This window comes from Bufo bufo, chromosome 2 (assembly GCF_905171765.1).
Source record: "Bufo bufo chromosome 2, aBufBuf1.1, whole genome shotgun sequence".
In the NCBI taxonomy this organism is placed as follows: Eukaryota; Metazoa; Chordata; class Amphibia; order Anura; family Bufonidae; genus Bufo; species Bufo bufo.
The window spans coordinates 617,249,255-617,393,433 of record NC_053390.1 but is presented as its reverse complement, the minus strand read 5'-3'; the positions used below and the strand labels follow the sequence as shown (position 1 = coordinate 617,393,433).

General features: G+C 44.7%; 2 protein-coding genes across 8 annotated transcripts in view; one reads left to right on the top strand and one right to left on the bottom strand.

Moving 5' to 3' along the window:
* Positions 1–6,216, top strand: part of SCLT1 (sodium channel and clathrin linker 1) — a 140,383-nt gene extending 134,167 nt beyond the window's left edge. For all 3 annotated transcript variants that reach the window (XM_040418447.1, XM_040418445.1, XM_040418446.1), the window contains exons 21-22: positions 975–1,070; positions 5,947–6,216. In XM_040418447.1, the coding sequence (XP_040274381.1) occupies positions 975–1,070; positions 5,947–6,009 (159 nt within the window). In that variant the 3' untranslated portion in view covers positions 6,010–6,216. The remainder of the gene's footprint in view (positions 1–974; positions 1,071–5,946) is intronic.
* Positions 6,217–40,935: 34,719 nt separating this feature from the next.
* JADE1 (jade family PHD finger 1) lies at positions 40,936–116,399 on the bottom strand. Of its 5 annotated transcripts, none has more exons than XM_040418440.1 (11): positions 116,137–116,399; positions 86,231–86,309; positions 73,624–73,703; positions 71,022–71,179; positions 62,192–62,382; positions 60,776–60,987; positions 58,142–58,309; positions 57,407–57,523; positions 49,756–50,277; positions 46,082–46,202; positions 40,936–43,336 (listed from the first exon to the last, which is right to left on the bottom strand). In XM_040418440.1, the coding sequence occupies exons 2-11, from the start codon at positions 86,280–86,282 to the stop codon at positions 42,453–42,455; spliced, it is 2,505 nt and encodes an 834-aa protein (XP_040274374.1). In that variant the 5' UTR covers positions 86,283–86,309; positions 116,137–116,399; the 3' UTR covers positions 40,936–42,452. The 5 variants fall into 5 exon arrangements, with proteins under 5 accessions (XP_040274374.1, XP_040274377.1, XP_040274378.1 ...); XM_040418443.1 differs by having other exon boundaries at positions 116,277–116,328; XM_040418444.1 differs by lacking the exon at positions 116,137–116,399 and adding an exon at positions 116,053–116,086.
* Between the last annotated feature and the right edge of the window lie 27,780 nt (positions 116,400–144,179).

Sequence of the window (144,179 nt, the reverse complement as noted above, 5' to 3'; positions counted from 1 at the left end):
AGGAAGGACAGGACAGACTGTGGTAATGTGGGGCTGTGGTAATGGAGACTGCACTCAAGTGCTGCTGCTCATTAGGCACATCTGCTCATGAACTCATTTCCAATAGAGATTCAGCTAAAGTTCTTATCATCTGTATTCAGGATCATAATCCCTGACAAGTAGAGAGGAGGAGGAGGCAGCTCTTTATCTCTGTGTTGTGAAGTAACTTCTCCTGCTGTGTGATTAGGACAGGTTTTGTGTGCACTAATAGGACAGCGGTTATTTTGTTTCTCCTAATGATTGCTCCCCAGACAAACAAGCCATAATAACTAATGAAAGGGAACATATTTATTATGAAGTAATATTTAAGTATTTTAATTTTCTTAATTCCTGGAGAACAACTTTAATTACCAACTGGAAGCTAACAGTTGTGGGTGTGTCTCTGCACAGTCTGACACTGACAGCATTTATTGGACAGCGTCAGACTGTGCAGGGACACTCCCCACACTGGTAACACCCAATTATACCTTTATTTGTAGCAGGAATAATAGAGAAATGGCAAATATAGAGTAATAAGAATAAATGCTCCAGAATTATCATTTCATGTTGAAAAAAATCATTTACTAAACCAGACATGTCAGGAGAGGTGACAGGTTCTCTTTAAATGTATTTATGGTGTGTTTAAGCCTAGACAATAAAGTCCAGGTCACATAGCTGTGACATTTGCATTGTGTCTTTTCTGGCAGTCTAATATTGTTCCACTTTATTTACCATAGTCAGTCATAGAAAGTATTATTTGTAGACATAATTCTCAATATTTGGACCAGGACAGCTGTATAGCCTCCATTATGTATAGTCTTTTCAGTTATAATCCATACATAAACTGTTATGTGCCTTAGAATGAAGCATTCAGATCATATACATGTTCTCATCACAGATATTCATACATAAAAATCTTCCTATACCATCCATTAATTCATCTTTTCATTGATTAGCTTGAAAACTTGATAGCGGATTTACAGGAAAAAAGTATACGGCTTCAGAAACGTTTGGATCAAGCAGAGGAGCGATCAGTAGAGGCTTCAAAACAGGTATCACTGTATAACAAGAATTAATGTTATATGTGCCAAGATCAGTATAAACTGCACTCAACAAAGGAGATTTATCTACACCAGTCTTGATATCCCCTGCTCTGCTAAGATGCCCTTGCCCATAAGACGCACCTAGATTTTAGAGGAGGAAAATAAGAAAAAAAAAATTCCATTAGGCCTCCGCTCAGAGCCCCAATCAGACCCCTAATGCTAATCACACCTCAAACCCCTAATCAGACCTCCGTTCAGACCCCACGGTTAATTAGACCCCAGCTCAGACCTCCGATCAGATTCCCAATGTTAATCACACCTCAGACCCACAATCAGACACCAGCTCAGACCTCAGATCAGACCCCCAATGTTAATCAGACCTCGGATCATACAAAATAAATAAATCAACTCCTCTCTACTAATCCGGATGCCGACGCCGCTCCTGAAATCCAGCGTCCCACAGTGTAAGGTCACAGAGCAAGCCTACATCCTCAAGATGTGCGTAGGTCTCAGCAAAGCGGGGTGCCGTCAGGAGAAGACCAGGGAGCTGTAATTACAGAGCCATCACAGGGAGCAATGTATTCACTGCTCCCTGGTCCTGCTGTACAAATGAGTGCTTCCATAATGGAATTACTCATTAGTAGTCACCATATAAGACCCATTGACATTTTCTCACACTTTTTGGGAAAAGAAGTGCGTCTTATGGGGCAAAACATATGGTAAGTGCATCCTCCAGCAGTACATGTGCCTAAAATGAAATCTTCGCTAGGTCTTAGCTGGTGCCATAACTGATGACTGATCAGCTGGGCCCTTTGCCGTGCCCACTCCCACACACCATTCATCCTTTTCAGAAAGTAGTGATGGCGGCATAGAAATGATTGAGCAAATACCATTTAAAAAGTCTCAAAACCCAGGTATGGGGAAGATAAAACCCCTCGAGTATGTGCCAGATGCCTGCTCTGTCCTAAGGCTAAAGAGGTTTTCTGAGTTCCATAAAAAATTGGTGAATGGATGAAAGGGGATATACATTTAAAGAAACCTAAATTAATACCTTTTTGTGACTGATGTAGCTTGGCACGTGCTTTTTTTTTTTTTTTTTTTTTTTTTTTTTTATCCCCCACTTTTGGTCTGGCACCTCAGAGCATAGACTACATTTCCCAAAGTTCATTGCCCTGGCATGTCACCAGCTAGCTATCTATCTATCTATATCTCTCTCTCTCTATCTCTGTGTCTCTGTCTCTCTCTCTCTCTATCTCTCTCTTTTATTTATTTAAATATATATATATATATATATATATATATATAACATCTTGCACAGGAGCGGTGGAGAGAAGATACTGAGCATCCATGGGCAGATGTTAGCTAACCCAAAATCTTCTGATCTATGTTCTCTTGTAAATCTTATGAGCTGCAACTAAATCTGGTGGATGGGCCTGTTGTAAATGATTGCACTTATAACATAGTATAAAGGAGTTCCAAATTATTCCTTAATGTTTTATTTAAGCTTATTAGGCTACTTTCACAGTGGCGTTTTAGCTTTCAGTTTGTGAGATCTGTTCAGGGCTCTCACAAGCGGTCCAAAACTGATCAGTTTTGCCCTAATGCATTCTGAATGGAAAAGGATCCGCTCAGAATGCATCAGTTTGCCTCCGATCAGTCTCCATTCCGCTCTGGAGGCGAGAGGAAAACACTGCTTGCAGCGTTTTGGTGTCCGTCTGAAACTGAGCCAAACGGATCCGTTCTGACACACAATATAAGTCAATGGGGACAGATCCGTTTTCTATGACACAATCTGGCACAATAGAAAACTGATCCGTCCTCCATTGACTTTCAATGGTGTTCAAGACGGATCTGTCTTGGCTATGTTAAAGATAATACAAACAGATCCGTTCTGAACGGATGCAGACGGTTGTATTATCTGAACGGATCCGTCTGTGCAGATCCATGATGGATCCGCACCAAACGCGAGTGTGAAAATAGCCTTAAAGGGGTTGGTCTTTCTAGTTACTATTGACTAATGATGATTGTATGGCACTTGCTGACATAGCCTTTGTTGATATTCTGGGCCATTTTCTATTTTTCATAATGTATGCTTCCTTGTTTCTCAAGTCTTTTGTGCTGTCCACATGTAGGTCTTGTCCATGGAGGGTCATGTGACCAGGCAAATCAGCTCCATGTGATATCTCCACCAGTCAAAAACAGTGTGTTTTGAATGGAGGAGACGGAGTGATGTATCACATGACCCTCCATGAGCAGCCATTTTATGGACAGGACCTCAGTGTAGACAGCACATAAGATTTGCCTCACAACGGGGCATTGCTTATAAAATATAGCAAACGGCATAGAAAATTAACAAAGGCTATATTAATAAGTGCCATATAATCATCACTGGTCACAAAAAGACAGAAAGTCGCCAACCCTTTTAACCACTGCCCATGTAATTTAGGACTTGAATACAATTTGTACCAATTTGTACCTATTAAAGGGAACCTGTCACCTTCAAAAACCATCCAAAGCCGCCAGCAGTACCTGACAGTAGCCAGCAGCGTGTTTCCGACGATAATTTTCTTCCTGAAGGCCGATGCGGCTAAAGCTCAGAAAATTTTCTTTTATCCCCTGCCGGCTCACTTCCCTAGTCATGTTTGAAGTCAAGGGGGCAGCGGCCTCCTTGCTTCAAGTCAAGATAACCAATTCCCTGCCCCTTCGCTGTGACTGACAGCCGGCAGTTCGGCTGGCTTTGCGGAACTCTCTGCATAAGCGCTGTCAGTCACAGCGAAGGGGCAGGGAAGGGGGCGTGGTTACCTTGACTTGAAGCAAGGAGGCCGCTGCCCCCTTGACTTCAAACATGACTAGAGAAGTGCGCCGGCAGGCAATAAAAGAACGTTTTCTGAGCTTTAGCCGCATCAGCCTTCAGGAATAAAAATATCGGCGGAAACATGCTGCTGGCTACTGTCAGGTACTGCTGGTGGCTTTGGATGGTTTTTGAAGGTGACAGGTTCCCTTTAAAAGGGTTATCCAAGGCTTATACAAACTTCCTAGTGTGACCAACCTGCAGTGGTAATCATACTTACCTGCTCCCCACCACTGAGTTCAATCTCTGTCACTCCCCAGCAAGCTCTTCCTCTCCTTGCAGTTCTGAAAACAACATCTGTTAATAGGGGGAAGGGTGGCGTGACTGCTGCAGCCAATCACATGCCCTGCTCCCCTTGCATCACATGACCATTAGTCGTTATGCAAGGGGACAGGTGAATGAATTAAGAAGACTCAATCTGTTGTTTAAGTATAGACAGTAAAGCTCATACCATAGCGGCAGCTGAGCAAGCTGCCCGCTATTGGTCTTGAAGGTCAAGTGACTGGTCACATCATAGGAAGCTCATTAGATCCAGCACGGTCTAACAGTTAAAATTTGTCAATTGTACTAGGCAGATTTACCCTGAAACTGGAGCCACTGTGTATGCCCAGAGAGTGGAAAAGTATAGTGTAAAAAATAATAATAATAATAATAATGAAGTATGTCTTTACTGACCATTTTGGGGCAGAGTATAAAAATAAAATAAAAATAAACGTAAAAAAAATACAAAAATAACCAGTTACCAAAAAACATTCCCTGACAAATACATAAAATCGGCCATGTAATATATAAAACTTTCTACTATAAAGTGTTGACCACAAAGTCTATTTTAGTGTAATATTATATGATCGTAAAAAAAATTGCCAAAAAAAAAAAAAGTATGGGGGTCATTTATTAAGAAGATGGTCTTAATAGGCCCCTGCGCTGACAGTGGATCTACATAGCTTTGGCGTATCCGGCTTCCTTACTGGCTTACATTTATACCATTTTCTACGCCTAAAACAAGTTAAACGTGACGGGATTGACGGCCTATCCCTTTCCCACGCCCACTTTTTTTTAGACCAATCTGCGCCAAAAATACGCCTGATCTGCTATATCTTTACAATAGTATTTACTAAAAAGGTGCAAAAATCATGTCGCTAGCCCAAAAAAAAGTTGTAGCTGTTAAACTGACATATAATAAACGGGTAAACTGTGCCAGGTTTCAGAACCAGTTTAACGGCAACTTCTTCTTGGTCATTGTCAGGTATGTTGGGTGTGTTCACATAAAGGTAAAAAAAGCTCTGGTTCCTAAATGTCTCTAGTCAGCAAATGTAAAGTCCACAACCTTTCTAATATCTCTGTGCATCTGATACTACAGTACCTGGGAGCTAGATGATGGAAATTGTCTTAGGTTTCTTATTATTTTAGCAGTTTTGTGTGAATAATTGGGATAGCAAGCCCAATAATGTAAGAGGTGCAGATGCCTTTCCCTGCCAATGCACCAGGCTGCAGCGATATTAAGGTGTGAATAAGTCAGTCGAACACCTAGCCCATTCACAGCGGGACAACGCTATGTACTAAATGAAGACACATAATAAAACACATATACCTCAACTGCAGCTTGTTGGTAGTTTTCCACATAGGAAGAGATCTTTTTCCATACAGAGCAAGTCAAAAAATTCCTGAAACACAAACAATGTGGGATTTATCATAGACCAGCATTTTACAGTGGTCTATGACATCCCCGACACAGCCAGAGAGGTGGTGGTCCGCCTTCATATGCTTCTCTTCCTGGGCCAGTACAGTAGTGTAAAGCTGCACTCTAGGGAAATACTGTTTTATTGAGTAAAGTTGTGTATAGAATTCTAGCTGACTTGTGCTTTATTTGTAGATCTAGAACTTTTATAGCCTTGTCCAATTACCCAGAAACATTCTTCCATGATTACAAAAATCTCCTGGCGAGAATCGGTGCTTTATTACTCAACGTGAATGTGTTATTCTGATGCACAGAGAGATTTTCTTTCTTTAAACCATTTGCATATATTTTTGCAGCTCAGTCGTGTTGTTTCCCAGAGGAGAAAAACAACTCATGAACTGGACCTTGAGAAGATCTAAAAATAAAAGTACAACTGTTATAATTGGGATGATATAACTTGCAGTAAAACACGGAAGAACATAAAGAATTAATGACTCCTTGTCAATGCTGCAGTGAACAGCAATGCTCCAGTTGTATACTATCTATGACAGTTTTATAATGAGAAAAAATGGACCTTTGTCACAAATATATTTTTATGCCGCTTTTATTTTTAATATTGTATAATAATGCCATTTTGTAAGATTAAACTATTTATATTTAATTTGCTTTCTGTAATCAATTGATCCTATTGGCAATATTACTCATCAGAGCCTGATCCTACTTTTAGAAACTTTTAGAAATGTCATGACCTTGCAGTTAGTTGCAGTTCTGTGAAGTGCCTTCTATTGATGCCACCCCCTCCAAAAGATGGAGAATATATTGCTCAAATAATAGTCCAACAGTACTCGAATAACATTATTGTAAGGAACCTAAATCTACCACATTAATAAACTAGGGAATATTGGTGCCTTTTAGTGATGATCGAGCATGCTCGGCCGAATACCAGTTGCTCGGCACATCGCGGTGTTCGGCCGAATATCGCGTGTGCTCGAGCGCCATGCTCAAGTCTTCTCCCCGCACGTTTGTTGGCTGCTATGCAGCCAATAAGCGTGCAAGTAAGTACTGCCACTCACTGTAATGCCGTAGCCATGTTGGTTACTGGCATTACAGTGATTGGCTGGCCGGAACGTGTCATCGGGTGCTATAAAGCACCCGATGACACGTGGTTCGGCCAATCTTATTCAGGGAGAGCTGTGCTGTAGAAGGGACAGATAGTGTAGGGAATTGAATTTTATTTTTTGGTTAGGCAGGGTTGGTGTTAGAGACCCAAAAGTCCTTTTAAGGACTATTGTTGTATCTGGCAGCAATATATATTTTCAGCTCTACCTGCGCTAAGTAGCTTGCATTTCTTTTGGCCACTACAGACAGCGACATTATCTGCGCTACATCTCTTGTGTAACGTGTGCACATACTAAAAATATCTGTGACATCCAGTGTACTTTTTCCGTAGATGCTGCGCTGCATCTCCTGTATAACTTTTGCGCATCATAAATATCAGTGATATTCCCTGTAATTTTTTATTAGCCGCTGGTGACAGCGACATTACCTGCGCTGCATCTCCTGTATAACGTTTGCCCTACCTAAATATCAGTGACATTGTTTAATTTATTTGCGCATACACTTACAAATCCTGTGCTACTGTACGTGTGACATACTTGCAAGCATATATACCATTTAATATGCAGAAGGCAAGCAGTAAGGGACGGGGAAGTGGCCAAGCTGCTGATGGTGCACTCAGAGGCCGTGGCCATGGGCGCAGTGAAACTGTGCCTGCTGCCAGAGCACAAGAAACACACATCTACGATACCTAGCTTCATGTCCCAGTTTGCAGGGCGGCGCAGGACACCACTCTCGAAGTCACACCAGTGCGACCAGGTGGTCGGTTGGACTGCAGCAGATAAATAATGCTTTTAGTTGGTTAAGCACCACCCTGTCTTCCACAAAGTCCAGTCTCAGTAGCCAAGAGTCTGGTCAACAGAATCCTCACCCTGATCCTCCTTCCTCCCACCATGGAGAGTCTTGCCAAACAAGTGATCTCACACTCGGATATTCCGAGGAGCTCTTTTCATCGCCATTCCTTGATTTGGGCCTCTAGCCAAGTTCGCTTGAAGAGGGACATGAGGTGATCATGTGCACTGATGCCCAAACTCTTGAGCATCCACAGTCACAAGAAGATGACGGTGGGGAAATGCAATTAGTGTTTCACGAGGTGGATTATGATGATGAGACACAGTTGCCAATAAGTCAACGGCAATTAATGTCTCAAGAGGTTGATGATGAGGATGAGACGGTTGTCAATAAGTGAGGTTGTTGTTAGGTCAACAAGTCAGGAGGATGACCAGAGTGAGGAAGTGGAAGAGGAGGTGGTGGACGATGAAATCACTGGCCCAACCTGGAAAGGTGGAAAGCCGAGTGAGGACAGCAGTACAGAGGGTGAGGGATCCGCAGCACCACAACAGGCTGGAAGAGGCAGTGGGGTGGCAAAAGGGAGAATGCAGGCCACACCAAACAGGCCCGCAACTGTTCCCCGGAGCACCCCCTTGCTGCAATCTCCCTTGCCAAGGGCTAGGTGTTCTGCAGTCTGACGCTTTTTTGAGGAAAGTGCGGACGATAAAATAATTGGCATTTGCAACCTGTGCCATACTAAAATGAGCAGGGGCGTGAACACTAGCAACCTCATCACCACCAGCATGATCCGCCACATGGCATCAAAGCACCCTAATAGGTGGGCCAAACACCTGGGTCCACAATCAGTGTCTGCAGGTCACACCAGTGCATCCTCTTCCCCTGTGTTACGTGCTGGCCAATCCCTTGTCCAAGACGCAGGTCCGGATGCCTCCCGCCCTGCACCTGGACCTTTGCACCATCAGCTAGCACATTCACTTCTGTGTCCCAGCACAGCGTACAGATGTCCATACCCCAGGCCTTTGAACAAAAGCGCAAATACACAGCCACCCACCCACAGTTCATAGCACTAAATGCGCACCTTTCCAAATTGCTGGCCCTGGAAATGTTGCCATTTAGGCTTGTGGACACTGAAGATTTCCGCAGCCTGATGGCGGTGGTCCCTCGATACTCAGTCCCCAGCCGCTACCCTACATTAGTGGCTGCAACCCCCCCCCCCTCCTTCTCCTCCTCCACCTCCTCCTTTACTTCCACCTCTGAATTATCATCTTGCAGCACCAGTCTGCCATCAGTCAGTAGCTGGAAGCAGTGTAGCACTGCAGTGGGGAAGCGGCAACAGGCCGTGCTTAAACTAATATGTTTAGGTCACAAACAGCAAACCGCCGCAGAGCTGTGGCAGGGTATAAGGGACCAAACTGAGTTGTGGCTCTCACCACTCAACCTAGAACCAGGCATGGTTGTGTCTGATAATGGCCGTAACTTGGTGGTGGCTTTGGAGCTCGGCATACTCACACACATACCGTGCCTAGCCAACGTGTTCAACTTAGTGGTTCAGCGGTTTCTCAAAACCTACCCCAATTTGCCTGAGCTACTGGTGAAGGTGTGCCGCGTGTGTTCCCATTTCCGAAAGTCATCTACAGCTGCCGCCGGTCTGGCAACTCTGCAGCAGCGCTTGCAATTGCCAGCTCACCGACTGTTGTGCGACGTGAGCAGGCGCTGGAACTCCACGTTACACATGTTGGCCAGGCTTTGTGAGCAGCAGAGGGCAGTAGTGGATTCCCAGCTGCAACATGGTCGTCACCTTTCCAGTCAGCTTCCACTCTTCACAAGCAACGAGTGGGCATGGATGTCTGACCTCTGTGAGATTTTACGCAACTTTGAGGAATCAACACAGATGATTATCAGCATAACCATACCACTTCTGTGTCTACTCAAATGCTCGCTGCTCACAATGAAGGAGGACGCTTTGCATGTGGAAGAGGTGGAAATGGGGGAAGACAGTACATAGGGTGATATCCAGACCACCCTCTGTTTGTCTTCTCAGCGTGAATTGGATAAAGATGAGGAGGAGAAGCATGAGACTGTTGCCTCCGCTACAGAGGGTAGTACCAACAGCAGGTTTATTCCATCTGTTCAGCGTGGATGGGCCGAAGAGGATGAGAAGATTGAGAGTCATCCTCCTGATGAGGACAGCGAAGTCTTGTCTGTTGGGACTCTGGCATACATGGCTGACTTTGTTATGCTGCCTTTCCCGTGACCCTCGCGTTATATGCATTTTGGCCAACACCTATTACTGGTTGTTCACCCTTCTCGACCCCCGCTACAAAGAGAACTTCTCACCTCTCATTCCACTGGTGGAGAGGACTAGCAAAATGGTGAAATACCAGAAGGTCCTTGTGGAAAAATTGCTCCAAAAATTTTCAGCTGACAACGCTGGCAGCAGAGTACGTAGTTCCTTGGGCAACCGAGGAGGGGAGATGAGGGGAACACACAGCAGTTCCAACAGAGGCAGGGCAACACTTTCCAAGGCCTGGGACAGTTTTTTGACACCCTGCCAGCAACCTCACCCTGATGCGCGGCCTAGTGTCACAAGGAGAGAAAAGTTTTGGTAGATCGTGAAGGAGTACGTAGCAGACCGTGTCAGCGTCCTCAATGATCCCTCTGTGCCTTACAACTATTGGGTGTCCAAGCTGGACATGTGGCACGAACTGGCGCTCTACGCCTTGGAGGTGCTGGCCTGCCCTGCCGCCAGCGTTTTGTCTGATCGGGTATTTAGTGCTGCTGGTGGCATTATAACTGATAAGCGCATCCACCAGTTAACTGAAAATGCGGACAGCTTGACTCTTATCAAAATGAACAAGGCCTGGATTGCCCCTGACTTCTCGACTCCACCAGAGGAAAGCGGCTGAACATAAAGGCACTTTAAATGTGGCTTTTATGGTGTATTGAATACACTGTATTCCCATGCACCCCTTCCACCACAAAAAAGGGTATATGGTTCAATCTTCCTTTCCTTGTCGTCCTCCTCCTCCTCCTCCTCCATCAAATCAACATGCTTATTAGGCTGCCCTTGCTCCTAATGTTTTAGAGGGTTAGCTCAGCAGCAGGCTATCAACCATAATTTTTTCGATGGTCAGCTTAGCAGCAGGCACTCGCCTCTATTGTTTTAGATGGTCAGATCAGCAGCAGGCACTAGCCACTAATGTTTTAGAGATTTAGCTCAGCAGCAGACGTTCACCCGTAAAGTTTTAGATGGTCAGCTCAGCAGCAGGCCCTCACCCCTAAAGTTTTAGATGGTCAGCAGCAGGCCTTCGCCCATAATGTTTTAGATGGTCAGCTCAGCAGCAGGCCCTCGTCCATAATTTATTCCATGGTCAGATCAGCAGCAGGTCCTCACCCCTAAAGCTTTAGAGAGTCACCAGCAGGCCCTTGCTCCTAATATTTTTGAGGGTCACCAGCAGGGCATCAATCATAATTTTTCAAGGGTGTGTATGATGCCCTCCTTTATGTGTAATAAAGGGTGTATTGGAGTGTCGGTTCCTTGTAATTTTTGGCAGCCCTTTCACTTTGTGGGCCTCATGAGTGTAGGAGTCCCACTACCTGAACAATTGTACCACAATGTGAATGAGGCCCTCCTTTATGCGATATACAGGTTGTATCGGAGTGCCTCTTCCTTGTAATTTTTGGCAGCACTTACACTTTATATACAAGTTTATATACAGGAAAGAATGTTTCCTAACAATTTTTCCTCTAAAATCGATTTCATCTTCGAGGTGTTCTACTCGAGCACTTTGGTGCTCGATCAACACTAGTGCCTTTCCATAGCCTCAGGCACCAAGTTTGGATCTAAAGTTGTAATCTCTGGGTGCCTAGGCCAGCAAGGTCCGTTTAACCCTACTTGCAAATCTCTCCTTGTGTCAAACAAAGATTAAATGGGTTCTCCGGGAATGATTTAAAATGGCCAGAAGCAACCTGTCATGGAGTGTGTACAGGACTGGTTGCCTCCATTTGCAGCAATGCCTAGTGGGTTGAAGGGACGGGGCTTCATATACTACATATTGGTGAGTTTTCTTGTCAGTCTGCTCAGCCATGATGGCATATCATAGGCAGGATCACAACATTACCATCTTCTATTATGCAGTGTAGTAGCTATGCAATTGGTGGCATCCAGTCCTGTTAACATTCTAGGACAGGTTGCTGGCAGCCATTTTAAATAATATCAGTATCTTGTTGGTGTAATGCATATGGCCATGCCATATTGTGGCTCTGTGTTGTATGAGCCTATGGAGTGCTTCCATATAGCCTTCTACTGTACCTTCATATGCTTCCGTTTACATACAGAGTTTTTTTATTCTGTCAGATTTGTATGAACCTGACAGGAAAAATCTTAGTATGCTCGTTTAGACTTGGCATGTACAGAGATACAGTATAGTCATCTATAAGCATTGGGTCAGTAATAAATGAAGCTCTACAGCAGTGGTTCTCAACCTTTCTAAAGCCGTGACCCCTTAATACAGTTCCTCATGTTGTGGTGACCCCCAACCATTCAATTTTTTTCCTTGCTACGTCATAACTAATTTTGCTACTGTTAGGATGACCCACCAAAAACACGCACAGACACCAATACACCAAATGTTAATTCAAATACACAAGTATTCATTCATAACCACAGAACTTTAGCATAAATACAAAATATTTGTAAACCAAATAAATAACTTTAAAATAAATAATAAACAAATACCCCTAAAAAATAAATCAGTGGTGCGCACAGTACCCCTCAAATAAATAACTCAGTGGTGCTCACAGTTCCCCCCCCCCCCCCCCCCCCCAAAAAATAAAAATAAATCAGTGGTGCTCAGGCTACCCCTCAAATAAATAAATCAGTGGTGCTTCAAGTCCCCCCCAAATAAATAAATCAGAAGTGCTCAGGGTCCCCCAAATAAATAAATCAGCGGGGCTTCAGGTCTCCCCCAAATAAATAAATCAGCGGTGCTCAGGGTCCCCCAAATAAATAAATCAGTGGTGCATCAGGTTTCCCCCAAATAAATAAATCAATGGTGCTCAGGGTCCCCCAAATAAATAAATCAGCGGTGCTTCAAGTCCCCCCCCAAATAAATAAATCAATGGTGCTCAGGGTCCCCCAAATAAATAAATCAGCGGTGCTTCATGTCCCCCCAAATAAATTAAGCCTTGCTCAGCCAAATAATTAAAATAAAATTAGCCAGGCTCAATTAAATCATTGGTGGCAGTGGTGCTCAGCGGCGGTGTCATTAACGAAAAAACTCGGACCTCAGCAGACAGGCGGCCCGACTTACCCGTCCAGACGTCAGGCTACTTAAAGCACAGGCAGTGATAGGACATCACTTCCTGTGCGCGAGGATAAGGGGCCGCTGCCGTTGTGCGGGCGACCCACAATAGGAAGCCTCAGGCGACCCCCCGGAAAGGGCCGATCGACCCCCAAAGGGGTCGCGACCCCTAGGTTGAGAACCGCTGCTCTACAGTATACTTTGCAGTATGAACAAGCTCTGTGGAGGCACCCTAATCCCCCGTTCCCCTAACAAACTGGAGAACAAGTTATTTCTATTATCATTGTCAGTGGAAAGGTGGAATCTTTCTCTAGTCAAAATGGTGGGAGTTATAGTACCAGCACTTTCACATCAAGTGTCATTTAAAATGGGGACTTGATCTGGACCCACTTCTTCTTGAGGTTGGTGGATGTCCTAGCTGCCAGTTCCCACCGATTTTACAAGTGTTTTCTTTGAAGTGGCAGAGCTTTTGTATACGGAATCTATTGCTTTCCCCTCATTCTATAATGGAATGTTAATTATGATGGTGAATAAACCTCCACATAAACCTCTCAATCCCCTGTTTTCGTTTCTTCAATCTCCTATCGTCCTACGCTTATTACAGTGTAATATGTAACACCAGCACTCCAAAGCCTGTACTAGATATATGACATCCAAGGGAAAATAAGACTATTCCTCATGATAAAAGCTTCAAATATTTTTACATTATCAGAATTTATGCAAAACTTGATTATGTTGTAAATATAACATAGGACATCTTTGCCCACGTACAAGCTGACAAGTATGGTGATTCTTGTGACAAGAGAAGCCACAGCATTAGATAAATCTGTAAAAATAACCACCTATGTGCTGTACATTCTCCAGTAAATGACTGGCCTGTCAGAGCTTATAGCCTTGAGGTTTTCTTCCAGCCACTAAGTCTCTTGCATTGGTTTAGAACAGGAAAATATATTTTTGCATTAGTCACCAAGCATAATTTATATAGTAAATTTACACTTCAAAGGGAATTCAAATGACAAGAATTCTTCATTTAATTAAGGGTATGTTTTCTTCACATTTGCATATTTCACGAGAAAACATTTTTTCATATTTTAATAGTTTCTCATGTATTTATAAGATAAAAGGCAATGCATATGAAATTTACATGAAGATTTATGCATCACTATAGCAAAATGCCTTCCCTTCTAAAATTACTGAAGTATACTTCAAATTTGGGCTACAAGATTTTTATCAACAAGTATTTAGTCTGAATACAGAAAAAGCTGGGTTCTTATAAAGGGGTCTCCCTGTAATTATAAAATGACTTACATAAATTAAGGCTTCTATGATATTAATTTAATATTCATGTTCAGTATTCATGACATTAGATCCAGCAGATGCTGCTGCCATGCTTGTCTGTTGATATAGTTATAGTCTTTCATGTGGATAACCACCAGAACCCATGTCATGCATATGCTATCACAAGCCCCTCAATAATGCTTATAGAGAAGTGTGACGAATACCACTCCTCGTGGCCGCTTGACGTCACCTACGTCAAGCTCACAAGACGCAGTATGGTCACTGGTTACCAAAGCGTGATGTTACGTCCTCCAGAAGAGCAGGTAAGTTCAGCTTGGTACAGTTTACACAGACACCTCCTGTCCACGCGGGCACAGAGAGGCAACAAGCTGAGAAAGCCTTTTCATTGCCGCAGTGAAACAGCGCCTTCTCAGCCCGGGAAATCTGCCACCAGCTTCTTGTTTGATATAAGCCCGGTCCGCTAACGGGATTATATAGGTTCAGAAACCAACCTGCGGTAGCTTATAACTAGACCGAAACACAGACGTGGGTATTCGTGATCGAGACACAAGATAGAAATTATATATTTAATAGCCTTAAGGGCACACTAGATATAACACAATATACACAGAGAATATACACAGTGGTCTGAGGTTACAGATACAGGTGATATAGGTACAACAGGGTTAAGCAGAGCAAAAAGTCAGGTACCGGGTAGATGAAAGTTCTTTTGGGTATGAGGTGGAATAGTCCTTGGCTGCAGTCACGTGGGGGCAGTGAGGTCAGCTGGTTCCTGGTCTCTCCAAACTCATTGGCACGATGTGACCCCCTTCAGAAAAGACACCACCCGCTGACTTGCATGGGCTTATGACCTGTAGCTGGCCGCACCCCTCCCCGCCTATGGGTAGGGTCCACCCCTCCTTCTCTGGTGCTGGCCGAAAATGACCTATAAAACCCCCTAGGGCTCATAGCCCCAGACCAGAATGTCGCAGGAAGATGGTTCCAGGCCCAATTGATCTGCCTGGGTTCCGGCTACAACTAGAGTCCAAACATGGTACCGTTATTTGTTTTCTGTGGGGAGATATGTATATCTCCCCTCCCGGCCATCCTAGCATCAAGCCAGGCCCACGTGGATGTTCGGCTTTGCCCCAGGATCGCAAAAACATAACCGAATTATGCCTGGGATGGATGGACGATTCATAATTCCTTATGAAATGTAGGTGCCAACATGTCTGGGAGGTATCATTGATCCTGGGCAAGGGCTGATACCTCCTGCTGGGGGGTTTTCCTGCAGGATTAGCTTGCCTCCAACCTGGCTGGTTGAGGTGTTACTTTATCCACCTGGGGCCTCCTTGAAGCCTTGACCCCTGGGGCTTCCTCCCTTGCTAGCTGACATCAGATGGCTGGGGGGTGAGCACTTATTTTGCATGTACACTGACTGTGTACATGCCAAAAGGTGAATCAAATGACAATCAGGGATGCCAATAAATTATAATCCATATTCCTCACAAGAAGTATTAGCAAAGATGAGGTATCCCAAATAAAGAAACAGATCTAGGGCTAATTGCTTAATGAGAAAAAGAGGAGCTGCCCCCTCTCCTGACATGTCTGTTTTACTAACTACTTGTATGCCCCATCTAATAATTCTGGAACATCAACCGTATTTTTCGCTCTGTAAGATGCACCATCCCCCCTTCCCCCACAAATTAGAATAAAAATGGCAGTGTGTCTTATAAAGCGAATACTAATGATTGCTTCCATTATAGAAGTGATCATTAATACAGTAGGACCAGGGAGTGGTGAGCATAGCGCTGCTAGTGCTGGTGTAACTCACCGCTCCCTGGTCTTTTCTGGGTGAAAGCTTGTGCTGTGTCCCGACAGCGTACAGCTTCAGGACGTAAGTGTGCACTATGACCTGAAGCTGTGCTACGTTACGTCTCAGGGCAGCAGGAAGAGCACACTGGATCTCCCAAGTGACTGCGCTGCCGGGAACAGGAGAGGTAAGTTGTTTTATTTAATTTTTGTTTGATCTGATGAATTTGGGAGGATTTTCTGCCATTCTCCTCAAGCTCTGTACTCGGTCTCTCCAAAGATGTTAAATTGGGTTCAAGTCAAGGTTCTGGTTGGGCTGCTCCAGGACATTCACAGAGTAGTCCCTAAGCCTCTCCTGTGTTGTCTTGGCTGTGTGCCTAGGGTCATTGTCTTGTTGGAAGTTAAACCTTTCTCCCAGTCTGAGGACCAGAGCACTCTGGATCAGGTTTTCATTAAGAATATTTCTGTACTTTGCTATATTCAGCTTTCCCTCAACCCTGACTAGTATCCTTGTCGCAGAGGTTGAAAAACACCCCCACAGCGTGATGTCACTGCCACCACCATGCTGGTTTCATCAGACCAGAGAATCTTGTTTCTCACAGTCTGAGAGTCTTTTAGGTGTTTTTATGCTAACTCTAGACAGGCATTTGTGTTCGGATAGGCTATCAGAACGCAAGCCCTACCACGACCCCCTAACCATAATAAGCAGTAGAATTATGCCATAACTGCTGTCGTAAAGTAGCCTAAAGAGGGCCACCTTAGTAGTCTGATAATTGAAAAAGGGGGAATGGGTGGGTGGGTGAAAAGCAAACGAGCCGCGCGACGTGGGCTATGGGGGTGAGCCTTATATGCTGTGAGAGGGAGCCTCCCCTCACACAAATACGGCAACACTTAGCCTTAATACTTGTGTTCGGATAGGCTATCAGAACGCAAGCCCTACCACGACCCCCTAACCATAATAAGCAGTAGAATTATGCCATAACTGCTGTCGTAAAAGTAGCCTAAAGAGGCCAAAAAGTACAAACGTTAGTGTAGTTAGTGCTTTAATGAAACAACGTATCATGCCAACAAATTACGAAAAGCAACAGACATTTCATGACATGGGTCTGGGATGTACGCAAGGTATGACGAGGACTTCCACCTCCCTAGCTTCCTGATGACATGGACCGGGACACCGTTCTTGGAAGCGGCTGAGGCGGCGCCGATACGGAACGAGTGACCCGTGATGCTAGCTGGGTTAACATTGATATTGACAAGTAGTGCCCTAACGTACTTCAGGAAAACCTGAATGCTGAGAGATGCGCCGTTGTGAGGCAGCAACGGCGAATCTGGTAACGATGTATGTATATGGAGTAACCACTGGTTTAGGACTACGACTGGACACCACTGGTCACCGGTGGGAAAATACCTGATACGTACCATCTCCCCCGGGCGAGCGGCTTTAGACTGCTCTAAATTAAGCAAGAAACCTGAACTATCTGGAATTAGATCTTTCTTCCGGAGAAACTTTGTGGAAGTGGCTGTGCACGTAAATTCCCCGGGCCTCAGGAAACCGAAAAATGACAGGTATAACGCCGTTTCCACTAGACTACTAGTCTCTAGACCAAAGGGGCGGTTACGTAGCATGTCAGAGACTGCCCTAAACATGGGACCTGTGAATGGCTGACGGCCCGTGGTTTTCTGAAAGGTGGTTTTCTGCATACCCCGTAACATAGCCTTAATGGGATAGGCAGAAAACAAAGAAGGCTGCTCCGGGTGAGCCAGATAAAAGTGATGCTGGATACCTGCTAGATATAGCTTGATTGTGTTGTAAGCTAACTTCAAATTTGAGTGGCAAAACCCAATAAAAGCCATTAGGTAGGTTATGTGTCCCATGTCTAGTGGTGGATGTGAGACTCTGAATTTGCTAAACAATGCCCATGCTGTCTTGTACACTTTCAACGTATTTACGGAGAGGGACTGTTCCACCAGGGATCTGGCGGTGAGTAGTAGTGGAGCTACTGCATGACTAGTAGGTTGCGCTGCGGGATCGTAGTTGGTAGTGGATCTGCCCCTGGGGAAACCTGTAAAAAGAAAGGAACATTAAGCCTGGACAGCGCGTCTGCAGCAAGATTCCTCTGTCCTTGAATATGCATGCAAACAAAATTGAACCTATGCTGCAACGACAACCACACAAACTTCCTCAGAAACGCCATGATTTCTCTGGACCCAGACCTGCCCTTCATCATAATGTCCACCAGTGCTGCATTATCTGTCAAAAACAACACGGTCTGGTTACCCCACAGACTGCCCCACGTGTGAGCTGCTGCCACTACCGGATATATCTCAAACAGGGTGGATGACTGTAGAAAGCCTGGAATAGCTAAAACTTCAGGCGGCCAAGGACTGGCCATCCAATGTTTCTTGTAAATGGCCGCAAAGCCGGTCGAAGAAGCTGCGTCTGTATGGACGATCGGGGAATGACTGGACACATAGGGGACAAAGAACGACACTCCGTTCCACTGTGCCAAAAATTCATCCCACATCATGAGATCTGCTAAAGCATCCTGATCTAACCTAACTGCGCTATCCTGACCCGGGGCTAAGGGTAGAAGCTTCAGCAACCTGGATATGAAAGATCTACCTTGTGGTATTATTCTCATTGCAAAGTTCAACATACCAAGTAGACTCTGGAGATCTGTTTTAGTGGTGACTCTAACACGTGCAAGTTTGTGTACTACTTCTCTGATCCTGGTTAACTTGTCGTGAGGCAGACTAGCTTGCATGCTAACTGTGTCCAAGCGAATGCCTAGAAAAGTAATGACATTACCTGGACCCTCCACTTTATTGGGGGCTACGGGGACTTTAAGGTCTTCAAACACTCCTCTCAACACCGTGAGATCTCGTGGCACCTGTGTGGGTGGCTCGATTAACAGGAAATCGTCCAGGTAGTGGATTACGTGATGTGCTCGAAAAACATTCACTAGTACCCAATGCAAGCCTTGAGCAAACTGATCAAATAACCAGGAACTCGATTTAGCGCCAAAAGTCAGTTTGTTCGCAAAATAATACTGCCCTTGCCACTTAATGCCATGCCACTGCCACAGCTGGGGTTTAAGGGGTAACAACTTAAAAGCATCCGTGATGTCGGCTTTTGACAACCAAGCTCCCTCGCCTAGTGACAGAATGACCTGTATGGCCTCATCTATGGAAGAATATTTCATAGAAACTTCCTCAGAGGGTATCAGTGAGTTCAAACTTGGAATGGAGAGTGAATGAGGAGCTGACAAATCATAAATTACCCTTTTTTTATTGGAAAATTTCCCTGTGACAACACCAATAGGGTTGACCCTCCAACAATCATATGGGGACTGTGCCATTGGCCCTATCAAATATCCCTTCTCTAACTCGACAGATAGTAAGTGTGAAATGGAGACCGGGTCCCGGACGGCCGACAACAAGTTTTTGCATTCATATGTAACCTGCGGCAGCGCCACCAAGCCGGTGTGGAAGCCATGCCGCAGACCATCGATCAGAAACTGGACCCAACTCTGATCTGGATGATCTAGCAAAAATATGGCCAGCAAATCCGTATCTACCACGCTTAGTCACGCTGAATGTTGCCCTTTCTGGGGGCACACGGTGACGGAATGAGCCCTGAAACAAAGGGTACACAAGTGCAGCAGCCTACAATGATTAAAGTAACAACCGGTAGTGTTAAAGTTGTTACATATCTGTGTTTTCCCAAGATATTTAATTGGCCGCCCTAACTTATCTGTGCCTGTGGTAAGCCTGGCAAACGGAGGTTGGGGAGTGTAGCTAGCTTGTGCTCGTTCTGGCCTGGCACTAGTACACCAATCTGTGGCATGTGCGTAAGAGCCGCAGCTACTACATGCCGGGGCTTTGAGCCCTGCAAAATGCCGGCAAAACAGCTCGGTATCGACTATAGACCAGTCAATGGTATGCTGAAACTGCCTGTGCGCAGCTGCAGCTTTAGCTGAAAACGATCTGTGGTATTCATAAAATGCCGTACCGCCGTATTTGTTGGCTAAATCCACAACCTTGTATAAATACAGATCCAGCTCCTCTCTCCTATTAGGACTCACTGAACAAACTACATCCCTAAACAAGCTAAATGCTAGTACAAACTCTGCTACGGTGAGCTTCCTGTTAAGCCTGACATCTCTGGACTTCAGGATCACTGAAACCTCCCCACACGCTATGGTCTTGCTATCCGGCGTTTTGTGCGTGGCTACGAGCAAGGAGGCTAAGCTAACATCCTTACCATCTAATATGTCTTGACGCACATTGGCGGGAATGAAATGACATGGTGCTATGTTAAGAGGGTTGACCTGGGAGCCAACAACAGAAGACTGGGTGAGTAACTGCACGGCCGTATTCGGGCCAACCGCGTTTGAAGTAGAGGCCGTATTTTCCATTGCCTCCAGTCTGGTCTGAAAGCGGGACAGAGAGGACGCCATTGTACTGACTACAGCGTGCAATTGTGACAAGGAATTTTTTATCGTGTCCGTGGCCACCGAGTCCTCCCCTGAAGCAGGGGGTTCTGAGAACAGCAGTCTGTAAAGTTCCGCTTTCCTAGCAGTTGCCGGAAAATGAATCCCTTTCCTTAACAGTTCTGCCGTGAGCCTCGGTACAGTCCAGGATCTGAGAGCTGGAACCGCCTCTCTTTCGGATTGGGTATCTTCATTGCTATGCGATGCGACACTCTCTTCCACGTGAGACTGCTGAGACATCCTGACTAAAAGAAACTGTGGTTACCTATGGATACCGACTCTCGTGCTCCCGCCACCAGTGTCACCGGACCCGCGATGTCTGAACCTGCTAACGTGATGCAGTGCTGCCCAGTGGAAACGGGCATCGTACTCCTGAACCTGTTGAGCTGCCCACGGTCCACCCCCAGGTGTATAACTACCTGGTGACCTGTGGCCGTGACAGACTATTGAGCGTCTGTAGTCGTGACAGACTATTGAGCGTCTGTAGTCGTGACAGACTATCGAGCGTCTGTAGTCGTGACAGACTATTGAGCGTCTGTAGTCGTGACAGACTATTGAGCGTCTGTAGTCGTGACAGACTATCGAGCGTCTGTAGTCGTGACAGACTATCGAGCGTCTGTAGTCGTGACAGACTATCGAGCGTCTGTAGTCGTGACAGACTATTGAGCGTCTGTAGTCGTGACAGACTATTGAGCGTCTGTAGTCGTGACAGACTATTGAGCGTCTGTAGTCGTGACAGACTATTGAGCGTCTGTAGTCGTGACAGACTATTGAGCGTCTGTAGTCGTGACAGACTTCTGGGCGACTGCAGTCGTGACGGGTTTGAGCGTCTGTGACTATAGGCGCCTGAAATTGCCACAGGCCTTGATCGTCTGTTAGACATAACGGACCTCGTGCCTGCACCAGTGAGAGGCCGCACCTGCCTATTGGTGACAAGCCACGAGCATCTGCACTGGTGACAGACCACGAACGTCAGTACCCGCAACACACGACACAAGGGCTGCCGAGACAAGACCTTTAGTACCCCTGGTCAAGGCAAGGGGTGAAAAGAAATATATATCTTCCCCCTTGTTTTTTTTTTTTTTTTCAGGAGTAGAATACCCTGCATAAGATGTGCCACACCCCCGTGTTACTAGACGGTGACACCAAACCCCCTACCCCAAGACGGATTCCGTGTCACCTTACCTGAACCAATGCGGAAATGCCCTACCGCTGCTAGTTAAAGGAAAAAAGGGGAGAAAGGAACTCAACACATCGCATGACCTCTACTACTACCCCTTCCCCCCCGCCATTTTTTTTTTTTTTTATGTATTTTTTTTTTTTCCTTTACCTGCCGGAAACAAAGTACCAGGGGATACGTAGTGGCAGTATGCGCTGTGGGACGATGATCCTACTGACCTGAAAAAGATACTGCGGTTACCACCTCGAACCCTGATAGGCCAAACTCTGTTATGAGCCATGTATTTAGATGTGCCACCACTATGTGCTTATCTGGCACTGGCCGAGGCCACCCAAAACCACTACGTGTGCCAATGAGAAACCACAATGCAGTGCAGTATGGGCTGCTGTCTGCAATGACCACCCGCCTCGTAGCCTCAATGCCCAAAGTCCAAGAGCCTGACCAGGCGACGTGCCCTGAAGACCTGGACTGAGGGCACTGCCGTGTACCGCCAGACTGCCCTGCCAAGGACCACCACAACTGCGGCCCCCCCTGAGGGACCATGAGCTGCCCGTAAGCGAGTACCGCACTCAAAAGCCGCCCAGTGAGGCACCCGTGGCGGCGGCACATGCCCCAGACACAAGAGACACGCCCCCTACCATGCGCACGGATGCTATTGTAGCCGCGCCGGCTGACTGACCGGCTGCCGGGTAAGTGATGCGGCCCGTGACCACCGCGCACATGTATGCAGACTGCGGCATGCTCTGGCAAGTACCGGCGTCTAACGCCCCCCCCACCCCACAACCTTATCACCTTAAGTCCTGAAGAAAACGGAGCTGTCGCTGAGACTCCGATCACGAAATAGCCTCGTGACGTCTGCGAGCGTGCCGAAGTGCCGACCCGGAAGTAACCTCGCCGGAAAAGCAAACGAGCCGCGCGACGTGGGCTATGGGGGTGAGCCTTATATGCTGTGAGAGGGAGCCTCCCCTCACACAAATACGGCAACACTTAGCCTTAATACTTATGTGTGTTTTACTTAGGGTGGCCAGAAAGAAGCCTCTCCTAACATGAAACCCAAATGGAGTGCTGCGGTGATGGTTGACCTTCTGGAGGTTTTCCCATCTGTACAAAGGATCTTTAGAGCTCAACCAGAATAACCATTGGGTTCTTGGTCACCTCTCTCATCAAGGTCCTTCTCCCCCGATTACGTAGTTTGGTGGGGTGGCCAACTTTATGAAGAGTCCTTGTTTCAAACATCTTCCAATTAAGAATGATGGAGGCCACTGTGCTCTTGGGAACTTACAGTTTTATACCCTTCTTCAGATCTGTGATTCTTCTACACAATCCTGTCTCTGGGCTCTTTTCTTCTCATGGCTTGGTTTTTGCTCTGGTGTGCATCATCGGCTGTGAGACCTTCTATAAACAGGGATGTGTCTCTCAAAATCATGGCTGCTAACCTGCAGTGAAGTCCACATCCCTGTATAGGGATTAAAGGGTAAATACTGAGGAAGCGCCAGAATAACACCCTTAGGGTTTGGCCCAACATCAAACCAGTTACTTGGCACAGTGGTTTTACATTACCACCGTTCTGTCTTGATCTGTAATCAGTGGCTCTGTAACAATATAATTGTTTGTGAAATGGCATTCACTGGAGCATGCCATGATTTTTTTTTTTTTTTTGTCTCTTTTCTCACGGCTACCAGCCAAGTAAGTAATGATCTGATGCTCCCCTCCTGAATTCAACTGTATTGCCATCTTGGGGCAACTGCAGTAGGAAGAAAGAATAGAAGAGCAGTTGTTGGGGAGATATTTTGTGCAGCTGGGGCAGTATTTGGCTGTGCTGGGTGGTATAATTTTTAAAAACTTCTAAGTCATTGAATGAGTTGATTGAAACTACCTTGAAGCATAAATCTGATCCTGAATTCTCTGGGTGTGAATTGTGCCTACAGACGTCAGTTGAAAGATTTCAGTCATCTATCAAGGAACGCAAACATAAACAATTTAGGAGAGATTTGCTGGAGTTTAAAGAGCAAAGGGCTTATCCACGACTCATAGAAAATAAAAAATCAACTTCAGATACTGAGATTTCTTCCTCTGAACCCGATATCTCGGATACTGAATTTTCAGTGTCGAATAAATATCAGAGTAAACGGGGTCGGGGTAGATGCCCGAGAGGTCGAGCTGGAAGATGGAATCCTCCGAATGCACCTGGGTCAAGGGACCACTATTCATCACAATCTTGTCAAGCATCTGGCTCCTCAGGGTTTTTTTTGGAAACAGGGGGGACGGCCACCTACCATTTAAGGGATCGCCCCCAAGCGAAATAACTCACACTTCACTAGATCATGGGCAGATTATTAATCTCACTGATAGATCTCTTAACATTAATGAAGTTAGTTTGCTACGGAAGGGCATCTCCTTTGTTCCCACCACCAGATACAATTCTTTTGGATGGGTCAAAGATTTGAACCTATTTTGCCGTAGACTTAGATGGCAATTTTTTTTGGTCAATAGCGATCTGAATGAAAGTCTGGAACTGGGACTATCAGTTGAAGATCTTCCAGGAGCCAGAATTCTAGCAGATCTGCTAAAAGAGGGTGAACAAAGACAGGGATTGGGTCCATTTACCAGTCTGAGACCCATAAGTACTAAGAATCCCCCTCCTTATGACACTAACAACATTGATCTATTTCTTAAATTAGTTACTAGAGAGCTTGAGAAAATTGAGTCTACCCATTACGAAGTGGAACCCAATCTAACTAAACTTGAAATTCAAGCCTTGAGGACCCTTGAATGTGATGACAATATTATTATTAAGCCGTCGGACAAAGGGGGTAACCTTGAGAAACCTTGGCGCGGTGCTCGGGCTCAGACATGTCCTACACCGTAGGATATGTTGGCTAATCTCTCAATTTTAAAATCAGTTTGAGGGTTTAGTAAGACCGCAGAGTGCACCTGTCTTTGTTATTATTTTGTTATATTGTTATATTGATATCACATCCACATAATTGCTATCTTGTGTAGGATGTCTATTGTGGTACTTGTGGTTCGCTGCGGGCATCCTCCACTGTATGCATTTTTGCTGGGGATCGTCATTAGCAACGGGCCACAAGTGCAGGATCTGCTCCCCTGTATATATATATATATGAACAACTGCATGTGGGTTTGAGCACTTCCTGCTTGTTTAATACCACGCCATTCTTTTCAGTTTGTATATATAGGGTAACCTTGTTATCCTCAACCATCTACAATACCACGAGATATGTAATAATATACTCAAAGATCTATCTTCTTACACCAAACTTGAACGGGATCCAACCCCAGCTTTCCAACTAAAACTGGAAAGGATCTTGGTCACAGCCCTTGATGCCCAACTTATATCTCATGAAGAAAGGAAATTTATGTTTAACACTAAACCTAAGATACCCACCTTTTATATATTACCAAAGATTCATAAGGGGGTCGACCCATTAAAGGGGCGCCCTATTGTGGCTGGTATTGACTCCTTGTCTCTTAAAGTGGGAATCTATATCGACAATGTGTTGAGAGAATTTGTTGTGGCGCTCCCGTCCTATATCAGGGATACAATGGACCTGTTGAATAGGTTGGAAGGTCTGGTGGTTGAAAAAGATGTCCTCTTGGCGTCTATCGACGTCGAGGCTTTATATAGTAATATCCCCCATGACAAAGGGGTGAAAGCGGTGCAACATTTTTTTAAATCACGTGACCTACATTGTATACCGCATAATGAATTTGTGGTAGACCTTAATTTTGTTTTAAGGCACAATTATTTTTTGTTTGGCCACAAGTTCTTCCACCAGCTCAGGGGCACTGCAATAGGTAGTGCCTGTGCGCCTACCTATGCAAATTTGTTCCTGGGCTGGTGGAAGGACACTATTGTCTTTGAGGACGATCAGTGGTGGTCCCCTTACATCATCTTCTGGGGTCGCTTCATAGATTACATTTTTGTCCTATGGAGTGGCCCCAGAGAGGCTTTTGTTGAGTTCATGTTGGTCATTAACAATAATGACATCGGTATGCATTTTACTTTTGAACTACATGACCATATATCTTTTCTCGATCTTGATATTAGGATTCAAGATGGTATCATTCTTACACGAACCTATAGAAAGCCCACTGCTACCAACAGTCTCCTTCGGTGGGAGAGCCACCATCCAAATAGCCTAAAACGGGGGGGCATACCGAAGGAACAATATCTTCACCTAAGGCGTAATTGCTCTACTATGAATGAATTTCACCATCAAGCTAGAGACTTATGTGATAGGTTTACAGAAAGGGGATATCCTCAACAGGTCCTATCAGAGGCCTACAAACATGCTTCTTACAGGGACAGGTCAGAACTACTGGTTCCACGCTTCACCCAGAAAAATGAAGGTCCTGATCCAGTTTTGAGAATTATAGGAACCTTCGATAATAAGAGTAGAAAGGTACGTGAGATTCTGAACAGGTATTGGGACATTATTAAATTGGATCCAGATCTTAGTGATATTCTACCAGATCATCCGGCAGTGTCCTACAGAAAAGGTAGATCTCTAAGAGATCGCCTTATACACAGCCACTATGCTCCTCCTAAACAGCAGGGTACTTGGCTGGCCACAAAGATCTGCGGCATGTTCAGAGGTAATGGTTGCATCGCTTGTCCATATATTGAGAAGACCAAGAAGTTCATGAGTGTGGTCATGCAGAAGATTTTTGATATCCGGGACTTTGCCAATTGTAAGACCTCAGGTGTTGTTTATCTGTGTACCTGCACTTGTCCACGTCAATATGTAGGTAAAACATCACGCGAATTACAAAGGAGAGTGGGGGAACACCTTAGTGACATCTGACATAAGAAAGATACCCCCATCTCACGACACGTACATGAGGTACACAATGGCAATCCCGGATCTCTGAAATTCTGAGTGATCGAGAAGGTGCGCCCATCACCAAGAGGGGGCGACCTAGATAAAACCATTTTACAGAAAGAATCTGAAAGGACTTTCAGACTTAAATCTCTGAGTCCCTTGGGTCTTAATGAATCTATATCGTATACGTGTTTCTTGTGATTATCTATACTTTGGTATGGCGTTTCAATATACACTCACCTAAAGAACTATTAGGAACACCTGTTCTATTTCTCATTAATGCAATTATCTAGTCAACCAATCACATGGAAGTTGCTTCAATGCATTTAGGGGTGTGGTCCTGGTCAAGACAATCTCCTGAACTCCAAACTGAATGTCAGAATGGGAAAGAAAGGTGATTTAAGCAATTTTGAGCGTGGCATGGTTGTTGGTGCCAGACGGGCCGGTCTGAGTATTTCACAATCTGCTCAGTTACTGGGATTTTCACGCACAACCATTTCTAGGGTTTACAAAGAATGGTGTGAAAAGGGAAAAACATCCAGTATGCGGCAGTCCTGTGGGCAAAAATGCCTTGTGGATGCTAGAGGTCAGAGGAGAATGGGCCGACTGATTCAAGCTGATAGAAGAGCAACGTTGACTGAAATAACCACTCGTTACAACCGAGGTATGCAGCAAAGCATTTGTGAAGCCACAACACGCACAACCTTGAGGCGGATGGGCTACAACAGCAGAAGACCCCACCGGGTACCACTCATCTCCACTACAAATAGGAAAAAGAGGCTACAATTTGCACGAGCTCACCAAAATTGGACTGTTGAAGACTGGAAAAATGTTGCCTGGTCTGATGAGTCTCGATTTCTGTTGAGACATTCAAATGGTGTAGTCCAAATTTGGCATAAACAGAATGAGAACATGTATCCATCCTCTGATGGCTACTTCCAGCAAGATAATGCACCATGTCACAAAGCTCGAATCATTTCAAATTGGTTTCTTGAACATGACAATGAGTTCACTGTACAAAAATGGCCCCCATAGTCACCAGATCTCAACCCAATAGAGCATCTTTGGGATGTGGTGGAACGGGAGCTTCGTGCCCTGGATGTGCATCCCTCAAATCTCCATCAACTGCAAAATGCTATCCTATCAATATGGGACAAGATTTCTAAAGAATGCTATCAGCACCTTGTTGAATCAATGCCACGTAGAATTAAGGCAGTTCTGAAGGCAAAAGGGGGTCCAACACCGTATTAGTATGGTGTTCCTAATAATTCTTTAGGTGAGTGTATATCCCTTGTGTGTTATTAATATATATATATATATATATATATATATATATAATATCTTGTGGTCCTAATGGATTTATTTGATTCTTAATGATCTAATTTCCATTTAATACATATTTAATTGTGGTCAAGGAGAATTTGAGTATGTTAGGTATATATATTTTTGGCAGTTATCCCTTCTGAGCCTCAAAGTCCCCTTACATATATTTTCCAATTGACCTATTACCCACATATTAATAAGCCAATGTTTATTATTAACCTATTATGGCCTTTTCTATCTACTTACTCCTTAACTATATGTTGTCTCTGGACGCTGCATTGTGTCCTGGTTGCCATAACGCGGGGATGGAGTTATCATGCTTGCCCCGCCTTTATCTAAGAATGATTGGCAACCAGCGTCCGAGGTAACGCGAGATCCGTGATTACGGACTTAAAGGCCTAGTCCCGCGCATGCGCCCTGTCTCCCGGGATTTCCGGAGATAATCTCGGATTGCGGAGTGACGTCATGAGTATGACGCGCTACGTGCACATGCGCAGTTAGAACAGTGGGATGCGGATTCATCAGGTGAGTAGGTATTTAAACTGGTGGCGGCAACTTATGTGCGCTGCCGGCTATCACATTGGCCACTATCGCCTTAGCCACCGTGCTAGTTGCTACTGTCCTCCCCTGATGAACCTTTGCATCATAGCTGGGGAAACGCATCGGGAGATTTGGCCACCCCATGGACTTTCATTCGTATTGGGCATCTGTGCATGGGATATCTAGGCAGGGAGTCAAATTCTAGGGGCTACGTTTGTGGTAGGATAGTTCCCCCTATCTAGGGGGTTCTGCCCTGCTTTAGGTAGGGATAGTATAGGCTGTTAGGGTCAATTATCCCATTGTCCAGCCCTACTTGGCCCTATAATATGAGCTGCATTTATCGCTGCATCTCCAGAACTGGGGTACTTCGTTTTATCATCTAAGAATATCCACGATGAACAGCTGAGCCTATCCTGGACTAATCCTGTTCCAAATTATTCCACCTGAGATGCAGGGTATCGTGAGTGGTTGCTCCATTTTTTTTATCAACGGTACCGTGAGTAACCGCATAGCGGTAACCTTCTTGTATCTGCCTCAAACTATTGTGTATAGTCCTATTGGGTCATTTGTCCCAGTTATCCTATCATTTATTATTATTATTTGTCTGTCTACATTTTAGTGGGTTCTATTTTATCTATATTTAATAAAAGTGACGTTTTAAAGGGTACATTTACTAGCTTCAGTGATATTGGTATAATGTCCCACAATATGTTCTTTCTGGCCCACCTACTTGTGTTGGCCCTGCCTTTTGACAATTTGGACTCAAAATGGGACAACTATAAAAAATACTTTTTCCTGGACCACTTTTAAGTTCCGAGTCCGTCCATGGGCATGACACAGGACTCATGGAAGCGCTCACCTTTTCTTCTCTGCAGAGAATCATCTTTCCAGATGTCCCAAACAGTCTGAAGGGGGCTTCATCAGGAAAAATAATTTTACCCCAGTCCTCTGCAGTCTAATCCTTGTACATCCAGCAGTCTGTCCTTGATGATTTTCTTGGAGAGAAGTGGCTTCTTTGCTGCCCATCTGGACACCAGACCATCCTCCAAAACCCTTCGCCTCACTGTGCATGCCATACATATAGCTCAGAGGTTGTAATACTGCCGAGTGCATGAGGCTTTAGGCAAGTGGCAAAATGAAAACAAGTCAGTTGTAGTGTGGACTAACTTCTAGAAACAATATAAAATAGCATTAGGCCTCTTGCACACGAACGTATTTTCTTTGTGTCCATTCAGTTTTTTTGGCGGACCGTATACGGAACCATTCATTTCAATGGGTCCGCAAAAAAAAACGATGGACACAGAAAGAAAATACGTTTGTGTGCAAGAGGCCTAATGCTATTTCATATTGTTTCTAGAAGTTAGATGGTGTGCATTCAGTTTCCGTATTTCGGCCCAAAAAATAGAACATGTCCTATTTTTGTCCGCATTACAGACAAACATAGAACATGTCCTATTTTTGTCCGCATTACGGACAAACATAGAACATGTCCTATTTTTGTCCGCATTACGGACAAACATAGAACATGTCCTATTTTTGTCCGCATTACGGACAAGGATGGTACTGTTCTATTAGGGACCAGATGTTCCGTTCTGCAAAATACGGAATGCACAAGGATGTCATCCATATTTTCTGCGGATCCGTTTTTTGCGGACCTCAAAATACATACGGTCATGTGCAAGAGGCCTTATGCTCCTGCTGGAGAGCCTATTAAGGCTCTCATCCTCAATTCTGTAATGGGGAAATCATGACAGACTAACAGCAGATAACGTGTCAAAAACATAGTGAGAATACAGCTCCAATGTGTGATTGCAAGAAATAAAATACTGTAAAGGAAAAAGGTAATACAACAGATCATCTGTAACTATCAATCATGGGCCTAATCGACTCCAGTAACCCTCAGACAGATAGCTACAAAAATCCAAAATTCTATTTTTACGGTAAAAAGTATTTTTTGGGAATTGTTTAAAATGTCTACAATTATTTCATAATCATTAACCATTTCAGTACCTCATACGTAATGCCATGTGGTTCTTTGTCATATTATAAGGCATGATAGGCTTAGACAAGAGATACTTTAAAATGGTGCTTTTAATAGTTCACACTTACAAATCAACATTTTTGCGCACACATGGTATATAGAACAGACCCAAACTAATGTAATGTTTTCTATTACTCAGAGACGTGGAAATGAAAGTACATCAGGGTTAATTGGGCAACAGAGTGTTCTACAGTGAAATGACAATTCATTATAAGGGGAGATCTATGTATCTAAAGCATGTGCAGCATAGTGACAATACAGAGAAGGGGGTGATCTTTAGCTGGATTATTTTTTCTTTACTTTTGTTGCAATTTTTAGCTTCCCCCCCCTCAAGATCCCTAATCCAGCTTCTGAATTCTAGTATAATTTAGAAGTATTTCACACTGTGGTGTTTGACGGACACCAGTATATACCTAAACCAATAAGAATCAATGGAGAGTTAGGCAGCTGATGAATATTTGACACCAAGATAAACATCAGGTTTGACTGGGCGTGTTGGCATCGGCTAGCTCCCAGCAACATTGGATTCATGGAGACGTACGATGTGTGAAGCTCGCTTGTGACACCAGATCTTTAACGCTCAATAAGTTGATGATGAGATTTGACAATCCTGTCAGAAAAGCTGCAGGCTTCCTTTTGCAAAAGATATATTTAGACTTAATAACTCTGAGAGTCATTGTATGTCGCTTGTGATACCAGCCAACGAAAAGCAGGTGGTGCTGGAACTTCTATACTGGTGTTCATAATTCAAAGGAGTGGACTAGGAGACTTATGCAATCGTGTGGTGCTCAACAAGAACTACATCATAGCATTCAAAAAGTATAAAGATGTGGCACCCGCCAAGAACTAAAACCTTGGCTTTATGTACTTGGGCCTTCTGTTGGAGTTTGCAGACGTGAAGTAGCCGTCACCCATCTATGATTTCCACTACTTCGATGATGGCATTTACACTACAGGAAATCAACACTTGAGTCTATCTTACTGGCCAGACCTTTAAGAAGGAACATATTAGAGAAAGGAAAGCACAAGGCATCAAGCTGGTATTAGTTTAGACCACTGTTGCCCAACCAGTGGCTCAGGAGTAACATGTGGCTACCAGGTCCTTTACAAGTGGCTCTCCAGCTGTCGGCAGCTGCAGATACAATTGTGCACTTGTAGCACCAAGAATATCATGACATCTGGCTTAGAGAGGGAGAATTCTTTTCAACACTTTTAAAACTGAATACAAATATCTGTATTACAGAGTTGTAACGTAAAACTGTTGAGTTGCCCCAAGCACAATATGTTGTTCACCAATTCCCTTTCCAGTTCTAATGTGGATGATCAGGTAAAGGTCCATTACATAGACCAATAATCAGGGATGAGTGTTTGTAGAAAAGGTTCCAGCGATTATCTAATGAACGAGCAAATGCTTTTTTAATGGGTGAATGTGTATTTTGGCCAGCACCAAAACCATCATTCCTGTGCACCAGACTGGCCCATGTAAACAGGGATCTGCTGCCCAGGAACAATGATTTTCTATGGGGACAGATGATCGCCGTATCAATCACTTGTTCCCATAAATGTAGCCCTCATCTCCGCTGACCATCAGGCATTTTTCGGGAATGTCTGGTTCATTTCCGAACATTGGCTGACACATTGGTCCGTGTAAAAGGACATTAAGCCTTATGGATATGAGCAAAGCGACCTAAAATTGTAAAAGGAAATCTTACTTTTCTTGACAGCTTTAGTTGAAAGAGTTGGACCAATTTCTGTAGAATGATTTAAAAAGCTTCTCCCCTCTTTGGGCTCTTTCACTATGCACTGTGAGGTGTGAAATGCATTAATGACATGGGGAGACGCAATTATCTCTTAATATGTGAAATGACTGTATAGTGAATAAAGTTGTCCTTACAAAGTGGCCTCCCTCTGAGATGACTGACTTTCTTCTGAATGCTCTTTCTGAATCATTAAAGCTTTGAGGAAACAATATTGAAAAATTCTCTTCTCTTCAATGCATGATAATACATAAGAGTGTGGAGAGCTTATACAGTATATCTACAAGAGCAAGCGTAGCTTTCATAAATGGTGTCTGCATCCTACAGCCAACAAAAAAAAAAAAAAATTCTTCTAGCACTGGAACAATATCCTCACAGCAACTACATTCATAATAAGTTAACACAAAGTTTATTAAACCCTTACTGGCTTAGTCACTTTTTTGTTCAACGTAGTTGTATGAGGCTTTGCTTTTTTTTGCAGGACAGGCTGTTGTACTTTTTTGTAAACGCCGATCCCTCAATGCTATGAGGGGCTTAGTCTCAGTCAAACAAGCGATGGATAATTAGTATGGCGATAGGATCAGATAGAAATAAATCCTTTGGCATTTGGTCCCCAGTGTAGGATCTGGAAAGGAGCAACTGCATTAAATAAAACTATATAACACCTAAGGTCATACAATCTGAAGGCACCAGTGAACTGTAGCATTTGCTGTACCCAGGCGTAACGCATACAATTGGTGAATATCCCACTTCAGAAAACATTGGCTATTAGGCCATCTCAGAAACTCGCTACCTGACTATTGTTTCCTACTGAGCAACATACATACATATCACTTCTGTGATTTATATAAGTGATCCCTCGGGATACAATATTTTCACCATACAATGGTCTTTCCTAGACCATTGCAAGTTGAAACTAGACAAAGTAAAATGCATAAGGTAAAACACCTGCATTGGTTGTAGCTCCGCTGTACTGTAAAGTGTGGTACTACATGTTCTATACTACCCTCTGTACTAAGATGAGCTGCTTCTTTGGATGTGAGAGTGGCTTCATTTTACTTTTGGGGTATATTTCACAGGATCCCAAAGAAGCTCCTGTCCTCATCATAGATGATGAATTAGAGCTACCATCACCTATTCTGATTAATATGTAAGGTCTTCCTTTATTTGTGTTAGTTATCTGCAAATTTTTCTTAAATCTTCATAAATTTTTCTCTTATCCTAACATGACATTTTGGGACTTTAGAACCAATTACTAGTTTTGGATACATTTATAGACTCAAGTTACAATGGTCCTCCTGAGACCAATGACTTACTTTAGGAAATGACATTCATCATGCAGACAAAGTTAAAGTTCATTGTAGCAGCCAGGCAACATTCACAAGTATTACATGGTCATTGTTGTCATTAACAACAGATACTGCTTCCCCGACTCAATCATCAGTTATCTATATTGGAATTTGTTGGCAGAAAACAACAATATGCATCCAGTATTCTGCTTGTGTGCCAACTGAACTCTCACCTGGCCAAGTTTTTGGTGGTGCAGTCACTGTCATACCAGTGACATTTCTCAAAAAAAAGCCCTCTCACCCTTGTACTTTCACATGGAGAAAAATGCTGCCTGCTCTTTGAAATTATTGTTGTGTGACATTGTGCAAGGGCACTATCAACATGTGGAGCAGCAATTACAGCCAGGGACATTACATGTCTTTTAATGCCCATGTTTTGCCCGGTAGTGGCAACGATCCATAACCACAATGAGGCCAGGTGCTACTGCCACCTTTATGCTTGTGCCGGTCTGGTTCCCACATTAGGTGCTTATCCATCTCCTCCTCAATGGACATCTTCTGTCTTGAACAGAAACGGAGCAGACTGTTGCTTCCACTCCTCCCTCTGTAGCCATGCTGTCCTATAACTGATAATGTCTGATGGATGAGAGAAGTCACACAGCAGATCAATTGTCATTGTGCATCAAGCAGCAAATTTCTGAATATTTCCACGCTAACTGCATCTGGGAACAAAGTTGGCAAAATGGCAGGAACATTATGGCCATGTCCAGGAGATTGTGTGCATATTTAAGCAGTTCTTATGTGTGTTCTATGAATGCCTTCCTGGACTTGCAGAAAAAGAACAATAAACCAAATGATTCTATTATGCAGCAGACCACCACAGCAGGAAGCATGTGTTCTGACACGTGTCCCATACTCCAGCCCTTCAAAGAGGCCACCAGATTTATAAGTAGGGACAATAGCAGCATCAAGAATGCCATCCTCCTGCTATTTATATTGTAGCAAACACTTATGCAACAAGTGATGGTGGAAGAACAGCTTCCACATCTTGCTCACCAGGATGTGGCTGTTGGGGGTGAGGAGTTAGTAGTAGATGAGATTGTTGGTAGTACAAGGCTAACACATCCGACAGAATGGTGGACACATAGAACACACCATGTAAAGCACTTTAGACCTTGCTTAACTCCTATACAGGTAAAGATAGAAACAGACTCATTTTGTCCTGAAGCAACCTCATTACAATTAATTCAAATAAATGGCCATCCATGAAAGTCTACATGCACACAACCGTATTTAATTTGCGGTCCCCAAAGATCTGCAAAGTACGGATACCGTCTGTACGCCAGATTGCAGGCCCATTGACTTTAATGGGTCCGTGGACCAGAATAGGACAGGTTTTATTATTTGCAGAACAGACATAAGGATCCGGACAGGACGCAGATCTCATTTACTAAAACTGCCACTGACAGCAGTGTAAAGTAGCTGACAGGCTCCCTATAAACCTGCACGATACAGAACAGGACAATGAAGAATTGAAAAGACTCAGTCATGTAGCAAAATGTACAGCATTTATTCACATACGGACAAAAAGGCACAATTCTACGTAGTATCAGAGCTGAAAAAATAAAGCTGTATTTTACTAGCTTATAAATATTTAAATAAAAGTAGAAAGGGACAACAGCAGTGAAAGCAAGTTCGGCATTACATAATAGAAGGAAATGGCCATAATCCTCATGTAACCTTGAAAACGTTCTGAAAAGTGACAAATCAGTGAAATTATATGATCAATACATTCGAAGCAAGACACAATAATACCGCATTCTTTAAAAGGAAAAATATCAAATTACACACTCATTTTGTGAGATTTCACCCTTTAAAAACCACAGTGCTTACAATAAACAGGGTGGTCTTCTCAAAGAGGACGTCTTTTTTTCGGGTCTCACTGTTTGCCCCCTCCCAATGACCAAAACATGTTGCATTCAAAATAAATGTGTTACATCAGTATGACTGATAGGGAAATAGTGAAAAGTACCCTGCTCTTCGTTCTTTAAACTGGTGGGGTCCTGTCCGGCCATCAGTTTCTAACACTTCAATATTATAGTAAGACATCTAGTAAGCTAGAAGCTGCATTTATAGAGACATTTAGCAGGCTTTAGTCAACTGTAAGGTCCCTTTCACAAAGAGGATTCTGTAAACCCAAAGTCTGCCACATATTCCTCAGCAGAAACCCTTCCAGTTTCTGCCACAATCCAGCTGGCGGTTTAGACCCATTGAATGAGTGGACACCCGCTGCAGTTTCTAGCCGCATCCACACTGGCACACTGCGCCAAGAAAAGACATGACTTTTTCTGGCATAGCCGCAGCGACAAATCAAGGCTGCATTAATTGCATTGTAATATTCCGCTTAAAACAGTGGGAGGCAAATTCAACAAGGCTGCCGACGGGGCCTAATGCTGATAAAAGACCCAGTCTGATAACATGGACTCAAAATGCAGTCCTTGATCTATAAATAAAACAAGAAATTTTATAGGTTTAACGCTCCTTCATAGTCCTGACCTACTGACCAATGGTCATACACGACTGCTGGTTTGATTTAAATACTCAAGAGTAAGTTGCACAAAATATTGTAGGCCTGTAATACTGTAATTTCAGTGGAAGCTTTGCTCTACTTTTACAGTTTCCCACATGGACATTACATTGTTGGTTGCTCCTCAGCGACAAGTTACAAAATTGATTCTTTGTCAACATTCGGTCATACTAACAAAAGTGTCTGTGTGACGTCACTTGCTAAGAAGTAGCAGGAAAAATTTATAAGAATGAATCAGAGCTAAAACTTTTACTTTAGAGGCATAAGGGTAGGGTTGAAACTGACTGATACAACAGTAGAAAAGAAATAGAAGTAAATTAGGAAAAGTTGTGTCAAGATGGCACCTTTCGGCCACAGAAGCATTGAAATGAAGACACAATTCAACTAAGATCATGGATTTGTCTATTCCACAACTGTCGGGTAACTAAAATGCAGCCCAGGCTTGAAGTAGAGGAGCAGGTGGATTTTTTTTTTTTTATTATAAAGCTCCTACCTCCATATTCTACCAGCTTGAAATTACAAATGGGTTGTGCAGCGATGTGTTTTTGAATACATCTTAGAGTGGTAAACAAACCTTTTCTTTCTCACCTGAGATTATATTTCAATTTAATCCTTTATAAAAAAAAAAAAAAAAAAAAAAAAAAAAAAAAAGCATCCCTATAAATTCCTGTGGAAATAGTTTACGTTAATACAGTCTCTGAGCATTGGCAGAACCAACCTCGATTACTGCATGCAACCCTGACTGAGTATACTGTGAGGTGGAAAAAAAGTCAAATTAGACCATGAAAACTGTATAGTAAAATTTGCTGCAGTAGGGTTTAAAAGTATACTTCCAACAAAAAAATTTAACTTCCTCCTTTATTTGGATTTTTAGCAGGTCAAGCAACCTTCAACCTTCACTTCGACCAGGAAGAGAAGGGCAATCAGTGACTCTGAGCATCACACAGTACGTTCATAAGTCTTCTGTGGGCATCTTTATCTAGGCCTACCAAGAGAAAAATAGCTCTATCATACTGTCATCCTAAATTTCACAACTACTATTCTACTAGCAGATAACATATTTCCCTCACAGCAGCATTAAACTGACAATGCGTTAACTAGCTATATAGGAGTTTTATCTCTTTGTGCTTACTGCAATCCAAGGACCATGTTTTGTATTTCATTTTTAATGGTATAGTACTGCAGAAATGAAAAAGCCCAAAATTCTAGTAAAAAAATTGGAGTTTTAGAAAAATACCCCATTCAGATGGAAATGCACCTTTAAATTACTATGCAAGGAGCTGTTTCTTATCTTCCAGAACTCCACTAGCTTGGAAACACGCTTGCATATTAGGACTCTGTATTATATACGATTTCTTAATACAGCCCATTTTAAGAACTGCTCCTGATGACAGCACAGAGAGAAGGGATGCAGGGGAGAACATACATTTCTTATAGGTGTCCCTGGATCCTGTAGACAAATAACAGGACACCGTTCACAGTAGTCATAGTATCACTATGGACCTATCTTGGAATGGTCTTGACTGCCACTGATTTCAATAATTGTGTGTGCATACATCTGAAATATTACCAGGTGTGTCGAAAAACTGTGGGTACACTTATAATTTATAGCTGCACTATAAAAAAATTGACAATGGTTAAAATAGAAATGATATCCCGTTAATAAAAATAAGCAGCCAACATATTTCCTATCCTTCCGAATTTTACCCAAAAAGGAAAGAACCTAGCAAAAAAAAAAGAAAACATACCAAGAAAAAAAGACTCACTTTCTCCTTCTGAAAAAAAAAAAAAATCAGTTCCCAGGCTTCATATAATACACACATAAAAGCGGAAGGTGCATGGTAGTGTACACAAGCCCTAAATGTGAGTAACTGTGTATCCTTTATACACAAAGTATTAAAAGGGTTGGTCACCTTTTGGGTAGAGTTGGCAAACCCCCCTCTGGGGAAGACCTGTAAAGGGAAGCATTCTTAACTGCTCCCCAGCTTTGGCCATCTTGCTTAGGTCCTCCACTGTCAACATAGGCTGCAGCAGTGTCAAAGACTATCATTGACAACAGCAGTGACCTGCCGCCCTTTGCGTCAAGTGACCAATTGAGGGGGGAGCAGGTCACTGTTGTGGCCAGTAACCGGCTGCAGCGGTCTCAATGTGGCTGTTGACAGTGGGGCACCGAGTGAGACAGCCAAGCCTGGGGAACAGGTAAGAATGTTTCCCCTTTCTGTTGCAGGTCTGCCCCGTAGGGGTTGGTAGATGGGGGAATACCAAAAGGTGGCCAACACTAATAAGGACATTCAAAATTACTTTTTCATTTAAATGGCTTGACCCACTGGTATTGAGACACCGAAATCCTTGACAATTTCTATCACAGATTTTTGTGCCTCAGCATCTATTGTAATACATCTAAGTGAAGGTGCACTCATTGACCAATCTTTATTAGTCTTTATAAATGTGTCCCAGTCCTAAACTATCCTACTGGCTGCACTCTCGTGGGCGAGCAGGGTCTTCAGATGCATCATCACTGCATAGTGTTCATGTGAAGCCTCTTGTATTACACATTGTTTACAGGATTATCAGTTCATGACCAAGTCACTTCTTAGAAAACCATTGGAAGAAAAGCAGATAGATAAGGCTTAGGTTCTAAACTGCAATAACTCACAATAGTGCAAATTAATGATGCAAGTCATAAAGTGTCACAACAGGCTGCATCTCACAAGTTTATGAAATGGCTTTGGAGACAAGGACTAGGTTCCATGTTGCTTGTAACATTTCAATGTACATTTCAACATACAGTTCATAATTGTCACCATTAGTAGAGTGACTCCCAGCAAAAGGGGAAAATATATTTAGAAACATTAAAACTGGTGCCAACAATAACAATGCAAAGGACATTAGTGGGTGTTTGGTCTCCTAGACCACCCAAGCAATGTGTATTCACAAAGCTGAGGTGAATCTACCAATAAGATACACCATGGAGCGATGACAATAAGGATCAAGAGAACAGCTCTCACATGTGGATAGGGCTATATATTCTATTTGTTATGAAGGGTCTTCTAAAGTTGGCCATACAGTTGAGTTAACTGCTGGCCACGCTTGTTTGAGTGGCAGCCATTCCTCTAGGCCCCCGTAAACTTGCAGGCTCAACTTGGGTACAGTAAGCATGTGTTCTCCAGACATTTCTGTCCTCTCCATAAACCCACCTCTGGCTGTGGTTTATCTCTTGAGAACAAAAATATCAGGCATGTTGAATTCCACCTGTCATATGCCATCAAGCGAGCGTCAGGAAACCCCACTGAAATTGACAGGTCCAGCCAACAATAATCTGTGTATGGACATCCTTAGTTCTATGGTTTGTTTAGATGAACAACTCCCAAAACGTATTCAGTGAGAGATGCATGAACATGGTTAACTTTGGTTTCAACTAATACCTATACCAATGTGTTGTCCAACATACACACACTGACTAATTGGCAGAGACTCAAGGAAGGTCAGTGTATATAAAGGCTATGGACACCTTTGGTTGGCATATTTTTATTATTGCATTCTACTTCTTTTTGGACTAAATAATTTTTTCTGTTTTTTTTATTAAAAATGTTCAGATCTTTTCTCTGCACAGATTCTGTCTACTTGTAGACTACTGCTTTCTGTTTATACTGAGTCCCATTAGACAGCAGCTCTGATGGCTCAGTCTATAACCCTCATATCTGAACTTCTGACTGCTCATAAACAGTAATTTAAGAACCTGTGATTTCCCGTTTTGTTTTTTTACTCCCTGCCTTCTGGAGCCATAACTTTTTTATTTCCCCATTCACATAGCCGTATGTTTTGCAGGAAAACTTGCACTTTCTGATGTAATTTAATATTGCATACGATGCAATGTTTAAAAAGCTTACTTTTGCCATACATGTAGGGTGGCGGTCAAGAAGGGGCTAAGCCATATTCTTATTGTTTGAGAAGAACTGAATTGTAATCTAGGTTTCCTAGCAGTCAGGAGTTCAGAGTTTTTTGTGGAAGTTTTGAGACAGATTTTCCTGTAGGTTTTTCAGCCAGAAGTAGATTTGAAAAGAAATATAAAATAAAGGACTTGCACTTCTCCTTCCTACTGGATCCACTTCTGGCTTCGGATGAAAAACCTGCAGAAAACTATTCCTCAAAATCTCCTCTAAAAAAACTTGTGTGAACCTATCCGAAGGAATACAGACTGAGCCATCAGAGCGACTGACGGGACTGTAGTGTACACAGACAGCAATAGTCTGCAAACAGTTGTACAGAGAAAACTGGTAAAAATGTTTAATAAAGACCAATTAAAAAATATATTTTCACCCCAAAATGAGTAGAATGCAATAATATAAAAAAAATGCCCTAAAAAAAAGTCAGTAGCTTTTGTAGGGGTTGTCCAGGATTAGAAAAAAAAAAGACCCCCCCCCCCAACAAAACAGTGTCACTCTGGTCCATCTGTGCCTGTGAGGTTCATCCCTATTCAACTGAACACCAGGTATAGAAATGGACAAGAGCGGCACGGTTTTTGAAAGAAAACAAAAATCTTGGACAACCGTTTGAACCTGGGCTTTTTTTTTTAGGTGTTCCTTTTCTAAAATAAATTAAGTTAACCATGAGAAGGTGTCATATGTACTACCAAACATCTTGGAAGACCTTAGAAGGCCATAAAAATGGTTAAAGAAGTATTCCCATCACAGACCATTGGGGCATATCGCTAGGATATGCCCCCATTGTCTAGTAGGTGCGGGTCCCACCTCTGGGACCTGCATCTACAACAAGAACGGAGTGGGGAGAGCCGTGGCTGGAAGACCCTGGATTTCCCGGGGTCTGTCCACCACCAAGTGCTGCTCCCATAGAAATGAATGGGAGCGCACGCGTTGCCCCTGCTTCCATTCATTTCTATGGGGCAGACGAAAATAGCCGAGCTAGCACCCCTCTGTTCATTTCCCCGCTCCGTTCTCATTGTAGGTGTGGGACCTATCAGACAATGGGGGCATATCCTAGCGATATGCCACATTGTCTGTGATGGGAATACCCCTTTAATTTAACCAGACTTGAACAGAAATCGCTAAACAAAATTTAAAAAAGAACTTGATAGAGGATATCCGATATTCCAAAGAAAGGAACTTTGAAACGAGAGATGGCTTTCTTTTGTCTATCTAAGGATTCTTTCTGATAAACCTTTCCAGCTAAAAGACTCTGCAGACATTACTCATCAAAGCTAAATAATGCAGGCAAGTAAGCGCAGTGTTTTTCATTTTATCTAATCTGACTGGATTAAGCAGCTCCTTTGGACACTTTATTCTCATTACATATATGCTCCCTCTACTGGAAGCAGGCACACCAGTGATGGATTCATATGCACAGTTATGGAAACCAGCATCTATGTCTTGTATAAATCCTTCATCCCCTGGGAATGAAAGGAGGTCAGTTATTATTGTCTGCATTCAATACCCCCGACAGAACGGAACAAGTTATGTCGTAGTGAATACCCCAAAAGTGGGAGCGGAATGCATATTCACAAGTCCCCAGCTGTAATGTTCCATGTATAGCTATATACAGGAGCATCACTGTCAGTATTTTCTAGAAGACAGCATTAGTTTTGCACGTGCAACCATATTCAGAGCAATCTGACACCACAAGACATATAATATCTGGGTGTAGCTGGTTTCTCAGGCATGAGCTTTTCTGAATAGTCTGCCCACCATGCCAGTTTAGTGTAGCTGGATCGTTATGTCTTGGTTGCATTTTCAATGCTTAGACATGTATCAAACCAAGAGATTATCTTGCAAATAAAACATGGCACACAAGTGCCCTAGTAGCCTTGGAAGTCTCCTTCTACATGAACAGTATGAGACTCAGACATGCGGCAGGGCAAAGAAGTATGGACAGCTCATTAACATGTGTGTACAGTGCAGTTTTATTTTGAGGAAAGGGGTGCTCCCTTTTATTCCAGTACCCCAAACTTCCAAAATAATTTCAAGTGCATATTGCATCTCACACACCCACCAGGTGGTGAACCGGAGCATCTTTATAGGTCATTATATTATTGATTCCACGCCACCAAGTACCAATTGGCCATTGTGCTAACATAACAGTGTAACAGGCAAATGAAAAGATACTTAAGACCATGCCTGCATATCAAAAAGAAGTGCAAGGAAATGTAACGGGCCACAAGTGCAAGTTGGTGTACCCAAAACCAAACTGTGTATTACTCCAAAATGACTTCATTGTGCTTCCAAATGGACAAATGAAAGCACATCCAGTGCCACCTACCCTCAAACTTGTAAACCTGCCCCATAGACACACTCTTATGTCCAACATAAGCAGATGCATTTCAGAGGAATAGGGAAGAAAATATTGTGGGTAGGAAGAAAGTCCTGGATTTCAAGTGCAAGTAAACACACTGGAGTAAGTACAGGAAGAGTGGACTATTGACCAGTTTAAGTCTTTTTTAGTCTCCTGTATAGAAGCAGTCTGTCCTGGAGTATATAGAAAGGTTTCCAGTTAAGAGGCTAGGATGCTTCTCCTAATAATGTCTGTCTCGTACCCTCTGCTCATGTTGTTGCTGGATGACAGCCTTCGTAGTGAACACTTCTCTGCCGATTCTGTTTCAGAGTCGCTCATCTCTGCATCGGGGGTGTAGCCATCATTGTCACTGACTAGCTTTAGTTTATCTTTTGTCCTATCATTTGGCGTGACAAGGCCTATATATTGGCAGTTTGTGTTTGATTGACAAGTTCCGGCTTTTTGTGGCTGCCTTTCTCCTTTCTTTGGAATTCGGAATCCCCCCCAGTTTTTCACAGGGCTTGTAGGCACTTTTACTGAAGTCTGGTTACAATGTATTTTGATTATGGAGCCACTGTACTTAGACAAGCTGTTCCCAGCGGAGGTCTTTTTCGTGGCTATGGCAGTTGTCTTACTACTACAGTGGCTTAGGGCTCTCTTGTTCTCAACCTGTTTATCCACTGGCTCTCCTGTCCGTGGAGTCTTGTGCTGCTGCCTATAGGGCTTCTCCTTTAGCTCTGCTTTTATAATATCACACCGAGGGCGGCTGTCTCGTCTCTTTCTGTGTTCTGGCATACTGGCCCCATTTTTCTGCTGGACTGGTGACACCTTGGCAATGGCCTTCTCCGCAGATAATGTAGACTCCATGGGTATCGTATCCCTCTTTTTATCACTGTAAGTCGAATGAGAGTACTGTGATTTCATGCTGCTCAATGACCTCTCTCTGTCTCTGCTCTTTTTGTGGGATACTTTCATGGATCGCCCCAAAGAAGAACCAAGCTGTTTCCTGAAGAAAGCAGAATGCCATTTCAAATCCTCAATTTTTGGAGCATCTGGCCCAGATGGCTGGGTGTTAAAGAGAAGGTCGCTTTCTGAAAAGGCACCTGAGGAAATAAATATAAAACATGATCAGATGTAACAATGAATTGAGTCAACATGAGACTGTAACACTGAAAACTGTGGATTCATGATTTCAGATTCAGTGAAGCTGCAGCACCCTCAGACTGTCTACAAGCCTGCTTGTTTACACTGCTCCCTTTAGTCCTCTTATGCTATAGACATACTAGGACAAACTACTGAAAACTGAAAGAAATACTTTGTTGCCAAAAGCAACCAATCACAGCACTGCATTTTTCAAGAGCACTATGAGAACTCACAGCTGTACTGTGATTGGTTGCTATGGTCAATAAACACAGGTTTTCTTTCAGATAGTTTCATAAACCTTCCCAATATGTGCTTGAAAAAGTGCAGAGTCTGCTGTAATCACAGGACTAAACTAACTAGGCAACTTGTAACTTCTTGTCTGGGTTTCCTGTCAGTAGGGAGGAAGCAGTTTATGTTTCCTCTTGCTCTAACCCATTTTATGTGCGGTCTTCAAGGAGAATGAAGCATAGATCACAAATGTAAATTGTAGATTAGACACCTACACACGGAGCTGCAGATTTGAAGAGGTTTATAACGCACAGGAAGCATTCTGCAGTGAATTTTTTATTTTATTTTAAGATAAATGCAAATATATATTTTTTTTATATTTCAATAATACAGGTTCCTGTTTTAATCCCCACCCAAGTTACCAAAGGGTATCTTTTGTATCCTTCTAAAATGATCAGCAAGAAAACGAAATGAAAATGCTTAAAACTTCTATTTATCTTGGTACATTAAAATATGGTAGTAGCTGATCAAAATTGCTAGCCAAAACAGGCTTTCTACAGGGATTATGTGAGAAGGAGGAGGACCTGGGAAGTCTGTAATTGCCCCCTATATGTGTAACAGGCTCACTCATCAATCACATTTATTCACACCTGTCCCTGTACTAAAACATGACATTAACAAGAGGGCTGGGAGGAGACTCGACCTGTGTACAAGTCTATGGGGTTCATGAAACATGGTCCAAGAGATGGCTGAATTTTCCAGATTGTGGCTTGGCTGAGCCAAACTCAAAACATCATACGGTAATTGATCTGATTATGGAAATTCCAGCCCAACTGTGGATTTACTGCCATGTACACAAATGACCCTGTCAGTCAGGACAGTATACCTGCAGTTGGTCTGGAACTCACAGCATCATGGATGACTACAATACAGCAAGTTAGGTTTAGATCAGTCATGGTTGGTTTAGGAAATGCGCCATCCCGCGGACTAGGTTAACCAGACCACATATCACTGTGTGAAAGCAGCCTTGGAATATATTGTGGCGTGTCCATGTTACCTATTGACTGCTAAAGACATCTATTAAGGCCTCATGCACACAAGCGTTTTTCGGGTCCACATCCGAGCCGCAGTTTTTGCGGCTTGGGTGCGGACCCATTCACTTCAATGGGGCCGCAAAAGATGTGGACAGCACTCTGTGTGCTGTCCACACCGTTGCTCCGTTCCGAGGCCCCGCAAAAAAATTATAGCATGTCCTATTTTTGTCCGTATTGTGGACAAGAATAGGCATGTCTACAATGGGCCCCTCGTTCCATTCCGCAAATTGCGGAAGGCACACGGGCGGCTTCCTTTTTTTGCGGATCCGTGGTTTGCGGACCGCAAAAAACAGCACAGTCGTGTGCATGAGGCCTTAACCATACAAAAAAAGGGAAACTTTTTAGATTCTCCATTTTGCATTAGAAACAAGGAGGGGCAATTATCAAAGCTATGACGCCACTATTATGGTGTAAAAAAATAAATAAAAAAATAGCAAATTATGGCGCACAGCATATTTGCACTATAATTTGCGACTTTTTAAGCTTCTCGACACTTTTGGTACTTGACGCTTCTCACACAGGTACGGGCGCTGCTGTATCTTCCCGTTGCCCAGTAGAAAACATCTAGCGTCGGTTGGGTGTTAGTCAATAGCAGGCCGCGATGGGGATAAAAGCCTCCCTAGCGTCACCCGCGATGCGAATCATAAAAATAACTGGCCTGTGTAAAAGTCTGTATGATCATAGAGACATGGCACATGTCTCTCTCTCTCGCATCCCATTTGCAATGTTAAAGGAAGAGCCTGTAGCCAGTCAGGTGGTCATGTGATCCCAGCAAGGATCGGGGAATTTGCAGAGTGATTGAAGGGTAAGTACTGCTCAAAATATCATCTTTGCACAGGAGCTGAAAGAGGCTTTTTAGGTACATACCAGGAGATCCTCTTTAAAGGGGATGTCCACTCCTTTACAAGAGATGGCCTATCCTCAAGATCTCATCGGTGGGAATCTGACAATCCACAGATCAGCTGTTTTGCAGTAGATCTGGTAGATGACACTGGAACTAGACAGTTCCATCCGTTTTGTAGCAAAGTAAGCTGGTTAATGCAGCATTGCTTCCACTAAAGTGAACAGGAACAGTGCTGCAGTAACCGGCTTCATCCACTGCACTAAAGACGGAGATTTCCGGCACCAGAGCTTCTGCAGAACAGCGGTTCATCAGGGTGTGGGGTGTCAAACACCTGCCGATCAGATAGTGATGGACTATACTAAGGAGAGGCCATCACTTTAAAAGGTGTGGACAAACCCTTTAAGCCATTGGTTTTATATATACATTAGTAATTTTATATAATAGGTGCCAGTTTTCTGAATTCATACTCATTCCTGAGGAAACCTGAGCTAGGAATTCAGTGTCAGACAGGAGCACATGTAGTTCACCACGTATCATACCGGCACTGCTTCTGTCCTGATCCATGAGCTTTGTGTAAAGATTAAAAATTTGCTCCTGAACTTTGCAAACAGAGCGCTTCATCTTCTCCCTTCTAGTCACCATGTATGTGAGGTTCCGTACCTAAAACAGAGAAAAAAAGAAAACCTCAGCTTGTGGAGAGCATTTGTTTAGCATGCAGGATGTCTCTTGACTTGATGCCAGAATCCTCCCTTGGCTCGCACAGGATTACCACACCACAGCAGATGTACAGACGACAATGTAAAGCCACAGGATTCATGTAATAGGATCCAAGGGATAAGCATTGTGGGGAGACAATCCAGCCAGTTTTCAAGCACTATGCAATGTACACTTTTTCCAGAAACTTCTGAAATAAAGAACAAATCAAAAACAGCTACTGGCCGCAGCCAGTCACCTGCCAATAACCCAATGTTTTGTGAATAGCCATCTATAATGTTATTTTATGAATTTTTTTTATTTTTTTCATGTTTGTTAACAAATATTAATCCTTACATCTGAAAGTTTTTTGCTGTTTCCTGAATTTTCAGAAATAATATGCAGCTGGATTTACAAACATGAGTATTCATAACCTAAGTCTACTCCCCCTCCCAAAATGTCATGTATTAGTTCTTTATTCATTAAATCTGTAAAATGTCACAAAAAAATTAAAATAGCTTCCCTATTTTTTTTTATAGGTCTTTTATGTAGCCTTGGGTAATAAACAAGGCAGTTGTGTTAATGGTGTGTGTTTTTTTTAATAGTTTTAAGTTTATATTTATTTTTGTTGCATAATGTTCCCAAAGATCATAAAAGACTTCTGGGGGACATTGACATTTTCTTACCTATAGGAGCCTCAGTTACAGGGGAAAACACCCCATGTCATGACGGTCACTGGCAAAGGTATTGTAAAACCCAGCAGGTATGCCATACCAGGGAGGATCTGAAGACAGTGTGGTTGCCAGGTATGCTTCTATTCACTAAATAACTTACTGAGCCCTATGTGGACAGAAGTGATTATAAATGGTTCTATCGTCTCAGGATCTCTCAAAGCTGCACGTCCAACCTGCTTCTGCTGGACAGAAAGAGCTTTAAGGCAGCAACGTCAAGAGATGTCACTGCCGACTCGAGACCCACACCACCCACTATCAGAAGACATGGGAGGTTAAGTGGTTGAACATTTCCTACTGTTATATTTCTATAGCTCCTAGGCCTCCAATGAAACAGACTATGAACAAATCCATTGTATTGTAATTCCTTGGACGTTCTATCCTCCATCTATAACCTACGAGTTAGCAAAAAGTGGGACAGATGGAAAGTATTGTTAATGCAGAAGCAAACTACAGAGGGTTTGTTTGCAGTCTTATCATGTAGATGCAAAGTTCTGCATTGGATCTATAGACACAAAACAATATAAAGATTGTAATAAAGACTCGCTAAATTATGATAGCCAACTAGGTTGAAGTGCAAACGTCCATGCTCTGACTTTGAACCCCACTGAATCACAGCGCTCCAGATGGCGACCATTTGGTCGCCAACGCCCCTTAAATTTTGCAGATGGCGACAAGACTTTTTAGCCTTGTCGCCATTTGCGACACGGCTGCCGCGCTGTAGCTGAATATTGCGGCGGGGCATGGGAGCCAATAATTCCTTGCCCCGCCGCCGATCACCTACGCTACAGGCCTGAGGTCTATTTGGTAATGAAATCCCAGCCCAGGCAGGCATGATGACGTCATCACGCCCGCCTGTTCCAGGAAGCACAGCAGTAAGGTGTGCGCATCTGTGGGCCGTACCACTAGCTAGTGAGCGCCAGCGAAAGGACACAGGTGAGTATAAGATTTAAGCTACTGGCCATAAGGGGGGCACTGGGGGGGGGGGGGGGGAACAGTACTGGCCGTAAGGGGGGCACTGGGGGAACAGTACTGGCCGTAAGGGGGGCACTGGGGGAACAGTACTGGCCGTAAGGGGGGCACTGGGGAAACAGTACTGGCCGTAAGGGGGGCACTGGGGAAACAGTACTGGCCGTAAGGGGGGCACTGGGGGAACAGTACTGGCCGTAAGGGGGGCACTGGGGGAACAGTACTGGCCGTAAGGGGGGCACTGGGGGAACAGTACTGGCCGTAAGGGGGGCACTGGGGGAACAGTACTGGCCGTAAGGGGGGCACTGGGGGAACAGTACTGGCCGTAAGGGGGGCACTGGGGGAACAGTACTGGCCGTAAGGGGGGCACTGGGGGAACAGTACTGGCCGTAAGGGGGGCACTGGGGGAACAGTACTGGCCGTAAGGGGGGCACTGGGGGAACAGTACTGGCCGTAAGGGGGGCACTGGGGGAACAGTACTGGCCGTAAGGGGGGCACTGGGGGAACAGTACTGGCCGTAAGGGGGGGGGGGCACATTACTGGCCATAAGGGGGGCACTGGGGGGGGACATTACTTGCTGGAAGGGGGGCACTAGAGGACAGTATGGGGGGAAATTACTACTGTGGAGCATATTTCTACTGTGGGGGCAGTGGGGGAGTAATTACTATGTGAGGGGAAATTACTATATAGGGGCAGTGTGGGAGAAAATTACTAAGTGAGGGAGGAAGTTACTACTGTGCGGGCAGTGTGGGGGGGAAATTACTGTGTGTGTGTGTGTGTGTGTGTGTGTGTGTGTGTGAGAGAGTGAGTGAGTGATCTACGGTTTTATTATTATTACTGGGGGCATGTATAATTGCTGTAGACACTATAGGGACATTATTTCTAGTGGGGTCACTATTTTTTCAGCAGTATAGTACCTTGGGCATTGGGGAGCACCATGGACACAGTATTGGGAATGGCAGCAGGATAACATTGTTGGGACACCAGGATGGGGGAGTTGATGGAAAAATTTAAATCTAACGTGTCTGTAACAAACTCTGTAGAGACGAGATGTGGCTGAAAGAATTTGTCATGGAGGTCTGGGTCAAATGGAGAAGAGGAAAGAGAAGGTCAACATGACAGGAGATGTCACTGGATGTAAGAGGTATGTGGTGCTGTATTCTCCTATATGTAGTGCTGGCTCCTTATTGTGACCTGTGTCTCATCTTCTCCAAGTCTTTTTTTTATTATAATTATATATATTTTCAATTTGGAGACTAAAAATTTTATTTGGCTCCTGAATTTTTCAGTTTAGGAGCCAATGGCTCCTGTTTATTTTTTTTTTAGTCTGGAGCACTGCATCATATGACATTTATAGGGGTATCCCCATCTAAGCATTTGTGGTATGTTGCCAAAAATGTCAGATAGATGCATCTGGGACAAGCTCCAATCAAGATAGAGCAGCTGTGCACGCTTGGACACCCTCCATTGGAGTTCCGAAAATAGCCGAGCACTGGCTCTGCTAATTCGAAATTCCAGCAGTCCTATAGTGGTGCAAGGAGAGGTGGCTATGCTTGCATGGCTTGCTCTCCATCCTTTGCTATGGGACCTCCGAAAATAGTCATGCACGCTCGCTCTGCTTTTTTCTTAAGTCTCACAGCAGTGAATGGAGAGCACACTGTGTATGCATGGTGTGCTCTCCTTCACTTCAGATGCCCCGTTCTCAAGACTGGAGAAGGTTCCAGAGGCTGTACCTGTCTGACATTTGTGGCATATCCTAGCAATATGCCACAATTTTTGGATGGGAAAAACCCTTTAAGTAGAAGAAAATAAGATCTCACCCTTTCTAGATCCTGCCGCAGGTGAGTAAACAGTTGCAAACGACGAATCAAAAAGTCTTGTTCCCGCTTGGCCAAGTTGTCTTCCTCATCCTTCTTAGGAGTTATAAGTGGTTTGTTAAGGTTGGCTTTCCTCTTCAGTTTCCAGTACTGGTATACAAAGTCAGTGACATCATATGGGATCTGCATGGCCTGACTCACGTCCTGTACATTGACAAATGTATAGAAGTCGTCCTCAAGCTGCTGGAGTTTCAGTTTACGCTGGCTCCCATGCTTGGCCTCCTGTTGGCAGGCAACAAGACCTTGTAAATCGTCCAAACAATCTGAAGAAGCCTTGGCTGCTCCAAAGAAATCACTGGTGTTTTCAATGATTTTGCCATCCTCTGTTTTTTTGCTTCCGCTATGCTTTGGGCAATAAGATTTAAATTTCACTTCGTCTTCTTCTGTCAGGATTGTCTTCATCTCCAGGCCATGATCAAAAGCGCACGTGACATGAAAAGCAGTTCGACAATTTTTAATAGAGCACTGAAAGCAAAAAGAACAAGGCATTAGAGATTTCTACAGACTAAGTCAATGTGATGAAGAAGCAGGAAACCTGAATGATATGGTTATGATAAATATGAAGTTATGGCTACCATTTTCATGATGTATTTTAATAAATATTTTAAGACAGAAAAACTGTCTGCACATCAAACTTTAACAGTAGGTTATTCTAATATTGGGGTGGAAGACCACACTGCAGCCAACAATAATGCAACCAAGCACCTCTAGGGGGAGCCGCTCAGCAGTATTTGCTGCCAGGTTTGGTCCACTGCACTGTAACAATGTCAACTGATCCGAAATCTCACTTTTCCATGTGGAGTCAGTGAACAGACCCGGAGGAAGTAGGTAGAAATCTCAGGAGAAAGCTGGCCAAGTGTTGTTGTGGTTTTCAGTAGAAATCTTCATCAGATCCTCAGCATTTGAGTCTGTCACACCATTTTCACTAAGTGCCCAGTCCACCCCTCTGCTCCTCCCTTAGCCTCCCAAGGCTTCCTCCTCTCTTACCTGATGTCATGGCGAAGTACGGTACCTCAAAATCTTGCTCACTGTCTAAGAATAAGAAGCTCCGCTTCTGGCAATCTCTACAAGCGCAGCGCCTGCGCAAGATTCTGAGATGCTTCACCATGACATCAGGGGAGGGGGGAGGGGGGAGCCCTAGTCCAGTGATGGCGAACGTTTTAGAGACTGAGTGCCCAAACTGCAACCAAAAACCCACTTATTTATCGCAAAGTGCCAACACGGCAATGTAACCTGAATACTACAGTCCAGTTTAGTATCTTCCGTGTACTTTACCATTTAGCTATAATAGCCTGCCTGCATTCAGTGTGCTGTTTATAGCGTGCCCTGCGCTGATGAATGGCAGGAAAAGTCTAAGGCATATTGGTACACCATAGTCTTTTTCCAGAAGGTGGGTGCCCACACAGAGGGATCTGAGTGCCGCCTCTGGCACCCCTGCTATAGGTTCGCCACCACTGCCCTAGATAGAGGAGGAGCAGAGGCTTGGGCACTTTAAACTGCAAAGCCCACCCAGCCGGGCACTTGGGAGCTGTTTTTCAGCACAATAGAAGTGCTTTTCCAGGACATTGAATACATACCCACAAATATTACGCACAAGTATGCATGGAATATCTCAAACTTCTGAGGAGCAATGCTGTTATATTAGTGAAAATGACTTAAAGCATACAGGTGAAGCTATGTGGTCTTACAGAGCAGCCATTATTGAATACATGTAGGGCACATGGTGCCAGCGTTACAATGCTGAGGCAAACCAATATTTAAGGCTTCTATACTGTATACGGTACATAGCTCCAGATGTATCGGTAATACATGGGAGCAAACAGCATACAGAAAAGCCTGGCACCGTAGTCTCACTGCGCGGACCTCCACCATACCTACATTATGGAGGTGTAGAATACTTTAGATTCATTTTCCTTTTGTTTGTTTTTTTAAAGTTAATCATCTTCAATGTGATACCAACAAATCTCCTAACCTGACATAGGTACCTGAACTTGGGTTACTCTAAGCTCCAGCACCCACAGGGTCCCACTGTAAAAGTCTCCCTTTTTGACTGGATACCTCTGTAAAGAATTGCAGTCTACTACTCCATTCCATACCTCACTTTGCAGTACACTGACTTACACTGGCCAGAAGAAGGCCTCCATCTGTCTAATGTAACCCCATGGACACGTTTACAGCATGTGTCAGCAGCTTTCCCAACATGTGCAGTACATCACAAACCCAAGCATCGAGTTTCATGTCCCAGAGGAGTATACAAATAGGAAGCAGTGGCGGAATAGAACAAGTGTATCTGTCAATCCATTCAGCCCTGGATATAAGAGGTGTATTGTCACAGACGTGTGCATAACTGAACATCTGAAGAAGTTTCCTTGTTGAACAGGGTTGCTTGGCAAGAAGGATGCTTTTTGGAGCTGGTCTGCATAACTAATAAAAAAAAAAATACTCATTTACAGAATATATCTCGAAAGAGTGCACTAATGTTGATATTAAAGGGCATCTGTCAGCAGTTCTGTACCTATGACACTGGCTGACCTGTTACATGTGCGCCTGGCAGCTGAGGACATCTGTGTTGGTCCCATGTTCATATGTGTCCACATTACTGAGAAAAATATGATGCTTTACTATATGCAAATGAGCCTCTAGGAGCAACAGGGGCGTTACCATTACACCTAGAGGCTCCACTCTCTCTGCAACTGCTGCACCCTTCCCACTTTAATTGACAGGGTCAGGCAGGTGTGAGGTTTCTGCTGCCTGGTCCTGTCAAGCAGAATGGAGAGGACGCGGCAGTTGCAGAGAGAGCTGAGCCTCTAGGTGTAATGGTAACACCCCCGTTGCTCCTAGAGGCTCATTTGCATATAGTAAAAGCATCATTTTTCTCAGTAATGCGGACACACATGAACATGAGACCAACACAGATGCCTTCAGCTGCCAGGCGCACATGTAACATACACAAATCATAAAGCTTGTGGTGGTAGTTTCTTCTATACGTTATTTGGAAGCTGCTAAACCTGGTGATGCAAAGTGTGTGACAATCTGACAAAAAAAAAAAAAAGGTGCCTTTAAGGGAAAGTGCATGTTCCAGGCTGTGCTACATGACAGCTTCCTAACCTCAGAGACTAAGGCACAATGACAACAGAATATTTCTCCGTTTCCTTTGAAAAGTAGCCAATTCGCCCTCCTCTGGGTTTTGCTGCTCAGGTTGATTCAGCACGCAGATGAAAGGGGAAACACACAAGACCGTTATTAACCGACTTTACATCATCCAAGGCTGTGCTGTTCTGGAGTCGGAAATCAATACGGCAGAAAAATAAACATAAAGGAAACAAGAAAATACAACGCCATAAACTACAAAAGATGTTATTGGAAAATGAAGAGAAGACTGCGTGGTGTCGGGAGGGGATCAATACGGCATCGCACACAGGACTGCAATCACCTGGGCAATGCAAACAATTAGACCACGGAAAGAAAGGTTTTACTCATTATCTTGTGGCATTTAGATGACTGCCCGCTGCAGTTCCAGGGACCGTGGGGGGCGTCAGACACTGGCTGCACTCTGCAGTCTACACACCAGCTTTTACATTCATTTTCTACCCTCTGGGATTATGGAATTTAAAAAAAGCAAAAAAAAAAAGCTATAATTACATCTGTGATTTTGCAGCATCCCCTGAGAAATGAAATTCATCCTGTTTTTATGATGCCCACAGGGAATATGATAATGACTGGAACGCATATTAAACATTATTTTATTTTTAAAGCAGCAATTAACCCTTTTCTCTGCCACAGGTTTGGGGACAAATTTAACACTTTTGACATAAACAAATAAAACCATAAAAATTAAATAAAAAATTACATTATGCCCGTGTGCTTATATATTATTCTGAAAGTACATGCCTAGTAAATTGCGTTAGTCATCCAGCACTTTACTAATGTGCGTCTGAAATGTTGCATCAATCTGCATCAAAAATATTTCGGAAAAAGTCTGACCCAAGCAGATCCTTTGTAGCAGAAAGTAGAATACAGTGATGCAACTAGAACTGACTGGAACCGCTAGGTTTTTTATGTATATTACATTTTGCTCTCTGGTGGCGCCCCCTGCCGTCGTCTCCTGTGGCTAAAATTCTGGTCCACCTACTCCTGCATTCCAACATGCCCAATAGCTTCCCTGCTCCCTTCTCCTCTTCTCAGTGCTGGTGTAGTGATCTCTCAGCTCATAGACATATATAGCTATATCTCTCTAGACACTGGAGAAGGAAATTATGGAAGGAGAATTACATTCCATAGTTTAATTTATTACTGGAATTGCTGAGGAACTATTTTCTATGCAGGGGAGCAAGGGGTTAACAAGAACTGACAGAGATGCAGCAGCTTAATGCTCCCATGGGATGAGCTGCTGCCCACTCACAGAAAGTGAAGAGCCCAGAGTTGCAGAGGTGTGAGTAAAGAAGCTAAAAGAGTAAAATTTACATTGCAGAGGAATATATTTTTTGCATTGATATAGTTAAAATAATGGTGTACATTACTCCAGATATATATTTTTATTTGTCGGATAACTCTTTTAAAGTCAATACCTATAAATGAGGTATACATGTCTTTAGTAGTATACAGGAGAATAATAACACGCTATAGCAGGGATGCTCAATCTGCGGCCCTCCAGTGGTTGCAAAACTACAACTCCCAGCATGCCCTAATAGCTCTTGGCTTTCCAGGCATGCTGGGGGCAGCAAGTTGGGTATCCCTGAGCTATAGAATCTTTCATAGGCCATGACCCACTTCTTCTGTGGGTTTGCAGTTGTACATACCATGGATTCACATGCAGATTTAGCTCCACTTAAGGGCTAAATCTGTGTGTGGCCACTTGCCCTTGTTTCCATGCACTCTCTGCACACAAAGTGTCAAAAATGAACATGTCAGCTGTCTGCATTCTATTTTTCTGGCCCTATGAAGCAACACAAGAATGGAGTGTCCAACACAGATGTGAAAGAAGGCTTTTTACTCCTGGAAATGTATGCATATATTGAAAAGCGGGCGTTACTAATCAATTTGTCAATAGGGTGTGTTCACATTGTGTGACATGGGCAGCATTGATTCGGAGAGGTAATAATTGGCAATTTAAGAACAGATTTTCAGATAGAAAAATGCTTATGTCACATCTGTGTCAGGAATTCTGGGGGGCCATTTATTAAACAGAAATATGCCTAAATTAGGCATATTTTTGGCGCAGATTACAGAGCAAATGTCCTTTGCGCCGCCATCTGCGACTTCTCCCCGCTCACGCCAGGTCTAAAAAGGTGGGCGGGGAAGGGCCCGCAGTTCCGTCTCATTTACCATTTTCTACGCCTGTTTTAGGGGTAGAAAATGGTCCAAATGTAACACAGCAAGGAAGCCATCTTACATTTAGAAGCAGCGGTGGATGCGCTGAAGTTATGGACAGGCTGGCGTCTCTTCATAACTTTGGCGGATCCACCGCCAGGTATAGGGGTCATTAAGACCGGCGTCTAAAACGCTGGTCCAAATAAATGTGCCCCTTTGTTCTTCTGTTCAATAACAAAAAGGATCAAAAATGGATCAGTCACATAAAAGACACCAATGGTGCCTATCCGAACTCACTGACTGTAATGGGAGCCACCTGGTTCACATGATTGAGTCTGTCATGTTTACTGGACAAGATAGTGCTGCATGCTATGTAGTGCAGCAGGCTATGCTATTTTATGCGATTTTGGAAAGAATCTGTAACAGAGGCGCCTAACGCAGATGTGAGTGAAGCCTAACAGAAGTAGTACAGTGCAGGGTTATAAGAAAAGATGCTCCAGGATTGTTGCACTATGGAGAGTACAATCATTTATCAGATCCAGTATTGTAGGCTATTGGTTTTGCTGCCTGTGATCAGGAGTAACGTTGTATCAGCAAGAAACGAAAAATAATTTATATCTATGGTGTCTCTATCTAAAAAGGAACAGGAGGAATACAATATACAACTGCAAGATCCCTCTGAAAAGGAAACCCAGATTTATATATAGCAGGGCTGATGTAGTGGAGCCAAGAAACAAGTGGACTAGTAATAGCAGCATGTAAGAATTACTTCCAAGTGTAATGCCATACTGAACGACTGCGCTGTCATGTTCACAAGTAATGGAAGACACAGTAAGTAGCAATAAAGGAAGTCTGCGCTGCATGCTGGTGCCTGTTATGTGTCACAGTAAGGCTCCATTCACACGTCCGTGGTGTGTTGCGGACCCGCAACACACCCGCCCGGCACCCCTATAGAAATGCCTATTGTCCGCAAGCTGCGGACAAAAATAGGACATGTTCTATCTTTTTGCGGAGCTGCGGACCTGAAGATCGGGGCCGCGCTCTGCAAATGCGGATGCTGACAGCACACTGTGTGCTGTCCGCATCCATTCCGTCCCCATAGAAAATGAATGGGTCTGCACCCGTTCCGCAAAATTGCGGAACGGATGCGGACCCATTTGCGGACGTGTGAATGGAGCCTAACAGCTACAAATATGGAATCCGTTTTTGTGAGTTAAGAGCACAATTCTGAAACTGATGATGAATCATTACTTCTGCTAGTATACAGGCTGTAATCACTCTCCTTGCGCCCAAACTCTGCTCCCTTCTGTGAACAGCCCATCCCAGCCAGAGATGGGCACAGAAATGAGTGGAGCTTGGGTGCAAGAGAAAAAAAAAAAAAAAGTGTCATAACTTGGGAACCAGAGCCTCATATTAAGGCTACTTTCACACAAGCGGCAGGACTGATCCGACAGGCTGTTCACCCTGTCGGATCCGTCCTGCCGCTATTTCGCCATGCTGCCAGACCGCCGCTCCGTCCCAACTGACTATAATGGGGACGGGGCGGAGCTCCGGTGCAGCACGGCAGTGCATGGCGAAAGGCCGCCGGACTAAAACTACTGCCTGTCTGATCCGTCCTGCCGCTAGTGTGAAAGTACCCTAACAAAAGAAAAACTGCATTTTAATCAGGTGAACCAAAGCTATGTGTCTGTGCAAACAATTGGACAGGGGTTTCCTGGGATATTACATCAATTACCTATTCCAACCTCCACACATGCACAGATATTGTTGGCAACTTGAAAATGAAAGGCGTGAATTTATTTTATATCATAAAACATGCTGTCGATTACAGTAACACTAACACATTTCAGGCTCCTAGAGACCTTTACTCATAGCTATGAGCAAGGGCCACTAGGAGCCTCAAACGTGTCAGGTTTACTGTATAATGACATTTTTAGCTTTTAACATTCAGAGTGCTAGACCTATACTTATGCTGGGCTGTCATCATTGAACAAAGAGACGGGTGTTCAATTTTGATATATAGTAGTTAGACATTTGTGCCAGGTAATGCAGTAAAGAGGTCATCTCTCCTAATATTAATGATATTAAAAACATTATACAGTGAGACAACCCCTTAAAGGATGGGCCATCAATATGCAGGTAAAACTTCCACACAGGCAGTCTATAGAGTGCCACAGATACTTCAGATTTCAGCACTGGTGGGGTCTGCTGCCATTACAGATAATACATTTAAATGATATTCCCACTTTAATTAACATAGTTGTTGCGTTCCTACAAACCTCACCTGTATACAGGCCCCAAACTTCTCACTGCACAAGTTGCAGAGGAGAGCCCAGCGACTGCTAGGTATGTGAGATACCTTTGTAATGGGCTCCATCTTCTCTGGACTCCCAATGCTCACCTATTATAAGACAGAAAAATATGTATAAATTAAAACTCAATATCAGTCATTTCAAAGGGATTCCCATTATGAGCTGCAAGGGAGAAAACGGAGGGCAGTTGATTAGGTAAGAAAAACAAAAAAAAGTTTTGGTTCACATCATCTTCGTCATCCCCTACATACAAATGATAAAAAAATAAGACATGCTCCTGGTATGCATGTATTCATTTTTAACGGACCCATACCCGAACATGCCAAAAGGGTGTTCTATTAGCATGGTTGGCTAGTAGACTTTGTCTAGATAACACTGATCAGCTAAGAAGACACCAGCACACATATTAGCGCCGCGGCCTTCTCTCTGCTCTCCAACCACAGCGCCGTCCATTTGATAGTGGCTGTGCTTGGTATCGCAGCTCAGCCCCATTCACTTCAAGGGGGCTGACCTGCGCCTAGGCCATGTAACCAATGAACTTGTTGTCATATGACCTACGGAAAGCTGTGAGAAGGCCATGGCACCTTCTCAAACAGCTGATCTGCAGAGGTCCTGGGTGTCAGTCCCCCATCATCAGTAACACTATCTCGGAAAACACCTTTAAATTTCAGGGCTAATTATGGAAGCTACAATGCTGAGAACTTTACCTCAGGGATCCACAGAGCACAGCTGACATGGACCCACTTAGTGCCGCTCCGTGTGGGCTTCATGGCACCTTCTTTCTTAGGGCACAATAAGCATTTTGGCTGTACCCCCAAGGCACAGGTCCGGCACAGCCAACTTCCTTCTGGCACTTTCAATATGCCATAACAGGCCTGAAATAATGTGGAAAGACAGATCATTACCCCTCTGCACATACAATAACCATAGAACAGCAAAAATTGGGTAAGACTATATATTAAAAGGAACACGTGTTTACTGCAGCACAAGAAATCTCAATTCTTAAAAGAAGAAGAAATTCATTACTCGATCCCAGCTAAGCGCCATCCTTCACATTGCAGACATAAGCAGTAACCAGTGGAGCGATGGAAGGACTCCATCCAGGGTCTTCATGAAGTATAATATATCAAGCATGAAACATGTAATGGGCAGGCTTGTCATCACCCGTATGAAGTGATTATATATAATGCAAGCCTCCATGTAAAACATATTTTAATGCTAAGAAAGCAAACTCGTTCCGTTTGAACTTTACCCTATGTATATTTGTCACCATTACATCCATTAACGGCACTTAAAGGGATAAACACAGCAAACAATATCTCAGATATTCAGCAGCAGACCATGTTCGTGATTAACATAGATCAATTGGATTATAATATATTACCAGGTGGAGACAACAGACCTAAAAAATTTAAAATGGACAAACACAATTTTTCCATTTGTCTATTTTTTTTCCTGCCTTCAAATATTTCTGCACGCTCCTGAATTACACAATCCTACAGAAGTCTAGCAGAGGAAACCACTTTTCCCATCTCCATATATCATCTAGACAGATATTCACATTGCTTCTTAAGCACCAACATATTCCACAGCGCTGTACACCGTCTGTACGTATCAGCCCCTGTCCCCTTGAGGGCTCAAACCCTAATCTTCCCACCTCAGACACATTCTAGGGGTGATCACATAGGACAGGGCTCGGCAAATCCCAGGCGCCAGGTCGAGCCATAGTGATCAGGAATTTGGTCCTGGCGCTTAGGTATTTGTCAGCCCGTTTTCAAAGGTGCCCGGGCGACGAGCGCCGGAGGGGGGCCCGTTCTGTCCGGAGGCAGCAGGAGTGGAGATGAGCGCCTCCATTGTGAAAGCGCTCATCTCCATATTCATCTGTATCGCTGTCCTCAGGACAGCGATAGAGATGAATGGTGTGGAGGAGCAGGTGAGAGGAGTCTACCTTGCCCTTTCCTCTGATAGGGTACAGGCACTAGGCCTGTACCCTATCAGAGGCCGATGCAGGCGGCGCGATGACGTCATCGCGCCGCCTGAGCCGTACAGTGCGGGACACAGGCCGGAAGAGGCCTGCATCGCATCACTGACAGCAGCATAAGGTAAGTATAGGAGTTTATTGTTTTTATTATTTATAGTATACTGTGGCAAGAAGGGGGGTGGGGGCCCTATATACTGGCACAATATGGGGGGGCACTATCGAGAAGAGGGGAAGCACTATGGGGCCCTATATACTGGCACAATATGGGGGGCACTATGAAGAGGGGAAGCACTACGGGGGCCTTATATACTGGCACAATATGGGGGGCATGATGGAGAAGAGGGGAAGCACTATGGTGGCCCTATATACTGGCACAACATGGGGGGCACTATGGGGGCCCTATATACTGGCACATTATGGGGGGCCCTATATACTGGCATGTTATGGGGGGCACTATGGAGAAGAGGGGAAGGAGCACTATGGGGGCATCTACTGGGGGCCCTATGTACTGGCATGCATTATTGGGGGCTCTATAGAGAAGTAGGGAAGGAGGAGCACTATGGGGGGCATCTACTGGGGGCTTTATAATGCGGCTCCGCCTGGCTCCTAACTTTTTTAGCTGGCTCCTAGATTCCAAGGAAATTTGTCAAGCCCTGTCGTAGGAAACTAAATAAAATCCCAGAGGAACCCCACAAGTTTATAGGGAGAATTCACAAATTCCATACAGACGTTGCCTACTTTGGATTAGAAAAAAGGGTCCTAGGGCTTACAACCGCTGATATGGCCCGTCATGGCACTGCCCAAGCTAACTATTGTGTATGGGGTCGTCCCATATCCATCTGCTTTTGCAGGAATGCTTATTAGTGATTATCTGGCTGTGCAATGCAGCCCTAAAAGTTCTGCCGATTGCCTGATGAAGGAGCAAACGCTCATTCATCGGGCAATTTAGATTTTTAAGCATGCTTAAAAATCATTGTTTGCCGGCGGCAGATCGTGTTGTGTAATCACAATCTGCTGCCAGCAAACAACTAGTCAGTATAAGGATGAGCGATGGCCTAACGATCACTCCTTCCATATACTGTGGAGGAGATTGCTGCATGTAATAGCAGAGGTCTCCTCCATTAACGAGCAGGCGATTGCTGGGAAGGAACACTTGACAATCCTCTGCTCCATCATTTAATGTAATACAGCCCTAAAGACTGTTGCCCCCATTATGTTCAGACAAGGGCGGTGGCAACATCTGTCTGCTGCAATTTGCTACCCCCCAAGTAAAAGGCAACATATGAAGGCATGTTCCACCTTCCAAGATTCAGCACCAGGCTATTTGACCCCATACAGAATGGGCAAGTGATGTGCCTACCTGATGAACACAGATGTTACATTTATCACAGAAGACCATTTCATTGCCATCCTCTCCATCTGGGGACTGGCAAACATCGCATACAACATCCTCATCATATTCTATTCCGAGGCCTTCCTCTGTCTCAATGGCATGGTTCATATTGTCATAGCATCTCTGTTCAAACTCCTCCATCATGCGCTCCATGATGTATTCATCCAGTTGTGGCATACCTACAATTTAAGAACACAATAATCAGCGCTCATAAGGCACCATAAAGTGATTAGAAAAAGACTGTCATAAGTTCCAGCAAACTTGACGAGAGGAACGGCCCTGCATGTAGTGCTTCTGACGTACAATCACGGAGTGCTGTGTCTTCTCTGTGTTTCTGGTGCCTTGCTTCACATTAGGAGACATCTGTAGCTCAGTTTTGTTTTGTTTTTTTTACTTTACTTTTACATTTATAAATAGTCATGATAATAGTCCTAATTTAACATCATTTTGAAGGTGTTACAGATATCTAACACAATTTAAGGGGTACTCAGGGTCTTTGACAGAAAAGGAAGATCGTTCCACCAGTAGTTACCATTCCGTTGTGCCACCGATTTCAAAGTCTGGGCTGTTCTTATGTGACTGCCTGACTGGCGGAGGACTCTTCTGCTTATGTCTTCACCAGATCTGCTCCTGAGTCTTCCTGTTCAGCCGCATAATGTACATGCAGCTGTACAAAAATACAAAGGAGCAGATCTGGTCGAGACATCAGAGGAAGACAGCCAGTCACAGGAGACAGCCCAGACTGCAGAATCCGCGGTGTGACAGATTGGTAAGTAAAGGTGTAACCATCTTCCTTCCACAGGTTGTCTGGAAGCTATCATTTACTCAAAGCCCAGGGGAAGGTTATACATAATAATTTAGTTTGTAAAATATTTTATTGTGAGAAGAATGAAAGATGTCATCATCTTAGACATATGAATTACATCAAATTGTGTACATACACAGTGCGACATAGAATCTGACATTTACATAGAGAATTTGCAATAAATTTATACAGCAATAAATAATATCAACATCAACAAGCGACATAAAGTGACTTCCTAAAATATGCGTGATCTACCGCCAGGTTATACATAATAGAGGACAAAGCAGTTTAAAAAAAGGAAAGACAAGACAATAGGAGAAAGGAATTATATATAAACACACAAAATAATAATCAGGAAAAACTGCCAAAATGTTTAAAGCAGATTTAAAAAGGAGAAATCTAAATGTCGTAAAGATACGGGTGAAGATCCCATAGGTTAAGTATATGATCTCGGACCACACGGAGGATATCTTAGATTAAAAGAGGGCACCAAACCCCTTTGACACTGCACATAGATTTCTTAGACCGCTGTTAATTTCAATGGACCTTAGCTTAGAAAAGAAGCTAGAATTATTTACCCATGTCGTTGAATTCTTCATTAATCATCTCCAGCCAAGCAACATCCATCTCATTTAGGTCATAGCGACACACACCATCTGCTAAAGTGTGGATATCAACGTATCCCAGCTCAGGAGGATCGGACCCGGACGAATGGATGTACTTTCGAGGTCTAGTGTAAGTGACCACCTTTTCTTTCTCGGCAATAGCCCTAAAACGTAAAAAAAATAAAGAATTAATCCTGACTTCATTGAGTATTTCTGACCATTTCTATTAACATCACATCCACAAATACAGTAGGTTTACTGGCTACAACATATAGCTCTTTTACAGAATAACGGATACATACGTACTGTTAAAGTGAACCCTCCGTTATACAATATTACACCTAGCTCTGAGCCTAATGAGGCGTTTTTCAGGCTTTTAAAAATTAAAAAAATGCATCTTAAAACAAACAGCCTGTCAGTTGGCAGTGCTGCAGTAATGATATCAGTAAGGCTAAGACGTCACCACTGCAGCCAGCGGACACGTCATCAATATGGCGGGTCAGTGCTACAGCAGACCGGAAGTTAAAAGTCATTTTTTAACCTATACTGTAAAAAGGGCCCTGTTAGAAGAGAACAGAGCAGGGAAAACTCAACCTATGAAGGAAGAAACTATTAACGACGACGGCTTCCTAGCCCCGAGATACATTTGGAGGGCACTTGCTTGAAGGAGTTGTCCAGAACGTTCATGGTGATGGCCTATCTTGAGGAAAATATGGGGGGGGGGGGGCGATCAGATATTATGAAATCGCTTCAGTGCCAGAACTACACAGCACCATCCACTGTGTGGTGGACAGAGCTGGCTACTGTAGTGAATGAAATGTCCTCAGGCAGCACGTCATTGCTGGGTCATGCGCTGCTTGGGGATACAGTGTTGCTGAATCGAGTGAGGGAGCCTAAACAGAGCGGCGGAGAGCAGGGGAGTAGGAGTTTTTAAACAGGTACAACATGCTGCACGGTGCTGTTAAAAAAAAAAAAATCCAAAAAAGTGAACAACCCTTTATGTCATCAATATCTGATTGGTGGGGGTCTGACCCTCAAACCCTACCCCCACGCCAATGAGAGGTTTGAAGAGACCAGGACGCTCCGGTGAGCGATGCAGGCCTGTGTACATCAGTCAAGTGGTCTGAATGGTTCAGGTGAATGGTGCTGAACTGTAATACCAAGCACAGCCACTATCCAAAGGACGGAGCTGTGCTTAGAAGCTGCATGGCACTCACTAGAACACCACAACCTGCTGATCAGCGGGGGTGCTGGGTGTTGGATCCCTGCTGATCGGATATTAACCACCTCAGCTCCCCTAGCTTAAACACCCTTAATGACCAGACCACTTTTTACACTTCTGACCTACACTACTTTCACCGTTTATTGCTCGGTCATACAACTTACCACCCAAATGAATTTTACCTCCTTTTCTTCTCACTAATAGAGCTTTCATTTGGTGGTATTTCATTGCTGCTGACATTTTTACTTTTTTTTGTTATTAATCGAAATTGACCGAAATTTTTGCAAAAAAATGAAATTTTTCACTTTCAGTTGTATTTTTTTTTTAAAAAAAACGACATCTATATATAAATTTTTCTCTAAATTAATTTTTCTACATGTCTTTGATTAAAAAAAATGTTTGGGTAAAAGTTATAGCGTTTACAAACTATGGTACAAAAATGTGAATTTCCGCTTTTTGAAGCAGCTCTGACTTTCTGAGCACCTGTCATGTTTCCTGAGGTTCTACAATGCCCAGACAGTAGAAAACCCCCACAAAATGACCCCATTTCGGAAAGTAGACACCCTAATGTATTCGCAAATGGGCAGTGAGTTCATAGAACTTTTTATTTTTTGTCACAAGTTAGCGGAAAATGCTGATTTTTTTTTTTTTCTTACAAAGGCTCATATTCCACTAACTTGTGACAAAAAATAAAAACTTCCATGAACTCACTATGCCCATCACGAAATACCTTGGGGTGCGTTCTTTCCAAAATGGGGTCCCTTGTGGGGTAATTATACTGCCCTGGCATTTTAGGGGCCCTAATGCGTGAGAAGTAGTTTGAAATCAAAATGTGTAAAAAATGCCCTGTGAAATCCTAAAGGTGCTCTTTGGAATGTGGGCCCCTTTGCCCACCTAGGCTGCAAAAAAGTGTCACACATGTGGTATCGCCATACTCAGGAGAAGTTGGGCAATGTGTTTTGGGGTGTCATTTTACATATACCCATGCTGGGTGAGATAAATATCTTGGTCAAATGCCAACTTTGTATAAAAAAAATGGGAAAAGTTGTCTTTGGCCGAGATATTTCTCTCACCCAGCATGGGTATATGTAAAAATACATCCCAAAACACATTGCCCAACTTCTCCCGAGTACGGCGATACCACATGTGTGATACTTTTTTGCAGCCTAGGTGGGCAAAGGGGCCCACATTCCAAAGAGCACCTTTAGGATTTCACAGGGCATTTTTTACACATTTTGATTTCAAACTACTTCTCACGCATTAGGGCCGCTAAAATGCCAGGGCAGTATAACTACCCCACAAGTGACCCCATTTTGGAAAGAAGACACCCCAAGGTATTTCGTGATGGGCATAGTGAGTTCATAGAAGTTTTTATTTTTTGTCACAAGTTAGCGGAATATGAGACTTTGTAAGAAAAAAAAAAAAAAAAATCATCATTTTCCGCTAACTTGTGACAAAAAATAAAAAATTCTAGGAACTCGCCATGCCCCTCACGGAATACTTTGGGGTGTCTTCTTTCCAAAATTTTAGGGGCCCTAATGCGTGAGAAGTAGTTTGAAATCAAAATGTGTAAAAAATGCCCTGTGAAATCCTAAAGGTGCTCTTTGGAATGTGGGCCCCTTTGCCCACCTAGGCTGCAAAAAAGTGTCACACATGTGGTATCGCCATACTCAGGAGAAGTTGGGCAATGTGTTTTGGGGTGTCATTTTACATATACCCATGCTGGGTGAGATAAATATCTTGGTCAAATGCCAACTTTGTATAAAAAAAATGGGAAAAGTTGTCTTTGGCCGAGATATTTCTCTCACCCAGCATGGGTATATGTAAAAATACATCCCAAAACACATTGCCCAACTTCTCCCGAGTACGGCGATACCACATGTGTGATACTTTTTTGCAGCCTAGGTGGGCAAAGGGGCCCACATTCCAAAGAGCACCTTTAGGATTTCACAGGGCATTTTTTACACATTTTGATTTCAAACTACTTCTCACGCATTAGGGCCGCTAAAATGCCAGGGCAGTATAACTACCCCACAAGTGACCCCATTTTGGAAAGAAGACACCCCAAGGTATTTCGTGATGGGCATAGTGAGTTCATAGAAGTTTTTATTTTTTGTCACAAGTTAGCGGAATATGAGACTTTGTAAGAAAAAAAAAAAAAAAAATCATCATTTTCCGCTAACTTGTGACAAAAAATAAAAAATTCTAGGAACTCGCCATGCCCCTCACGGAATACTTTGGGGTGTCTTCTTTCCAAAATTTTAGGGGCCCTAATGCGTGAGAAGTAGTTTGAAATCAAAATGTGTAAAAAATGCCCTGTGAAATCCTAAAGGTGCTCTTTGGAATGTGGGCCCCTTTGCCCACCTAGGCTGCAAAAAAGTGTCACACATGTGGTATCGCCGTACTCAGGAGAAGTTGGGCAATGTGTTTTGGGGTGTCTTTTTACATATACCCATGCTGGGTGAGAGAAATATCTCTCTAAAAGACAACTTTTACCTTTTTTTTTTCATACAAAGTTGGCATTTGACCGAGATATTTATCTCACCCAGCATGGGTATATGTAAAATGACACCCCAAAACACATTGCCCAACTTCTCCTGAGTACGGCGATACCACATGTGTGACACTTTTTTGCAGCCTAGATGCGCAAAGGGGCCCAAATTCCTTTTAGAAGGGCATTTTTAGACATTTGGATCCCAGACTTCTTCTCACGCTTTAGGGCCCCTAAAATGCCAGGGCAGTATAAATACCCCACATGTGACCCCATTTTGGAAAGAACGCACCCCAAGGTATTCAATGAGGGGCATTCCGTGAGGGGTATGGTGAGTTCATGTGAGATTTTATTTTTTGTCACAAGTTAGTGGAATATGAGACTTTGTAAGAAAAAAAAAAAAAAAAAAACTCAATTTCCGCTAACTTGTGCCCGAAAAAATGTTTGAATGGAGCCTTACAGGGGGGTGATCAATGACAGGGGGGTGATCAGGGAGTCTATATGGGGTGATCACCACCCTGTCATTGATCACCCCCCTGTAAGGCTCCATTCAGACGTCCGTATGTGTTTTGCGGATCCGATCCATGGATCCGTAAAACACATACGGACGTCTGAATGGAGCCTTACAGGGAGGCGATCAATGACAGGGGGGTGATCAGGGAGTCTATATGGGGTGATCAGGGGTTAATAAGTGACGGGGGGGGGGGGGGTGTAGTGTAGTGGTGTTTGGTGCTACTTATTACAGAGCTGCCTGTGTCCTCTGGCGGTCGATCCAAGCAAAAGGGACCACCAGAGGACCAGGTAGCAGGTATATTAGACGCTGTTATCAAAACAGCGTCTAATATACCTGTTAGGGGTTAAAAAAAAAATCGCATCTACAGCCTGCCAGCGAACTATCGCCGCTGGCAGGCTGTAGATCCACTCGCTTACCTGCAGTTCCTGTGAACGCGCGCCTGTGTGCGCGCGTTCACAGGAAATCTCGCGTCTCGCGAGATGACGCGTATATGCGTCCAGGAGGAATGAATCGACCGCCGCCAGGACGCATCCCTGCGTTAGGCGGTCGGGAAGCAGTTAATGACCTATCCTGAGGATGGGTCCTCAACATTAAACACCCTTTAAGCTTAAATTTCTCTTGAAATTGAGTTTGTATTTTTGGTTTTTCAAATATTTGGGGGTTACCATCTCTCCTTGGGGAGAGGGCCTTAATTGGCTTGAGGAGACTTATAGGCCTTTCATGCTCCTCTGGAATTCTGGGAATAAAGGAATGTTAAGAGCTCATTTGCATTACTTTCTTCCCTAGTTTTTCAAATACGCATCATGATGTAGCTCTTTGTGTTTTTCAGGCATTTTCACATAACCTTTTTTATAGGAGAAAAACACCATGGAAAAAAAACAAAAAAAAAACACGGTAGTTGGCAAAAAACAAACAAATGAAAAAATTTTAATAACTTGGCTATTCTTGAGTTTTCTTTAGTGGTAAAATAAAACCAGTGCAAATATGTGTGGGAAGGGCGCTAAGGGTGCTGCCACACATCTTCCATTTTTTGGGCCAGGAAATTCTGAAATTTTTTACAAGCATTTTAGCATTTATTTCCTCTATAGTGAAGTCTATGGGAAAACATCTGAAAAAAAAACAAAAAACATTACACCCAGGGCATACTGGGATTTCACAGAAACATAATTTTCCGAAAAACGCTCAAGTTAAAAAAAAAAGACCACTAACAAAAAAAAAAAAAAGCTTGTTTGTCCTGTGTTTAATATTTCCCAATGTTTTCCATGGAACATCTGGAGCTAGAATTTAAAAAATGTTGCAAAAAATGCAAGCCACCAAAAATCACAAAACCCCTCAAAAACACCATTCATTTCTAGGTATTTTTTGGCTATTCCACAACTTATAGGACACGTCCTATTCTGGTCTGTATTGAGGGAGAAAACAATCCTTTATATTGACGGGTGTAAACATGCAGTGCATGGGGTAGGTGTCTGTATTTTGTGGATCCGTTGTTTGCAGACTGAAATACAGACACGGCCATGTGCATGAAGCCTAAAAGTAGTAAAAAAAAAAAAAAATTCTACTCCCAGCATTACACAGGAGCGGCAAATATAAAAGCGTGCTGAGAATCATTGGCATCGGGAGGTATTTCACAGCCTTACCCAAGTTACCATCTGCAGGTATCATATCAAGTAACCTAATCTGTATGTAAAGTCAAAAAGTCATCCTGTCTTATGTCAGAAAGAAAGAAAATCCTTAGTAATTCTATGCAGGTAAACAGCTGCCGTGTCTCCACAGGAGCCCTCTAAACAAATCTGAATGGGAAATAATACACAGGCAAGCACACTGATTTGCCTTCCCACGCATGCCTGCAAACCGCTGTTACAAGTCATCACTTCACAGTTTGCAGTCTCTCAAAGTGCATCCAACGCTGAACCTAGATTAGAAATTAGACGTCAATTCCCACCTTTCAGGCGCAGCTGGGAAGTATCAACTGGGGGCTAATTTGTCTAAGATGACTAGGACGATGTTGGAGGCAAGCTTGAACAAAACGCACGCTTCATTCAATAAGACGACCGACTAAAAATAATGACATGATGAGCTCACTCAATCACAACACGCTGCACAATTCTATTCATCTTGAGACATATCACAGCATACTGGTCAGACACATACAGGAATCCAACGTACAGCATGCCTCAAGAGCCTGGGCGTAGACGTCACAATTTACCCAGTCTTAAAGGGCATCTGTCAGCAGATCTGTATCTATGACACTGGCTGACCCGTTACATGTGCGCTTGGCATCTGAAGGATTCCGTGTTGGTCCCATGTTCATAGGTGCCCGCATTGTTGAGAAAAATGATGTTTTTTAAATATATGCAAATAAGCTTCTAGGAGGAACGGGGCGTTACCGTTACATCTACAGGCTCTGCTCTCACTGCACTGATTCATTGGACCAGACAGTGAAAACATCATCACACCTGGCGCTGTCAATCAAAGTGCAGAGGGCACAGCAGTTGTAGAGAGAGCAGAGACTCTAGGTGCAAAGGTAATGCCCCATTGCTTCTAGAGGCTCATTTGCATATATTAAACATCATTTTTCTCAGCAATGTGGGCACATATAGGGTTAGGCAATATCAAAAATATTCCCACAATTACAATATTAAGAAATTTATCACCATTAGTTATAAATACCCATTTTGAAGGAAAAAAAAAAACACTCAAAACATGCAACTGTAATAAGTGAAAATTCAATGTAACATAGACAGGACTTGAACTGTCTGCTGAAGTCTAAAGTTGGCCATACTCATTAGATTTTCATCGGCCTAAACGGCCAATTTGGGTCATCCGGATGTCCAAAAAGTAGTCACTGATCGGCAACTAAAGTCTAGATTGGTTGTCAGCTGAACTAACAATACTTGTGCAGACTCCGTGCGCCAGAAATTATGCAAATCAACTAAACTGCCCACATGATTGGACAGTTTAGTTGATACTGTGGATCGTGGCATCGTTCATATGAACGATCCCACCATCCGACGAACGGCCGAATGACAGCCATTTATTATCTTATGTGTATGGCTACCTAGAGTCTAACAATTAGTCCTGTACAGTATAATGTCTCCTTGTTGCCCTCATACAGTATGTCTCCTTGTTGCCCCCATACAATATAACGTCTCCTTATTGCCCCATACAGTATAATGTCTCCTTGTTTCCCCATACAGTATGAGGTCTCCTTGTTGCCTCTGTACAGTATAACGTCTCCTTGTTGCCCCCGTATAGTATAATGTCTCCTTGTTGCCTCTGTACAGTATAACGTCTCCTTGTTGCCTCTGTACAGTATAACGTCTCCTTGTTGCCTCTGTACAGTATAACGTCTCCTTGTTGCCCCCGTACAATATAACGTCTCCCTATTGCCCCATACAGTATAATGTCTCCTTGTTGCCCCATACAGTATGATGTCTCCTTGTTGCCCCATACAGTATGATGTCTCCTTGTTGCCTCTGTACAGTATAACGTCTCCTTGTTGCCTCTGTACAGTATAACGTCTCCTTGTTGCCTCTGTACAGTATAACGTCTCCTTGTTGCCCCCGTATAGTATAATGTCTCCTTGTTGCCTCTGTACAGTATAACGTCTCCTTGTTGCCTCTGTACAGTATAACGTCTCCATGTTGCCTCTGTACAGTATAACGTCTCCATGTTGCCTCTGTACAGTATAACGTCTCCATGTTGCCTCTGTACAGTATAACGTCTCCTTGTTGCCCCCGTATAGTATAATGTCTCCTTGTTGCCTCTGTACAGTATAACGTCTCCTTGTTGCCTCGTACAGTATAACGTCTCCTTATTGCCCCATACAGTATAATGTCTCCTTGTTGCCCCATACAGTATAATGTCTCCTTGTTGCCCCATACAGTATGATGTCTCCTTGTTGCCTCTGTACAGTATAACGTCTCCTTGTTGCCCCCGTATAGTATAATGTCTCCTTGTTTCCCCCATACAGTATAATGTCTCTTTTATGGCCTGCATACAGGCCATAAAACCAAATGACGGAGGGGCTCTGGAGTGGTTAATCCAAGAGTCAGAGTAGTATTATTTCAGAATGATAGCCATGGCTAAGACCTTATCTGCAGGTTGAGACCCTGTCTTTGTGCATCAAGTTGTAAATTTGGTGCTGAAGGGAGAAAATATCATTTCAAGATTCATTACTAGAGGCATTATATAGCATCCGGGATCTTGGGCCCGGACTTTACAAGCTGCATAATGAAGCCGCCGTTTCCAGTAAGGCTTCCTCATAATAAAATATTTAACTAGTGACTTGTATACATCAATCCTGTAATTCCAGGCCTGCTGCATTACAGCTGGAACAATGTATCCAATAGTCAACACGTGACATTACATTTGTGCCACAGACAAGGCCAGAAAATACATGGGCCTCACAATTACGGCAGCTCCAGCCAGCATTTATACGGGATCAACGAGCAACAGGATTTATGTCTTTCTGCTTCACCATGCACAATAAATGGCTGCAGCATATGGCGATTTCCTGGGTGTATAATCTGCCGCTGTGCTCGCTTCTACAAAACAAGTTCCATTTTCTCACCTGGCAACAGGCTCTGGGACAAACTCTGGGTTCACAGGCACTTGCACCCCCTTCTCCCAATCCTGCCGCCACGGATCAGCCAGCACATAATAGTCCTCTGGGTTCAGCTGGTTGGAGTCGTGCAGTTTCATGGCCGTGATCAGGTCTGTTCGGAACACCTGCATGACAGCATGGAGCGATTAACATTTTAATGCATTCCATTACAAATGCTGGCAGGACCAAGATGATCACCAGGGTGGATATTAACTGTAAAAAGGGCTATCCCACCGGGCCAAATAATAGCTGCACGGGATTAATCCAGTCAGCCGTACTGCTAGACACTGGAGAAAATATAGTGAAAGTAAAGGAGAAACTAGAAAGATAACAAAGTGCACAAAATAAGACAAATCACATCGACAAAAGTAACAAAAATCTCTGATGTCGATCAACTCTCCATAGTTTATACATATGAAAAAGATAATGACAGTAGGATACGTTGCATACAGATAACCACAGGATAGGGGATACCAGGTAAATCAGTGGGGGTCCTACTGCTGGGACCCCTACTGAGCAAGACCACAGGGACATCGTACCCTCAGAGCTCCCTGAAATGAACGCCAGCAGCAGGTTGAGTCCACTCATCTCTATGGGAGTTCTGGAAATAGCTGGGTGCTATACTCTGCTGTCTCCGGAAATCCCATAGAAATGAATGGAGCAGCAGTGCACATGCTGGCGTTCATTTCAGGGAGCTCTGAGGGGTACCATGTCCTTGTGATCAGTGGTGGTCCCAGCGGTAAGACCCCCAATGATTTACTAGTAATCCCCCTGGATAGGGGATAATATCTAAGAACCAGAATACCCCTTTAAAGGTGTATTGGATATGAGACATAGCGGTCACGTCCATCAGAAAATGGTATTGTAAAGTCACTATACAAAAGATACCATGTCAGTGGAATTATAATTTCCCGTCACCAAGTAGAAAAAAGTTCAGGGTACTTCTTACAGGGGAACGCAATATTCGATCAGTGATTTTCAGATCTTTATTTTAAAACTGAAGTAAAAATAAGTTAAAGAAACTAATAAAGCAGAACCAAGTGGATAAGGATTTCAGTCTGTTCTATAGTATCAGGTTCAGCAAGTTCAAAAGAACCAGCCAGAAAGTCTGATTAGTGCTGTAGTATAATGCAACATGTCCTTAGTATGAACTCAGTACCGCTAAGGTTGGCCATACATATTAGATGGCTGTTGGTCTAATGCCCATTCAGCCATCCTCCCCACCCCCATATACATGCACACTTGGCTTGGCAGGGTAAGCATACATTTCTATATGGAGTAAGCCGCTGCCAGACACCTCCGTAAGAAGTAATGGCACTGGCATGTTGAAATCCAACTGCCCGATCTTTATCTCCCCATCATCTGCTGTCAGGGGAGAGTTGAAAGGCCCCCATATGGTCAACCAGGCTCACAGATTCAGTTTTGGAAAAACACTGTGGTTTTTGTGACAGCTTTTGATGCAGTCCTTAAAGCCACAGCCACACACTGATCCAGCAGGAAGGAGAAGTATAAGGCTGGGTTCACACGGGCGAGATTTCCGCGCGGGTGCACGCATTGCACCCGCACTGAATCCGGACCCATTCAATTCTACGGGGCTGTGCACATGAGCGGTGATTTTAACGCATCACTTGTGCGTTGCGTGAAAAATCGCAGCATGCTCTATATTGTGCGTTTTACACGCAACGCAGGCCCCATAGAAATGAATGGGGCTGCGTGAAAATCGTAAGCATCCGCAAGCAAGTGCGGATACGGTGCGATTTTCACGCACTGTTGCTAGGAGACTATCTGGATGGGGACCCGATCATTATTATTTTCCCTTATAACATGGTTATAAGGGCAAATAATAGCATTCTGAATACAGGATGCTAAGTAAAATAGGGCTGGAGGGGTTAAAAAAAATAAAAAAATAAATAAATAAATTTGGACTCACCTTAATCCACTTGTTCGCGCAGCCAGCATCTCTTCTGTCTTCATCTGTGAGGAAAAGGACCTGTGATGACGTCACTGCGTTCATCACATGGTCCATCACATGATCCATCACCATGGAGATGGATCATGTGACGGACCATGTGATGAGTGCAGTGACGTCATCACAGGTCCTTTTCCTCACAGATGAAGACAGAAGAGATGCCGGCTGCGCAAACAAGTGGATTAAGGAGAGTCAAAAAAAATTTTTTTCTTTTTTTTTAACCCCTCCAGCCCTATTTTACTTAGCATCCTGTATTCAGAATGCTATTATTTTCCCCTATAACCATGTTATAAGGGAAAATAATACAATCTACAAAACACCTAACCCAAACCTGAACTTCTGTGAAGAAGTTCGGGTCTTGGTACCACATAAATTTTATCACGCGCGTGCAAAACACATTGCACCCGCGCGATAAAAACTGAACAGAACGCAATCGCAGTCAAAACTGACTGCAATTGCGTACCTACTCGCGCGGTTTTGCAGCAATGCACCCGGGACGCATCCTGAACAAATCCGTCACGCCCGTGTGAACCCAGCCTAAGTCCTTCCTTTATATTTCCCCTGTCCACTGTAACAAACCGGCTACAAACCATACCATACCTCAGAGGCCTTCTGATCTTCATGTCTTGAGATTCTGCCAAGTCGAGACCTTGTCTGCTGAGACCAAGATGTGGACAGGCCTATGAAACAAGTAATTAAATCATTACAATTTGTATAACACATAACAAAAGTGTATTTTGGAGGAATCTGTGCCCGATTTATTCATAAGACTCTACTAAAATATTTTTGCCCTATCTAGATATATGGGTCCATCTGCCAATAAGGTCCCCCCTTCTAGGTCCCATGCAGGAGGTGATGCCTACTATCCCCTCCAGCACTAGCATGAGTGTAGTTGTAGGAGCTGTTTTGTTTTGTCTTTACCAACGGCTCCTCCCACTCTAGCTATCTTCTATGGGCAGCCGGCGCTGCGCTCTGTATCGATGACGTTGTCATGCCGTGACGTCGACGAGTGCGCCATGACGTCGGCGAGGCTGTGCCGCAAATGGGCTGCCCTACAAGCAGGTGCGCATGCGCTAGTGGGCACGGAGCTCGCCGCGTCACGTGACATATGCATAGTCATGTGGGTGGCGGCGGCCACGCCTATCACGCATGCGCACAGCCATTCCTGCCCTTCCATTTAAACTCTACAGCACGCTTAGTCGCCCTGTCAGACGCCGGCAGTACGCTCCCCTGCCCTGCCGCATTTCCTGGTAAAGGCTACACGCGCTCCATGGAAAATAGTGAGTAACCATCTTGACATGCTATTACATTTAGTCGCAGCTAGTTCCTCATCCTGATTGGATTCTCTTTGATGTTTTCCATTTTACAGGTACCTAGGTTGAATAGGACTAAAAACGTCCTCCTAAGTCTGCACCACTAAAATCTCATCTCCGCCACGCCCCCGCCTCTGTTCTAACTACATAGTTGCTTTGGGAGTGGAGGCTCTTCCTCTACCCAAGACCCTTGTCCCCTGATGAGTTAAAGGGTCTTTCACAGTTAGAGGTCCTTCTTCTTTAGATAAAGATATATTCTCACATGAAACGCGTAGGGACGTAGAGTATATCTCCACATTAGTTCTTCACTACCTCTACCTTTTTGATACACCCTGGGTCACTACTCTTGCCCCTAATAGGGCCACTCTCCCTGTCCTTGACAGGGTCACCTATGGTAATTTATCTAGGGTAAGGTTCCGGACGGGGACACCCCTTGCGGGGATAGGACTCCGTGTTAGGAGGTTACTTTAGGGCATAACAGGCCAAGTAGGGCATAAACAGGGACAGATTTTCCCTGTGGCCCTCCAACATAAAGTAACCACCCACTGGAGGACGTATTCAGGCTTGAGAACATACGCTGCTTGGGTACCGGACTAGAAGGTTCAGATCGTCCACCACCGGTAAGACCCACCCTTTTCTTTGGCCTATTGACATGTCTATAGACCGCTAGGCATACCGCCGTGGTCTTCATTGGTCTACTAGTCCTACTTCCACCCTGCACAGAGGCGGTATTGCGGACTAGACCATAAGGTGACCAGTTATTCCAGGTCCCTTGCTGTTGTTTGTATTGTTTGTTTGTTTGTAAGGGGTTCTCTTCCCCAATACTGGGATCTTAATTTTGGATAGTAAAAGTTAAGTTTTAATACAACATGTGAAGTGACCCACCAGTGTTTTGCAGGCCACTCACAGACTTGAAACATAACATAGCTTCTTTCATATACAATAAAACTGTGGAATAGTACATGTCCAGGTCACTACAAGTGCGGCCACAAAGCCCTCATAAGCCTGAGCAGACACATCACCCTTTACAATTAACACATGGACAAATGACATTCAACATCTAACGTATGAATGACAAAACAATAAAGGGGTTATGCAGTATGTTTTAACTGATGATCTATCCTCAGCATCTGATCAGCAGGGGTCCGACACCCGGGACCCCCGCCGATCAGCTGTTTGAGAAGGCCGCGCCGTTGTATCCTCATTGTTTACCGCTGGCCCAGTGACGTCACGACTAGTATCAACTGGCCTGGGCGGGGATAAACTCTGTTCACTTTAATGGAGCTTAGCCCCGCCCAGGCCAGTGATACTAGTCGTGACGTCACTGGGCCTGCGTTAAACAGTGAGCAGGCCGCGGCGATGCTGAAGCGCCGCTGTATTCTCAAACAGTTGATCGGCGGGGTGTCGGACCCCCGCCGATCAGATGCTGATGATCTATCCAGAGGATAGATCATCAGTTAAAACAAACTGCAGAACCCCTTCAATGTTTTGTTATTCATACGTTAGATGTTGAATGTCATTTGTCTATGTGTTAATTGTAAAGGGTGATGTGTCTGCTCAGGCTTATGATGGCTTTGTGGCCGCACTTGTAGTGACCTGGACATGTGCGCCGCTGCCTTCTCAAACAGCTGATCGGCGAGGGTCCCGGATGTGGGACCCCCTGCCGATCAGATGCTGATCTATCCAGGGGACCATGTATAGAGTGCAGTGCTCAGTCTTCTTCATGGCTCAGGTTTCTTGTTCAACCAACAGTAAAAATCCTGGGAGAGCTACATCCACCTACAGTGCCTCCAAACAACCTACATCAAGCACCCTCAAGTGGCCAGATGACCTTCTTGAGACAGTCACAGTAAGAAGGTAAAGTACAGTATTAATAATAGAAATACAGCAGGAACTTTTGCTCCTTTTACACCTACATGGTCACAATACTGGGTAGAAAAACAAAAAATACAATATGTGCTAAAGGTCATCCCACCCAACCTTCCAGTTTTAGTAAGGAACTGTGTTCTGAATAATATAATAATTCTGGAGCATATTCTGTGTTGTACCATCCCTTTGTCATACCTCCTAGAACAGCATACACTACGGTTACCAGTTAGGGTAGCGTCCATACACTCGGTCACTACACTGTCAGACTCCATAGGGTCACACCCCTTGGACGCAAGGAATGGTGGCACCCAGCTGTCTAACATGGACGCTAGAAGCTGGTGGCCTGTGGTGCAATGCAATGCTCTTTCATTTCCCAGCTACTGCGATGAAGAGGCTTTGGCAACATTGGTGACATTTCCAGATGGCTGCTGGGAAGTTTTTTCTTCGAGTGCACAGCAGCGAGGCTGGCTTTGTAGACATCTGTGGGCACTTTTCAAGACCTTCTTTGTGCAGCTGCTCATCACAGAAAACATGTCCCATATACTTCCTGGTATATGAAGCACGGCTTACCAAACTGAAATCTGATCTCAGCTCCATGCCTACTCATTTCGCAGCACTGATAAATACGGTGAGGGCTCTGCAAAGATGGGGTCACGCTTGTACATCTGATGGAAAATGCACTGCAAATGTATACTCTTACATAACCATCTACAGAAATCCACAGCAGCCATGTTGGCCTTTGCCCTTTCAAAAGGAACCCGTTACGCTGAACATAGTGTCTGAGCAGATTGATATAGGGTTTTGTAGGAAAAGATTTAGTATAACTTGTATTTCATTCATATAAATTCCTGCTCATTCTGGGCTTTGAAGTCATGGAGGTCCCATCAGTGATTGACAGCGTTCCTTCTATGAATGTGTATACAGAGATAGCTGTCAATCATCGATCGATCCGCCTCCTTGAATTAACAGAAATTTAAATGAATGAAATACAAGTCAGGATGAAGTCACATCACCATTTAGCCTTACGTTCTTCTGATCCATAAGAAAAAACAAACAACAAAAAAAAAAAACGGATGCGTTATTTTGAGCATCAGTTATGATCAGTTTGTGTCAGTTTCCTCAGCGATCAGTTATTTTTGTTACTTTTTCTCAGTTAAAAAATAACTGATCGCTGATGGAACTGACACAAACTGATGCTCTAAATAACGGATGCATTTTTTTCCCCTGTTCTTCTGACGGATCAGAAGAGTGGAAAGCTGTGATGTGAACTGTCTTCTACTGAATCTTTTCCCACAAGACTATACAGCAATCTGCTCATCTTCTCCTCCTCTATTCACATTTTCATGGTGACAGGTTCCCTTTAACTAGAATTGAAAAATCACTGTATTTCAGGCATCTACAGCAACTGTATGCATTTTTTTCCCTTTCTAAGTGCTATCAGGTTCTCTATATACAATAAAAACATAACAGAAATAAAAATGAAACCTCTTTCGATACTTTGATGCCTGTTTTGGTCCAATACGGACTACGTCAGTTTTTTGATACTAGGTTGCAATATCCCTTCCTTCCCACTGTGACGCAGCTGGCCACTGCTACCAATGAAAAGGAGAGCGGGCTGAGGGGAGAGTGTGAGGGGGCAGTGAGAAAGGGAGGGTTGGGAATAATCTGCACTTTTGAGCGGAGGGTTCCACTTCATTTTTTTAAATTTATTTTTATATTTTATATATTTTTCAAAATAACAAAAAGGGAAAAGGGCCTGAAGCAAAACTTTGGGCACCATGCATGGTTAATAACTAGTAGCACCCCGTTGGCAAGTATCACAGCTTGTAAACGCTTTTTGTAGCCAGCCAAGAGTCTTTCAATTCTTGGTCTATCCACAGATTTTCAATGATGGTCAGATCAGGAGACTGAGGGCCATGGTAAGATCTTCAGCTTGCACCTTTTGAGGCAGTCTATTTGAGGTTTCTTTAGGATCATTATCCATTTATAGAAGCCATCCTCTTTTCATCAGTTTTTGTACAGTTGGAATTATGTTTGCTTCCAGAATTTGTTGGAATTTCATTGAATCCATTCTTCCCTCTACCCATTAAATGTTCCCCATACCATTGACTGCAACACAACCCCAAAGAATGATTGATCAACCCCTATGCTTAATGGTTGCGGGGTGTTCTTTTCATAAAATTATGTGCCCTTTTTTCTCCAAGCATACTTTTGCTCATTGTGGCCAAAGAGTTCTATTTTAACCTCATCGGTCCACAGGACTTGTTTCCAAAATGCACCAGGCTTGTTTAGATGTTCACTTGCAAACTTCTGAGTATGAATTTTGTGGTGATGACTCTATGAAGGCCATATTTGTGCAGGTGTCGCTGGACAGTAGAACAATGTACCACAATTCCAGCAGAGTCTTGTAGATTTTCCTGAAGGACTTTTGCAGTCAAGCAGAGGTTCTGATTTGCCTTTCTAGCAATCCTACGAACAGCTGTCTCTGAATTTTTTCTTGGTCTTCCAGACCTTCTCTTGACCTTCACGGTTCCTTTTAACTGCCATTTCTTAATTACATTTCAAACTGAGGAAATGGCAACCTGAAAACACTTGGCTATCTTCTTACAGCCTTCTCCTGCTTTGTGGGCCTCAACAATTTTCATTTTCAGAGTGTTATGCAGCTAGTTATAAGAACCCATGGCTGCTGTTTCTTGGAACAAGGTTTTTAGGAGTCTGGGTATTTATAAAGCTTTGAAATTTGCATCACTTGACCTTTCCCAACGATGATTGTTAACAAGCCTTAACCCTAACAGTCTATTTAAAGGGGTTCTCCAGTAATAGATAATGATGACCTATCCTCAGGATAGGCCTTCATTATCAAATCGGCCGTGGTCCGAGTCCCAGGACCCCCACAGATCAGGTCACAGCCAGGGAGAAGATTAGCTTTTTTTTCTCCCTGGCTGTGACGTGCTCCTCTGCGATTGGACCGTGCTACAGACAAGGAGAAGGAGACGCCCATTGAGAAACCCGGCCGTCTCCTTCTTCCTGTACTGACGGTCTAAATTAACATATCAGGCACCAAAAACAGTGGGGGACACAGCGCCAGAATGAAAGAGTATTTAGAGAAAAAAAAAGTGCTTGCATCTGTAGGGGCAGCCTATCTGGTAAAGCATACCAATTTTTAACACATAAACCCATGAGAGATCCTCTTTAACGAGGACCTTTCATTACAATAAAAAAAATCTAAACTAAGCATACAGACATGGAAAGCGGCCCCCAGGGTTCTCCCTGCACTTACTATTATCCCTGGGCGCCGCTCCGTTCTCCCGGTATAGGCTCCGGTATCTTCAGATTTTCGGCTCAACTGGGAGGAGCCTGCCGGCGTCTCCTTCTCCCAGGCAGCGCTCAGCTCATAGCTTGAGAGTTTTTTTTTCTACCAGGCTATGAGCTGAGCGCTGCGATTGGCCCGCACTCCAGCTGGGAGAAGGAGACGCTGGCAGGCTCCTCCCAGTTGAACTGAAAATCTGTAGATACCGGAGCCTATACCGGGAGAACGGAGCGGCGCCCAGGGATAATAGTAAGTGCAGGGAGATCCCTGGGCGCCGCTCTCCATGTCTGTATGCTTAGTTTAGATTTTTTTATTGTAATGAAAGGTCCTCTTTAACCCCTTAAGGACATAGGACGTACCGGTACGCCCTATTTCCCGAGTCCTTAAGGACACAGGACGTACCGGTACGTCCTGACTTAAAATCTGTATTCCGGCGCCCGAGGGGTTAAACGGAACGGGATTTCGGCTGAAATCCTTCAGCCGGCATCCTGTGACAACGCCAGGGGGGGTCATGTGACCCCCCCGTGTCGGCGATCGCAGCAAACCGCAGGTCAATTCAGACCTGCGGTTTGCTGCGCTTTTTGCAGTTTCTGATGCCTGCGGTCCCTGACCGCGGGGATCAGAAACTTTAGAGTGGCTAAAATCATTATTATTCACCCCCCCCTGCACCCCTGCATGATTTGATGCCGGCGGGTGGTGCAGGGGGGGTGTCGCATGCGGTGGGGGCGTTGCGGGAGGCGGGCGGTGCGGCAGGCGGGATCGCGATCCCCCGCCCGCCTCCCCATGAATGATCGTTGGTGTCTAGTGGTTATACCAGGGTGCCAGCACATTGCTGGCACCCTGGTACAAACGGCTGACATCTGTGCAGATGTCAGCCGTTTAACCCTTTCCATACCGCGGTCCGTACGGACCGCTGTATGGAAAAAGTTAACTGTCATCGTCAGGGAGCTCCCTCCCTCTCCATCGGGGGGCTGCTGTGCCTTTGCAGCCCCCCGATGGAGAGGGAGAGAGCTCCCAGAGAGCCCCCCTCAGCCCTGTGCTTACCCTTCCCCGTCTGCGAAGTTCTGAGCAGACGGGGAAGGTTCCCATGGCAACAGGACGCCTGCTCAGGCGTCCTGCTGTCCATGGTGCTGAACAGATCTGTGCTAAAAGCACAGATCTGTTCAGTGTAAGTAAAATACAGTACAGAACAATATATATTGTTCTGTACTGTATTATACAAACATCAGACCCACTGGATCTTCAAGAACCAAGTGGGTCTGGGTCAAAAAAATGTAAAAAGAAGTGAAAAAAGTTAAGATAAAAAAAAAAACCATTTATCACTGAATAAAAATTAAAAAAATAAAATAAACTACACATATTAGGTATCGCCGCGTCCGTAACGACCTGATCTATAAAACGGTCATGTTACTTTCCCCGCACGGTGAACGCCATAAAAATAAAAAAATAAAAACTATGAGAAAATTGAAATTTTGCCCACCTTACTTCCCAAAAAAGGTAATAAAAGTGATCAAAAAAGTCGCATGTACGCCAAAATAGTACCAATCAAACCGTCATCTCATCCCGCAAAAAATGAGACCCTACTCAAGATAATCGCCCAAAAGCTGAAAAAACTATGGCTCTTAGACTATGGAAACACTAAAACATGATTTTTTTTTGTTTCAAAAATGAAATGATTGTGTAAAACTTACATAAATAAAAAAAGTATACATATTAGGTATCACCGCGTCCGTATCGACCGGCTCTATAAAAATATCACATGACCTAACCCCTCAGATGACCACCGTAAAAAAAATAAAAATAAAAACAGTGTAAAAAAAGCCATTTTTGCCATCTTACGTCACAAAAAGTGTAATAGCAAGCGATCAAAAAGTCATATGCACCCCAAAATAGTGCCAATCAAACCGTCATCTCATCCCGCAAAAAATGAGACCCTACTCAAGATAATCGCCCAAAAACTGAAAAAACTATGGCTCTTAGACTATGGAGACACTAAAACATTTTTTTGGTTTTAAAAATGAAGTTATTGTATAAAACTTACATAAATAAAAAAAAATGTATACATATTAGGTATCGCCGCGTCCGTGACAACCTGCTCTATAAAATTACCACATGATCTAACCTGTCAGATGAATGTTGTAAATAACAAAAAAAAAAAACGTGCCAAAAAAGCTATTTCTTGTTACCTTGCTGCACAAAAAGTGTAATATAGAGCAACCAAAAATCATATGTACCCTAAACTAGTACCAACAATACTGCCACCCTATCCCGTAGTTTCTAAAATGGAGTCACTTTTTTGGAGTTTCTACTCTAGGGGTGCATCAGGGGGGCTTCAAATGGGACATGGTGTCAAAAAAACCAGTCCAGCAAAATCTGCCTTCCAAAAACCATATGGCATTCCTTTCCTTCTGCGCCCTGCCGTGTGCCCGTACAGCGGTTTACGAACACATATTAGGTGTTTCTGTAAACTACAGAATCAGGGCCATAAATAATGAGTTTTGTTTGGCTGTTAACCCTTGCTTTGTAACTGGAAAAAAAATATTAAAATGGAAAATCTGCCAAAAATTTGAAATTTTGAAATTGTGTCTCTATTTTCCATAAAATCTTGTGCAACACCTAAAGGGTTAACAACGTTTGTAAAATCAGTTTTGAATACCTTGAGGGGTGTAGTTTCTTAGATGGGGTCACTTTTATGGAGTTTCTACTCTAGGGGTGCATCAGGGGGGCTTCAAATGGGACATGGTGTCAAAAAAACAGTCCAGCAAAATCAGCCTTCCAAAAACCAAACGGCGCACCTTTCACTCTACGCCCTACTGTGTGCCCGTACAGTAGTTTACGGCCACATATGGGGTGTTTCCGTAAACAGCAGAGTCAGGGCAATAAAGATACAGTCTTGTTTGGCTGTTAACCCTTGCTTTGTTAGTGTAAAAAATGGGTTAAAATTGAAAATTAGGCAAAAGAATGAAATTCTCAAATTTCATCCCCATTTGCCAATAACTCTTGTGCAACACCTAAAGGGTTAACGACGTATGTAAAATCAGTTTTGAATACCTTGAGGGGTGTAGTTTCTTAGATGGGGTCACTTTTAGGGAGTTTCTCCTCTAGGGGTGCATCAGGGGGCTTCAAATGGGACATGGTGTCAAAAAACCAGTCCATAAAAATCAGCCTTCCAAAAACCATACGGCGCACCTTTCACTCTACGCCCCGCTGTGTGGCCATACAGTAGTTTACGGCCACATATTGGGTGTTTCTGTAGACGGCAGAGTCAGGGCAATAAAGATACAATCTTGTTTGGCTGTTAACCCTTGCTTTGTTAGTGGAAAAAATGGGTTAAAATGAAAAATTAGACAAAAAAATGAAATTCTCAAATTTCCTCCCCATTTGCCAATAACTCTTGTGCAACACCTAAAGGGTTAACAATGTATGCAAAATCAGTTTTGAATACCTTGAGGGGTGTAGTTTCTTAGATGGGGTAATTTTTGGGTGGTTTCTATTATGTAAGCCTCGCAAAGTGACTTCAGAGCTGTAGTGGTCCCTAAAAATTGAGTTTTTGTAAATTTCTGAAAAATTTCAAGATTTGCTTCTAAACTTCTAAGCCTTATAACTTCCCCAAAAAATAAAATATCATTCCCAAAACAATTCAAACATGAAGTAGACATATGGGGAATGTAAAGTCATCACAATTTTTGGGGGTATTACTATGTATTACAGAAGTAGAGAAACTGAAACTTTGAAATTTTTCAAATTTTTTCAAATTTTTGGTAAATTAGGTATTTTTTTGTGCAAAAAAAATAATTTTTTTGACTTCATTTTACCAGTGTCATGAAGTACAATATGTGACGAAAAAACAATCTCAGAACGGCCTGGATAAGTCAAAGCGTTTTAAAGTTATGAGCACTTAAAGTGACACTGGTCAGATTTGCAAAAAATGGCCTGGTCCTTAAGGTGAAAATGAGCCCGGTCCTTAAGGGGTTAATGCTTTTTGGAGATCAATTAATCTTCAAATTGCTAAACTGTTCACAGTAACAGTCATTTTTACCAGGGGTGCCAAAAAGCTATATTTAAAAAAAAACTTATACAATCCGAAAATGTTGGCACTGGTCACTAGGTATAATAATAGTTTACTGTACTTTACAGGTAACTTTTCACATTATCATCACAGGCAGAATTACAATATCTAAACAGATAATACAGGATCCACCATTCACAATAGCTGATATCACAGCTTATCTACTCCCTCCTGACCTCTGCAAAGGTCACACAGCATGCCTAGAAAATTCTCCCATGAAAGTCATTGGGGTCAGCTGCTGTCCTTTGTGTCTGTGGCAGGAAGTCTTAACATATTTTAGGCCTAGTGGCCAGAGTGAAAACTGCACGAACTTAAGATTTTTACTTTTTTTTTTTTTTTTTAAAGTAGATAGTGACATGGAAAAAAGTGATTTTCCATTTTTGTTTTTCACTCCCTGCCTTCCTAGAGCCATTTTATTTTTCCGTTCACATAGCTGTATGAGAGCTTGTTTGTTGGCCGGACCAGTTGTACTTTCTAATGGCATCATTTAATATTGCATATGATGTAGTGGAGAGCTGGAAAAAAATTCCAAACGTGGTGGAATTACAAAAACAAAACACAATTTTATGGTTCTTTTTTTTATACGGTGTTCCCTATGCAGTAAAATTGACCTGTTACTTTTATTCTCCAGGTCAGTACAATTACAACGATACCAATAATTCTTGCATTTTAATACAGAAAAAAAAAAATTTATGATTTTTTTCTTTTCATCACCATATTCTGACCCCTATAACTTTTTGGTACTTATGTGTATGGAGCTCATTCCTTGCAGGTGATCTGTACTTTTCAGTGATACCATTTTAAAGTGTATGTGACTTTTTGATCACTTTTGATTCAATCATTTTGGTAGATGAAGTGAGAAAAAATGGCAAATTGGCCATTTTTAATTTTTTCTCTGTTATGCCATTCGCGATATGGGATAAATAATGTTAAATTTTAATAGTACAGATGTTTTCAGACATGGCGATGCCGATTTTTTTTTTTTTTTTTTTTTAGCCCTGGGTGACTAGAACTAGCAATCAGTGCTGCCAAAAAATAAAAATCAGATTTTTTTTTATTTAAATCAGATTTTTTTTTTTTTTTTATATAAAATGCTTTTTGAGAAAAATATACCACCATCCAAAGGTTATTCCATTATGAAATAAGGATTCGTTTTTTAATTATGTAGAATAAAGCTGTATATGTTTAATTTTTTTGGTAAATAAATTCAATTAATCCATTCACAATGTCATGCTCTTCCAGAGGTTTTTGTAAGATTATTGGGCAGTTTCTCTGCCTACAAGATATTATCACAGATGTTTGGATTACTTTTGCAGTTCTCAAAACTGAATTTGACTCAGCAGAGATCACATGCCTCTTTAAATCAAATGCACCCTGATAGGTATATACAAGTGATGGGTATCAGAGCCTGCTTGAGGCTCTGAGCTATCACCGGCATATTACAGCTTCCCCGATCTCAGCTGGGGAAGGCTGTTACGGAAGCGCGCGGCTCCCACGTCTTCACCGCTCAGATGCCGTGGTCACATTTGACCACGGCATCTGAGGGGATAAATGTCTGCTATTGGGTTTATGGCTGATCGCAGACATTCTCCCCGACCTTTGCCGTTTGAAGCAGCAGAAACCAAGTGGCTATGGCACCCGCTGGACTTGCGAGTGGGGGCCATCTTAAAAGTGCCGACTTCAGCCGTAGATGTATGGCAGAGGTCACCAAGGGGTTAACATAAAAATATGATTTAAACAATAGGTCATTTTCTAGTGACACATTTCCTTTAAGCTCACTCAAGAGGACGAAACAATCTGGTCTCCTGTGTGTGACATTATTAGCTACTGCCCACTTGTTAGCCGCACATTGCTGGAATCTGCAGGATGGACACCTGTGCCTATCCATGTGCTACCGTCAGGACGTCTGCCAAATCATGACAGGTGAGCAAACAGAGCACAGCCATACTGCCAAAATAAGCAATTCTATCTCTACACGCAAAGCACAGTAATCCTCCACAAAGTGCAGCAGGAGCTTCAAAAAAACATTGTTTTATCCACTGGGACGATGCTCAATCACATACACTTAAATAGCAAGAAGCCAAACTGCAAAACTTGTCATTTCCATCATAGAAGCAAAATGCTAAAAATGACATCTGGATGGGCACACGAGCGCTGCCCATCCAGACCCCACTGATTCAATGGGCTCTGTCCATCATTTCACCTGACAAAATAGCGCAGCAAGGTACTCTATTGTGTCCTGCATTTTGGAAGGAGACAGAGGCTCCAAAGCAGATACGATCCTACGTCTTACTGAACACCATTATATGGCTTCATGCACACGACCGTGCTGTTTTTTGCGGTCCGCAGACCACGGATCCGCAAAAAACGGAAGCCGCCCGTGTTGCCTTCTGAAATTTGCCGAACGGAACAGGCTCCGGCAATAAAAAAGCCTATTCTTGTCCGCATTTTTTTTGTGGGGCCGCGCAACGGAACTACATCTTTTGCGGCCCCATTGAAATGAATGATGCAGAGCCAGAATTACAGACGTGTGATTGGACCCCAAGAAGGATATTTTCTTTCCATGTCCATAAAGCTTCCTGTGGACCAAGGGCTGGCGTTTCCTTTTGGTTAAATACATATCACCAGAAAATAGTGAGGACTTACTGGCATTGCCGTCAGAATCGTCACTGCTGCTCGGTAGTCGTGTACGTTTCATGGTCGGCACAGGGATACAACAGGCGACCTGTAAGATAAGAAGACAAAAGTGTCAGTGGTCCAGTGCGCACAGACTGACACGTCTCTTACAGTCTCTGCCTGGCCTGTCCCCCGTATCAGGCTGAATTACCATGGGGGTAGTACATATAGAATTAATCCTATTCCTCAAGAAATAGGGCTTCATGTATAGGGTTAAATATATCATCTGGCATTTAGCAGGAGGTCAGGTTGGATGCAGGACAAGTTATTTTACTTTGATCAGCGCCAATACATACTAGTTATAACAACTACTAGGCTGGAGGCAGTGGCACTACCGAAAGCTGGCCATAAAAATTAGACAGCTGTGGGTGGAAGGCTCTTTCAGCCGGCAACTCTCTCTCCCGACCCTCCTATATTCTGAAAGGACAGATGAGAGAAAGTCGATGTCAGGCACCTAATGAGGCAGCTTATCTCCCCGAGGACAAAAGGATCAGGCATGTTGAAATCCAAGTGTCCTATCCTTATCCCCTCCAACATCTGTCACGGAAAAAGTCATCCCATAACCATTAGATGGTCAGCCAGTCCTGACAAAATTTTCCAGTTGGGCAGACATAAACGTGCACAGCCAGCTTAGGCTACTTTCACACCTGCGTTAGGTGCGGATCCGTCTTGTATCTGCACAGACGGATCCGCACCTACAATGCAAACGATTGTATCCGTTCAGAACAGATCCGTTTGCATTACCATGAACAAACAAAATAAAAAAAAAAAATTTTATTTTTTTTTGTTCATGATAATGCAAACTGATCCGTTTTGACTTGCACTGAAAGTTAATAGGAGGCGGATCAGTTTTCAATTGCACCATATTGTGTCAGTGAAAACGGATCCGTCCCCATTGACTTACATTGTAAGTCAGGATGGCTCCGTTTGGCTCCGCATCGTCAGGCGGACATCAAAACGCTGCAAGCAGCGTTTTGGTGTCCGCCTCCAGAGCGGAATGGAGAGTGAACGGAGGCAAACTGATGCATTCTGAACGGATCCTTATCCATTCAGAATGCATTGGGGCTAAACGGATTTAACATATACTCCCTGACAAGAGGCAAAACGGTCTCTATCACCTGTTGCATCTTGGTAACATACTCAAGGAGTGGGTTGCTGTTCTCACACCTCTTTGGCTACGTCAGGCATGCTCAACCTGTGGCCCTCCAGCTGTTGCAAAACTCCCATCATTCCCGGACAGCCTACAGGTATCAGCCTACAGCAGGGCATGGTGGGAGTTGTAGTTTTACAACAGCTGGAGGGCCGCAGGTTGAGCACCCCTGGGCTACGTCCAACAAACCACGAGGATGTCTACCAAATAGCAATTCGAAGGGAGAGAAACCAGTAGAGGCCTGGGGCACCTCTCGCACAGCGAACATGAGATATGGCAGAAGAAGGTCCCAGTCCTTCCCATCTTTAGACACCACCCTTTTTAACATGGTTTTTAGTGTTTTGTTAAATCTTTCAACCAGACCATCCATTTGAGGATGGTACACAGACGTGCGTAACTGTTTGATATGCAGCAACTTACAGAGTTCCCTCGTGACCATGGACATAAAAGGGGTCCCCTGGTCAGTCAGAATCTCTTTAGATAGCCCCACTCGAGAGAACATCTCCATAAGCTCCTTAGCTATAAGTTTAGCCGATGTATGTCGCAGTGGCACCACCTCCGGGTACCAAGTGGCGTAGTCTAGGACGACCAAGATGTGTTTGTGTCCTCTAGCGGACTTCGGTACTGGCCCTACGAGGTCCATAGCGATTCTCTCAAACGGTACCTCGATGATCGGGAGAGGTACCAAGGGACTGCGGAAAAGGTGCTGGGGGCTAGTTGCCTCGCAGTTCGGACAAGACTTACAGTAGTCGTTCACCTCCCTAAACACACTGGGCCAGTAAAACCATTGTAGTATCTGGTCCTGTGTTTTCTGCATTCCCAGATGACCCCCGAGAACATGTTGATGGGCCAACTCTAACACAAGTTTGTGATAAGCCTGGGGCACCACCAATTGTTCAATAGGTTCACCCCGCAGCTGGTTTACCCGATACAACATATCCTGATGAACCACAAAACAGAGGAACACCGACTCTGCCCCAGCTTGTTGTGGTTCACCATTTACTATTAATCCATTTTCCCAGGCTCAGGATAGGGTTGGTTCCCAGTGTAGTGCAGTACCAAAATTATCCCCGGAGACATTGAGGTCTGCCAGCTCAGGCCCCGGCGGCATGTCCTCCATGTCTCCCACTATTACACTCAATGGGGTAGTCTCCCCCTATTCCACCGAAGTGGTGGTCACCCCTACCGCTGGCCCTTCAGCCTCAGGTTCCCAGGGTTCTGGCCTCCCCCCGGAGCAAGGCCACTCTGCTGGGGTTACCCCTGTCTCAGTGCCAGGAAACCCAGGAAGTCTCTCCCAATTATAAGTCCGTGGTGTAAGTTTGTGGCAACTGCCACTTCGCGAGTCCACCTGCCGGCCCCCATGGTTAGTGACACCAGGGCGGTGGGACAGTCTTTTAAGTCCCCATGAGTGCACATGACCCCGACTTTCCGGCCAGTATACTCAGCAGACTGTACTAGGGGAGCCCTTACTAGGGACACCAGACTCCCTGAGTCCCTCAGGGCCTCCACTGGAGTGTCTCCTACTTCCACCTGGCACAAGTGAATTTCTGGGGTACCTGCTGCACACAGCGTCCTGGCATATAACGACTGACGGAAGCCATAGTTCGTGTACATGGGTTCCACCTGATGTGGACAGTCAGCTCGTACATAAAAAGGCTCCCGACACCGCCAGCAGACTATCGGAGCCAGGTCCACAGGGGGTACATACTGGGCGGCGGTCTGGGGTGGAAATTTACGGGATTTAACTGCCCCCCTCCCAAAAGAACACCCCTGTAGATTCCGGGAAGCCTCATAGTGCTCCACAGGTCGACCATCTCAAGGGCATTACCCGGAGAGACCTGGCCGAACCATTGCTGGAGAGGGGGTGGCAAAGCGCTCCAGAACATATCAGCCAATATTCTGTCCTGTATAGCCATGGGACTCAGCACAGCAGGCTGTAGCCATTTTTGCAAAAGATGGAGTAGGTCATAATACTGGGGTCTCGCGGGCTCAGCCGGCTTAAACCCCCACTGATGTACCCGCTGGGCCCGGACCAACACATTCACCCCCAGTCTGGCCCACATCCTCCACCAATTGTGGGGATTCGCTCTGGTAGACTGGACAAGCGGACGCGGTATAGAGGCAAAGACCAGTTTGTAACTCAAAAACTTCAGTGTTTTATTCACACTTATGGCAACAAAACAGTACGACAGTCCATTTGCAGTTTTGGTGTTCGTTCACAATTAGATAGTTCATACGGCAAAACAGTCACCTGTTATCATAGGTGTTAGTTCACACCCGATCAGCATTGCTCAGGACAGAGCAGACCTCCCAAACTCAGGCCTTCAGCCTAGCACACGGCTCAGATCCCAATCCAGCGATTGCCAGAGCTCCTCTGTCAGAGAGAGAGAGAGGGGTGATTACCACCAGCTGACACTGGTGGCTGGGCTTTTTATATATGCCAGTCAAGAGCCGCCCTGGAACGTGGGGAGTAGTCACCCACCCAGCACTTTGACTACTATCAGTAAGAGCCGTCCCGGATCAGCTATTACAGCTATACTAAATAGCAAGGTGTCAAACAGCAACTGCTGCTGACACGTGAAAACTGGCTCTTACTCCACGAGGCCAGGAACCTCGGTGACACATACCTTCCATCAACGACGGTCCCTTGCGCCTTCCTACAATACACACACATACACTCAGCTTTATATATTAGATACAGTCCTGATCAAAAATTTAAGACCACTTGAAAAATGGCAAAAAATCATATTTTACATTGTTGGATCTTAACAAGGTTCCAAGTAGAGCTTCAACATGCAACAAGAAGAAATGAGTGAAACAAAACATTTTTTGAGCATTCAATTAATTGAAAATAACGAATAAACTGAAACAGGCTGTTTTTCAGCTGATCCAAATTTTAGGACCACATGCCTTTAAAAGGCCAAATCTGTGCAAAGATGTGGATTCATTGTCATTTTCTGTCAGGTAGTCACATGTTGTGATGTCAAAGGCAAAAAACTCTCCCTTTTTGAACGTGGTCTGGTTGTTGAATTTCATAAGAAGGGTCTCTCACAGCACGCCATCGCTGCTGAGGTGGGACGCAGTAAGACAGTCATTTGGAATTTCTTAAATGATCCTGAGGGTTATGGAACAAAAAAGTCAAGTGGAAGACCCAAAAAAATCTGTCAAGACACTGGACGATCCTCGGCCCAAATTAAGGCACTTACTGGTGCTGACTGCAGCCCCATAACCTTTAGACAGCATCTGAGACTGAAGGGCTTCAAAAGCAAAAAACGTCTTCAAAAGACCTTGTCTCCTTGAACGCCACAGAACTGCTCGTTTGGACTTTGCAAGAGAGCACCAAACATGGGACATTCAAAGGTGGAAGAAAGTTTTATTCTCTGATGAGAATTTTTTTTTAACCTTGATGGTCCTGATGGTTTCCAACGTTACTGGCATGACAAGCAGATCCCACCTGAGAGGTTTTCTATGCGCCACAGTGGAGTGGGCGCCATAATGGTGTGGGGTGCTTTTTCCTTCAGTGGAACAATGGAGCTTCAGGAAGTGGAGGGGCGTCAAACGGTCGCTGGCTATGTCCAGATGTTGCAGCGAGCATTCCTCATGACTGAGGGCTCTCGTCTGTGTGGTAACGACTGGGTTTTTCAACAGGACAACGCTACAGTACACAATGCCCGCAGGACAAGGGACTTCTTCCAGGAGAATAACATCACTCTTTTGGCCCATCCTGCGTGTTCCCCTGATCCAAATCCAATTGAGAACCTTTGGGGATGGATGGCAAGGGAAGTTTACAAAAATGGACAACAGTTCCACACAGTAGATGGCCTTCGTGTGGCTGTCTTCACCACTTGGAGAAATGTTTCCACTCACCTCATGGAAACGCTTGCATCAAGCATGCTGAAACAAATTTTTGAAGTGATAAACAATAACGGAGGAGATACTCATTACTGAGTTCATGTTTGGAAGTTGGATTTCTCTTTTGGGGGGGTTTAGTTTTTTTTTTTGGAGGTGTGGTCCTAAACTTTTGATCAGCTGAAAAACAGCCTGTTTCAGTTTATTCGTTGTTTTCATTAAATTGAATGCTCAAAAAATGTTTTGTCTCACTCCTCACTCCCATTTCTTCTGGTTGCATGTTGAAGCTCTACTTAGAACCTTGTTAAAGAGGACCTTTCACCGATTCTTACCCTATGAACTAACTATACAGACATGTGGAGCGGCGCCCGGGGATCTCTCTGCACTTACTATTATCCCCGGGCGCCGCTCCGTTCTCCTGCTATGCCCTCCGGTATCTCCGTTCCCTAAGTTATGGTAGGCGGAGTCTGCCCTAGCGCTGGCCAATCGCATTGCAGAGCTCACAGCCTGGGAGAAAATAACCTCCCAGGCTGTGAGCTCTGCGCTGCGATTGGCCAGCGCTAGGGCAGACTCCGCCTACCATAACTTAAGGACTGGTATCTCCGCCTACTATAACTTAGTGAGCGGAGATACCGGAGGGCATAGCGGGAGAACGGAGCGGCGCCCGGGGATAATAGTAAGTGCAGTGAGATCCCCGGGCGCCGCTCTACATATCTGTATAGTTAGTTCATAGGGTAAGAATCGGTGAAAGGTCCTCTTTAAGATCCAGCCATGCTAAATATGATTTTTTGCGATTTCACTGCTGGGGCTCCGATCGGAACTGCCACTTCACCACCAATAAACTGCGTCACCAATGAATATAATTAACCCATTAATTCAAGTGTAGGCAGCGCGTTCTGGCAGCAGGATCACATACCTGGCCTCTATGACAGGGTGCTGTGATCGCCGTGTAGCACCTTAGGGGTTAATTGACGGGGATCGCAGCGCCCTGTTATTGAGGCCAGGTATGTGACTGCGCTGCCTACACTTAAATTAATGTGTTAATTATATTCATTGGTGGTGCAGTGGCCACAGTATCGATCCGGGTCTTAAAAGTATCGATACTTCGATACCCGGTGCAACTCTAATTCAGACCCAGGTGCTGGTTTGAAAACAGCAGAATATTTTTCATGGGACATGGAATCTTTATTCTCTCACCTGTTAGAAAGGAACATGATGTAATCTGTAATTAATGTAATCTTTTTACTAATGGTTGTATTTGTGAGTTATAATCTCCCTTCTGATCCTCATCTGTGTCATGTGACCAATACTCTAATCTCCTACTGACACAGGACAGGAAGTCAGTTACTTCTCTATTCATTCCTATGAAACAGACATTGAGGCTCCCATAGGAATACATAGAGATACTGACTTCCTGTCCACACATAAGATGCAGTGTTATTTGGAAGTCTGCCCACATGACACATCCGAGAAGCAGAAGGGAGGGGATAGCTCACAAATATATAGTCACTGGTAAGAACATTACCTTCACTACAATTTACCTTTCTAACAGGTTACAGAATAAAAAAAAAAAAATGTATGGGAGTGCTTCTTTAAAGGTGTATTCCCATCTCAGACAATGGGCGCATATTGCTAGGATATGCCCCCATTGTCTGACAGAGGTGGGACCCGCACCTATCTCTGAAGTGAAGCCTAACACGAGGCTGGCAAAGTGGTGGGTCCACCACCAAGCCTTCCCCATAGAAATCAATGGGAGTGCACCGCGCTTGTGCGGCCACTGCTCTCATTCATTACTATGTGGCCGACGGAAACAGCAGAGCCAGTGCATTTTCAGTGGTCCCATAGAAATGAATGGAGAAGTGTGCAGTGTGCCCTCTGGGACTTTGCCGGCTCCATTTACAAAATAGGTGCAGGTCCTAGAGGCGGGACCTGCACCTATCAGACAATGGAGGCATTCCTTGTCTAAGATGACACAACCTCTTTAAGGCACAGAACGCAAGATTTTAAATTTTTTATTTAATAGGGAGGACCTAATAACAGGAACCGGATATGAAGGAATTAGAGGGAGCAGCTGCTAGACACTATATTAGGAAAGAGTGACAAGGACGGGTTGGGAAAATTGATCGGTTTGGCTAGTTTCACACTTGTGGCTGCTTTTCCGGCACAGAACACAGCATTGCCAGATACCTGCCCACACGATCCAGATCCGGCTCTACCTATCAAATATGCTGGAAATCTGCCGGGGAAAAAAGCACTGCATGCGTCGTTTTTTGTCCGGCCGATTCCTGGCATTTTCTGCAGGAACAGCCAGATGCAGGTGAGAAACTAGCCTTAGTCTAATTGCTCCATGAACCCACATTTTATTAGCAGTGAGCCCCCCCCCCCCCCCCCCCCAATTCTCCATTTTAATATTCCATACTTTCATGGTGACTAAATAGTGAATGGCGAGTTTCTCTCTTTTCTGGTAAACAACCTAATGACCTTTCATGAACATTTATTAATGCCATGACGCATGGAGAATGTCACATATTATAAAACTGTTTACTTTTCCATCAAGGGCAGAATAGCAGATACCAGCACAGAAACCCAGGGAATACAGTTCCTTTTACACCTTTCTGGTCATATAAATGAAGTTTACATTTCTTTTTTATCCTACATTATAAATTTATCCAACACCCTGACCAGAAAAGTGACTTTTTCCATCTAAAATAACGGATCTCAGACGGAAATGGCTAAAACAGATGCAAAATGTGCATAACGGATGCATAAAACACAGGATCCGTTTTTTTTCCTTTGTTTTTCTGTTCTCCTGACAGATCAGAAGAACGGAGAACTAAGCGGTGATGTGAACCTGGCCAAACCATGTTAGATTGTGTTACTCAGCAATACGCCTGGTTAAATAGGGTTGAGCATGCTCGCAGGGGCTCTTTAAGATCAGTTATGCTAGAAAGCTGGCGTAAATTTACAGCAGCTTCTTGCTGGTGTTGATTTAAGTTTCTGGTTCACAGACCTCCTGAGATGTGTCGTAACTACTAAGGCGTGTGCGCCTCCTAATAAATTTGCCAAATCTCACGCCAGCACACACTGGATCCAGACTGTCTGAAAAGCCAGCCTTGATAAGTTCCAGAAAGTTGTAATTTAGGATTAAATAAAAACACCTGATACTTTCCTGATATCACTCAGGAGCTCATCTATCAATTGATCCATAACTGAAAAATTGCTCATCTAGGTTGACTATACATTACTAGGGTACGCTTACCAACACTGCAATATAGTCTTCAAAAACCCTGGCAGTTCTGACAGAAAATTGAGAAGCACGGTTAGGTTAGTTCATTCGTATTATTACAGCCCCAAAGATCTCCTTTATGAATGAGAAATATGAGATGCCTAATAATTCTTCCACAGCATGTCTTCATATCTTTCATATACTGATACCACCTTATGTCCCACCACTACTTCTGCTCCACCTAACCTGGAATTCAAGAAGATGCCACCAACATCCTAGTCCACTGAGTATAACACGACTTGCTTCACAGCCCCAGAAACTGATCATCTGGAGCTCCCTCCTGGGCAGAACATGAAGGCCGGCATGATGGAATAGCACTGTACAAAAGGGCATCCTACACCGTTAGGGTGAATACATGACACAGGCGACAACAATATGGGAGAATGGAATGAATGGAGACAAGTCAAGAATACCACCCTAAAACATGAGACTATAATGGCAGTGCTGCCATGGGGGACCTTCTATGTGCTTAGGAACACCATTGCATTCAAAGTTATGGAGGGAAAAAAATCGGAGAGAATCCTCATGCTTTCCGGCACAGAAAGATGATGACAAAAGAGGCGTGCCAACCATGGTTCCATGTAGGTGCGTGTAGACCAGTAACTACAGAGCAGAAAATCAGTCCTCTACCAGTTCAAGCGCTTATGTCTGGCGTCCATTCATCTGCCCATGTGCAGGCGGTCTGTGAGAGCATATGAACGGTGATGGAAACCTCAAAATGTAAATTGCTTATGTTCTCCTCAGAAATTATTCTTTATCTGCATTTTCACATTGACAAGAAGATCATGTTGAGCCCCGGGTTCACTGAACTGACATGTTTTGCCTCTAGGGGTATTTGCATTTCTAATCCAGCATGCAAAGTAGAGCAACAAAGCCGGCAATCACAGGCCGCGAGGCTCCTGGTTTAATCTCTTCTACAGGAGACCTCCTCAGACCATACCTTCAATAAGGGTACATTCACATGTGCTGAATATGCTGCAGATTTTCTGCTGTGGAACTGTGGGTAGAAAATCCAGGGCATATGACTGTAAGGGTATGTTCACACGATGGATTTTGATGCTTTCAACATTCACATCTCTCAACATCCAGAGCAGTTTTTCACACTGAATGCCATGCCTATTGAAAGGTCCGAAACTGTCAGACGGCTCCCAGCGGCATCTGTCCCTTCTTAGGCTACTTTCACTTCAGCGTTTTTTGCGGATCCGTCGTGGATCTGCAAAAACGCTTTCGTTACAATATTACAACCGCATGGATCCAGTTGTATTAGGTCTTCTATAGCCATGACGGATCCGTCTTGAACACCATTGAAAGTCAATGGGGGACGGATCCGTTTTCTATTGTGCCAGATCCGTCCCCATTGACTTACATTGTGTGCCAGGACGGATCTGTTTGGCTCAGCTTCATCAGGCGGATAGCAAAACGCTGCAAACGCCTTCAGAGCAGAATGGAGACAGAACGGAGGCAAACTGATGCATTCTGAGCAGATCCTTTTCCATTCCGAATGCATTAGAATGCAAACTGATCCGTTTTGGACCGCTTGTGAGATCCCTGAACGGATCTCAGAAACGGAAAGCCAAAACGCTAGAGTGAAAGTAGCCTTAGCGCGGTCATGGCTTTAAACCGCTTCCACACACTGCAAACAAAGGGAGGCGACATCACGCCGCTGCCAGCAAAATTTTGGTGCAAAAATCAAAAAAATCTGCAGCGTAGACTAACCTGCGGTGCAATGCATAGGGTGAAATCCACAGCAAAATTGGGGGGAAAAAAATCCACGTTCCATGCCACGACCTTTGGAGCAGAATTGCAGAAAACCCGCCCCCTGAAATGGTATTTGAGAAGATACAGACTGCCTGAATCTCCAAGTTAGAACAGTAACAGCACATGGTAAAGTCACCCGTGCCATCAGCAGAATACCACTACGAGATCACCTAAAAGATGGCAAAATTCACACCATCAATGAAAACACCAACATAAAAACCAATGCGGCATCAACACTACATTTGCAGCATATAACATGTCATGACTCATCACCAAATGCTCCTTTATGGACATATTGATTGGGGACTATGGTCTACATTACTGTCCCTCAAAGGAATCCTAAGGGCCAGTTCACTTCACGCAGAGTTTTTTGGTGTCGATTTTGAAGCGTTTCTGCCTCAAAATCAGCTCTAAGGCCCCTATCACACGGGCGAGTATTCCGCGCGGATGCGATGCGTGAGTTGAACGCATTGCACCCGCACTGAATTCCGACCCATTCATTTCTATGGGGCTGTGCACATGAGCGGTGATTTTCACGCATCACTTGTGCGTTGCGTGAAAATCGCAGCATGCTCTATATTCTACGTTTTTCACGCAACGCAGGCCCCATAGAAGTGAATGGGGTTGCGTGAAAATCGCAAGCATCCGCAAGCAAGTGCGGATGCGGTGCGATTTTCACGCACGGTTGCTAGGAGACAATCGGGATGGAGACCCGATCATTATTATTTTCCCTTATAACATGGTTATAAGGGAAAATAATAGCATTCTGAATACAGAATGCATAGTAAAATAGCGCTGGAGGGGTTAAAAAAATTTTTTAACTCACCTTAATCCACTTGATCGCGAAGCCCGGCATCTCCTTCTGTCTTCATCTTAGCTGTGCAGCAACAGGACCTGTGGTGACGTCACTCCGGTCATCACATGATCCATCACCATGGTAAAAGATCATGTCATGGATCATGTGATGACCGGAGTGACGTCACCACAGGTCCTGTTGCTGCACAGCTAAGATGAAGACAGAAGGAGATGCCGGGCTTCGCGATCAAGTGGATAAAGGGGAGTTAAATTAATATATATATATATATTTTTAACCCCTCCAGCGCTGTTTTACTATGCATTCTGTATTCAGAATGCTATTATTTTCCCTTATAACTATGTTATAAGGGAAAATAATACAATCTACAGAACACCGATCCCAAGCCTGAACTTCTGTGAAGAAGTTCGGGTTTGGGTACCAAATAGGGCTGCGCATCTTCACTCGTCTCACGATTCGATGCGATTATCAAGTCCACGATTCGATTCGATTCGGCGATGCATCACGATGCATCAAGATTATTACCCAAGTCCCCTTGTTTTTCAATTTTACATCAAAAAATTAATTCAATCAGTCAGAAATTGCACAAAAATATTTATTTGTATCTGCTATTTAAACAAATCATACCAAGTTCCCTGCATATCATATAGCAAAGTCTGAATGAACAAAACAGTGCAGCAGACAACAGTATTTATTTAAAACAGTACTGTCAGTGTCTCTGTAACATTAAACTGTTGTGCTGGCCTGGCTGGTGCAGTTAGTTTATAAGTTTTACAATAGTTTTACCATATAATATATATTATATATTATATAATATTAAACAGTACCTACAAAAAAAGGAGCACTTCAGTTCCTGACTGTAAAACATCACAGTGAGTCAGTGAACCTATAACACAGTCAGTGACTGTGTTATAGGTTCACTCACTGTGATGTTTGCCAGTCAGGAACTGTCTGTCACACAGTGTGTTCAAGTTGTCTGTGTTGCAGAACTTCCTGGTTCACCGTGATTGTTTTGGCAGCAGGAGCAGCACCACCACCAGCACCACCACCAGCACCACCACCAGATGGGTAGTACGTCTAGATCAGTGCTATAAGCTCTCAGAGTTGTCACTTTACAGAAAACGTTACCTGCACTGAGCACTCAGCAAGCACTCTACCACGATACATCAACTGAAGCCAAGCCATGCCACCATTAGAGGAAGCTGGAAAATCCTTGACAGAATACATTTTCAACTGAATCTGAAAACCTTGGACAAATCTTTATGGGATCACAAACACACACCACAGAATACCAGAAAAAAAATAAACACACATCCTCCTCACTGAATCATAATGGTAAAGGGCAGGCCACAGGACGGGCAATGTGGCACAGCCACCATAGTCAGACATGATGTCAGAAGGTCGGTGTGTGTTTTTTTGGTTTGTGTGAATGTGTATTTGTGTGATCCAATAAAGATTTACTCCAGGTTTTAAGTTTCAATTTATTCTTTCAATGATTTGCCTTCCTCTGGTGGCTTGGCGGGCGTCAGTTGTCTTTAATCAAATAAATACACTTTTAGAATATTTGGCTGAGGTTTTAAGTTGAGCCCCCCTAAAAATTGACATTCAAAAGATAGACAGTACATCAAGTTAGAAAATTCAATGGAATGGACACATTTTTGAAGATTGTGTCCGACACAATCTTAAAAAATAATACCATTCTCCCCAGTGCTAGAAATTGAAAAGCTTGTCGTCACACAGTGACTTAACAGAAAATTTTACCTGCACTCTACCACGCATAGTCGCATACACCAACTGAAGCCAAGCCACGCCACCATTAGAGGAAGCTGGAAAATCCTTGACCGAAAAAATTGGCAACTGAATCTGAAAACCTTGGACAAATCTTTATGGGATCACAAACAGTCACCACAGAATACCAAAAAAAAAAGAAAACACACACATGACACTGGATAATGATTGGTAAAGGGCAGGCCACAGCAGGTCAGACAGACAAGCGGGCAATGTGGCACAGCCACAGACAACATGAGGTCAGGTAGGTGTGTTCTTTTTGTTTGTTTTTTTTGGTTCGTGTGATCCAATAAAGATTTACACAGGGGGAGGGGGGTGTCACTGTCGTCACGTCAGCGGGAGGCGGGAAAGAAGGCGCCAAAAAACTTTTTTTTCCGACTCGGCTCTGCACGGCGGACGCGACGCTGACGTCATCAACATGCATCGATTATTTAAAGCAACCGCATCGATGCAGAATCGCCGGGGGTCGAATCGCGATGCATCGCTGCATCGATTATATTCGACAGCCCTAGTACCAAACATGCGCGATTTTTCTCACGCGAGTGCAAAACGCATTAAAATGTTTTGCACTCGTGCAGAAAAATCGCACGTGTTCCCGCAACGCACCCGCACCTTTTCCCGCAACGCCCATGTTAAAGAGGCCTAAAAAAATATAACGCCTCAAAACCATTTCAAGCAGCATGCTCTATCTTGGGGCAGAATCAGCACTGAATCTCCCATTGAAATGATTAGGAAGCTGAAAAAAACAGCTCCATGAAAGTCTGTGCAATTTTGGTGCATTTTCCATGCGTTTTTTGGCGCGATTCTGCTTTAAAAATCTCAAGCTAAAAATTCAGCTTTGTATTGAAGTGAACACTAATTGGTTAAAAAAAAAAAAAAAGCATAAAAAACTGCACAAAAAAAATGCGTTTTCGTGCTGAAAAAAACCCCCAAAAACACGTGGATTCTGCGATTCTAAAAAGCACGCTTAAAAAAAAAAAATCATTCGTGTGAACTGGACCTACGGGGGCCTGCACATGATGCAGATTTGTGTGCAGAAAATCTGCATCAAAGCAGCAAAAAATAAAAATATAAAAACACACACACACGCAAATCCTCCTCGCAGTTTTGGCACATTCTATTTGCGCGGTTTTTGAGGCCGATATGATGCGGATTTTCCACAGATCTCATCCTTCCATTGAAAAGTGTGAAATCCCCACAATAAAAACACAACTGACATGCTGCAGATTTCAAAATCCAGACGACAGAGTGCCCATGAGGTTTCTGTAATCTCGTACACTGACAGTACTGTATTACACTGCACCAAATCTGCACAGAAAAACCGCACCTAATCCGCTCCATGTGCCGGGACCCTAACTGGTCATCTCGCAGGACACCTGCACACAGCACATATACACACAGTGTAATACAGTAGCAGCCTAGTAGATGAGAGGAATTCATCTACACGGTGTGGAAATTGCCCGGTGGTGTGGATTCTGAAATCTGCCGGATGTACCACATGAAAACCTGCATAGACTACACTGCAGTTTGCATATAGCGGTCAAGGTGTAGCTGGAAACCTCACCAGCATGCAGTTTTACTATGTACTGGCACGGTTTAACAGATTGGTAATGTCTGTGCGGTTTTGCCGACCAGACTGCATGGCCATTGTAATCAGTTTAAGGGTAAGGGACTGGAGGCTGAATGCGGCTTCACACCGGGCCCAATGCTATGCGGAGCAAACAGAGTGGATCTGGACCATGTACAGTGGGGGAAATAATTATTTGACCCCTCACTGATTTTGTAAGTTTGTCCAATGACAAAGAAATGAAAAGTCTCAGAACAGTATCATTTCAATGGTAGGTTTATTGTAACAGTGGCAGATAGCACATCAAAAGGAAAATCGAAAAAATAACTTTAAATAAAAGATAGCAACTGATTTGCATTTCATTGAGTGAAATAAGTATTTGAACCCTCTAACAAAAAAAGACTTAATACTTGGTGGAAAAACCCTTGTTTGCAAGCACAGAGGTCAAACGTTTCTTGTAATTGATGACCAAGTTTGCGCACATTTTAGGAGGAATGTTGGTCCACTCCTCTTTGCAGATCATCTCTAAATCCCTAAGGTTTCGAGGCTGTCTCTGTGCAACTCTGAGCTTGAGCTCCCTCCATAGGTTTTCGATTGGATTAAGGTCCGGAGACTGACTAGGCCACTCCATGACCTTAATGTGCTTCTTCTTGAGCCACTCCTTTGTTGCCTTTGCTGTATGTTTTGGGTCATTGTCGTGCTGGAACACCCATCCACGACCCATTTTCAGTTTCCTGGCAGAGGGAAGGAGGTTGTCGCTCAGGATTTCACGATACATGGCTCCGTCCATTTTCCCGTTTATGCGAATAAGTTGTCCTGTGCCCTTAGCAGAAAAACACCCCCAAAGCAAAATGTTTCCACCCCCATGCTTGACGGTGGGGACAGTGTTTTGGGGGTCATAGGCAGCATTTTTCTTCCTCCAAACACAGCGAGTTGAGTTAATGCCAAAGAGCTCTATTTTGGTCTCATCAGACCACAGCACCTTCTCCCAGTCACTCTCTGAATCATTCAGGTGTTCATTGGCAAACTTCAGACGGGCCTGCACATGTGCCTCCCTGAGCAGGGGGACCTTGCGAGCCCTGCAGGATTTTAATCCATTGCGGTGTAATGTGTTTCCAATGGTTTTCTTGGTGACTGTGGTCCCTGCTAATTTGAGGTCATTAACTAACTCCTCCCGTGTAGTTCTAGGATGCTTTTTCACCTTTCTCAGAACCATTGACACCGCACGAGGTGAGATCTTGCGTGGAGCCCCAGAGCGAGGTCGATTGATGGTCATTTTGTGCTCCTTTCATTTTCGAACAATCGCACCAACAGTTGTCACCTTCTCTCCCAGCTTCTTGCTAATGGTTTTGTAGCCCATTCCAGCCTTGTGCAGGTCTACAATTTTGTCTCTGACATCCTTGGACAGCTCTTTGGTCTTTCCCATGTTGGAGAGTTTGGAGTCTGCTTGATTGATTGATTCTGTGGACAGGTGTCTTTTATACAGGTGACTAGTTAAGACAGGTGTCCTTAATGAGGGTGACTAATTGAGTAGAAGTGTCTAACCACTCTGTGGGAGCCAGAACTCTTAATGGTTGGTAGGGGTTCAAATACTTATTTCACTCAATGAAATGCAAATCAGTTGCTATCTTTTATTTAAAGTTATTTTTTCGATTTTCCTTTTGATGTGCTATCTGCCACTGTTACAATAAACCTACCATTGAAATGATACTGTTCTGAGACTTTTCATTTCTTTGTCATTGGACAAACTTACAAAATCAGTGAGGGGTCAAATAATTATTTCCCCCACTGTATATCTCAGATGATCCAGGCCCCCAATGTGCGCTCCGCACAGGGCACAGGCCAGAAGGGGCAGCGGGAATGAGTGAACGGGACAACAGCGAAACTGGAAAACCCTCTCTGGTCAGTATCAACATGAACCACGAAAAGATCGGGGAACAGCTTTGGAAACATAGCTATTGTGGGTCTTTGGACAGTATATAGTAGGAGCCAGCAAAGCACATTTAGTGTCACAGGATAATACCGCATCGGTGAGGATCTGACCCATGTTCACTAGGAAAGCTCTGTGCCACTTCATCTCCTGCTTTCTCAAGACCGCCACATAACCAGCCATTCATTGACTGTCTAGACAACCACTTTAAAGGGGTTTTCCAAGAATTTGATATTGATGTGGGTTGGACTTCCAGTACCAGCACTGATCAGCGACCATCATGTCACCTTCATTGTTTACCAGACATAGCGCCATACATTTCTTAGTGGCTGCACCCGGTATTACAGCCCACTGATGCTCAGTAATATTCAAGTGAACAGCACTGAGCTGCTGTACCAGGCTCATCTACTACAAGAGGTAGTCGCTAGGTCTGGTAAATAAAGGGGGTGCAGTGCTCAACGGAGCCTCACCGCCTCTGCAAACAGCTTGTCAGTAGGGGGTGCCAGGAGTCAGAGCCCAAACCATCTAAAGCCTCAAGTACACGACAGTATCATTTTTGCTGTCTACAAATCGTGTCCATGTTGCATCCGCACTTTTTACAGACCTGCTAAATTAAATCTGTCTGCATTTTGTGGCCAAGTACAGGACACATTCTATATCTTTGCGGAACGGACATACGGATGTGGAAAGCACACGGATCACCCATGAGCTTACCACATCCATATGTCTGTTCCGTAAAAAGGAAGACTATGTCCTTAAAATGCAGACCACAGGCCTATTGGAAAACAATGTCCGCAAATAAAATGCAGACGGCACACGGACCACATCCGTATTTTGCAGATCCGCATGAGGCCTAATACTGATGGCCTCTCTTTACAATAAGTTCTCAATATCAAAATCTCAGAACACCTTGAGGGAAATAGTCAACCCCTGACCTGTTTGGATTTCGTGAGGACTGGACTTACAGCTCCCCAGTAGCAACTTTTTTCTGCAGCCCTGGGACCTTACATTAAATTTCTGAAGCGGTCAAGAACAAGCAAGTGTAATGCAGTTCTTCAATACTGCCATACAGCATCACCTACTTCCTTCCAAAAAAATAATCCAATGACCAGCCTAGAAGAGTGGGGCTGGTGGCACATCCGAATATGCACTTACAGCACTGCTATTCTGTGAGGATGACAACACCAGATCTTTACAAGAGCAATGTCATCCAAGCTTTCCCCTCCCTCAAAACGTCTATTAACTATTCTTAGCCAGCATAGCTAGGAAACTACTCACTGGAGACGGAGAGACTCCCTGATGACTAATTACTGGTTTGGGCTCTTACTTCCATGCTCACGTCTTACAGTACATGTCCACACTGACTGCTGCTTATGTCATTTTCAGCACCCAGAACATGTGAGTGACGCAGCCTTGGGACAGTGGTGATCAGACTACGATACGAGATGCACGTAGGACATGATGACGCAGATCTCTGCTCTCGCTGTCTAAGAGCAGGGCCACAGGCTGACAGGGAGCATAAGACTGAGCAGATGCAGCGCGGGGAGGACATGATGAGGGATCCTCACTCCCCCATAGGCTGAGGTGCACTCCACTCGCAGCCTATGCACCTACCACTAACAGCATGAGATAAGGGCTCATGCTCACGAACGTACTGCGGACCGCAAACTGTATACATCCCAAAAAACTCATTGAAAAATGTGCAAACAAAGCTGATTCCATGCTAAATTTAGAGGCAGATTTTCAATGTCCTGAAAAAATAAATAAATAAATGATGCGGAATCTGCACCAGGATTCCTTGTGGGGGGGTTTTAAGACGGTTTTTATTCTAACGCAGTTTTTGAAATTTTTTTTGGTCCTACCCATTTCAAAGGGAGGTTTAGGACTCTTTCAGACGGGCGTTGCGGGAAAATGTGCGGGTGCGTTACGAGTGCAAAACATTGTAATGCGTTTTGCACTCGCGTGAGAAAAATCACGCATGTTTGGTACCCTAACCCGAACTTCTTCACAGAAGTTCGGGCTAGGGATCGGTGTTCTGTAGATTGGTTATAAGGGAAAATAATAACATTCTGAATACAGAATGCATAGTAAAATAGCGCTGGAGGGGTTAAAAAAAAAATATATAAAAAATAATTTAACTCACCTTAATCTACTTGCTCGCGCAGCCCGGCTTCTCCTTCTGTCTCCTTTGCTGAAGAGGACCCGTGGTGACGTCACTCCGGTCATCACATGATCCATCACCATGGTAAAAGATCATGTGATGGATCATGTGATGACCGGAGTGACGTCACCACAGGTCCTGTTGCTGCACAGCTAAGATGAAGACAGAAGGAGATGCCGGCTCCGCGATCAAGTGGATTAAGGGGAGTTAAATTATTATTTATTTATTTTTTTAACCCCTCCAGCCCTATTTTACTATGCATTCTGTATTCAGTATGCTATTATTTTCCCTTATAACCATGTTATAAGGGAAAATAATAATGATCGGGTCTCCATCCCGATGGTCTCCTAGCAACCGTGCGTGAAAATCGCACCGCATCCGCACTTGCTTGCGATTTTCACGCAACCCCATTCACATCTATGGGGCCTCCGTTGCGTGAAAAATGCAGAATATAGAGCATGTTGTGATTTTCACGCAACGCACAAGTGATGCGTGAAAATCACCGCTCATGTGAACAGCCCCATAGAAATGAATGGGTCGGTATTCAGTGTGGGTGTAATGCGTTCAACTCACGCATCGCATCCGCGCAGAATACTCGCCCGTGTGAAAGGGGCCTTAGGTGTGGATTCAAAGCAGAATCTGCACCAAGAATGAACACATCACTTCTTTTTTTCCCACGTTGATGTAATGAGTGTTAAAAAAAAAAAAAAAGTGTCAATTAACAAGCAGTTTTCCCATTGAGATCAAAGGAGATCATTTGCAAGCATTCTTGGGTATAGCTACACATTTTGGTTTTCGGATGCCGTTTTGGGAGTCAGAGCCAGGTGTAACATAGTAACATAGTAACATAGTACATAAGGCCGAAAAAAGACATTTGTCCATCCAGTTCGGCCTGTCATCCTACAAGTTGATCCAGAGGAAGGCAAAAAAAACCCTGTGAGGTAGAAGCCAATTTTCCTCACTTTAGGGGAATAAAAGTAAAAATCATATCTATCCTTTATACCTTTTCTCCTTTTATAATCCACTCCTGGTTTTGGCTTGTAAAACTGCATAAAAAAACCTGACCCTATGGCCTCCTGCATACGAACGTGTGCTTCCCGTTGCCGTATTGCAGACCACAATTGCGGATCCGCAATACACAGGCGCCGTTCCATGGCATTCCGCATCACAGACTTCCGCATCATTCACTTCAATGGGTCCGCAAATCCGGAGATGCGGAATGGTGCGCAACGGAAGCACAAAAAGACAGACCGGGGCACGTTGACTAGGGTACTGGCAACTATTTTACGTCTAAAATAGCCACAAGTCCCCTTGTCTAACCAGCTGTGAGACAACATTTAGTCGCACGGCCGGATTTACGCTTTGTCCGCCAGTTGGGCATGTCGGGGCAGGAGTCATGCGAACATTTACGCCTGGAAACGCCAAGTGCAAGAACTGCCACAGAAGCGCCAAATTTATTTAGACAAATCTAACGGCAGAGCAGAGGAGGAAGCTAAGACCTGTGTAAAAAGCTATTCTCAGTAAATGTGCCCCACTACGTCCACAATATGTGGACCACGGACTCAGTGAAAACAGATTGGACCACAAAACGGATAAAGTCGTGTGCGCGGGGCGTAAATAGTAAGAGGAACTAGCGGAAGTCTTTTCTTTATACTTCCTTGGCATCCATTCTTGGTTTTGGCCATTTTTATGTAAATGGTTTATATTCATTTACTATAAGATAAATCGGCTTTAATGGCCATTTCGTGAACTCTAGTCCTCACAACGGTAACAGCAGAGAATATGATGCATCAATCTCCGCGCTCACTGAACCTCGATTAATAGAGTCATTGACAGAGAGTGAATTTGCTAGTGAGAAGCATAAACCATCTGCTAGCCTATCCCCATACAGTCCCCCAGGTCTCACAGATCGGCTAAAGATGCTGATCAAAGAGGAGCTGTCACTCTCGGAAATCAGCGGCGCTGCTGCCAGCTCTCACATTACACCAAATGAATAGGGATACAATGCACACAACCAGCTCACTAGTTTATGAATCCTTTGTAGCAGAGTATCTGGCTGGGGCACTAATCTGAGGTCTGCCATCATCTGGCTATGATCAAGCTTACCCCTTAACCAAGAGTCTCCTGTCAGGTGCAGTAGGATCTTGGGTGATAGAAGGCTGCATTCAGGATGGTCACGTTTCCGGGAATGAACTCACTGCACGTCTATGGTCCTGTAGTGAAATGATGCGTTAAGTACGGTGCTGTTGACCCGCGGTCCGGATGGAACTCATAGCATCATAGATCACTAAGGTGCAGCGAGTTCGGGTCACATGAGCCAAGGTAGGTCTACGAAATGTGGCCGTCACAGAGACTGCACTTCACGGACTTCATTTAATTAGTTATAATGGTTTGTTTTGTCTGGGGAGCAATCATTTGGAGAAATAAAATGGCCTCCGTCTTATTTCACAAAACCTGTCCTAATCACATAAGAAGACAAGTTACTTCAGAACACTGAGCTAAAGAGCTGCCTAATCCTCCTCTCCTACTTGTCAGGGATTATAAAGTACAGAGGACGGGCAGGACAGACTGCAGTAACGGAGACTTTATCAGCAGCACAAACTGTGGACAGATCCCCCAAAACGCTGGGTCACTCACTTGAATTTAGCCAGTCATTTTGCTGTATTGAGCAGTCCCAGCACAAACTCTAAGGATTCAAGTAAGTGGCCTGGCATTCTGCTAAGGGGATCTGTACCAAACTCATGCTGCCCTCAGTGCCAGTTCTTCATCACTGAATGATCTTTATGTCAGTTCACAAATTCACCATTGGTAATATCACAGATTTTCATCTACATACTTTTTCTGAACAAATTTTGTACACCAGACGATCTTGGAGTCCATTAAAGGGGTTTTCCGAGACTTTATAAATGATGATCTATCCTCTATCTGATCGGTGGGGGTCCGACACCTGGGACCCTCACCAATCATCTGTTTGATAAGGCAGCGGCGCTTGCAGTAGCACTGCGGTCTTCTCTCAGCTTTTCCTAGGCCGAGTGATGACACGTTCATCGGTCACATGGCCTAGGAGCAGCTCAGCCGCATAGAAGTGATACCAAGCACAACCGCTATACAATGCACCTTGGTAAGCTGAGAGAAGGCCGCGGCGCTCACAGGAAAATTGGTGCCTTCTCAAACAGCTGATAAGCAGGGGTCCCTGGTGTCAGACCCCATCGATCAGATACTGATGACCTATCCTGAGGATAGGTCATCAGTATAAAAGTTTTGGAAAACCCTTTTAAATGCTCCTGTTGTGATTTTGTTGCAATAGGTTCATGTGTCATTACCCAAAGAAACCGGCAGAGGAAGAGCATGTCGGAGTTCATCCTATCCAGATCCAATCAAATCCCGGCACTCAGGCTGGTATAAGGCCAGATCCCTGCCTGATCTATCACTGCCGAAGATGTCTGGGGACTGGCGAACCTGCGTGCAACAGTTTTCGTCCGGCCGATTCTTGGCATGCTGGAGATGCCCAACGCAAGTGCGTGAAACTAGCCTAAAAGGGCTCTGGCGGGAAACAGTAGCCAGATAATTTTAACGCTAGTGTGAAATCAGTCTTGCAAAGGATTGAGAAGACAGGAAATATGGGGCAGGCAGAGGCTGGGGTTCTTCAAAGTTCAATGGTATGGGCTCCATTTATGCCACAGGGATTTCCTGCGACACAATCAAATGGGGACCTGCCCTCAGTATCCCGCAATCTGCACTGATCACAGCGTACACAGTACTAAGCTGAGGAGCAGCTGCCGCAGTGTCTTATAGGAGGCCTACCGGCTGCAATCACACGGCTAAAACCTGCCACTAAGTCATCAGCGGAAAGCGTGTCTTCAGCTAAACCCACATTCAGCTCACCAGTTTCCTCACTGACTTTAATGTTAAAAACGTCACCTTGTGCAAACTGTGTAAAATGGTAGAAGTTTTTTCAGTAGTTGATGAAAAAAAACTCTTAAGAAGTGAAGGGTTACATCTTGGAAGCAGATTTGAACGAGAATTTCATAGAAATCAATGGGGGAAGCAGAGAAACCTAATACTCTTGTAAGGCTGGGTTCACACGAGCATGTCCAGATTAGGTCCGGATGCGTCCCGGTGTATTGCGGCAAACCCGCGCGAGTAGGAACGCAATTGTAGTCAGTTTTGACTGCGATTGCGTTCCGATGTTCAGTTTTTATCGGGTGGGTACAATGTGTTTTGCACGCGCGTGATAAAAAACCGACTGTGGTACCCAGACCCGAACTTCTTCACAGAAGTTCAGGTTTGGGTTAGTTGTAGTGTAGATTGTATTATTTTCCCTTATAACATGGTTATAAGGAAAATAATAGCATTCTGAAAACAGAATGCTTAGTAGGTGATCAATTGAGGGTTAAAGGGCTTCTGTCAGCCCACTAAACCGTTTTTTTTTTTTTTTTTTTTTTTTGCTTAATAATAACCCCAACACTGCAATTTATCCATACATAAGTAAAATAATAATTTTGGTTCAGTAGAATTTGCTAAAACCCTATTTTTATAATATGTAAATTACCTTGCTACCAGCAAGTGGGGCGGCTACTTGCTGGTAGCAGCCGCATCCTCCGATGGTAATGACGCCCCCTCTGCTTGTTGATTGACAGGGCCAGCGGACGGGATCTTTCTCCGCTGGCCCTGCCTGTCTTCATTCAATATCTGGCGCCTGCGCCGCGGCCGTACCTATCTTCAATCGGCGCAGGCGCACTGAGAGGCGGCCACTCACTCGGCCGCTTCATCCTCAATGCGCCTGCGCCGATGACGTCACATCTACACCGGCGCAGACGCATTGAGGATGAAGCGGCCGAGTGAGTGGCCGCCTCTCAGTGCGCCTGCGCCGATTGAAGATAGGTACGGCCGCGGCGCAGGCGCCAGATATTGAATGAAAACAGGCAGGGCCAGCGGAGAAAGATCCCGTCCGCTGGCCCTGTCAATCAACAAGCAGAGGGGGCGTCATTACCATCGGAGGATGCGGCTGCTACCAGCAAGTAGCCGCCCCACTTGCTGGTAGCAAGGTAATTTACATATTATAAAAATAGGGTTTTAGCTAATTCTACTGAACCAAAATTATTATTTTACTTATGTATGGATAAATCGCAGTGTAGGGGTTATTATTAAGCAAAAAAAATAAATAAATAAAAAGGGTTTAGTGGGCTGACAGAAGCCCTTTAAAAAAAATAAAATAATTAACTCACCTTCTCCTCTTGATCGATTAGTTGCCGTCTCTTCTTTACTTCTTTAATGATGAGCTGTGGGCTAAAGGACCTGTGGTGACGTCAGATCACATGCTCCAATCACATGGTCCATCACCGTGGTGATGGACCATGTGATTGGAGCATGTGATCTGACGTCACCACAGGTCCTAGCCGGTATTTTCATCTTTTAAGAAGTAAAGAAGAGACCGGGACCTACGCAAACAAGAGGAGAAGGTGAGTTAAAAAAAAAATTTTAACCCTCAATTGATCACCTACTAAGCATTCTGTATTCAGAATGCTATTATTTTCCCTTATAACCATGTTATAAGGAAAAATAATACAGTGAATAGACTGTCACCTAGCAACCATGCGTGAAAATCGCACCGCATCTGCACTTGCTTGCGGATGCTTGCGATTTTCACGCAACCCCATTCACTTCTATGGGGCCTGCGTTGCGTGAAAAACATAATATAGAGCATGCTGCGATTTTCACGCAACGCACAATTGATGCGTGAAAATCACCGCTCATCTGAACAGCCCCATTGAAATGAATGGGTCGGGATTCAGTGCGGGTGCAATGCGTTCACCTACCGTGTGAACGCAGCCTAAAAACTCCTCTAAAACCTCCACCAAATTACAACTCTATCACCAAAAACAACCCGTTTTAGTAATAGGCTACTGATTTTTGTGCCGCTGATTTTGCTGTGTGAACTTGGGGTACTTTCACACTTGCGGCAGAGGATTCCGTCAGGCAGTTCCGTCACCGGAACTGCCGCCGGGTCCGGCAATCCGGACGCAAACGGATGGCATTTGACAAATGCATTGCAATACCGGATCCGTCTCTCCGGTGTCATCTGGAAAAACGGATCCGGTATTTATTTTTTTCACAGATTTAAAAAGGTCTGCGCATGTGCGGACTGGAATAACGGATCCGTCAATGCGACAATCTTAATGCCGAATCCGGCACTAATACATTCCAATGGAAATGAATGACGGACCCGGCATGTGTTCAGGATTTTTGGCTGGAGAGAAAACTACAGCATGCTGCGGTATTTTCTCCGGCCAAGAAACGTAAAAGGGACTGAACTGATGCATCCTGAATGGAATGCTCTCTATTCAGAATGCATTAGGACAAAACTGATCTTTTTTTTTCCAGCATTGAGCCCCTAGGATGGAACTCAATACCGGAAAAGAAAACAGATAGTGTGAAAGCCCCCTTAGCCTCACATACAGTATAGTTTGTGAGTAGAGCAAGATTTGGAATAATACAACATCCATGAGCCATGCTATACGATAGGACCCGCAAGACTTACCATAAACCTCCCTTACTTTTCTGTGGTGTTAATGCAGCAAAACGGGGCTTAAAATGTACCAATCGTGAAGGTCTGAACTGTACGTTAAACAATGCTGCAATTCAAGTGACCGATACCGTCAAAGTGCCATCAAAACTGTGGAGTAGCATCTGCCTTCCCGTCAGCATGGGCGCATAAGACCAGGACAAACATCAAGCTAACCACTTATGTAACATACCTATCAGTTCCTGTCAGGTAGCGTGCAGAGAAACGCGCTGGTCTGCTGCCAAACCTTGTGCACTCTGCATTGTTACTATGTTTAGATGGACTCAGCTGATCCTTCCTCTAGTCAATGGGAGTGTTCTCCACAGCTGATGGCACCAGGTGCTCCCTCCTTCTGGTGGAGGGAGGTGTGGAGACATCTCACTGGCCTCAAGAGGGAATGCTAGGAAGGCCGAGAACCACAATATTCCTCGCCACCCACTTATCTAGACACTTGTGGAGAGCCCATCTCTCCTGACTCCACTCCAAGATTACGTGCAGGACAGAAGCTGGCCAGAGACATAACTATCGTCAGGGCAAACACAGGAGGTCCCATGCATAGAATCTGAGGTTTGGCTGTCACAGGAGCCCCAAGTCCACTGCTTCTAAGAATGGCTGCTGGTATCATTCATACAACTACTGCTAGATGTTCCTTCAGACCTGGAGATACAAACATTACCTCACTGACCTGATGCATGTAAGTACAGCGTCCTTCCGCCATACGTCAAGATGGTATGTGTCCGCACCGAAGAGCAGTCGACAACACCATTCAATACAGAGACATCCCAGCGAAAATAGTTACTGTATATATTCTCCATAATTTTCATTTCTAATGGGAGTCAATGGGCGACCTATGCCACAGTATGGCATACCTGAGAGCCATGTACCAATAGTACTTCAAAAACAGAGTCTGGGGGGCAGATTAATGGAAATTGTCTAAGGCTTCCTTAACATACTGCATTTTGAAAGGGGGGAAAAAAACAAAAACAAAAAAAAAACAAATGCAATGCAAAAAACAAAAATACCAGGAAAAAGAATCAGTCAGGAGTGCATTTTATAATCCATTATAAACTTCAAAGAAACACATTGGCCTGCATAAAAAAAAAGACAAAACCAACCTAAAAGAAAACTTGCCCACAAGAATCACAGCGCAGCTCTTGAAAATGAAAACCCGGTGATTGGTGGCTATGGGCAAAAAAGGGGGACATTTACTTAGATGGCTTTTTACGCAGGTTTTAGTTGTCCGCCCGGCTCTGCTGTAGCATATGGCTAATTTATGAAGAGTGCGCATATATGGCAGTTTGTGCCCTTGTCTGAAAGTTTACTTTGCCTGTTTCCAGGCGAAAAAGTATTAACATGTTCCCCCAACATACCTCCGCTCTGCCTCTGCCCACCTGTCGTTTTACACCAAATGAACTTTCATAAATGACCCCCAGTTTTTCTTTAAGGCGCTGTGCACACCTTGACCAAAACCCAAGTCAATGGCGCCATGTAAACTAATAGGTGTTCTCCAGATGAAATCTGGTCCCTGCTGGACATGCAAGCATCTCCAACCAGTATGGGGAAGTGGTGAGCAGGGTCACTGAGGAGATGGCAAAGGTTTTGACTTGTAATGGTCTGAGTGCTGACACCCCACTGATCACGAGAAGAAGAAGAAAGAAGAAGAGCTCACTGGGACAAGTCATCAATAGTTAATTCCCAGAGATCCCCAGCTCCTTTCTTCTCCCTAACTGCAGTTCTCCAGTCTCCCCATTATGTCACTGGGTCACACGTCACCACTGCAGTGGCCACGTGACCCGCATCACACAGGAGACTGCAGAGCTGCAGCTGTGCAAGGGGAGTGAAGGAGTCAAAACCCAGCGGTGTACAATTCCCTCCCCAGGTTCCGCCGCGCTGGGGGGGGGGTCTGCCTGAGAGGCCCCCAGGGGTTAACAACTGCCTTAGGGCTCGTTCACACGACTGTTGGTGTCCCGTTCCAATATTGCGGACCGCATTTGCGGATCCGCAATACACAGGCACCGTTCCGTTGTCATTCCGCATCACAGATGCGGACCCATTCATTTCAATGGGTCCGCAAATCTAGAGAAGTGGAACGGAAGACTAAGGAAGCACTACGGAGTGCTCTCTGGGGTTCCGTTCCGTGCCTCCGCACTGCAAAAAGATAGAACATGCTCTATCTTTTTGCGGAATGGAGGGATCGCGGACCCATTCAAGTAAGTGGGTCTGTGATCCCCATGCGCCTGCCCCAAGGAAGGTGCCTGTGCATTGCAGACCGCAATTTGCGGATCACAGCACGGGCACGGGACACCAACGGTCGTGTGAACGAGTGCTTAAGGACACAACCAATTTTGGACGTCAACACGCAGCGATTTTTTTTCATCATTTCAAAACCCATACCTTTTTTTTTTTTTTTTCAGTCGGCATAGCCATATGAGGGCTTTTTTGTTTGTGGGACGAGTTGTATTTTTTAATGGAGTACATGTAAAATATGGCATAACTTTTATATAATTTTTTTGTTTGGGGGGGGCATTACAGCATAAAAACAGCAATTCGGCTACAGTTTTTTTGTTTTCTTTTTATTGCAGTCACCATGTGTGACATCGTGACACATACGCTTTTACTTTTTCATAATAAAAACTTCTGTGTGTGCTGCATTCAAACACCCACAACATTTTGTTTTCCATCGATGGAGCTGTGTAAGGACTTGGTTTTTGCAGGATGGGCCGTAGTTTTTGATTGATCACTTTTTAATCGCATCTTTCAAAAGGTATTAAGAACAAAAAAACTGCAGTTTAGGCTTGTATTTTGTTTACTAGGTGTTCATATGGGACAAATAATGTGTTTGTTTTATTGTACGGGTCATTATTGACACTATACAATTTACGAATAGGCATTTAAAGGCAGTAAAAAAGGGGATTTTGGTTTTCCACTTTTTTCCCCCCACTGAGTCCCTGTAGAGGACTTGAACATGTGATGTGATCACATATAACACAATGTAGCAGTGTACAAAGTCAATTACAGTAAATCTGACATAAAGCCTATTAGGCCACACCAAAGGCATCTGTACATGGCAGGCCTGGAGGCCATGGTTAGGCCCCCGGTTACCATGGAAACCCCTCTGTGAGGGAGGGGTGGTAGGATATGAGAGGGGGCCCTTTTACAGGATCAGGACAATTATCAATCACAAAAGTTTATATGAACACTAATTCCTGATAACTGTTCCATATAATGGTGCAACCGATCACCCGACGTACAGAAAACAGGTACATGGCACCGTTTGTGGGCAGCACATCACCCTTTGTAAACTGGAATGTGCTGCCCTCAAAACAATGAACCTGTATGGGGCAGAATAATCGTTCATTCTCATACAGAAGGGACGATTGGCTGAAAGATCGGACAATGATTGGGAACGAGGGGTTTATTCCCGATCATTGTGCAGCGTAAAAGGACTCTTAGATGTAGCAGCCAGCCTTGACTGCAGCATCTAAGGGGTTAAACGACCATGAACAGTTTACCCTCTGATCCTGGCCATTCGATGAGGGGTAGAAGTGCAGGGAAAAGGCGACATCGTCTGGAGGAAGGACACAGCGGATAGGTATCCAAATACACAAAAGCATAAAAAAAATACACAAAAGCATAAATTCCCAATAAAGTGCAAGTGCACCCCAGACGAAGGTTTGCCGAAACGCGTTGGACTGGCGGCGTCCTGGAGGGAGCACAGCGTGGGTAACTGTTCTTTGTCCATTTGATAGCTATGGGATATTATTGCACTTGTGTAATGTGTCACCTGTAAGACCTTCACCTCATCACAAAATCCATCAAAACTACAAGGCGCTGTCACGTGCTGATAATCCACACGTCATAAGGCCCCGTTCACATCAGCTTTATGGGCTACACATCTGGAAGCGCTACCCACATGTACTCTGTGGCAAATACTTTGACAGTTCATTGACGGACACTTTATTTTGCTGTATAGTATTGCATGAGCAGGCACAAATAATTCTACAACAAGCCCTCGTGTACAGTTCACAATTTAAATCAGCAGGAGGAGTCTGAAGCTGTATTTCCATTCACACAATGCGTTTTTTAGGCTCTGCAGGTTCATTACAGGTGGAAAAACAATACAGCAGCCAATCGGGTTGACGCTCTCAATCCTCACAGAATGAAAACCTGTATGTGATTGGCCGATTTCCCTTAGAACTCCCCCCGTAGTGCCAGCTGCGTTGGTCCGGTCCACGGGCTCACCTCAGGGGCACATTCCACCCTGCACTCAGGCAGGCGTGGAACTTTCAGCAGCCACGTGTTGCACGAGCATTTGCCGTCCTCCCCCCCAGCTGGAGAGCGAGGCGACAGCTAGATAAACATTGGCCGCTCTCCCCAATGACAGCGCACCACGCAATTCAAACCTGCCGGACGACACGGCAACCTCATTGGATAACGTGGAATCCGTTACAAGCGCCGGGCACCAACGAGTCGTTAACCCCTCGCGGCCCGGCGGCAAGCAGCCGCTGCACCTGCCCCTCCCACCAGAGGGTAACGCTCTGGATTCACACAGCCATTGCTTTGCAAAGCGAGGCCCTCTCGTGAGACTACAACTCCCAGCATGCACCACACGTTAAAGAACCGAGGGCTTTCCCAAACCCCGTAACGTTCCATGTGCCTACAGTGCGGCCGCCATTCCGAGGGGGGCGCCCTCCACACTGCAGCCGGCGCCGTTTACAAGTCACTTCACCTCAGCGGGTGACATTTGACAATAAGCTTCACCTCCCCGCACGGCTCTGCGGCCGTGTCCCGCTCCAACTCTCCGTCCAACCCCCTAAACTTCGTCCATTTTCCGCGCGCCCCTCGTCCCCGCGCTCGGCGATGGGATAGTCCGAGCAGCCAGTGTCTGCTCCGTGAGCATTTTGGCGCCATATTAATGACGTACTCGATTATTTTTTTCCACTATGCAGCGACCTTGGCAGAGCCCGCTGCTGACAAGGCGTGAAATAGGGCGCACGGGTGACTGTACCTGCCCGGGGGGTGGTGCGGCTCCGTGTCCCCCCCACACTGCGCTCCAGCGGGTGATGTGTAGAGAAGGTCCAGCCCAGCGGCAGCGGATTGTGGCTCCTCTCTCACACACACATGCACTCTATGACTGACGTTATTTACTTGTTATGGAGGAAGGACTCGGTGAATCAAACTCGTTTCTGGGTCACTGCTGCCACAGGGGGGAGCACTTTGATCTGCTGCCAAAACCCAGCGCTCCAGAAGGGAGGGGAGAGGAGGGGAACACCGTCGTGTGGCTGGAGAGCCTGCAAGTGGCGCCTTACATAAACGCATCTCTCCGTGCGGCTCCCCCGCCCCAGTGACACTCGGGGCATGTCCTCCTGGGAACTCGCCATGGAAAACGGCCGTGTCCTGCCACCGTTCACACACACTTTGATTTCATCACACGAAAAGTGCACTTGTTACAGTAAATTGAAATCGTTTACTTTTGTGTGAGGCCTGTAACGTCCCCTCTTAGGATACTTTCACACTAGCGTTTTAGTTTTCCGGTATTGAGATCCGTCATAGGGGCTTAATACTATAAAAAAAATGATTCCGTTTTGTTCCCATTCATTGTCAATGGGGACAGAACAGAACGGAGTGCTCCGAAATGCATTCCGTTCCGTTTAGTTGCGTTCCCAGACCGGAGAGCAAACCGCAACATGTTGTACAACCTACATAGAAAATGCCAGACCGCTTGTACTATATTAAATCCTTCATTACAAAAAATCACAAATAATTACATACATGATTAAAAGAAATTGGTGCAGGAGATAAAAAACGACATCACTGGAGGAAACATACAGTGGATACAAGTCCTTGTTCATCCAACATGATTATTCACTAAAGTGCATATGCAGAAATTCATACGTGGAAAACAGGAATATAGGACAATTTCCCATGCTGTGTCTCCTCCAGGATGGCTCCAAACCCCAACGCGCGTTTCGGCGTACCTTCGTCTGGGGGTAGCGTCATCACTGGGAGACATGGTTTATATATGGATGGCAGCCAATCGCTACATACCGACTGTTTGCTGGTTTATTCGTCACCGCAATTGCGCCGGAACTGATCTACAACACTGAATGCCGGCATCCGGAGGAGCACGTGGCCTGTTTGGATCACCTGATCCTCGCGCGGTCACATGATCCGGGTGACGTCACGTAAAAACGCGCGCACAGATGTCGCGGCCCCGCGACGTCATCCTGACTTCTTATATACAATTCAAAATAGCAGCAGTACGGTCGCATTATCATACTCATACAATGAAGGAACATAGATGCATAAGATTGGTAGAGTTAGAGGAGTATAGAGAAGAGATAGATCGGTGGTCACCTTAGTTTAGATGTGAGAGTTAATGCAGAAACATACATCAGTTGCAGATATGGCCCATGAGAATTGGGTCACCTGTATCCCCATAGGTCAAAAACCTAAACATACATGTGAGAAACATCTATAAATTAATAAGTGACTCATTATAATTTCCACATATATATCTCTATAGCTTATTCCACATTGTGGAAAAACCAGATAGTGTTTCAATAAAAAAATATATATATAAATGCCTCAATTACGTGATACTACAAATCATGATTCCATTAATAACAATGATAATTGTGTTACGTGCCCATTATTATACACAAGTGGCCATGCTATTTAAAGTGCATAAAAGTGCAATAAAACGTTATATAATTCATTAAATTCCAAAAATACTATTCATTATCTCATAAAGAGATCTTATATATACACACCATAATGCATTGAAAAGAAAATAAATGAATAAAAGGACAAGGGAAAGGAAGGGAGAGGGGAAGGAGGGGGGGGCAGAGAAAATGGGGGGAGGAAGGGAGAGGGTGAAGGAGAAGGAGGGGGGAGCAAGACATGGACCTGCATCCAAGACTACATTGGCCAATCTGTTGTCAGCATATATTCTGCATTGGACCCATCTCATATACTACTCCCACTATATAATCATATCACTACATCATATCCCCCAATGCGCATGCTTAGAACATGCGGATTGAGAATTCACAAGGCAGTGACATTAAATCAAAACAGTGATGACCCTAAAAGAAAAGGGGGTTAGAGTCAGTTAAAACATAATTAAAATTACACAAAAGAAACCCCTTTTGGGTAAAATTTCTATGTAGGTTGTACAACATGTTGCGGTTTGCTCTCCGGTCTGGGAACGCAACTAAACGGAACAGAATGTAGGTTGTGCATTTAGTATTATGATTGCCACAGGCTTAGTTATTACTTGAATAAGTAATCATCCCACGGTTGGGGTATATAATCGGATGTCGCAACATGTTGTAGTTTTCTTTCCGTCCTGGGATGCGGAGCAAGACGGATCCGGCATGACCCCCAATGCAAGTCAATGGGGACGGATCCGTTTTCTCTGACACAATAGAAAATGGATCCGTCCCCTATTGACTTCAATGGAGTTCATGACGGATCCGTCTTGGCTATGTTAAAGATAATACAAACGGATCCGATCATAACAGATGCAGACGGTTGTATTATCAGTAAAGGAAGTGTTTTTGCTGAACCCTGCCAGATCCAGTAACTACGCTAGTGTGAAAGTAGCCTCAGGGCCAGTGTCGGGTCTGTCACTCTAGGGCAGTGATGGCAAACCTTTTAGAGACCGAGTGCCCAAACCGCAACCCCAAAACCCCCTTATTTATTGCAAAGTGCCAACGTGGCAAGTTATCCTGAATCCTACAGTCCAATATAGTATATCTTTCATGTACTTTATCAGTAGTAGCTATAATAGCCTGTCTACATTCAGTGCGCTGCCTGTGCTGTTCATGGTGCGTCCTGCGCTGATGAATGGCAGGAAAGGTCTAAGGCATATTGGTACACTCAGACTTTTTCCAGGGTGTGGGTGCCCACAGAGAGGGCTCCGAGTGCCGCCTCTGGCACCCGTGCCATAGGTTCGCCACCACTGCTCTAGGGCATGTGGAGATGGAGACAATTTCTTCTTTATTGGTGTACTAGCTGAAGGAGCCGACTTCGCTCGGGTATATTTCATCTATTTCATGTAATGTTTCTGTGTGTCGTTAAAAGATATCGACCGTATCCCCCCCCCCCCCATAACATGACCTCCACAGAACCCCACCCCTTAACACTGACCCCACCCACAGTGCCCCATCTCCTTAAAATGGGACCTCCACAGCAGCCCACCCCCTTAACTTTGACCTTCACAGCAGCCTGCCCCTTTAACAGTGAGTTCCACAGCACCCCAACCACTTGACAGTGACCTCCACAGGGGCCCGCCCTCTTAAAAGTGACCTCCATTGAGGACAGTCCCCTTAACTGTGACTCCACCATTCCTTGCCCCCTTAACAGAGACCTCCACGGTGCCCTCCCCTTTAACAGTGACCTCACAGTACCCTGCTGCCTTAACAGTGACCTCCACGGTGCCCGCCCCTTTAACAATGACCTCACAGTACCCTGATTCCTTAACAGTGACCTCCACGGTGCCCGCCCCTTTAACAGTGACCTCACAGTACCCTGCTGCCTTAACAGTGACCTTCATGGTGCCCGCCCCTTTAACAGTGACCTCCACGGTGCCTGCTCCTTTAACAGTGACCTCACAGTACCCTGCTGCCTTAACAGTGACCTCCACAGTGCCCGCCCCTTTAACAGTGACCTCACAGTACCCTGCTGCCTTAACAGTGACCTCCACGGTGCCCGCCCCTTTAACATTGACCTTACAGTACCCTGCTGCCTTAACAGTGACCTCCACGGTGCCCGCCCCTTTAACAGTGACCTCACAGTAACCTGCTGCCTTAACAGTGACCTCCACGGTGCCCGCCCCTTTAACAGTGACCTCACAGTACCCTGCTGCCTTAACAGTGACCTCCACGGTGCCCGCCCCTTTAACAGTGACCTCACAGTACCCTGCTGCCTTAACAGTGACCTCCACGGTGCCCGCCCCTTTAACAGTGACCTCACAGTACCCTGCTGCCTTAACAGTGACCTCCACGATGCCCACCCCTTTAACAGTGACCTCCACGGTGCCCGCCCCTTTAACAGTGACCTCACAGTACCCTGCTGCCTTAACAGTGACCTCCACAGTGCCCGCCCCTTTAACAGTGACCTCACAGTACCCTGCTGCCTTCAGTGACCTCCACAGCGGCCTGACAATCGTCCAATCAAATTCCTTTTCTTACAGGGCATTATTGTCTGTAATTGACAGGATAATAAAACCCCACCGAATTAGTATACACGTGAGGTCATGTGAGTTATATCAGCCTATACAACAACATTGGCTAAGCGTCGCCATCGAAATCATATTAACTCACTGTTATAGGAAATATAAATTATTCATATTTTGGTTAATATCATTAATTAATATTCATAAATAGAGTCGTCTATTGATGACACCGCCTATTTATACTATAAATACTAACTAACTCTGTTGCACTTACACTTTTCCTGAACTAAGTGCGATTACTACTTCTGCGGCGACTACTACAATAAATTACTTCGCTGTACTTTGAATAATAAAAGGAATTTATTAAAACAATTACACGTCTACAGTCTATTATTGCTATAATTATATATATTTATATCAATGGACATATATATATTAGGGGTGCACCGAAATGAAAATTCTGGTCCGAAACCGAAAATTCAGGATGCCCTTGACCGAAAACCGAAACCGAAACTGCCTTTTTGCCCAAATACTTTTAAAATACTTTTTTTTTTAATGATTTTATTAATAATTCTTTTTCATGAATGAAATTCATCTGTGGGTGGCGCTGTTATGGAGAGGGGGATCTGTGGGTGGCGCTGTTATGGAGAGGGGGATCTGTGGGTGGCGCTGTTATGGAGAGGGGGATCTGTGGGTGGCGCTATGGAGAGGGGGATCTGTGGGTGGCGCTGTTATGGAGAGGGGATCTGTGGGTGGCGCTGTTATGGAGAGGGGGATCTGTGGGTGGCGCTGTTATGGAGAGGGGGATCTGTGGGTGGCGCTGTTATGGAGAGGGGGATCTGTGGGTGGCGCTGTTATGGAGAGGGGGATCTGTGGGTGGCGCTGTTATGGAGAGGGGGATCTGTGCACTGTTATGGAAAGGGGATATGTGCACTGTTATGGGCATAACAGTGCACAGATCCCTTTCCCCATAACAGTGCACAGATCCCTTTCCCCATAACAGTGCACAGATCCCCCCTCCCCATAACAGTGCACAGATCCCCCCTCCCCATAACAGTGCACAGATCCCCCCTCCCCATAGCAGTGCCATAGACCGATCCCCCTACCCATAACAGCCCCGGCCCTGCTGCTCACAGCATCAGTCACTGCATCTTTATTTTACCTTACAATCGTGACGCTCCAGTAACAACTCTGCAGGCAGAGCGGAGGGCGGCGTAACGTCACTTACTCACGTGACGCACCTGCTCCGCCCACTTTATGAATGAAGGAGGCGGAGCAGGCGCGTCACGTGAGTAAGTGACGTTACGCCGGCCTCCGCTCTGCCTGCAGAGTTGTTAGTTACTGGAGCCTCACGATTGTAAGGTAAAATAAAGATGCAGTGACAAAGTAAACCGCCCGCCCGGCGCCCGCCCGCAGATGGTGGGTGACAAATCCCACACCCCATATTTTCGGCTGCCGGAATTTCGGTGCACCCCTAATATATATATACCTATAGTCACACATGGTGATACTCCAACAACACTACAATACAAACCTAACTACAATACACAATATCCTACACAATTACAATTCCAAATCTATCTAAAAATACATTTACACACATGTAAATAGCAGCAGCCCACCCAACCTGGCTACACACTCTGTCCCTATGGGGTAAATAAGGGGCTAGAAACACAATTCTGCAGGGGATAGGTAAAAGGAGTAGCAGGGGTTCTAGGGGTACCAGAGATATTGGTGGCAGTGGGTAAAGGGCTGGTTACAAGGTGCTAATAAATGTACTGGTGGGTATGGGTTATAAGGGGTTAATACAGGGGTATATGGGGCAGGTATTATCAGTGGTTAATTCAGGGGTGTATAGGGATTGGTGGCAGTGGGCAGCAGGGATAATCAAGGGTTAATTCGTTGGTGGTATAGCAGGGGTACTTAGCCAAGCTCGTTTCTAGGGGGTGCTCGTCTCTAGAGGATGACCTGCTCATTCTCCTGGGGGATGACTCTCTTGTCCGGACTGCATGGCTCAACTGGCCTTGAGCGCAGCGCTGCCGTTCCACGTGGGCTGGTGCGGTGATATGACATCACCGCACCAGCCCGCGCGCACTTCCAGGCAGGGGATGATTTAAATCTCCCGCCTTTGAAGCGCCTGCATACCTCTGGCGCTGTAATTACAGCGCTGGAGGTATGTGACACACAGGGGCATAGGAACTCTTTGTTCCCCTGTCCCTGTTATGTAAAGCATCATCGCCCCTTGCTGGAGATGCTATCAAAGGGCAGAGGATCTCTGTTGATCCCCTGTCCTTTGAAGTGACCCAAAACTGGACATGATTATCCAGTCACCTAGGTGTCACTTACCTCCTGCAGACGTGCTGGAATGCGCCTGCAGGAGGATTAGGGGAGGGGGGCACCTGTGATTGGGGGCATGATTTGGCCACATTTAGATTTATATAAGTATACAGTCAGGTCCATAAATATTGGGACATCAACACAATTCTAACATTTTTGGCTCTATACACCGCCACAATGGATTTGAAATGAAACGAACAAGATGTGCTTTAACTGCAGACTGTCAGCTTTAATTTGAGGATATTTACATCCAAATCAGGTGAACAGTGTAGGAATTACAACAGTTTGCATATGTGCCTCCCACTTGTTAAGGAACCAAAAGTAATGGGACAATTGGCTTCTCAGCTGTTCCATGGCCAGGCGTGTGTTATTCCCTCATTATCCCAATTACAATGAGCAGATAAAAGGTCCAGAGTTCATTTCAAGAGTGCTATTTGCATTTGGAATCTTCTGCTGTCAACTCTCAAGATGAGATCCAAAGAGCCATCACTATCAGTGAAGCAAGCCATCATTAGGCTGAAAAAAACCCAAAAAACATAGAGAGAGAGATAGCAAAAACATTAGGCGTGGCCAAAACAACTGTTTGGAACATTCTTAAAAAGAAGGAATGCACCGATGAGCTCAGCAACACCAAAAGACCCGGAAGACCACGGAAAACAACTGTGGTGGATGAATTCTTTCCCTGGTGAAGAAAACACCCTTTACAAAAGTTGGCCAGATCAAGAACACTCTCCAGGAGGTAGGTGTATGTGTGTCAAAATCAACAATCAAGAGAAGACTTCACCAGAGTGAATACAGAGGGTTCACCACAAGATGAAAACCATTAATGAGCCTCAAAAACAGGAAGGCCAGATTAGAGTTTGCCAAACAACATCTAAAAAAGCCTTCACAGTTCTGGAAAAACATCCTATGGACAGATGAGACCAAGATCAACTTGTACCAGAGTGATGGCAAGAGAATAGTATAGAGAAGGAAAGGAACTGCTCATGATCCTAAGCATACCACCTCATCAGTGAAGCATGGTGGTGGTAGTGTCATGGCGTGGGCATGTATGGCTGCAAATGGAACTGGTTGTCTTGTATTTATTGATGATGTGACTGCTGACAAAAGCTGCAGGATGAATTCTAAAGTGTTTCGGGCAATATTATTTGCTCATATTCAGCCAAATGCCTCAGAACTCATTGGACGGTGCTTCACAGTGCAGATGGACAATGACCCAAAGCATACTGCAAAAGCAACCAAAGAGTTTTTAAAGGTAAAGCAGTGGAATGTTATGCAATGGCTAAGTAAATCACCTGACCTGAATCCGATTGAGCATGCATTTCACTTGCTGAAGACAAAACTGAAGGGAAAATGCCCCAAGAACAAGCAGGAACTGAAGACAGTTGCAGTAGAGGTCTGGCAGAGCATCACCAGGGATGAAACCCAGCGTTTGGTGATGTCTGTGCTTTCCAGACTTCAGGCTGTAATTGACTGCAAAGGATTTGCAACCAAGTATTAAAAAGTTATAGTTTGATTTATTATTATTATACCTTTCTCACAATTGGATATCTTCAAAGAAATGGACGCTGGTTTACAAGATAACCTTAACAAAATGGAAGAGAGCCTCATGACAGTCAAGCAAGGAAAATTTGCCCGTGATCTTCAAGATTATAAAGGCAACACAGTGTATAATTGGTCCGAAAATAGGGCCCACACGCCGCGCTCGATTATGAGCAAAAAATATTGCGGCAAAAAATCGAGAGCTCCTAGAGTTGCCTTTAGTTCTACAGATCCGGAGTCATCCGATTCTGCTTCCGATCTCCCTAATGCTCGGGTGGGCGAAATACAGCAGGCCATACACAGCGCTTCCTGTGAACCTGATTTTTCACAAGCAAGGAAGTCAAAAAACGCAGGGCCGGGCGCAAACACGCCAGGAACCAATTGCTACCCTTCACGCACCAGGAGACCGTGAGTACATCCCAAGTGGTGAATATATCTTCGCGATGTCTTAGCCAACCACAAATTAATATTCTGTCTAGAGGTCTCTCCTTCTCTCCAACTCACCATTTCAATCTGTACCACACCATTCTTGACATTAATAGACTGGCTCGTAATCTTACTTTGAAAAAACATTTTCATCAATCGGATCCATCCAAATGTGAGGATTCTAGGGGGGCCACACCGCATTTAAATGATTTAACCAGCATGCACAGCATCTCGGCTCTTTCCTTTGAGGAACTTTCCAATCTCTCTCACATGCAACAATGCCGTCCCTTACAGAATGAAGAAGAAGACAACAATAATTTTGCACATAATTTTGTTACGTCTAACCGCGACTTCTATCCTGTGCAGTCACGGTCTCCTGTGTTAGATCGTTTCCAGGAACTTGTTCAAAGGGACTTAGTCACCTTAAATGATAAAGTGTCCTCACAGGTTATTGTTCAGAAATGTAACAATTTGTCTTACAAAGAAAACAGGGCTCTCAAGGAGCTGATGCTTCTGAAGGATATTGTCATTAAACAGGCAGACAAGGGTGGGGCTGTGGTGGTCCTGGATAGTTACATTTACAAAAAGCAAAACCTCACTATGTTAGAGGATAATAGTACATATCTAGAGCTCAACCACAACCCCACCCCCACCTATCAACAGGAGATGCTGCGACTATTGACTCATGGCTTGGAACATGGTTTCATTAACCAAAAACAACTGGACTATATATTTATCCAGTGATTCCAATTTTCCATTCCCTACCAAAAATTCATAAGGGAGGTTTCCCTCCAGTCATGAGGCCCATAGTCGCTGGCATAGGCTCCTTCACAGAAAGATTGTCCGCTTGGGTAGACAGTATGTAACAGAGTTCCGAAGGTGCACTCGGTCCCCCATTAGCCGCAGACCTGCTGCTTAGCTTCGGGAACGAGGATCTGTGTTTTACCTCGTTCCCAGGGCGGCTTTACTAGCTGGGTGGCTCCCTGCTCCTAAGTCTGCCTTGAGCGCCAAGCTGATCACTCGGTGCTCGACTGGTTGGTTTGTAGGTCATGTGACGCTGGCCACGTCACATGACCCTCACTCCCCACTATAAATACAGGCAGCCTGTGGCCACAGGTTGCCTGTTAATTTAGGTTCCACCTGTGATTTGGTCTTTCCTGGCGTACTTACCTCCTGCTGAATTCCTGACGATCCTCTGCCTGCTCCTTCTGTTCTTTGCTGCTCTCCTGGTATTCTGACCCCAGCCTCCTCCTGACGATCCTCTGCTGACTCCTTTGGTACTTCACGTCTCTCCTGGTATTTATGACCCCGGCTTCTCCTGACAATTCTCTGTTTGCTCCATTTGTACTTTGTAGCTTTCCTGGTATTGACTCAGTCCGTTCACGTCCTGTTGTTTGTCTGTCTATCATCCCTGCACTTATTCCAAGTTAGGCATTGCCGTCCAGTTGTCCGCTGTCATTAGGACTCGCGAGGCAAGTAGGCAGGGCCAGGGGTAAGGGTGGAGCGCAGTGGTCACTTCCCTCCCCCCTGTGTGTGTGTGTACGCGACCGTTACAGATTAACAGGCCCAATAACCACTGTATAATAAATCCTCTGGTGACCCTGACTGACCATGTCTCTAATCTGACGCAGATGGTGCAGGAGTTAGGGGAAAAACTCAGTTCTTTTGAGTTAGGGCAAGGTTCTTCCACTCCTCAGGCCTCCAGTCTGCATTTTGAGCCCCAGATTAAGCTCCCAGAACCCTTTTCTGGAGACCGGAAGAAGTTTCTCTCTTTTAAGCAGAATTGCAAACTTTACTTCCGTTTGCGCCCCGTGTCCTCGGGCCCCGAGAGTCAACGCGTGGGCATTATCATTTCCCGATTACAGGGTGATCCCCAGGACTGGGCGAACGCAAGGCCATGGAAGATTATATTAAGGAGAGCCTTGGTAAAGGGCATATTAGACCTTCTGTCTCTCCTATGGGGGCGGGGTTTATCTTTGTTATGAAAAAAGATGGTGGTCTTAGGCCATGTATCGATTACCGGAGATTAAATAATATCACTGTCCAGAATAGATACTCCCTCCCATTGATTCTGGATTTATTTAACCAGGTTCTGGGGGCAACCTGGTTTTCCAAAATTGACCTGAAAGGGGCATACAATCTAATCCGAATCAAGGAGGGAGACGAATGGAAGACGGCGTTCAATACCCCGGTAGGACACTTTGAATATCAGGTGATGCCTTTTGGACTCAGCAATGCCCCAGCTGTGTTCCAAAACTTCATGAATGACATTCTTAGGGAGTTCTTAGGTAAATTTGTTATTGTCTATCTTGACGACATTTTGATATTCTCTCCTGACTTCGAATCCCATGTGTCTCATGTTAAACAAGTATTAGAGGTGTTGAGGGAGAATCAGCTATCCGCTAAGCAAGAGAAATGTGTCTTTGGTGTACAGGAGATTCTGTTTCTAGGGCATGTTCTGACTCCTCACGCCTTCAAGATGGATCCTGGTAAGGTACTAGCAATTAAGGAATGGGTAAGACCTTTTTCCTTAAAGGCCTTACAACGGTTCTTAAGTTTCGCCAATTACTATCGTAAATTTATTATGAATTTTTCCGTAATTGCTAAACCGTTGACCAACCTTACTAAGAAAGGGGCGGATTTGGAGAATTGGTCTACTGAGGCCATTTCTTCATTTGAAAAATTAAAAAAGGGATTCAGTAGCGCTCCCATTCTGATCCAGCCTGATCAGGAGAAACCTTTTATTGTGGAGGTGGATGCGTCCGAGGACGGCGCAGGAGCAGTCCTTTCACAAGGTCCTGCTAGCCTCACTAACCTGAGACCATGTGCCTTCTTCTCCAGGAAATTCTCTCCCACGGAGAGAAACTACGACATAGGGAGCTGCTGGCCATTAAATGGGCTTTTGAGGAGTGGAGACATTTTCTGGAGAGGGCAAGGCATTGTGTAACTGTTGTCACTGACCATAAAAACCTTATGTTTCTCGAGTCTGCTAAGAGGTTGAATCCCCGTCAAGTCAGATGGGCTCTGTTTTTTACTCGTTTTGATTTTTCCATTATGTTCAGGCCGGGAAGTAAAAATGTGAAGGCGGACGCATTATCTCGGAGCTTCCAGGCTTTTCAACCTACTGAGGTACCACCTGAATCCATCCTACCAGCAAAAATCTTCTTAGCAGCTCTTACCCAGGATATCTCGGCTCGCATTAGGTCTGAACAACATCTGGCACCGGTATCCACCCCAACAGATAAGTTGTTTGTTCCCGTAAAATTTCGTCTCCAGCTGTTGGGTGAGTGTCACGATTCTGCCTTTTGTGGACATCCGGGTGTTGAGGGCACTAAGGATCTGGTTTCTAGATCTTATTGGTGGCCCACTCTAACTAGGGATGTCAAGTCCTACGTGTCAGCCTGTGAGGTTTGTGCCAGGTCCAAGACACCTAGGACTCGCCCTGCTGGTAACCTACGACCCCTACCCATTCCCAGTAGACCCTGGTCCCATATCTCGATGGACTTTATAACTGACCTACCGCCGGCAGAGGGTAAGACTGTAGTTTGGGTAGTGGTCGATAGGTTTAGCAAGATGGTCCATTTCATTCCCCTGTCTAAACTCCTGAATGCCAAAACCCTGGCGTCTATTTTTGTGAAAGAAATTGTTCGATTGCATGGTATCCCGGAAAATATTGTTTCTGACAGGGGTGTGCAGTTTGTGTCCAAATTCTGGAGGGCCTTCTGTGAAAAATGTAAAATTTCATTGTCTTTTTCCTCTGCCTACCACCATGAGAGTAATGGGCAGACTGAACGCCTTAATCAGTCTGTGGAACAATTCTTGAGGTTGTATGTTGCTGATGACCAGCAATTATGGGTGAAATTTCTTCCATTGGCTGAATTTGCTTTGAATAACCGTGTCAATTCTTCTGCTGGGGTTTCACCTTTCTTTTGTAACCATGGTTTCCATCCCCATTTTCATTCTGGGTCATCCGTCTCCTCCTCTAACCCTGAGGCGGATAGGTTCTCCTCTGAACTGTGCACAGTTTGGGCCCGGGTTCAATCGAACTTAGAAAAGGCTCAAAGTTGTCAGAAACTCAAGGCCGATAGGAGACGTTCAAGGGGGGTGAATTTTCAGGTTGGGGATAAGGTATGGTTGTCCTCCAAGAATCTCTCTCTTAAGGTAGATTCTAAAAAGTTTGCCCCTCGTTTTGTTGGACCATATAAGATCACGGAGGTGATTAACCCGGTATCATTTAGGTTGGAGCTGCCAGAGTCATTCCACATTCATAATGTGTTCCATAAATCTCTACTTAAAAAATATTTTGAACTGGTAGTACCATCGAAAACCTCGCCTCCGCCGGTTCTTGTTAATGATGCTGTCGAGTATGTGGTGTCTAAAATAGTGGATGTCTGGAAGGTGCGTAATTCCTTGCAGTACCTGATTCACTGGAAGGGGTATGAACCTGAAGAGAGATCTTGGGTACCTGCCAGGGAGGTTCATGCTCCTAGACTTGTTCGAAAATTTCATTTAGAACACCCTGAAAGGCCATCGCCTGAAGTCTTGGGTCCGGTGGCCCCTCGTAAAAGGGGGGGGACTGTAACAGGGTTCCGAAGGTGCACTCGGTCCCCCATTAGCTGCAGACCTGCTGCTTAGCTTCGGGAACGAGGATCTGTGTTTTACCTCGTTCCCAGGGCGGCTTTACTAGCTGGGTGGCTCCCTGCTCCTAAGTCTGCCTTGAGCGCCGAGCTGATCACTCGGTGCTCGACTGGTTGGTCTGTAGGTCATGTGAAGCTGGCCACGTCACATGACCCTCACTCCCCACTATAAATACAGGCAGCCTGCTGGCCACAGGTTGCCTGTTAATTTAGGTTCCACCTGTGATTTGGTCTTTCCTGGCGTACTTACCTCCTGCTGAATTCCTGACGATCCTCTGCCTGCTCCTTGTGTACTTTGCTGCTCTCCTGGTATTCTGACCCCGGCCTCCTCCTGACGATCCTCTGCTGACTCCTTTGGTACTTCACGTCTCTCCTGGTATTTATGACCCCGGCTTCTTCTGACAATTCTCTGCTTGCTCCATTTGTACTTTGTAGCTTTCCTGGTATTGACTCGGTCCATTCACGTCCTGCTGTTTGTCTGTCTGTCATCCCTGCACTTATTCCAAGTTAGGGATTGCCATCCAGTTGTCCCCTGTCATTAGGACTCGCGAGGCAAATAGGCAGGGCCAGGGGTAAGGGTGGAGCGCAGTGGTCACTTCCCTCCCCCCTGTGTTTGTGTGTACGCGACCTTTACAGATTAACAGGCCCAATAACCACTGTATAATGAATCCTCTGGTGACCCTGACTGACCATGTCTCTAATCTGACGCAGATGGTGCAGGAGTTAGGGGAAAAACTCAGTTCTTTTGAGTTAGGGCAAGGTTCTTCCACTCCTCAGGCCTCCAGTCCGCATTTTGAGCCCCAGATTAAGCTCCCAGAACCCTTTTCTGGAGACCGGAAGAAGTTTCTCTCTTTTAAGGAGAATTGCAAACTTTACTTCCGTTTGCGCCCCGTGTCCTCGGGCCCCGACCGTTACACAGTATCCTTCAGCCGCTAATTCAATCTATACCTGGCTATCTGCAGGATACTAGAGCAGTGCTGCAGGCATTTTATGATTTTAGATGGGAGCAGCACTTCTCTTGGATCACAGCGGATGTTACATCCTTATACACGGTGATCCCTCACAATTTGGCTATGGTTTCCTTAGCTTGGTTTTTAAATGTCTATTCTGACTTTTCTCCTTCCTTCCAGGATTATGTTTGTCGGGTTGTGCTTTTTCTGTTAAAACATAATGTCTTTATGTTCTCGCAACGTTACTTTTTGCAATTGACAGGAGTTTCCATGGGGGCGAAATTTTCGCCCTCCATGGCAAACATTTATATGGCATGGTGGGAATGTCATTTTTTATTTTCAGCAGATAACCCTTGGAGTGGCTCCCTGAGATGGTACGGTCGCTATATCGATGACCTGCTGTTCGTGTGCTCAGGCGATTCTGCGACTGTGCCATCTTTTGGGACCTTTCTCAATCATAACCATTGCGGTTTAAAATTTACCATTTTACATGACATCACCACCATTGCCTTTCTTGATCTCTCTTTGGAGGGTGATCCTGCCACTCATCAAGTCCATTCTAGTACTTATCGTAAGGACACGTCAGGCAATACAACTCTCATGGCCACATCCTGCCATCCTCCACATGTGGTCCGTAATATCCCCAAAGGGGAATTTATTCGGGCCAAAAGAAATTGCTCCAAAGATGACAAATTAAAAACGGAGATGGAGACAGTGGCCATGAGACTTGCGGAGCGCAGGTACCCTCCTTGGACCTTAGATCGAGCTAGGGCCAATACATTAAACAGACCCAGAGACAGGCTTGTTTTTCCAGACAAAGCACAACCCGACCCACTCTCATGCATAAACAGACAAATTAATGCAGCCGCAAAAAATGTTCCCTGTTTTGTCACCAACTATAGTTTGGAATTTTCACAAATTTGCGCCATAGTCACCAAACACCTATCTGTTCTAAATTGTGACGAACAGTGGTCTGACATCAGCTCAGCAGGTGTCAGATGCATTGCACGTCGTGCACCGACTATTGCGCAAAAAATTAGCCCAAGTCTTTTCACTGATAGTGACATCAATAAAAAAGAAAAAAGTGCTTGGCTGAGACACAAAGGCACATTTAAATGCGGCCACCGCATTTGTACGTGCTGCAATTACATTAAAACAGGTTCAGCAGTTGTTTCTACAGCAAATCATAATCCTTCAGTAACAAACAATATGTTAATTGCAACACAAACTATGTGGTGTATTGCATTACTTGCTCTATATGTAGTTTGCAATACATTGGATGCACAACCAATAGTTTAAAAGTCAGAATCTGTAAACACCTCTCAGACATTCCACATACCAGAGAAAGAAATGTTTCAGCAGCTAGTCTACATTTTGCGGTTTCTCATCAGGGAAATACCGCAGGTTTTCAAGTTCAGGCCCTAGAAAGGGTTAATCCTCCTGCCAGGGGTGGTGATTACAAGCGTAAGCTTCTTAACAGGGAGTCCTTTTGGATTTTTTATATGGGTTCCCGAGTCCCAGCAGGGTTAAACCGCAAACATGATTTAATCCTGCATTACTGATCTTTGCTCAGATATATATATATATATATTTTTTTAAAACAGTTTATGTGTTTTTTGATATATTCAACTTTTTTATACGTATCTTTGCTCCTATACTCACATGACATCTGGACAGTAGGCGGAACCCAATTTGTGTGTCAATTCCTGCTTATCCAAATCACCTGTGAGTGCTAGGAAGTTCAGCTATTTAAGTTTGTAGCCATTCAGCAACCAATGTGTCATGAATAAGGATCAGTATTAGAGCATCCGAAACATGTAGACCTGCTTGCCGTGTTGGATTGTCTTTTATCCTGTGTTATTTTGGAATAAAGAACAACGTCTTTTTTGGAAAGCTGGACATCCCGTCTTATTTTTATACAGTATGATTATTATTCTGTCCCATTACTTTTGGTCCCTTAACAAGTGGGAGGCACATATGCAAACTGTTGTAATTCCTGCACCGTTCATCTGATTTGGATGTAAATACCCTCAAATTAAAGCTGACAGTCTGCAGTTAAAGCACATCTTGTTCGTTTCATTTCAAATCCATTGTGGTGGTGTATAGAGCCAAAAATTTTAGAATTGTGTCGATGTCCCAATATTTATGGACCTGACTGTATATATACATACATACAGATTATTGGGGCATATCTATTTACATATATATATATATATATATATACATATACACAGCAAATTACACATAATCTGGGGAACCTGGCATTTCCCTCTACAGGAGGCATATTATATAAGTGTGTGTATATATATATATATATATATATATATATATATATGTAATAACTGGGGCATACATACATCTATATACAGTGAGGAACAGAAGTATTTGAACACCCTGTGATTTTGCAAGTTCTCCCATTTAGAAATCATGGAGGGGTCTGAATTTCATATTGTAGGTGCATTCCCACTCTGAGAGACAGAATAAATAAATAAAAATCTGGAAATCACATTGTATGATTTTTAAAGAATTGATTTGTCTTGCACTGCTGAACATAAGTATTTGAACACCTGAGAAACAGCAAGAATTCTGGCTCTCAAAGACCTCAAAGACCTGTTACTGTGCCTTTAAAATGTCCAACTCCACTCATTAATCTAACTTAGTAGCACCTTTCTGAGCTCTTTAAAGACACCTGTCCACCCACAGTCAGTCAGATGCCAACTACTACCATGGGCAAGACCAAAGAGCTGTCAAAAGACACCAGAGACAAAATTGTGGACCTCCACAGGGCTACGGGGCAATTGCCAAGCAGCTTGGTGAAAATAAATCAACTGTGGGAGCAATTAGAAAATGGAAAAGGCTAAAGACGACTGTCAGTCTCCCTTGGACTTGGGCTCCATACAAGATCTCACCTCGTGGGGTATCACTGATGATAAGAAGGGTGAGGAATTAGCCCAGAATTACAAGGGAGGAGGTCAGGTGTTCAAATACTTATGTTCAGCAGTGCAAGACAACTAAACTCTTTCAAAATCATACAATGTGATTTCCTGATTTTTTTTTAATTTTATTCTGTCTCTCAGAGTAGGAATGCACCTACAATGTGAATTTCAGACCCCTCCATGATTTCTAAGTGGGGGAACTTGCAAAATGACAGGGTGTTCAAATACTTCTGTTCCTCACTGTATATATACCCAGACATACCTGTGGCGTACATGGCCACAACCTGGGGGATACAGATCTATCCCCAAATACATATACTGGGCCCATACTGGCCACACAGGGCCGATGTATATGTATATATTAGAAATATATACATATATACCGTATATTCAAATATCACCCTTCCCTCTACAATCCCCCTGTTGTCGAGAACACGACAATAAATTCCGAGGGAAGGGTTGGGATGTATTTGCCCCCTAAACCCCAATCACTGTTGGTGACAGTTCAGGAAGGACTGAAGTATAACCTGGCCCTTAGGTACCTAGACATCACCCATCGCGACCGACTCCTTCGACCTGCCCTTCACCGTAACCAAAAGTCTCCATCCACAGAATACGTCTTCTTCTCTCTGGATCTTGCTCTGGATCTGCGGTCTGTCAGTGTCGATCTTCAGGTATCAGCCACTCCCAAAGTAGTCTTCTCCTGACTCTGGAATGGCTTCACCCTCACCGTCTCTATGTCGATCCACGTAGCAACCGTGGACTGGCCTCCTTTCATTTCTGCTGTCAGTGTCGATCTGCAGGTACCCAGGGCCGGCGCCACCAGTAAGGCGACCTAGGCAGTTGCCTAGGGCGCAATTTAGCAGGGGGCGCCCGGTGCGGTTTAAAAAAAAACAAAAAAAAACGTTGGTTATAAGTTAACTTAAGTGGCGGCCGGCCGGCGGCGCCCTTCATGCTGCGCCGCCTGAGCGGCTGAGCGCTTTAAAGAATCCCGACGGGCGGCACATGTCAGACAGCACAGACACAGCAGGCGCAGGCTGCGCAGCACTGAGCCGGAGAATCGGAGTCGGAGATGAGATGAATACTGCTAGCTTACCTGGCTTCAGGCTGCTGAGGGTGGAGTGGAGGCGGAGCTCTGCCGACTTTGGAGGAGAACTTGAAGGCTGGCCGGGTTGGTAGTAGCTGAAGGCAGGCAGCTCAAGGGCGCCCCGCCGCCCTGAATGATCTTGATCTGAACCCCCTGACCCCTCCCACCCTTGAGCACATGACGCAGAGAGAGGTGTGGAACGAAGGAGGAAGAGAAGGCCGCACACTGAGCAGCAGCCGAGCAGCCAGCCACGGCCACCACCAGCAATTTGCCTCCCCCGACCCCCAGTGCGGCAGTGCCTTCTCCTTCTGGGACAGAACTTCAGAAGTGGGCTCCTACCTGGATTGGAGTGCAGCCTGCAGGTGCAGCTGCTTTCTTCTTCCCCAGGACCCCAGGGCGACATTGGTGAATGGTGTACGTACCGTGTTTGTCTCCAGTCCCCAGAGCCAGACCAAGAGCCAAACTGCAGCCAGAGACCAGCTCATCTTATTGTCCTGGTGGTAAGTAGTCAGTAGACAATGCAATATGTTTATTATTTACAGTATTTTTTGCCTTATAAGACGCACTTTCCCCCCCCCAAAAGTGTCCGTGCGTCTTAAATGTCCGTGCGTCTTATAAAGCGGATTGCGGATACTTTGGTGACTGCTATGCTGCACAGCGCGGCCAGCGAAGTATCAGTGTGGAGGGAGGAGGCGGGGACACTCATGGCGGGGCCCGGTGCAGTGACTCTACTCTAATACACCAGGCCCCGCTGCTGTTAAAGGGTTTCTATCACTTCGTATGACATAATTAGCTGTCAGACACTAGCGATCTGCTAGTGTCTGCTCTGGCCAACCATCCTACTATAATCACTTGTGGGGCAGCGGTTTTGCTAAAAAACTAACTTTTATAAATATGCTAATGAGCCTCTAGGTGCTATGTGGGCGTCATTAGCACCTAGAGGCTCCGTCTACCTTCATACACAGCCGCCGCCCAGCGCGTCCCTCCAGCCCGCCCATGTCCTCCTCCGTGTGACGCAGCGGACGAGTTCTCGCGCATGCGCCGTGCGCGGCTGTATTCGGCGCATTTGAGATCTCAGCTCGGAGCGGTCAGACATTCAATGCGCATGCGCCGAATACAGCCGCGCATGCGCATTGAATGTCTGACCGCTCCGAGCTGAGATCTCAAATGCGCCGAGAACTCATGCGCGAGAACTCGTCCGCTGCGTCACACGGAGGAGGACATGGGCGGGCTGGAGGGACGCGCTGGGCGGCGGCTGTGTATTAAGGTAGACGGAGCCTCTAGGTGCTAATGACGCCCACATAGCACCTAGAGGCTCATTAGCATATTTATAAAAGTTAGTTTTTTAGCAAAACCGCTGCCCCACAAGTGATTATAGTAGGATGGTTGGCCAGAGCAGACACTAGCAGATCGCTAGTGTCTGACAGCTAATTATGTCATACCAAGTGATAGAAACCCTTTAAGTACATTAAATCCGAATGGGTCCGCAATTACTGTACTGTACTTACTGTAGTACCGTCCTTATGTATAGCATTAAGACGGCGCAGACCGTCAGCTCCCTCGGAAATATGTGATGTCATGATATGGGCAGATCATCTGATAAGGGGGGGGGGCGGCAATTTTTATCTTGCCTAGGGTGGCAAAAATCCTTGCACCGGCCCTGCAGGTACCCACCGCTCCCACTGTCGTCTTTTATTAGTCAGACTCTAGAATAGCTTCACCCTCACAACCTCCAGGTCGATCCACGTAGCACCTTCTTAGTACGGTCAACCGTGGAATGGCCTCCTGTTAGCAATGGCATGACTTTTCTTCCGACACTCTTGTTAAGGAGGTTCTTCCATGGACAGATACTCAGGTCTTTACAAGGCAGGTCAGAATTTCTGAGTAAGAGGTGATGTCATAGTCAGTGGCGGATTACAATAGGGACGTTCGGGTCGGCAGCCCCGGGCCCAGCACCGCTGGGGGGCCCAACGCTGACCCGAACGCCCACATACTGCGGCGGGGCACGGGAGCGCATAGCTCCCTATCCCGTCCGCGATCACCGCCATAGGCTTCAGGCCTTGTAGGTGAGTATTTATCTTTTCATTTTTTTGTTGATTTTTTATTTTTTTATTTCATGTGCCTACTTTGGGGGGACACACAGGAGGACATATTAGGGAAATTAAATCGAGTACATGGGGGGGGGCTGTATGGGGCCAAATTATTATGAGAGGGACTACTATGTGGGGGCTAATTGCTATGTGGGGGCAGTGTGGGGGCAAATTGCTATGTGAGGGCAGTGTAGGGGCAAATTGCTATGTGGGGGCAGTGTGGGGGCAAATTATTATGAGAGGGACTACTATGTGGGGGCAAATTGCTATGTGGGGGCAAATTGCTATGTGGGGGCAGTGTGGGGGGCAAATTATTATGAGAGGGACTACTATGTGGGGCAAATTGCTATGTGGGGGGCAAATTGCTATGTGGGGGCAGTGTGGGGGCAAATTGCTATGTGGGGGCAGTGTGGGGGAAAATTGCTATGTGGGGGCAGTGTGGGGGAAAATTATTATGAGAGGGGCTACTATGTGGGGGCAAATTGCTATGTGGGGGCAAATTGCTATGTGGGGGCAGTGTGGGGGCAAATTGCTATGTGAGGGCAGTGTGGGGGCAAATTGCTATGTGGGGGCAGTGTGGGGGGCAAATTATTATGAAAGGGACTGCTATGTGGGGGAAAATTGCTATGTGGGGGCAGTGTGGGGGCAAATTGCTATGTGGGGGCAGTGTGGGGGCAAATTGCTATGTGGGGGCAGTGGGAGGGCAAATTATTATGAGAGGGGCTACTATGTGGGGGCTAATTGCTATGTGGGGGCAGTGTGGGGGCAAATTACTATGTGGGGAAAACTATTGTGTGGGGGCAGTGTGGGGAAATTGCCATGTGGGAACAGTGTGGGGAAATTGCTATGTGGGGGAAAATTACTATGTGGGGGAAAAATACTATGTGGGGGCAGTGTGGTGGAAATTACTATGTGGGGGAAGTGTGGTGGAAATTACTATGTGGGGGCAGTGTAGGGCAAATTACTGTGTGGGGGGCAAACTACTATATGGGGGCAGTTTGGGGGAAATTACTGTGTGGGGGCAAATTACTATGGGGGGATTACTATGTGGGGGCAGTGTGGTGGAAATTACTATATGGGGGGTGTTGCTATTGGGGAGGCACTGTAGGGGCAATTCTATTATTTCTGGGGACACTATACAGGGATTATTGCCTGGAGCACAATAGAGGGTGTTATTATTACTAGGGGCACTCTAGGGGACATTATAGCTGCTGTGGACACTATAGGAACATTTGGGGTAATTTATCAAACTGGTGTAACGCAGAACTGGCTTAGTTGCCCATAGCAGCCAATCAGATTCCACGTTTCATATTTGACAGCTCTTTTGGAAATCCAGTTCTACTTTACACCAGTTTGATAAATAAACCCCAATTATGTCTATTAGGGTCACTATTTTTTCAGCAGTATAGTACCTGGGGCATTGGGGGGCACAACGGGCACAGTATTGGGGGTGGCAGGATGACACTGTGGGGACACCAGGATGAGGAGGTTGATAAAAAAAATTAGAAATCTAACGTGTCTGTGTTACAAACTGTAGAGACGAGATGCGGCTGAAAGAATTTGCCATGGTGGTCTGGGTCAAATGGAGGAGAAGAGGAAAGAGAAGGTCTACATGACAGGAGATGTCACTGGATGTAAGAGGTATGTGGTGCTGTATTCTCCTCCATGTCTTTTTTATTACAATTATATGTATTTTAAATTTGGTGACCAAATTTTTCAGTTTAGGACCCAATTTGGGGTATTTTTTTTTAGTCTGAAGATGTCATATGGCCTAAGAAGAGACTGTGGCGCCCATGAAGCACCGCAGCCTCTTCATACAAAAAATAAATAAATAAACTAAAATGGAGGGGGGGGGGGGGCCCAGTTGGGTAGACAGCCCCGGGCCTATCATGCACTTAATCCGCCCCTGGTCATAGTACCTAAATTCTAACTGCGGGAAAGAGCACCGCCCTATCTGACATTCAGTCCAACCCTTACGAACTTCACTGTTCTTGGGGTTAAAGTGGCAAATAAACTTGTAAAGAAGGGGCCTGTCCCTAGAGGATCTCACACAAACAGGATTGCTATGTGGGGGCAAATTGCTATGTGGGGGCAGTGTGGGGGGAAAATTGCTATGTGAGGGCAGTGTGGGGGCAAATTGCTATGTGGGGGCAGTGTGGGGGCAAATTATTATGAGAGGGACTGCTATGTGGGGGCAAATTGCTATGTGGGGGGCAAATTGCTATGTGGGGGCAGTGTGGGGGCAAATTGCTATGTGGGGGCAGTGTGGGGGCAAATTGCTATGTGGGGGCAGTGTGGGGGCAAATTATTATGAGAGGGACTACTATGTAGGGGCAGTGTGGGGGCAAATTACTATGTGGGGGGCAAATTACTATGTGGGGAAAACTATTGTGTGGGGGCAGTGTGGGGATATTGCCATGTGGGAACAGTGTGGGGAAATTGCTATGTGGGGGAAAATTACTATGTGCGGGCAAAATACTATGTGGGGGCAAATTACTATGTGGGGGCAGTGTGGTGGAAATTACTATGTGGGGGAAGTGTGGTGGAAATTACTATGTGGGGGCAGTGTAGGGCAAATTACCTAAATTCTAACTGCGGGAAAGAGCACCGCCCTATCTGACATTCAGTCCAACCCTTACGAACTTCACTGTTCTTGGGGTTAAAGTGGCAAATAAACTTGTAAAGAAGGGGCCTGTCCCTAGAGGATCTCACACAAACAGGTCCTTATCCCTCCCCCACCCAACACCGCCAACCTAAAATGACAGTAACATGCTCAATACAAATAGGACATTATGGGTTTTCAGGACCAGGTAAAAATCCTGTCCTGAACACCCACAACCATACATATGAGTCCGGAGGTTCTGGGCCTCTCATAAGTTAGACCCTGAACCTTCTCCTTCGCTGTCTCATGTCCATGAGGTACCCGCCTTCAGGACTTTACTGGAGTTACGTCCTGAGCCTCCTGCTCGGGTTGGCTCTGTAAAGTTCTGTCTGGTTCTGGTGTAATAAAAAGATTGAACAAGCTCTCCTATCCGAACACCTCCAAGTCTTTCTCCAAAGCATGGGAGATCCCGTTGTAGTAACGCTCCCACTGGCTTAATTCTCCGTCTCTTGAAGACCTCTGAGCGGAAGTCTAACAAGGGTCGCTAGAACTGACTGCCAAAACCCAGTGGGATCCTCTGGAGCCTCACAAGAGTGTCAGGGCGGATAGCAAGTCTCTTCTGTGACGTCATCTTTTGCTCTATAGTAAACATACCTAGGACAGAAGAAAATACCAGGCGTTCCTGGGGGATTTCTCCTCTCGCGATGCAATTAATTGTCCACTTCCAGCACCAATACCTTTGACCCAAGAGTAGACAAAGGTATTGGGCTGACCTTCATCTCACAGGACCCCTCGTTATCCTAACACTGGTGTCTGAACACCCTACCTTCAGAGGATTGCGTCCTCTGCTTCACATCCATCTGTACCAACAGATAAGGATGGCAACCCTAATAGGTTAGGATATCCGAGGGGAGTTGTGGACAAAACACCATCTTGTTCTTAATGGCACTGTATCCTTGTCTACTCATATGTAATAAGGCTGATTTCCCCCTGTCATCCTGTCTTGTGGAGGCCAGCAGAATCCATGGCATAAGTCATGCCCTGGCTCTTCAGGACTCCACAACACAAAAACACAGGCCACACTCTGCTGCCAATCACTCTGTGTCCAATGTCAATCATAGCTATGTTACCTGATCGGACTAGAAAGTAAGTGCACAGTGTAACATCACTGATGTTGTCTGTCCGCCCCAGTCCCCAGTATAACACAGCCCTACCGAAAACCTTGAGCAAAACAGTGCTACCTACCTGTATCGATCTGAGTCCTTAGTTGCTCATCGTGACATCCCACTAAACCATGTTCCAATGTCACTCATACCGCAAACCAACAACTTTCTCAATCCACAGTATAACACAGATTTACTCAAAGGGGACACAAGAATAAATCAAAAACAGGAGTGACTGAACTCACAGCGGGGAATGTAAACTACAAAATCAGCAGGGCGAAACACATTTGTACACAAGGACTACCACCATCAACATAAAAAACATACAAGCAGATAACTAAAACACATAACATAGACATACACGGGGAACAAACGGTGTAACAAATAGTACAGGGGTGTCAAATTTTTCTTAGCCTAGCTTGGCCATTCTGACCTCTCAGCGCCTGGTGAGGCGTTTGCTGCTGAGAGGTAACCCCTTTATGGCCAAGCTGACTAGACCCCACTGCACAATTTATTACCTGGCTATTATTACTGGACACATTGCAATTCCTTGCAATGTGTCCTTTTTTTGCCACACCTGAAACACCTGACTTGGCATCCTCTCCTGTGTGTTTTGTCCTTACATGCGTTGCAGTGTTTCGCTATATGACCTAGGCCAGCACATGCAAAATATATGATGTTTACCCTGCATGGCTTAGGTCCGTCTACACTGCAGTCGTGCTCCCTTCTCCTGAACTGTTCCATCCTCAGGGACGCACTCTTCACAATATTTCTTTTTCCCAAAGTAAGGGAAACATCTCTGTTAGTCTGGACAGGCTTGGATTTTGGGAGATTTGGCCTGTCACAGACTAATCTCCCCCCTTTTTACCCTGCCCAGGGCAAAATTTTGGGAGATTCTGGCCCTGACATTAAGAAAAAAGAAAGGGCCGACACCATTTTTGAATTTTTTTTGATGACCTTTTGCATGCCAGACATTAGCTGGGATCTTACAGCAACCTCATGGTTTAATTTGGCTACCGTCACGTCAGTAGAGGCAGTCCGTTCCTTGAAGGGCCTTGATCTCAGCATAGGACTGAGTCAACTGAGCCTCAATCTCCTCCTTCTGCCTCTGCAGCTCTAACAACTGTGACTCTATACTAGCCACCTGCGTATCTCGGTCAACGGTAGACTGTACATTCTCTGCCCGCAATGCCGCGACCTGGATCGAATTACTGACACAGCACTTGCAATGAATGGTCCGGAGGAATTGTCCTCCGTTGACCGAGACACCACCGCAACTTGCTTTGGCTTGCAGATGCTAACCTCAAATGTATGCACAAGTTTGGCTAGCAGCTGAAGCCGTTTGGTTGCCTTGTTCAATACCGTCCGTTTGTTAACAGATAGCTTGTTATAACTACAAGCCTGTGCTAACAAATCAGACCACAACATTTCTGCTGACTGGTGAGTGGTGGGGATGTACTATGTTTAGCTAGGTGTTGCAGTGTTGAGAAGTCCATACTTATGTTTTGTTGAGATGCCATCTTCTCTGGTGCTGTCTTTTCTTGTCCTTGGTTTGCAGCTTGGAGGAGGTCGTCAAGTACCAGGAATGCCTTCTTCTGTCCAGCCGGACTTCTTCTGATCGGCTCCAACGGTGATGGTTCTCTCACAGCGACGGTATGCAACGACTTCTTCCGCAGACGGCTCGCGACGTGTTCGAGGTTCGTGTAAGGCAATCAGAAAATCGTTAAAATCCAAAAATCTAAAGATTTTAGGTCTCTGCTGTAGAAATTGCCTTGTGTTTGATTTTTGGTTTGTCTCCTGGCGGCTTGCCAATGTTAAAGGAATTATTATTATTATATTTGGTTAATATCGATAATTAATATTCCTAAATAGGCGTGAATTGTCTATGGATGACATCCGCCTATTTATACTATAAAATCTGACTACCTACTCTGTTGGCACTTACACTTTTCCTGACTAAGTGCGAATTACTACTTCTGTGGTGGTTAAAGATGAGTTGAATTTTATTCTATATTTTGTATCTCTAGGAAGTTGGGGTTCTTGTAATGAGTTAACTTTTTCTTTTTCAGTGCCTCCACAAAGAGGGGGCAAAGAGCAGTGCTGTGAGAATGTGTCTGTTTTCCTCATCTTTGTATAGGTGCATAGATTGTGGAGGAATGCATAAGCCAATCATATGGGTTTGATGATATTATATCTATTAGTCACTGCCTATTAGAGAAGCACCCTCCTTGAAGTGTCACATATGACGTATGCAGTATTAGTGTTAGGATAAACGCCATTACAAAATGGCGATGGTAACCAGATGTTTACATTAGTTAACATTCCAAAGTAGTGCCCAGTGCGCAGATGCAGGTGTATTATCTCCTCTCTCTTATCTCTTCTTCCTTTTAAGCCAATGAAATAATGCCTGGGCCTCAGAAAGTACTGCCCTCTTCTGAAGATGTATATACAGCTTACTCTGTGTAATAAAAGTTAGAGATTGCTTTGACCAGCTCCTGTGTCAGTGTCTAGTCTCTCAACCACGCGTGGAGATTAACCCCCTGGGGGTACATTGATTTAGAGCACCAGAGTGTATCTCAAATGCTCTAATTTAGGGCGTTGTAACGGTCGCGTACACACACACACAGGGGGACGGAAGTGACCACTGCGCTCCACCCTTACCCCTGGCCTACTTGCCTCGCGAGTCCTAATGACAGGGGACAATTGGACGGCAATCCCTAGCTTGTAATAAGTGCAGGGATGACAGACAGACAAACAACAGAACGTGAACGGACCGAGTCAATACCAGGAAAGCTACAAAGTACAAATGGAGCAAGCAGAGAATTGTCAGGAGAAGCCGGGGGTCATAAATTACCAGGAGAGTCGTGAAGTACCAAAGAGTCAGAGGGGGATCGTCAGGAGGAGGCCGGGGCTCCGAATACCAGGAGAGCAGCAAAGTACACAAGAGCAGGCTGAGGATCGTCAGGAATTCAGCAGGAGGTAAGTACGCCAGGAAAGACAAAATCACAGGTGGAACCTAAATTAACAGGCAACCTGTGGCCAGCAGGCTGCCTGTATTTATAGTGGGGAGTGAGGGTCATGTGACGTGGCCAGCGTCACATGACCGACAGACCAACCAGTCGAGCACCGAGTGATCAGCTCGGCGCTCAAGGCAGACTTAGGAGCAGGGGGCCTCCCAGCTAGCAAAGCCGCCCTGGGAACGAGGTCAAACACAGATCCTCGCTCCTGAAGCTAAGCAGCAGGTCTGCGGCTAATGGGAGTGACCGAGTGCACTTCGGAACCCCGTTACAGGTGCCTTCATCAAATGGCACCCCAGATGGGACTCTGAGCGAAAGTAGCTTCCAACAGCTGACAAGACGGGCCCCTGAGCTTGACGAACGGCGGGAGAGGACCGCAGCCTCAAAGAAAGGTGAGAAAACTTTTTATCTCATCTGCCTTTCTGCTATTTACTTTGTCATGCTCAGATAGCTCAGTCTGCTGTGAGGTGGTACCGATGTAAGTATGGTAGTCGGCTGTAATGCTGAAAGCTTGGAGTCTATAGAACCAATAGTCTGAACTTATAGATCACTCTGGTGTGTATATGTTTTGTGTGTGTCTGTGATTTGTCTGAGGAGTGAGTTGAGCACAGATGGTAAGACCACAGACAAAGGGAGGGGACAGTAACCTCCTGGTTTGGAAGGGGGTGATGTAGCGCCGAGATGTGGGACAAAGTAAACTCCGGCTGACCTGGCCAGGGAGACGCGTGGAGGCTCATGACCCGAAAGGGAAGACTGCGGAGATATTCTCCACCTGACCTAACCCCCAGGAAGATGCGTGCGGAGCCTGCCTGACCCCTGGAGCAGGGGAAGACGTGTGGGGAGTCCCAGCTGACTAGTCAGACGTGATAGTCAGATTGAGCCAACCAGTGGGGAGGGTGAATCCTTTGTCTTGCGGAGGAAAGGGTTAAAGGTGCTGATCACTTCTCTTTTTGTGTGTGTGGTCAGTCCCTGAAAGTACTGTTGTTGAGATGGGTCAGGTCCCACTCACATGAAGAAGGAGAAAATACTGCACCTCACGCTTGTAGCGAGAGAAGAAGGAAGTCACATGTAAAAAATTATAAG

Bases quoted from the DNA above. Each gene is read 5' to 3' on its own strand.
- JADE1 (XM_040418440.1), bottom strand. From the start codon at position 86,282: ATGAAACGTACACGACTACCGAGCAGCAGTGACGATTCTGACGGCAAT. The intron at 60,988-62,191 runs GTAAATAATTCT...CTTAAATTGTAG, and splicing joins TGAAGAATTCAACGACATGG to GTATGCCACAACTGGATGAA. The intron at 57,524-58,141 runs GTAAAGTTCTCA...GTCTTATAATAG, and splicing joins GTGCTCTGTGGATCCCTGAG to GTGAGCATTGGGAGTCCAGA.